Source organism: Meles meles, chromosome 10 (genome assembly GCF_922984935.1).
Source record: "Meles meles chromosome 10, mMelMel3.1 paternal haplotype, whole genome shotgun sequence".
Taxonomy (NCBI): Eukaryota; Metazoa; Chordata; class Mammalia; order Carnivora; family Mustelidae; genus Meles; species Meles meles.
Genome location: NC_060075.1, coordinates 59,912,737 through 60,056,915, shown reverse-complemented (window position 1 = coordinate 60,056,915; position 144,179 = coordinate 59,912,737). Strand labels below are relative to the sequence as shown.

The 144,179-nt window shown below is 35.9% G+C and overlaps 1 protein-coding gene across 1 annotated transcript; it reads right to left on the bottom strand.

Moving 5' to 3' along the window:
- Nucleotides 1–48,118: 48,118 nt before the first annotated feature.
- Nucleotides 48,119–111,458, bottom strand: MEOX2 (mesenchyme homeobox 2). The gene is made up of 3 exons (XM_046021001.1): nt 110,814–111,458; nt 64,729–64,901; nt 48,119–49,555 (listed from the first exon to the last, which is right to left on the bottom strand). The coding sequence occupies exons 1-3, from the start codon at nt 111,325–111,327 to the stop codon at nt 49,331–49,333; spliced, it is 912 nt and encodes a 303-aa protein (XP_045876957.1). The 5' UTR covers nt 111,328–111,458; the 3' UTR covers nt 48,119–49,330.
- Nucleotides 111,459–144,179: the final 32,721 nt, after the last annotated feature.

The following is a 144,179-nucleotide window of genomic DNA, read 5'->3' as shown; positions in this document are numbered from 1 at the left end:
ATTTCACCAGTTGAAATTTTATTTTTGTTTAAATTTAAATTGAAGTTTAAAAAAAATTGAAGACCATACCTCCAAATCTGACTCCTTTCCCACTGCTACCATCCATCAAGCCTCCTTTCTGTCTCTCCTGCACCATTATAATTACCTATCTAACCTATCTGGTTTTTTCCCAACACACTTCGAAACTACTGCCTACATAACAATTAGAAAAATCTTTGTAGTATGTAAATCATATCAATCATTTTTCACCTTAAATTTTACATTCTGTTTCACTGATTTTGGAACAAAGTACAAATTCCCATGGCCACCTTATCTGGCTTTGAGTATAATAACATGAACTAGAGCCTGGCAATCTCAGCAACAACCTCACTGCATGCATCCCCCTCCTTCCTTTCATTCCCTGTGATTTTTCTGTCAGTCTTTCAAATGCGCCTCAGCACCTTTAAGCTTATTTTTGCCTCTTCCTTAAGTATTTTTCATGTCCTCTTAGTCTCCTCAGATCCCTGTCTAGCTTCATGAATACTGTAACATGCCCTCCTTAGAGTTGTCTTCTTTGAATACAAGCTGACTCCTGAATATCTCATTTGAATACTACATACATATTTGGAATATGACATGTCAATATTGAAATCATCATTGTTTATCACTGCCCCCCTCCTCCTATCACCATTGTTAGAGCTGTGATCTTTCCTAAATCATTACCTCTGCAAAGGTTGCCATTTTTTACATTTTACATATTTCTATAGAGTTTAGATACATCCTGAGTATATCAGCTTTTCACTCATGACAGACTGAGAGAAAGAAAAAGAGAGAATGTTTGAAATACACAGTTTCATAGGATTTTTGAACTTCATACATCTTATTTTCATACTATGACATAATCTGCAGCATCCATGCTTATCTCTAAGACTGTGCAAGTTCCTACTGTGTGTGTTCATGGTGGGCAATGGTTTAGGAGCCCAGATCATTCCTGCATTAGGGCAGAGGCCTCCCAGCCCAACAGCAAAAGGAGGACAGCTGCCAAGTTCTAGTTTCAAATTAGTTCCAACCTGTAGCAGAGTCTCCTACAAGTATGCAGCATTGCTGAACTACTTCTTTTTAAAAATCCATTAATACAGTAATAACACTGAAGACTCCACTAAAAAACTATTAGAACTGATAAATTAAGTTGCAGGATATAAAATTAATACACAAAAATAAGATGCATTTCTATATACTAATAATGAAGTAGCAGAGAAATTGAGAAAACATACCCATTATATTACAGCAAAAATAATAAAATACCCAGGAATAAACTTAACCAAAGGGGTAGAAGACCTGTATTCCAGAGACTATAAAACACTGATGAAAGAAATTGAAAATGACACAAAAAAATGGAAAGGCATTCCATGCTCATGAATTGGAAAAGCCAATATTGTTAAAATGTCCATCCTAACCAAAGTAATCTACAATCTAATGCAATCTCTATCAAAATACCAACAGCATTTTTCATCAAACTAGAATAAATAATCCTAAATTTGTATGGAACTACAGAAGTCCCCAAATAGCCAAAGCAATCTTGAGAAAGAACAAAGCTGGAGGTGTCTCAACCCCAGATTTCAAGATAAACTATAAAGCTGTAGCAATCAAAAACAGTATGGTACTAGCACAAAAATAGAAACAGAATACAGAGTCCAGAAATAAACCTATGATTATATAGTCAATTAATCTATGACAAAATAGGCAAGACTATACAAGGGGCAAAAAACAGTCTCTTCAACACATGGTGTTGGGAAATCTGGACAACTACATGCAAAAGAATGAAACTGGACCACTTTCTTATATCATACACAAAGACAAACTCAAAACGGGCTAAAGACCTAAATATGAGACTTAAAACCATAAAATTCCTAAAAAACAAACAAACAAAAACAAAACAAAACAAAAAAACATAGGCAGTATTTTCTTTGACATCTGCTGTAGAAACATTCTAGATACGTCTCCTCAGGCAAGGGAAACAAAAACAAAATTAAACTGCTTTTGGGAAGCAAAGAAAATCATCAGCAAAACAAGGTCACCTACTGATTAGGAGAAGATACTTGCAAAGAAGATATATCTGATAAGGGCTAATATCCAAAATATATAAAAACAAATACAACTCAATACCAGTAATGATAATAATCCAATTAAAAATTGGCAGAGGACCTAAATAGACATTTTTCAAAAAAAGACATACAAATGGCCAACACACACATCCAAAGATGCTCAACATCACTCATCAGGGAGATGCAAATCGAAACCAAAATGAGATATCACCTCACACGGGTCAGAATAACTAGAATCAAAGACAAGAAAAAACAAGTATTGGGGAGGATATGGAGAAAAGGAAATCCACTGTTGGTGAGAATCCAAACTGGTGCAGCCACTGTGGAAAACAGTATGGGAATTCCCAAAAAAATTAAAAATAGATTTACTATATAATCAAGTCATTCCACTATTATGTGTTAACTCCCCCCCCCCGCAAAAAAACCCAAAAGCACTAATTTGAAAAGATACATGGACCCCTATGTTTCTTGCAGAATTATTTACAAAAGCCAAAACATGGAAGCAACCCATGTCCATCAATAGAAGAATGGACCCTGATATGAGGAATTTGAGAGGCAAAGTAGGGGGTTTGGGGGTAGGGAAGGGAAAAAATGAAACAAGAGGGGATTGGGAGGGAGACAAACCATAAGAGACTCTTAACTCACAAAACAAACTGAGGGTTGCCGGAGGGAAGGGAGGTAGAGAGAGGGTGGTTGGGATATGGCCATTGGGGAGGGTATGTGCTACCTGTACCCCTGTAGCTAATAATTTTTAAAAATCTTAAAAAGAAATAGAAGAATGGAAAAGGATGAAGTGCTATATATATACAATGGATTATAATTCAGCCATGAAAAAAAGTATGAGATTTTACCATTCGCAACAACATGGTTGGAGCAACAGGGTATAAACTATAAGTGAAATAAGTTAGAGAAAAACAAGTACCATATGATTTCATTCATATGTGGCATCTAAAAAAAAAAAGTGAAATGACAAAGAAAAAAGAGACAAAGCCCATGATTGCTAGAGGGAGATGGGTGTCAGGATGGGATGAAATACATAAAGGTGACTGGTACACTTATCGTGATTAGCACTGAGTAATTTATTGAATTGTTAAATCATTATAGTGTATGCCTGAAAGCAATATGACACTATATGTTAATTAAAATGGTAACATTCATTAATACATGATTTGTACTAGTCTTTTTTCTGTCTTCAAACTACCTTTTTCAATATACTTTTAAGGTATTTGACAGTTCTGTTAAACTATCCATTAAGTATTTTTTTCTTAAATTTATTTGTAATATTCCTGAAAAAACTGTGAATTTTCTTAGATGTCATCTTTCTCAGAAAGCGTATTTACCAATTCAGGTACTTAATATTTTACCTCTGAAGCACTGAATGTTCCTGACAGTTTTCAAGTACATAGATATGTGGTGTCTTTCTGATAAACATATCTTGAGGTAAATTAATAAATCTCCTCCATGGACAGTAAGGCTTCCTGCTTCCATTAAAATTTTAAATGACAATCTGAGTAATGATATAGTATTTATTCCTGCTGCATGTACATATCTCTTGGTGTCCTAATGCTAAATAATAACAAAGTAAAAACACTGAAATGTCTTATAGATGAAGAAGCTCATGTTCACAAAGAAAGCAATATTAAGTCCAATGCTGAGTTAGTAACCAACTGATTTTTAATACTTTCCTTTACTCATTCAAGAAGTTTTTTCACTCATGCATTTATAAATAATTAAATATTCATTATTTCCATTTAAGCTTCTATTAATTTTTAATTAAATGTTAAATATTTAATGATATTTCTTTTTGCTGTTTTACTTTTTAATTATCATCTATAGAAAATATTATGGACTATTCATTTATGTCTATAATATAGTTTCTTCTATAAAAATTGTGTTAATTTTTAAGTAAAATTAAAGACATTCAATAAGTAATCAGTCTAGCAAAAAATTTTCAAAACTAATAGTTACATAACTATATAAAGTTTGACTAATAATATGTTATTTTCTTTAATATCTATCTTGTGAGGAATATATATTTTTTGATTTTTTATTTCTTATTATTTTTTATTTAATTTTTTATTATTTTAATTTATTTATTTTTTCAGCGTAACACTATTCATTGTTTTTGCACAACACCCAGTGCTCCATGCAAAACGTGCCCTCCCTATTACCCGCCACCTGTTCCCCCAACCTCCCACCCCTGACCCTTCAAAACCCTCAGGTTGTTTTTCAGAGTCCATAGTCTCTTATGGTTAGCCTCCCCTTCCAATTTTTTTTTTTTTAATAAACATATACTGTATTTTAATCCCCAGGGGTACAGGTCTGTGAATCGCCAGGTTTACACACTTCACAGTACTCACCATAGCACATACCCTCCCCAATGTCCATAACCCCCCTCCCCCTCTCCCAACCCCCCTCCCCCCAGCAACCCTCAGCTTTTTTTGCGAGATTAAGAGTCACTTATGGTTTGTCTCCCTCCCAATCCCATCTTGTTTCATTTATTCTTCTCCTATCCACTTAACCCTCCATGTTGCATCTCCACGTCCTCATATCAGGGAGATCACATGATAGTTGTCTTTCTCTGATTGACTTATTTCACTAAGCATGATACCCTCTAGTTCCATCCACGTCGTCGCAAATGGCAAGATTTCATTTCTTTTGATGGCTGCATAGTATTCCATTGTGTATACATACCACATCTTCTTGATCCATTCATCTGTTGATGGACATCTAGGTTCTTTCCATAGTTTGGCTATTGTAGACATTGTTGCTATAAACATTTGGGTGCACGTGCCCCTTCAGATCACTACGTTTGTATCTTTAAGGTAAATACCCAGTAGTGCAATTGTTGGGTCACAGGGTAGATCTATAGTCAACATTTTGAGGAACCTCCACGCTGTTTTCCAGAGTGGTTGCACCAGCTTGCATTCCCACCAACAGTGGAGGAGGGTTCCCCTTTCTCCGCAACCTCGCCAGCATCTCTCATTTCCTGACTTGTTAATTTTAGCCATTCTGACTGGTGTGAGGTGGTATCGCACTGTGGTTTTGATTTGTATTTCCCTGATGTCAAGTGATGTGGAGCACTTTTTCATGTGTCTGTTGGCCATCTGGATGTCTTCTTTGCAGAAATGTCTGTTCATGTCCTCTGCCCATTTCTTGATTGGATTGTTTGTTCTTTGGGTGTTGAGTTTGCTAAGTTCCTTATAGATTCTGGACACTAGCCCTTTATCTGATATGTCGTTTGCAAATATCTTCTCCCATTCTGTCAGCTGTCTTTTGGTTTTGTTAACTGTTTCTTCTGCTGTGCAAAAGCTTTTGATCTTGATGAAGTCTCAATAGTTCATTTTTGCCCTTGCTTCCCTTGCCTTTGCCGATGTTCCTAGGAAGATGTTGCTGCAGCTGAGGTCGAAGAGGTTGCTGCCTGTGTTCTCCTCAAGGATTTTGATGGATTCCCTTCTCACATTGAGGTCCTTCATCCATTTTGAGTCTATTTTCGTGTGTGGTGTAAGGAAGTGGCCCAGTTTCATTTTTCTGCATGTGGCTGTCCAATTTTCCCAGCACCATTTATTGAAGAGGCTGTTTTTTTTCCATTGGACATTCTTTCCTGCTTTGTCGAAGATTAGTGGACCATAGGTTGAGGGTCTATTTCTGGGCTCTCTATTCTCTTCCATTGATCTATGTGTCTGTTTTTGTGCCAGTACCATACTGTCTTGATGATGACAGCTTTGTAATAGAGCTTGAAGTCTGGAATTGTGATGCCACCAACTTTGGTTTTCTTTTTCAATATTCATTTGGCTATTCGAGGTCTTTTCTGATTCCATATAAATTTTAGGATTATTTGTTCCATTTCTTTGAAAAAATGGATGGTATTTTGATAGGGATTGCATTAAATGTGTAGATTGCTTTAGGTAGCATAGACATTTTCACAATATTTATTCTTCCAATCTAGGAGCAAGGAACATTTTTCCATTTCTTTGTGTCTTCCTCAATTTCTTTATAGTTTTCTGTGTATAGATTCTTAGCCTCTTTGGTTAGGTTTATTCCTAGGTATCTTATAGTTTTGGGTGCAATTGTAAATGGGATTGACTCCTTAATTTCTCTTTCTTCTGTCTTGTTGTTGGTGTAGAGAAATGCAACTGATTTCTGTGCATTGATTTTATATCCTGACACTTTACTGAATTCCTGTACAAGTTCTAGCAGTTTTGGAGTGGAGTCTTTTGGGTTTTCCACATATAGCATCATATCATCTGTGAAGAGTGATAGTTTGACTTCTTCTTTGCTGATTTGGATGCCTTTAATTTCTTTTTGTTGTCTGATTGCTGAGGCTAGGACTTATAGTACTATGTTGAATAGCAGTGGTGATAATGGACATCCCTGCCATGTTCCTGATCTTACCGGAAAAGCTATCAGTTTTTCTCCATTGAGAATGATATTTGTGGTGGGTTTTTCATAGATGGCTTTGATAATATTGAGGTATTTGCCCTCTATCCCTACACTTTGAAAAGTTTTGATCAGGAAGGGATGCTGTACTTTGTCAAATGCTTCTTCAGCATCTATTGAGAGTATCTCTTATGAGGAATATATTATCGCATTTTACAAATGAGGGAACTGGGTATCAGAAAGGTCATGTCTATAATTTAATTATTATTCAAGGTCATATTTATAATTTATAATGTGACCAAAGTCAAGATAATTATGCTGAAATTAAACACAACATTTTTTTTCATCATTTTTTTTTAAACTATTTAATCAAAGACCTAACTTAGAAAACTGCACTCCTGTTAAGGACAATCGGGTGAGCCTACATAATGGGCCATTATGTGTTTGGTGCCTTAGCAAAAAGTGACTGTTAGGGTGCTGGGTGGCTCAGTGGGTTAAGCCTCTGCCTTCGGCTCAGGTCATGATCTCAGGGTCCTGGAATTGAGCCCCACATCGGGCTCTCTGCTTGGCAGGGAGCCTGCCTCCTCCTCTCTCTCTGCCTGCCTCTCTGCCTACTTGTGATCTCTCCTGTCAAATAAATAAATAAAATCTTTAAAAAGAATTAAATAAAAAAGTGACTGTTAAAGGGGCAAGAAAGAGGAATGAGAATGTAGTTTCCTGAACAGCTAGGGAAGTTGTGAAAACTGAAATACTTAAGTCTGATTCGAAAAATAGGAATATTTTAAAATATGAACTAAAAAGTAAAGAAAAAAAAAGGAAAACTTCCCATATACTAACTTCAGAATGCTTTACATTAAATACTTTTTATGTTATATTTGGTGGGATATATTCAAATATCTAAAAGACTTAATGATATTCATCAGACTTGAGTGGGATCAGATACTTAGCCCACTTTAAAAGCTGGCTTATAGTCACTTCTCTAGGTTATTTCTGATCCATATACAATTTGAAACAGAGACTCCCCAGATGCTTTTCGTTTGAGTTTCTGCATACTGGACCTAATGTAAACACAACTCATAAAGTGCAAGTTGAAGAGAAGCTACACAGAATAATGTGAAATAAGCAGCCACTTATTGGATAGGAATGCTATTAAGAACTGAGCCAATGCAATTTATTTCTATCACTTAACATTATCTTGGAATATTAAAACCAGTTAACAAAAAAGAGAATATCCTTGAAAGAGTGACTCATTTTCTTTTTCCAACTATTTGGAATCAAAACTGGCAGCAGTCTATTTTTTGGGATTTGTGTGACATTTATTATTAGTCTGATAATTAAGTACAGCACAGACTCTTGGTACAGAGAATGCCAAATCAAAAGCTAAATTTTGGTCAGCATCCGTAGGTTAGATGTGTGTGTGTGTGTGTGTGTGTGTGTGTGTGTGTGTGTGTGTGTTTCTCCTGGTATGTGTTGTACCTTAAAAAAATGGCGTGGACATATTTAACAGACAATGGAATATGCCTGGATTAGGACATCATCACTGGATGAAGTTGCTTGGTAAAGCATAGAAGTCAATGCTAAATCGAGGCTTAATTTAATCTCATTCTTTAACATGCGACATGATAAAATTCACGCCATAAGATTCATGGAGGTTGTAAGAATGTTAAATATAACAGCTACTATCACTCGTACCTCAATTTCCTGAAAGTTTCTTTATGGGAAAATTAGGTACTCAATGACATTAGTGTTCTGCTCATGAAGTTGTAGCATGGTCTAGGAAAGTAGCTACAAAGAATTAACCTGTTAATCAGGGATGGAACTGACACTGTCACCATTATTCTAAAAGATCTTTCAAAGGTCAGACACAAAGTCTTCCCTTGAAATGAAATAAAACTACATAATTTAAGAAACAAAACCCACAATACTGAACTATCAGACAGAGTTGGAAGTCTGCTTCCCAGTACCACACTAGGACATAACATGGATCTCAAGGTTCCGAGCTTGGTCAGGCGTATACTTCAAACCAATTACTAGTTCTAGTACAACTCTAAAAAAGTTGCTTAAAGTTTCTGATGCTTTGTTTTCTCTATTTCTCATTAAAATAATTTTAACTTTCAATGCTATTTCTTCAATGACTATTTATTGACACTCTTCCATTTTGCCCAACACTGGACAAGGAGAAGCAAGATGATTGCAATGGTCTGGCTATTATAATTCATATATATGATTGTGGTAAAGGTTAATTAAACAAAATGAAGCAGGAGGCAAAGAGCAGGTATTCAAAAAACATTACTTTCTTCCTTTCTACTTATTAAAAAAGGAAACTTTCCACCAGACTATAGTTTCATTGTATACCAGAATTTCCTAGAATGACAGGTGGAGAAAAGTAAAGTTGTTATCAGATGAAATTCTTTAAAGGATGTCACAGTATTCCTTGGGACTACAACAATACATGGCAGCTAGACATGTACTCAATATTTACTGAGCACCTACCATAAGCTAGATACTGTACTATGCATTAGAATATAAAGAATTAACAAAGGCTATATACTCAAGGAGATCAAACTTTAAGGCATCATTATGAGAGATGAGCAATGTGTGTGAGTTAAACCACGGGTAAACTATTAACTTATTAATTTTAATTTTATAATTAATTATATATATCATGTACATATTTATAAATGTAAATAATTTGTATCACTATATATCAAATACACATTAATGTACAATGTTATTTATATAATTACTATTATATAATTATTACTTAATCACTGCTTTTATTTGAAGAAACACTATCAAAGACAATGTTGAAAAGCATTATTCTTCCTCCTTACTTCAGTCCAATTTCCTAGAAATAGGATTCTATTGTGTATAATTTTAATTCTTAGAGGCTATTTTCAAGACTATTCTACTCTAATATTGATTTATCAGTTTCAACAGTTAACTATTGATTACCTTGCCCTGAAAACTGAAGATTTAGCTAGTTCATACCATCAAACTCCTTCAGTCTTCTCCTTTAAAAACCACTATCTAAAGGCTTATACTGCATTACAATTGTAACTTTAAGGAATTTATTTAAATCAGTGTTCCTTGTTCAATAGTGGCTCTTGCCTCTTATTTTTTAGAAGTCTGTTTTCTCCTCCACTTTTCCTGCCAATGCGTGTCCACTGTCACATCACATCCTTAATGAGCCCCTCTCTCGCATAATGTTAACAGCTGGATCTAGGTTGCAATCCCAACCAAGTACTATGTGATTTGTCTACTTTAAATGTTAGAAATAAATAAACAAGATCTGGATTATACAACTATACAAACACTGTTTATTCCTGGGTAAAAAATAGGTGAAAATTATATTTCTTTTTCATATGTTCCAATGTAAGAAACTCTGGACTATGCAAGAAAAATGTTATTGGCATTCTTATTTGAGATACTCTCTCAACTGTTCAAAATCTTGCCACATTTTATTTTGCTTCATATTTGGAACATAATTTACTCCTTTATCTCCCAGGTGTTTTTAATTGTTCTTTTTTATTTGTTTCTTGTACTATTTGCCTTTACAATACCTCAGGTTTTTTTTTCAGCCTTTAATTATGTAATCATTTCCAACAGTTCTGAAAATGGGGTACAAAACCCCATGGTTTCCAAAGACCTTTTCAGGGGCTGAAAAGTCAAAACTATTTTCACAATAGCTCTAAGACATTATCTGTCTTTTTCACTGTGTGTAAAAGCAATGAACATTACCCATGAACAATGGGTAAAATTGCTGACAACAGATTACGCTAGGTAGGAATCACTGTACTCTTGGGCACAACAGACTGGCAGTGCAAAACAAAACAAAACAAAACAAAAAAACAGTTACACTGAAAAATGTCCTTGCTCAAGAAGTTAAAAATGTTAATTTTATTAAATCTCAATCCTCGAGTTCATACCTTTTTAGTATTGTGTTTGGCAAAATGGGAACTGCTCACAAAACACTGTTGTTGCCTAATGAATATAATAGATGTCTTAAGAAAAATAATTTTTGTGATTGACTTATGAGCTTAAATAGCCACTTTTTTCATGGAAATCTTTGACATCAAGGAACAATGGGCAAATTACAGTTACTCAGGGTTTAGTACTTAGAGACATTTTCAAGAAACTGAACTAATGGGGCGCCTGGGTGGCTCAGTGGGTTAAAGCCTCTGCCTTCAGCTCAGGTCATGATCCTAGGATCCTGGGATCGAGCCCCGCATCGGGCTCTCTGCTTGGCAGGGAGCCTGCTTCCTCCTCTCTCTCTCTCTCTGCCTGCCTCTCTCCCTACTTGTGATCTCTATCTGTCAAATAAATAAATAAAATCTTAAAAAAAAAAAAAGAAACTGAACTAATAAAAAGGATCATCTTGGAAAATTTATATAGGCCAGCATCAGCTTCAGAGTCTAATTCTGTGACAGGTATTTTCCTATAACTAATGCATGTCATTGCATTGCATGCACAGACAAATGATTCAAAGTGCAACACAGATCAACATATTTAAAACAACCTCATTAAGGTATCATCTATGTACACAAACTGTATATATTTAAAGTATACTATTCATATCTATTTATACACCCATGACACTATCGCCAGCATCAAGATAATGAATACACCTGTCTTGCTCCAAAGTTCCTCATGACCTTTATAATGTATTATTCTATTTCTGCCCCCAAATTCCAACCTCACCGATCACTACAAATTAGTCTACATTTTCTAAAACATTCTTTGAATGTAATAATATAGTAGGAGCTACAGTCTTTTTCATTTTGGCTTTTTTCACTCAGCATTTATGAGTCATCCAACTTGTTGTACGTATCACATTTATTCACTTTTATTGTTGAACAAAATCCATTATATGGATATTCTACAATTTACTTATCCATTCATCTGTTGATTAACATTGAGTATTTTGCAGCTTTTGCTATAACTAATGAAGCTGCTGCGAACACTCATCTGTACATCTTTGTATGAACATATGCTTCCATTTCTCTTGGGAAAATACCTAGGAGCAGAATGGATGGATCATATGGTTAAGTATGTATTTAGCTTTTTAAGAATAGCCAAACGAGGGAGCCTGGATGGCTCCATGGGTTAAAGCCTCTGCCTTCAGCTCAGGTCATGGTCCTGGGGTCCTGGGATTGAGTCCCGCATGAGGCTCTCTGCTCAGTGGGGAGCCTGCTTTCCCCCTCTCTCTGCCTGCCTCACTGCCTACTTGTGATCTCTGTCTGTTAAATAAATAAATAAAATCTTTTTTTTTTTTTTAAAGAATAGCTAAACCACTTTCCAAAGTAAGTGTACCAATTTAAAATTCTACCAGCAAGCAGTATACAAGAGTGAATTCCTATCCAATGCAATAGTTGGTATAGTCAGTCTTTCTTAACTTTAGCCTTTAAAATAGGTATGTAATGATATCACACTGTGGTCTTTTTTCACATTTTCCTAATGAACATTAATGTTAAATATCTTTTCATGTGCTTATTCACCACCTGTGTTAATTTTTCTGGTGAGTGTCTATTCAAATATTTTGCCCATCTTTTTATTGAGTTGTGGTTTTCTTTTAGTTGTTTCAGTTTGTTTTTTAAATTGAGTTTTGGGAGTTGATTACATATTTTGATGAGTCCTTTATCAAATATGTGTTTTGAATTTATTTTCTCCCCATCTCTTGCTTACTTTTTTATTCTCTTAACAGTATCTCTTGAAACAGAATTTTTTTTTATTTTGATTAGTCCAGCTAAGCAACATTTTTGTTTTATGTATTATGCCTCCAGTGTTATATTTAGAAAAATCTTTCTTAAAAAAAAACTTTGTCTAAGCCATGGAAACAATGTTTTCTCCTATGTTCTACAAATTTTATAGTTTTAGGTTTTACATTAGGTATACAAAATATCTTAGTTTTGTTTATTGTGCAAGATATAGATCAAAGTTCATTTTTTTGTATTTGGATAACCAATTGTTCCCGCATCATATACTATCAGGACTATATTTGCCTTAAAGCAAAAGATATTCAGTGGAGAAAATATCATCTTCTTTGTTAAAAAACAGTTGTCCATATATGTATAAACTTATTTCTGGATCCTGTACTCTGTCCACTACTTTATTTTTCTATCTTTACAACAATATACTTTGATTACTATAGCCTTATAGTGAGTATTAAAATCAGGTAGTATTAATTCTCAAACTTTGTTCTTCTTATTTAAACTTATTTTGCCTCTCTAGATTATTTGAATTTCAATATAAGTTTTAGAATTTGTACGCCAATTTCTACAAAAAAAAACCTAATAGGATTTTAATTTCGTATTATATGGAATCTGTAGATCGATTTGGATAGGATTAATATCTTAAAAATCTTCAGCTTTCTGATCTATGAATTTGATACATCTTTCTACTTTCTTAGGACTTTTTTTCTCACTGTGTATTATAGTCTTTTGCATATAGTTGTTACATAAATTTTTCAGATTTATCCTTATTTCATAATTTTGATGCTACTATAAATTTTATTCCTTTTTTACTTTCAGTTTCTAATTGTCACTGCTAGCCTATAAAAATACAATTAATCTTGTTTTATATTCCACAACCTTGCTAAATTATTCTAGAAGGCATTTTGTAGAAAAAAAATATAAATAGTATATGTCATTAAAAATAAAGATGTTATTTTGATGTTTTATTTTTGTGTGTGTGGTTTTTCTTCAAGATTTATTTATTTGACAGAGAGAGAGAGAGACAGTGAGAGAGAGAGAGCACAAGCAGGGGGAGTGGCAGGCAGAGGAAGAGGGAGATTCAGGCCCCCCGCAGAGCAGGGAGCCCAATGTGGGGACTCAATCCCAGGACCCTGGGATCATGACCCAAGCCAAAGGCAGACACCTAACCGACTGAGGCACCCAGGTGCCCTGTTTTTATTTTTATTTAGAGTATTTTTTATTCCTTTCATTATTTAGGTTTTGATACATGGTTATTGCTGTGTATTTTTTATTTTCCAAATACCTGAATGTTTTCTAGAGATCCATTATTGATTTCTAATTTAGTTACAATGTGTTTAAAGGATGCATTTTGTTAAATTTGAAAACTTTTACATTTATTGAGACTTGTATTATAGCCTCCAAGATCCTCTATCTAAATATTCCTTATGCTCTGGGAAGAAAATAAAAAAGGAGTGTATTCTGCTGTTGTTTGGTGAAATGCTGCATAAATACTAAACAAACAAAGTTGCTATTTAAGTTTTTACATCCTTAGTGATTTCTGCTCATTAAATTTATTTTTGAGGGGGTGGTATTACTATCTCTGATTACAAATATGGATTTGTTTCCTTTCCTACAGTTCTATTAGGTTTTTCCTTCATGTATTTTGGCAGTCTGTGATTAGGTGATAAATATGGAGAACTGCTATTGCATCCTAATGCAGACTCTTTATCATTAAGAAATAGCTTTCTTTTGCAGTGGTTGTATTTTGGCTCTGAAATTTACCTTGCTTAGTATTAATATAACCATTCCAGATTTCCTTTGGTTAGTGCTAACATTAGATATCCTTTTCTATCCTTTTACTTTTAATCTATTTGCATATTGTTTAAAGTATACTTCCTATAACCATACACTGCCCTTTGGCCTCGCTATTACATTCAATCTAACAAATACTTCCTGATAACTGTGGTACACAGAACATTGACATTTAAAGTAATTACTGATATAGCTAGATTTAAGTCTATCATTTTATATACTTTCTTCATTTCTGCCTATTCTTCAAGGGTCTACTTTTTGTTTTTAATTATTTTTGAAGATTTTATTTATTTATTTTTAAATTTATTTAAAGATGGGTGGGGCGCAGGAGCAGAGGGAAAGGAACAAGAAGATTCTGTGCTGAGCATGAGCCTGACATGGGGCTCAATCCCACCAGTCTGAGATCATGACCTGAGCTGAATTCAAAAGTCAGATGTTCAACCAACTGAGCCACCCAGACACCCCTTGAGGGTTTTTTCTTCTCTTTCTCCATAGTTCTGTAGTTATGTTTGACATAATTGTGGTTCTCTAGTGATTATCAGCAGAGGTTGATATTACTATCTTTGCAGACACTTAATCCCATGTAATTATTAAGGCTGCCAATCAATTCATTCTAAATTTTAACAATCCTTATTAAATTGCTAGGGTGCAGGTATCAATATAAAAAAATTCAAAATGAACTAATTGCTAATTTCCAACTAAAATGTAAAGGGCATTTTTTTTTAATAACTCTTGTTCAAAACAAGTATTGTACTGCATAACTGGTTTCTTGTTGATTCATATGTAAAAATCCTAAGAAATTTTGCCTGAACTGATACAATGGAGTATGATTTTACACAATTAATTAATTTTTAGCATCGCCACAAAGTGCAAACCTATTTCAAAGTAATTTAGAGGAAGCAGAAAGAAATACTGACATTATGACCTCTGAAAATGGAGATAGTTGGATGACTTCTATCCTCATGGCTTATAATAAATTCTTAACATAGGAAAGCCTGTTCTTTAGATTTCATTGTGGCAAATTTGGCACAGACAGTGGCCTGCCTGGAAAAACTCCTTTGTGTTGATGGTTGATGTATAAAGCAGAGTTAAAGGCCTGTATCCTTGGCATAATATGACCACAAAGAGAAGGACACATGGCTCTAGTTTAAGCAGATTTTTTTTTTCCTTAATGAATGTTCTTCCTGCTTTGAGGTACTAGGATTTCCCTCCTCTCAACCATGCAAATATTTACAAAGCATATGCTTGATAAAAGTAGAAGTCCCCCCAAAATTAAAAAAGATAATGCAGTATGCCTAGAACAATAACTAATAAAAAGTTTAAAGTGTGTTCTTCATTGGCGGTATCCCGGGACCTAGTCTTGGTTCTTATGAAGAGTAAGACCTCAGCAAGCATTTTTGAATCAATAAATGTCAAATCTCTTTCCTTTAGAAGAGAAAATTCACTGAATTTTTTCTTATGGACTTTTCCTGTCTGCAAGGTTACCATTCCATGTAGGAAACACTGTACCCCATCATATAAATCATAGCAATTATCTGGGCTAGGATGATAAACCCCTCACACCCCAGACTAGAACTTGCAACAGTGTTATGGTAAAAAGGGACATAAAAAGATGGTTTTCCATAAAATATAGAAGTAAAAATCAATAAGAGCTACAGAAATTGAGAAAAGTGACCAGAGAGAAGGTAAGATATGAGTAGGATGCTGACATGTGGGTTAGAGTAAGAAAGGGAACAAAATATATCAATTGAAAATGTGTGTCCTAAAGTCCTAGAGGCAAGTTCTGGAAACAAATCAATAGATGCATTTTGCTGGGTGGGGCTGGTGCATTTGTGTACTGGAGCTAAATCAGAAGAGGTATCTAATTGTTGAATTATGAAAGACTATGAATGACCAATTATGACAAATGAACGCTGTGTTTATGAGGCAAAACTGATGTGTGGAAATGGTACTAAAAGGAAATCAATTCAGCAGAATTTGACAGTTGGATTGGAAGGAATAAATGGTAGAAGCAGAATGACATTCAGCAGACTTCAACAAAGGCCTCAGATATGAGGTGGTCAGAACCTGGTGGTGATGATGGGAATCAGATGAAGGGAATGGATGAGGGGCGCCTGGGTGCCTCAGTGGGTTAAAGCCTCTGCCTTTGGCTCAAGTCATGATCTCAGGGTCCTGGGATCGAGCCCCGCGTTGGCTCTCTGCTCAGCGGGAAGCCTGCTTCCTCCCCTCTCTCTCTGCCTGCCTCTCTGCCCACCTGTAATCTCTCTCTGTCAAATAAATAAATAAAATCTTAAAAAAAAAATAAAGAATGGATGAAAGAGCTAGAAAAAATGCAAGTTTAACTATGGGGAAAGAGGAAATTTGAAATAATTATTCCAACAATTCAAACTCAAGTTATTACAACAATGAAGGGACATTTCACTGGAATTATAAGGAAATCATTTTGAAAAATAATAAATATCTGTTTTAAATATGTTGAATTTTGAGGGAAAAGTTCAGATAGGAATAATTTTATTGGAAGTTTTCAAACTTCCATGACAGAAATTTAAATATAAGACAATGATGAACATTGAACTATATAAACTGGCACATAAAGTCACAAGAGTCAGGTGAGATAAAGAGAAAAGGAGCATGAGATAAATACAGGACTGTATTTATGTGGATAGAGACAGAGAAGAAACCGTGGGAATATGCTGGAAAGATGACTGAAAAACTAGAACACTTTCGTATAATGTAAAGCAAATAATGATACTTCAATTGCTACACTGTATATGCAGTTACAGAGTGTAGGGGGAAATAAAACCTGAGATAGGGCATTAGATTAGTAATTAGCTGGACGTTGGTAAACAAACACAGGAGAAAGATGCAAATATTAGATTACAAACTAGGGCCTAATTAAATACACAAAATAGGGGCGCCTGCGTGGCTCAGTGGGTTGTCTCTGCCTTCAGCTCAGGTTATGATCTCAGGGTCCTGGGATCGAGCCCCACATTGGGCTCTCTGCTCAGCAGTGAGCCTGCCTCCCCCTCTCTCTCTGCCTATTTGTGATCACTCTCTCTCTGTCAAATAAATAAAATCTTTAAAAAAATTTAAATCTACAAAATAAATGAAAACAAAATTCTTTGAATATGGATTAGGAATAATACAAAACTATATCTGGCTTTATTATTCATTTCTTTTAATTGACATCCAAAATTTACATTAAAACTCACTTTGTGCTCTATAGTTCTCTGAGTTTTAAAAAATGTATCCTATTACAGATCCACCATTACATCATCATACAAAATTGTTTCACAGGCCTAAAAACCCATTCTTTTACCATACCTATGAACTCCTCCCTCCTCTCCCATGCTGGTGGCCACCCCTGATCATTTTACTGCCTCTATCATTGTTTTGCTTCTTTGAAGATGTTATATGGCTGGAATCTTATAGTGTGTAGCCTTTTCAGAAAGGCTTATTTCACTTACCAATATGAATATAAGGTTCCTCCATTTCTTTTTCTTTTTTCTTTTTTTTGGGGGGGGTGGGTTGTTGCTTTGTTTTGTTCTGTTTTGTTTTTGGTGGCTTGACAACTCATTTATCACTGAATAACATTCTATTGTATGGATAAACCAGTTTGTTTATTCATTCAGTTACTGAAGGACACCTTGGTTACTTCTAAGTTTTGGCAACTATGAATAAAGCTGCTATAAACATTTATATGCAGCTTTTTGTATAGACAAAATTTTCAACTTAGTTGGTTATATATCTAAGAGTATGATTGCAGGATTGCATGATAAAACTATGTTTAGACTCATTTAAAAAAAATTCCAAACTATCTTTCAAAGTGGCTATAGTATTTCTTCATTCCACCAGAAATGAATGAGTAAGAAATAATAAACTCCTGTTGCTCTGTATTCCTGTCAGCATTTATTGCCACTTTTTTTTGGATTTAGTCATTCTAGTAAGTGCGTATTATATCTAACAGTAGCATCTCACTGTTTCAACTTTCAGTTTCCTAATGACATATGATGTTGAGCATCTTCTCACATGCTTGTCATATGTATATCTTGTTTTTAGGTACCTGTTCAGATCTTTTATCCATTTTCTAAGTTCAGTTGTTTGCTTTCTTATTGTTGAGTTTTATGATTTCTTTGTATATTTTGGAAAGAAGTTCTTTGTCAGATATGTGTTTTGCAAATATTTTCTCTCCCTCTTTGGCTTGTATTTTCATTCCCTTAACAGTGTCATTTGCAGAGCAGAAGTTTTTAATCTTAAAAAGACCCACCTATCACATTTTTCTTTCATGCAGTGCACTTTTGGTTCCATTTAAAAAATCATTGTCAAATCCAACATCAGATATTCTCCTAGTTTATCTTCCAGAAATTTTACAGTTTTGCACTTTATATTTAGGTTTATGATTCATTTTCAGTTAATCTTTGTAAAAGGTATAGGTCTACACCTAGATTTCATTTTTTTTTTCAACTGCCTATGGTTGTCCAGTTGCTCCAGCACCATGTTGAAAAGGCTGTCTTTTCTCCTTTGAAGAAAGGTCCAAGATCAATTTACTCTATTTGTGTGAGTCTATTTCTGGGCTGCTCTGATCAGTTGATACAGTTTTATAGTCTTTTATCAATAACACACTCTCTTGATTATGCTAGCTTTATATTAAGTTTTGAAATTGGGTCCTGTCAGTCCTCTGACTTCATTTTTCTTCTTCTGCACCATATTGGCTATTTTAGGCCTTTTAACTTCCATATTACTTTCCAAATCAAAATAACTTACCAGAATTTTGACCGAGATTATATTAGTAGGATGCTTTGGCAAGATTTGAAATCTTAGCAATATTGAGTCTTTTTATCCAAGAACACAGAATACCTTCCATTTTACTATTCTTCATAAAGATAGGTATTTATTTTGTTATTTTCTTTTTCTGGTGTTAATGTAAATGGTATTATGTTTTGAATTTCAAATTCTAATTTTTCATTGCTGATATAGGAAATTAAATGACTTTGTAATCTAGCCTATAATCCTGAAAACTTGCTATAATAGCTTATTAATCCTACAAGGTTTTTTGTTGATTCTTTGAAAGTTTCTACATAGACAATCATGTCATTTGTGAAAAGATAGGTTTATATCTTCCTTCCCATTTTGTATGCATTTTTCATTGTATTACTGTATTAGCTAACACTTTCAGGACAATTTTGAGTAGGAGTGGAGGGAAGGGACATCCTTATCTTCTTTTTTTTTTAAATGTTCAGTTAGCCACTATATAGTACATCCTTGGTTTTTGAAGTAGTGTTTTTTGATGTTTTGATGTAGTTTTGATGTAGTTACGCAAAACACCCAATGCATATCACAACACATGCCGTCCTTATAAACTTAAAGAAAAGTATCTAATATAAATAGATAAATATTATATTAACTGTAGACTTACTATAATAGTAACTGTAAATACTATATTAACTGTAGGCATTCTTTATCAAGTGCACACAGTTCTGCTCTGTTTTCCAGCTTTATTTTATATTCATACTTAGGATTTTATTGCATGATTCAAGAACAATTCTCTAAATTTAGGACTGTCTGTATGATTATATTCAAGTGAACCTGTACATGTGCACATGCACTGATTTCTGTAAGACCACAATAACATAGTTTTGAAACAATCTGATTGCTTAAATATTTTTAGCATTCAGTACCTTCATTTCAAAGTGCCTCTGTGCAGGCTAGCCAGTTCAGCTTAAGTAATGATCTAATTAAGCTAAAGTTAAAAATTAGAATGCATCTGATATAATTGGCTTTGATGTGAAAAAAAAAATTCGTTTACCTCTGATCTATCATTTTGAAAAACTATATATTTGACAATTAGGGTATATAAGAAGAAAACAAAAAGAAAGGGTTGGAGTGGAATAAATCTAACTCAGTTTTTAAATTATTTTTATTAACAGCTTTTTGAGATGAAATTAATATATAGTGAGATGTATTTTTTAATTTTTTCCAAATATTTAACGTCTAGTTCCTTAGCATATAGTGTAATAGTGGTTTCAGGAATGGAATTTAGTGACTCATCGCTTACTTGTAACACCCAGTTGAGCTGTATTTTTTAAAAACACACAATTTGATAAAACAATATAGAAGAAAAAAAAAGGTGGAGGACTCATATTCTAATTGGTAACACTTACTACAAAGCAAAAATCAAAATAGTATAATACTAACATGGGCTATAAATACAAACCAACAGAAAAGAATTGAGAGTCCAGAAATAAACCCATATATGTATCTATATCCAAATGATTTTTGAAAAGAGTGCCAAGATTATTCAATAGGAAAAGAACAGTCTTTTGTTGTTTTTAAAGTTTTTGTTATTTATTTATTTGAGAGAAAAAGTGTGTGAGCAGGAGGGAGAGGAAGAGAGAATCTGAGAGTGCAGAGACCTACGTGGGATTCAATCTTACGACTGTGAGATCATGACCTGAGCCAAAATCAAGAATTGGATGCCTAGCTTACTGAGTCATCCAGGAACCCAAACAGCCTTTCAAAAACTGCTGATACAAGTAATGAATCACTAAATTCTACTCCTGAAACTAAAACTAGACATATGTTAACTAACTGGAACTTAAATAAAAACTTGAAACTACCAAAATAAAAAAAAATTGTGCTAAGGTAACTAGGTATCTCCATATATAAGAATAAAGTTGATATAAGTATAAAGTTGAATCCCTACATTACACTATAATAAAAAACAACTCAAAATGAACTAACAACCTAAACAAAAACTAAACCATAAACTAAAACCATAAGACTGTTATAGGAAAACACAGGATTTTTTCTTCATGACCTTGAATTTGCAGTGGACTCTGATCCAACATCCAAAACATGAAGGAAAGAAAAGTAATAAAGAGTTAAATTGGACTTTATCAAAATGATAAATTCATTCATCAAAGGACATTCATCAAAAGAAATGAAAATATGACTTACAGAATGTGAGAAAATATTTACAAATCATATTATTTTATAAGTGTAGACTATCCAGAATATACAGAGAACTCTTACAACTCAACAACAACAAAAAAGTCAAACTGCCCAATTTAAAAGTAAGTCAAAGACTTTTTTTTTTTTAATAGTAGGCATTCTAATCTCTAATGACTAATGTTGAACTTCTTTTCACGTGATTGTTGGCCATTTGTGTATCTTATTTGGAGAAACAGCTATTCAGACAACAACAAAAAACAGCATGTAACAACTGTTAGCAAGGATGTAGAGAAATCAGAATCTCATACATTGCTGGTAAGACTATAAAATCAGGGGCGCCTGGGTGGCTCAGTGGATTAAAGCCTCTGCCTTCGGCTCAGGTCATGGTCTCAGGGTCCTGGGATCGAGGCCCACATTGGGCTCTCTGCTCAGCAAGGAGCCTGCTTCCCTTCATCTCTCTCTGCCAGCCTCTCTGACTACTTGTAATTACTATTTGTAATCTCTATCAAATATAAATTTAAAAAAAAAAGAATGTAAAATCAGTCAGCTACTATAAAATACAGTTTGGTAATTCTTCAAAAAATTAAACATAGAATTACCATGTGACCTAGCAGTTCCACTTCTGGGTATCTACCCAAAAGAACTGAAAACAGATACTTAACAAATACTTGGACATGTATATTTGTAGCAGCACTATTTGCAATAATCAAAAGGTGAAATTCTATCAATACATGACTGAATCAACAAAATGTCATCTATACATACAACAGGATATTATCCAGCCGCAAAAATGAATGAAGTATGAATGCACTGTCAACATAAATGAATCTTAAAAACCTATTAAGTGAAAGAAGTCAGACAAAAAGGTTGCAGACAAAAAGGTTGATTCCATTCCTATGAAATACCCAGAATAGGTAAATTCATAGACACAGAAAATTGATGATTTCCAGGGATTGGAGGGTGAGGGCAGTAAGGAAAAGTAACTGCCTTATGGTTTTAGGATTTTCTTTGGGGACCATAAAATGTTTGGGAATAAGGTAGAAGGAATGGCTGCACAACCTTATGAATGTACAAAATGCCACTGTACTGTTCACTTTTTTTTTAAGATTTTATTTATTTATTTGACAGACAGAGATCACAAGTAGGCACAGAGGCAGGCAGAGAGAGAGAGAGAGAGAGAGAGAGAGAGAGAGAGGAGGAAGCAGGCTCCCTGAGGAGCAGAGAGCCCAATGTGGGGCTCAATCCCAGGACCCTGGGATCATGATCTGAGCCGAAGGCAGAGGCTTTAACCCACTGAGCCACCCAGGCGCCCCAGTACTGTTCACTTTAGAAGGGTACATTTTATGTTATGTGCACTTACTATCAAAAAAAAAATTAAGTTTGAAGACACTAGAGAGTAAGAAAGGTAGGAGTTGATAAGCCTCAGTCCTGAGGAAAAACAAAGTAATCAAACCACTAGCTGATTCTAAGGATCAGCTCAGAAGCTGAATGAGCTGAATGAAGTAACTGACAGGATCAAAAGCTCAGCAAACTTTCTATAATCTGAAGGGGCTAAGCGAGTAAGTACAGAAGAGGGGGGAAAAAGACACAAACATTAGAGTTCTGTTTCCAATAAAGAGAGACTCAAAGAGTCATGCCCTGGAATAAGGATAAATCAGAAATAGATTCTCCTCAAATAGACAAACTCTGTGACAAATTATCTCATTCCTAACTCGATGAAGGCTATGTGCTCCTAGCCCAAAAGAATGCCAGAAGCAAACCTGAATTCTTTCTGGAGAAAGAGAAAGTCACCCAAGTGTCTGATAATAATGAATGTCTTTGTCAAGGTAATAAGAAAAAAGATGGAGTGGCAGAGCAAAGATTACAGAGGAATTAACTATCTACTATCAATCCAAGTGTGAAGGAAGAGAAGGAGTCAGAAGGAAGATGCAATTTTGACTTAGAATTGTAATGTGCAGTGGTATAATTTGAGTGGAACATAACACAGGAGAAGTCAGTCTAGGAAATGAAAGAGCTAATAAGTTTGGATGGGATTTATTACACTTTGAAGTATCTGTGGATTTGTTCCAGGTGGAGATGTGTCCTATTACAGGAAAAGTGCCTAGGAAAACAATATTTTTTATATGTCTGGACCCAGCTTTTTGCATTTGCCATCACAGGGCAACCTGAATACGCATGATGTGAATGCCACCTGTTAACGTTCATGGGAAATAGCTTATGTGGTTAAAGTCTAAAATGCACAAATAGTCATGTTAGTCATGAATTCCCTAAGTACATAAAGGAAAAACAAGTTTATAAAAGTGAAGTGGAAGCATAACTTTACATATTTCAAGTAGAATTAATTAAACTCAGTCAACTTAAAAAATTATATCTCACTATAGTTATCACATTCAACTGGAAACCTGGCACTACTGAAATATCAGTATATACTGGAAATATATTCCCCTCTTCAGTTTGCAACTTTACAGAAGACATTCCTATCTCAATTTCAAGTTTTATACAAAGTCCTAATAATACTTGAAAACAAAGAAAATCATAACTAAAAAAAATCATATTTTCTATTGTTTGCAAGCTCTTACTAATTTATATTTCTTTAACCAAATTAAATTCTGTTATTTTCTTTCTCTTTCTGTCTCAGCATATTTACATGAAAATCCCTTTCCAGGGAATTTTAACGTTTTCCATGGAGAAAAGTGGTTTATGAAGCAACCCTGAACCATATAAGGAAGCAAACAATTGGTAAAAATAATTAATTCACTTAGAAATTATCTAAAGTAAAATATTCATGTTTTACCCTCAATACAAAAACATACACCTTATAAATATTTCATTCAAAATAGTAAACAAAGTATGGTAAAGATCTAAAAATAGTGTTTATATTGAATACACTAAAGAATGAGTAAGAATGGGGGTTATAAAGCAATCTGGAAAGAGAAAGTTTACCCCTTGGTTCTGGAAGAAAAGCCAAATGTTTGATTTGGACACTCTTTTTTTTTTTTCTAATTAAAATATATCCATTTTCAGAAAAGTGGTAAAAGAGAGTAAGAGTCAATCAATAACTGTTCCTGAATCTCAGTTCAACTGTTTGATTTCAACCCATACACATGTCATCCCCTCAGATAGCTGATCCTTAATGCAGAGCAAAACCTGTGAAACTCAGCAGCGCCTGAGTATCTGGAAGAGGACTACAGGTTAGTCGTGGAAAACACTGACAGGAAAGGGGGTTCTAGCAAAAGAAGGAATGAATTCTGCCAGGAAAGTGCTCCGGAAAGGTACAAAAACAAACAAAACCCACTGTGGTGCATGAGTTAAAATGTTAGCAACAGAGCAAAACCGTACCCCCAGGGTTTAAAGATATGGAAATACACGTGGAAAAAGTAGAGCATGACTCCAATGTCTAGTGCCACTGGGAGTGGCTGGAGATAAGCCACAATGATATGTTAACATCTTCTATACGGCAATTTAACTAGAAAGAAGCGGAAATCATATCCCCCCCAAAAAATTCATTGAGACATGTAAGACCTATATCCATAAACAACTGTACCGGTATATCCTAGATTAGTTAATTAATCCTTTAAAATGTTTTATATAAAACTAATTAATGGGAAATATACACTGGATTATATTTCTAATTACATCAATGAATTCTTAATACAAGGCCATTATAACTGTTTATTAAGTAGGACTACCATATGAAATGTCACTTTGACCGTGAAAGAGATCACGTATTAGTTGGTAATTTCTGCACAAGTATTTTCCATGTAAGACTAAAAATACTTAACATTATACTGAATTTCCAGGAACTGGATTTATAGACACTTTAGAAAAAGAGCTACTACCAACAACAATAGGCAATCCACTGACTAATGAGGTAGTCATAATTGAAATACAAACACCAGATAGGAGAAACAGACAGCAAATATTTGGCCCAAAGAAAAGAAACCTAACATGAAATTCAGTGTAAGACACATTATGAATTTCCAGTAGAAAGCCAGCAGTATGATATTGAAAAATAAGATATTATACTTGAATTAAAAATATAAACTGAAAATGTATCAGATGAAATTATGTGTTTACATAGCACTATTTGTGTTGGTCTTATTCAGCCACTACAGCAAAATTACAAAGTATAGCTTAAGAATTTTCATCTTCTGAGGAACCTGGGTGGCTCAGTAGGTTAAGCCTCTGCCTTCAGCTCGGGTCATGATCTCAAGGTCCTGGGATCGAGCCCCATATCTGGCTCTCTGCTTGGCGGAGAGCCTGTTTCCCCCTCTCTCTCTCTGCCTGCCTCCTGCCTACTTGTGATCTCTGTCAAATAAATAAATAAGATCTTTAAAAAAATTTTTTTTCATCTTCTTTCTTTATTCAAATCCTCCTTTCTCGCCGTGTTTCCAATACTTATGAAATAATTTGTATTTTCATCTTTTATTCCCTGTTCCACAAGGAAAAATTATCTGAGTGATTTATAATATGGTAATATCCTAGAAACAAATGTGTTCTCAAAGGTTAAAACTTAAAGTGATAGTTTTGAAATAGAGCAATTTAAATACATGGGGAGGGGTGGCTGGGTAGCTCAGCTGGTTAAGCCTTTGGCTTCACTCAGGTCATGGTCCCAGAGTCCTGGCATCCAGTTCCTGTCCAGAGTCTAGCTCCCTGCCCAGCAGGGAGTCTGCTTCTCTCTCTCCCTCTATCCCTCCCCCTTTTTGTGCTCTCTCATGCTCTCTCTCTCTTTCTCCCCACTCAAATAAATAAAATCTTAAAAATAAATAAATAAATAAATAAATAAATAAATAATAAATACCTGGGGAAATGGTGGGGGTCAACCTCCCTGTGTCTCCAAGTTCAGTCTATCCTCCAACATCAAGGATTTGTTAACAACTGACTTATGACCATCAGTTCTGGTTCCTTCAGCCTTAACAGATTTTGTGAGTCCGAGAATATGTCCACCAATACTGACATTTGGAAAACCCACCTCATAACTTTTCACCCATTGAGTTTCCCAAGGACGAGGTAGAGTGGCGTCTAGATGTAGTCACAATATCAAGTTCAGGGAGCAGTTTCAGAATGGAAAGCCATGATAAAGGTGTATAAAATATCATAATTTACTACTGAGCCTGAAGGTGAGAAAATGTTAACCAACTGACATATTTTTTTTAATTTTTTATACACTGCCTTGCTCCAGAAAGATTTTTAGTTAAATGAAATTTTGGGAGTAGGAAGAGTCAACAAAATGAAAAAGAAAATCAAATAATAAGGTAGCTCCTTTTTTCCCGAGTCCTTGAGAGAATTCAAAATACAAAGTTAAAAAAAATCTAACAAAAGGCAAAAGGAAGAAATATTTTTTGCTATTGACAGCAGATGAGTATTTGATTGTATCCCCTGATATACTATATATTTACAAGGTTTGCTTCCTTCTAGTTTGTAGGCATCCTGGAGCCCCTCCTTACCACAGGGGATCAACAGTACTGATTGCTCCAAGATTAGCCAATACTTCAGCAGTACTACAACACTCCCTTTCCTAACCTTTTGGATTTGTTCTTATTTTCTTAGACTTCTCTTTTTTTCCTTTCCTCTCTACTGGATACATAGGAAAAATATGGTGTTGATATTTACTGGGATATGAAATCATCCCTTCATATATGTAAAACGTCACAAATTGCCAAATGTTTATAAGGAGAGTGGGTGGGGCTCCCAAAGGAAGGGTAAGGATTTCAGCAGAAACTGACTGAATCCTTCTCTCTTGATAATGTTCTTTCCAGACTCCTGACATGCGATGTGGCTGATAAAATTTTGGCGGGGGAGATAACTAAAAATGGGGGAAAAAAACTATTAACACTCTGCTAGGGGAAGCTGTTTTATAACTAAGTAAGTGCAGACGAAAAAACTTTAAAACTTTGAGACAGGTTTCAGACACTGTATTACCTCCCTGGATACAGAAGAACAATAAACTATATTATAAATCAATTTCGTTTCTGCTCTTTTAAAGTTTACCCAAAACATCAAAATGTGTGGATTACTGAAAGTAGTCCCTGCAACAACTTACTATGATGTCATAGGTGGGAATACTCCTAATTATATACTCAGATGGGAGCCTGGGAAAATCCACTGGTATTTGGAATCAAATGAACCTGTAAGAGCAGGACCCTGGGGTACTGAATTTGATATAAATTTCTAGAAGAAATTAAAAATTAAAAAAATTATTTATCAGTGAGAAATGTAGATTAATATAAATCAATTTAAATATTCAGTTATAAGCTAAGGAACACACATAACAAGTCATTGAACTAGAGTCTCTAGACAGATAATTATATGACAGGATCTAGATAAGGAAACATAAAAGTAGTCACTCATTAATGACTGCTAGGTAAAACCCAATGTTTTTTATTCTACGTAGTTTTGTTGAATTGCATATTTTAATGGTTATGTTAGTTAAAAATGTATTATGGTTTATTTGCTACTGAATCACTCACTAAAAATATATAGCAGTACAATAGCTTCATTTTGCTGTTGAAATTTTAAATTACATGTAGAAGACTACGCAATCATTATGAAATAATACTTAATTTCCTATCTAACCAAAATGACAAATAGGAGATATTTGGAGATCTAACCAAAAAGACAACAGACACATTTGTGAATGAAACTTAGCTCTTCTAACAGAAGACTGGGTTTTCTTAAGTAATTGGAGGTCTGATAAAGACAATGGGAAATGCAGTAAATTATTTTGGTAAAAACACAAAATCTTTACTGTGCAGACAGATTACTTAGAAGGTAAAGAAATATCTTTGTTTACAATTTCTTATTAAGAGCAGACCAATAATCTAAGAAAACTTTGTTCTTTTAACAGAGAGAAAACCAGATTCTAGTTTTGCACCAGTGTGCTTTTTTTTTTTAGGTTTTATTTTTTATTTATTTTAATTTTAATTAATTAATTTATTTATTTGACAGACAGATCACAAGTAGGCAGAAAAGCAGGCAGAGAGAGAGGAAGGGGAAGCAGGCTCCCCGCTGAGAGAGAGCCTGATGCAGGGCTCCATCCCAGGACCCTGGGATCTTGACCTGAGCCAAAGGTAGAGGCTTTAATCCACTGAGCCACCCAGGCGACCCACCAATGTGCTTTTGATATTAAAACTCATTTTTAAGAAACTTAAATAAGTCTATTCCAATCTTAGCCAGCTTGACTACATAAAATTCCTTTCCCAAGATTCCTTTTCCACAAACCTTCTACAACTTTTTTATATCCATTCAGTTTTTGTCCTAAAGGTTTTTTTTTCCTTTTTCTCATTCTGGAACAACCAGTAATTTTACTTTCCTTCCAGCTTTTTATACACAGTTGATTCCTTTCACTCTTACTACATCTAAGTAGTTTTAATTAAACATACTGAGTAGAATTTTAGCCATTAGAACCTAATTCCCAATGAAAACTAAGAAGCAAGCAATTGTGGACTGTTTGGTATACTAGCATTCTGTGGATTGGCAAATTTATAAATGCATTTTATAATTTCTAGAAGTATATTCTTCATAGCAAATTTTCCAATGTGACACAAAACATGCTTACTAGTAGGCCCAAGTAGCTTTAGCTCCTTAGTAAAAAGAAGTCCAAAATATATGAACCTGCATTCAGTAATTAATGCTTCAGCATTTTGTCTTATTTGGAAATGATCTAGATACTCAATGAATATTCATCATTTAACTTATGTCAATATAACTATAAGGTTTCAAATTAGGAAAAAGGTTCTGGAAACTTTTCAAGTAGATATAAAACATAATTATTGTTGAAAGCTTATTAATAAACTTTTATCTTATTTATATTTACTTAGTTTTTTTTAAAGAATTTATTTATTTATTTGAGAGAGAGAGTGGGTGAGAAAGCAGGAGCAGGGGGAGGAGCAGAGGCAGAGGGAAAAGCAGACTCCCTGCTGATCAGGGAGCCTGATGGATGCAGGACTCTAGGCAGCGACTCTGAGATCATGACCTGAGCCAAAGGCTGCTGCTTAATGGACTGAGGCACCCAGGTGCCCCTACTCACTTGTTCTTAACACTGTGCTTAGATTACTCATGAAAGCTTTATAAGACACTAAATGCTTACCATCATAGATTCTCTTTCTTGCTGAGAAATTTTATAATGGAGATAACATGAACTTATTTGAACTTCAGTAAACTTAAGTAGAATAAAAGTTGTATGCCTACATTACATTCAATATTGATAGTTTTAAAGATATGCCTGTGTGAATTAAAATGACAAACTTAAATTAACTTTTATTTACTGAAGATTATCCTGGCCTATATGAAGTTGAAAAACATTTGGGTTAGTTTCTACATTTTTGAGAGTATTCCTTTTTTTTAACAGATTTATCTATTTTAGAGAGACACAGAGAGAGAGAGCAGGAGTGGAAGGGCAGGGGGGAGAGGAAGAGAAAGAATACCAAGCAGACTCCAATCCAGCAAGGCTCTGTCTCACGAATCTGAGATCGTGACCTGAGCTGAAATCAAGAGTCAGATGCTCAAATGCCTAAACCACCCAGGCACCCTGAGAGTATCCTTAATCACTTTCTTTAAGCCAGTTTAATAGACTTTTTTATAAATAGTTTTGGCAACACCATCTGGAGGTAGGAAAAAAATCATGTTTTACATACATAGACATACATAAATATATAGACAGACACAGAGATCTCATGGCTCTGGCTTCCTAGAGGAGACTGCACCTCAAAGGCACAGAGAAAGGATGCAAGTTTGTCCAAGAAGGGCTTTTGTTATCTAACTCCAGTCAATAAGGTACCTGGGGGGGCGCCTGGGTGGCTCAGTGGGTTAAGCCGCTGCCTTCGGCTCAGGTCATGATCTCAGAGTCTTGGGATCGAGTCCCGCATCGGGCTCTCTGCTCGGCAGTGAGCCTGCTTCCCTCCCTCTCTCTCTGCCTGCCTCTCTGTCTACTTGTGATCTCTCTCTGTCAAATAAATAAAAAATTTAAAAAAAAAATTAAAAAAAAAAAAATAAGGTACCTGGGAATAAACCCAACCAAAGAGGTAAAGATCTACACTCTGAGAACTATAGAACACTTATTGAAAGAAACCAAAGAAGACACAAAGAAATGGAAAAAAATCCCATGCTCATGGGTTGGAAGAACAAATATTGTTAAAATGTCTATACTACCCGTAGGGAGAGGGTGGTTGGGTTATGGACATTGGGAAGGGTATGTGATATGATGAATGCTGTGAAATGTGTAAGACTGATGATTCACAGACCTGTGCCCCTGGGGCAAATAATTACATGTTAATTAAAAAAAAAAGTCTATACTACCAAAAGCAATCTACGTAATACCTATCAAAATAACACCAGCATTTTTCAAAGAAACAGAACAAACGATCCTAAAATTTGTGTGGAACCAGAAAAGACCCCTAATAGCCAAAGGAATGTATTATCAATCTATACATTTAATGCAATCCCTATCAAAATACGATCAACTTTTTTCACAGAGCTATAACAAATAATCCTAAAATGTGTATGGAATCACAAAAGACCCAGTGTAGCCAAAGAAATCTTGAAAAAGAAAAGCAAAGTGGGAGACATCACAATCCCAGACTTCAAGCTGTATTACAAAATGTAATCATCAGGACAGTATAGTACTGGTGAAAAAAACAGACACCTAGATCAATGGAACAGAATAGAGAAGCCAGAAATGGATCCACAGCTATAGGCTCAACTTATCTTCAAAAAGGCAGAAAGAAAATCCAATGGGAAAAAAAGAGACAGTCTCTTCAATATTGACAAAACTGAACAGCTACCTGCAAAAGGATGAAACTGGACCACTTTCTTACACCATACACAAAAATAATTTAAAATTGGGCCACCTGGGTGGCTTAGTCGTTAAGCGGCTGCCTTCAGCACAGGTCATGATCCCAGGGTCCTGGGATGGAGCCCTGCATCAGGCTCCCTGCTCATCAGGCAGCTTGCTTCTCCCTCTCCCACTCTCCCTGCTTGTGCTCCCCCTCTTGCTGTGTCTCTTTCTGTCAATAAAATAAATACAATCTTTAAATAAATAAATAAATAAATAAATAAATAAATAAATAAATTTAAAATGGAGGAAAGACTTATGTAAGACAGGAAACCATCAAAATCCTAGAAGAGAAAGCAAGCAGGAACCTCTTTGACCTCGGCTGCAGCAACTTCTTGTTAGAAAGGTCTCCAAAGGCAAGGGAAACAAAAACAAACATGAACTATTAAGACTTCATCAAGATAAAAAAACTTCCACCCAGTGAAGAAAACAATCCACTTAACTAAAAGACAACTGACAGACTGGGAGAAGATATTTGCAAAGGACTTATCAGTTAAAGGGCTACTAACAAAAATGTATAAAGAACTCATCAAAATCAACACCCCAAAAATAAATAATCCAGTCAGAAAATGGGCAGAAAACCTGAACAGATATTTCTCCAAAGAAGACAAAGAGATAGCTAACAAACACATGGAAAAATTCTCAACATCATTCACTATCATGGAAATATGAATGAAAACTACAATGAGATACTACCTCACACCTGTCAGAATGGCTAAAATTAGCAACTCAGGAAAAAACATGTTGGTGAGGATGCCGAAAAAGGGAAGCCCTCTTACACTGTTGGTGGGAATGCAAACTAGAGCATTTTCTCTGAAAAAGAGAATGGAGGTTCCTCAAAAAGTTAAAAATAGAACTATCCTATAACCTAACAATTATACTGTTAGGTATCTATCCAAAGGATACAAAAATCCTGATTTGGAAGCACCACAATGTTTATACCAGCACTATCAACAACAGACAAATTATGGGAAGAGCCCAGATGTCCCGCTTATGAATGGATAAAGAGGTGGGGTGTGTTGTGTGTGTGTACATGTCATCAAAAACAATGAAATCTTGCCATTTGCAACAATGTGGATAGAACCAAAGTGTATTATGCTAACTGAGATAAGTCAGTTAGAGAAAGAGAAATACCATATGATTTTACTCCTATGTAGAATTTAAAAAACAAAACAGATGAACATAGGGGAAGGAAAGGAAAAATAAAATAACATAAAAACAGAGGGAGACAGTCGGGGGAGTCAAGATGGCGGGGAAGTAGGAGGAGGCACCATTTCAACCTGTACCCTAAAGTGAGCTGATTACCTACCAAAGAACTCCGACCACCCCTGAAATCAGCCTGAGATCAGAATTATACACGTCTGGATCTCTACAGGAGCAGAAGACGCCAGTGGCAGGTAAAGCAGACTGGGAACATCCGACTGATATCGGAAGATAAACAAAAGGGGGAGGGAGCCACCAGAGGTGACCGATCGGAAAATAACACCCCAACACGAGAGAGCTCTGCGTCTGGGGACCAGCATTAACTTGGAGTCTGGTTGAAAGCACTCAAAAAACAAACAGCAAAGGATCGCGGGGGGGTAATAGTGGGAACCTGGGCGGTTAGGGTCAGGGACCTAAGTCCCCAGACCCAGGACAGCCTCCCCTGGCACGGAGCCAGAGAGAGTGCGGCGGAGAAATCAGGTCTCCGTCCCTGAGCCGCCAGTGCACCTGAATGCCAGCGCGCCCGAGAACGAGTGGGGTCTGGCTCCCGTGAGGGGCTGGGAGCCTGGCCAGAAGGCAATTCTGAAACCCTCCCTTGGGATAAGTGCTCATAGGTGCTAGCCTGGAGCTCTGGCAGCCGGAAAAACCAGACATTCCCAGCCCGGAACAGCGGGAAAATCTCAGTGTGCGATCTCTGCTCGGAACCTCTCTGGCGGTCTGGAGCTGCCTAGACAGCCACCGCTGCCCTGGTTTTGGGTACAACGAGGAGCTCCTGCATCCCCAGGGACAGTGACTCAGAACCGACTCTGCCAGCAGCTTTTGCAAAACAGTCTGAGGCTTCTCTCTGAGAGGGAGGTTGGGGTGCTGTTTGCTCTCCTCTAAACCTCCAAAAACCATCAAAAGCTGTCAAGGCGAGAGAAAGCAGATGAAAGAACATAAAAACCCCCAGAGAACAAAAGGCTGAAAAAAACAGTTTCCTGAAAAAAAAAGAGCTCACCCCCTTGAGGGGAGCGGGAGGACCTAACTCAGGGAACATCATTGTCTGAAAACCTATGTGGCAGGCCCCTCCCCCAGAAAACCAACCAGGAAGGAAGAAAAAAAAAAAAAAAAGACTACAAGAGAACCACCACCACTACTTCATAAATACAACTTTTATTTTTAACTCTTTACCAATATTCTGGTTCTTTTTTTTTATACATACAGATAATTTTTTAACCTATTTACCATCACACTGAGATGTCCAGTACATCAAATTCTTTAATAACCTTCTAACCTGAACTTTTTGATACATACACCCGTGTTTTTGTTTTTCTATTTTTTTAATTCTTTTTTAATTTTAACTTAGTTTAGTCTAGTTTATTCTTTTTTAATTTTTATTTTCTACTATACATATAGAGTTAAACTTCAAGGTAATCCCCTTTCCCCAATCAATGCTACCCCTATAGGCAAACCAGTTTCTAATCCCCCTGTAACTTAGGAAAGTTGAGTCCCTTAACAAAAACATCAAGATACCTTCAGGAAGAATCAAAATAACCTTCCTCACCCACACTGAGAATCTATAACCATTCTCCCAATTTTTCCTTCTGTCAGTGTTTCTGTGAATTTGTGTTTGTCCTGTAATATATAAACCTTATACTTGGGGTTCTTTCTGATGAGGTTCTTCCCTTTTTTTTTGCCTATATATACATATTTTTTTCTCTTCTCATATACTTTTATCACTCTTTTTGTCTGTCTGTTTTTGTTTGTATACTCCACAAATCTTACCTTGTGGCCCATTTGGGCTGAGCCTTCTCTTTTATCTTCCCTTTTTTTCCTATCTCTCTCTCTCTCTTTTTTTTCCTTTTTTCTTTCCCCTTTTTTTTCTTTCTTCTTCTCTATTTCTTTTTCTTTTCTTTTTTCTCTCATTTGGGTGGGGAATCCAGATTGCACAGAAGTGTTCCAGGGTGCACATTGACAGCACCACAATCAATAATTCCAGCTGCATCTGTTTAGTCATCTCTTACCAAAATGACTAGGAGGAGGAATACCCAACAGAAGAAAAATACAGAGGATGGGCCTTCTGCAACAGAGCTAATGGCTATCGACATAGACAATATGTCAGAAAAGGAATTCAGACTAACAATTATCCAGGCAATAGCTAGGTTGGAGAAAGCCATGGATGACCAAACAGAATTGATTAGGGCAGAACTGAAAGCCACCAGGGATGATGTTCACAATGTTAGGGCAGAACTGAAAGCCACCAGGGATGATGTTCAAAATGCTCTCAATGAGTTCCAATCCAATCTAAATTCTCTAAAAGCTAGGGTAACTGAGACAGAAGATAGAATTAGATACACAAACACACACAAAACAGATACACAAACACACACACAAAACAGATAATCATATCAAAAAATGGGCAGAAGATATGAACAGACACTTCTCCAACGAAGACATACAAATGGCTATCAGACACATGAAAAAATGTTCATCATCACTAGCCATCAGGGAGATTCAAATTAAAACAACATTGAGATACCACCTAACACCAGTTAGAATGGCCAAAGTTAGCAAGACAGGAAACAACGTGTGTTGGAGAGGATGTGGAGAAAGGGGAACCCTCTTACACTGTTGGTGGGAATGCAAGTTAGTGCAGCCACTTTGGAGAACAGTGTGGAGATTCCTGAAGAAATTAAGAATAGAGCTTCCCTATGACCCTGCAATTGCACTGCTGGGTATTTACCCCAAAGATACAGATGTAGTGAAAAGAAGGGCCATTTGTACCCCAATGTTTATTGCAGCAATGGCTACGGTCGCCAAACTGTGGAAAGAACCAAGATGCCCTTCAATGGATGAATGGATAAGGACGATGTGGTCCATATACACAATGGAGTATTATGCCTCCATCAGAAAGGACGAATACCCAACTTTTGTAGCAACATGGACGGGACTGGAAGAAATTATGCTGAGTGAAATAAGTCAAGCAGAGAGAGTCAAGTATCATATGGTCTCACTTATTTGTGGAGCATAACAAATAACATGGAGGACATGGGGAGATGGAGAGGAGAGGGAGTGGAGGGAAACTGGAAGGGGAGATGAACCATGAGAGACTATGGACTCTGAACAACAACCAGAGGGTTATGAAGGGGCGGCAGGGGGGGTGGGGTGGGGTGGGAGGTTGAGGAACCAGGTGGTGGGTAATAGGGAGGGCACGTACTGCATGGAGCACTGGGTGTGATGCCAAAACAATGAACACTGTAATGCTGTAAATAAACAAATAAAAATAAATAAATAAAATAAAAAAAAAAAAAAACAGAGGGAGACAAACCACACAAGACTCTATAGTTAAGAGAACAAACAGAGTTGCTGGAGGGGAAGTCGGGGGGATGGACTAAATGGGTGATGGGTATTAAGGAGGGCACTTGTTGGAATGAGCACTGGGTGTTATATGTGATGAATCACTAAACTGTATTCCAAAAACCAATAGTCTGCCCTATGTCATCTAACTTGAATGTAAATAATAAATAAATAATAAATCCAGATCTTTTATACTATCAGTGAGCCTTTTAAGATGAGCAAGGTTTAGAGACTAGTAAAAAGGACAGTTAGACTTTGAATTGTTTCTAGAGCTGCATTTCTGTCCTTATATTCTATTTGTTTAGACAACCAGAGTTATTTTTAATTCCTCAAAGAACTGGGTTGCAATCTGAATGATATTTTGGGTAACTCACCTATCCAACTATATTATCCTGCATTTGCTTCTTTGTATTAGGGAGAGACCCTCAACTAGGATGGAAGTCAAGAGGATCCTATATTCTAGATTTATAACTCTGTGTCTTTGTAATGTTTTCGTAAATCCTTCCACAAAGGCTTCAGAATATTTTTCCTTTTCTCTGGGTATATAGTTTCATCGAAGTTTAGGGGAGAAGAACCTAAAAAAAGGTTCCTATCAGGTTCTGAATATAAACAGCTTCCAATCTAGCCAGCTTCTGACCATAGAGCCACTTTAAAAAACTCTTTAAAGTATTTTATCTGTTTCAGCTGAGACAAAGTAAATATTTCTGTCAGTATTGAAAAATTCAACATACACAAGAGGCATCCCCAAAGAGGTGCAAATGATGCTACCCTTCCAAAATCCAGAGCTACACCCAAAGATAACCACAGAAAAGATTTAGACAACTGCCATCCCTTCCGCCCCACCAACAGCCAGTTAGACCCTCACCACAAATGAAGTGCAACCCAAAACTCAATTTGCCCATATTTTGAGAGCCACCAACCTAATGGTTGATCTGCCCACACAGGCAAGAACCCACAGGCCCTAATTTGGCAGCAAGTTCCTAGGCCAGGAAATAAGACAAATGAGAAGACAGAGAAAGAATCAATAACAGACGGGTACCAGAAAGGAAAATCACAAGTCCCAATTCAAAGATCCAATCCCTACTGACGGTTTTTTGCCTGCCAATATGAAAGGAGCGATGTAGAATGTTACCCTTCTCTCTTGACCTGGCACTGCAAATAGAGGTCTGGGAGAACTGACTTTGGAAGAGTTCTCAGCCTTTGCTGATTTCTACAGTTTTCCCAGGATGCCCTCTGCAGGCTCTGGAGCAAGTTGGGTGTTTCAGTGGATATCATCCTGGTCACCAAAAACTGTACAGAAGGAAAATAATTTCCCCTCTACCCTTTATAGTGAGTGCTTGACTAAGATCCCTTTTTCTCTAGGGCACCTTATAAATTGATAAGCATATCTAGGTAAAAAGTTCCCCACCGTGGCCAGTGTAATTCAAGATCACCTCTATTAAGGTTAAACTGCTTGTTCAGCCTTAAGACAAAATTTTACTTACCAGAGGCCTCATATTGAAGCCAGTTCCAACTTAAGTTGGACCCCATCTGATACCAGACCCAATGTGGTTTCTAAACTGCACCCATGCTGACTCTGGCCAGCTTATGGATCCAGTCCAGAAAAAGAAGGCCCAAATGCACAAAATGCAAAAACTGAGGAGCCTGGGCCTGAGAGAGACCTACCCACGACCTCCAGGGTCTGAGAGAAGAGTAAGCTCAGGGCACTCAGCAGCTACCTGTGTCTAACTGCCCATTGCTCCTACAAGCCCACTGGGGGTCTCCTTTGGTTTCCTCCTCTGACCCTAAAGCTATTAAAAAAATAAACTGAGCACATTAAAATTTGTAAGAGTCAAATTGATCAAAATTTAATTCAAATCTGACAGCATTCAATCTAGCAGATAGAAAAGGGCTCTGAGGACACATACAAAGTGAAAGACTTTTATAGGCAGAAGGGAGCGGGAATAAGGAAGTTACAAGAGATCAAAAAGCAGGTTGTTATTGCAAAGTTACTTACCTTCAGGAGATGGCAGGGATCTATCAGGCAGATGACCTAACTAGTGCCCATCCGGTGATTCTTTTTTGACCGGTTTACGATTCCATTTCTGGGAGAACTGAAACTGTAATTAAACCCCAGTGTGCTGACAGAGGGCTTAACACTTCATCTGGGGCCTGTTGTCTTGTTTTTAACACATCTGAACAACCAAATCATACCATAATCCAGATTTTTTCATATAACTGCAATTAACTCTGTTAAATTACTTAAACTTCGAGGCCTTTAGACTGATGTGGGTCTAATGCCATGGCCGCCGACATAAGCAAGGAAAAGAAAACCTGAGACTGTAAATGTCTTCAGGTTACAAAATCAAAATGCTAAGGCCATCCAATCACAAACAGCCAACTGGAATTCAACCTGTATCTAATCAATTATTTTCCTGACTTCACTTCCTTCTCTTCTCTATAAGAGGGTCTCTGCCCAGCTCCTGTCAGTGGAATGCCCCTAACCACTTTCAGTTTGGCATTACCCCATCTGAATCACTTCTTGCTCAAATAGACCCTTATAATTCTTAATATGCCTCAGTGTATCTTTTAATGGCTCCCAATTACTTTTTATTATTTTTCTGTATTCTCCTTTGATATGTAAGCATCCAGTTCATAGCCCTGTGTCTGGCAATAATATCTTTCCCATGTCTTACTTGATAATTCTAATCCACTGTGAGATGAGAAATAAGACAACTGAGCAATTGAAGTGGTTATAAGAATAAGCTTCTTGCTTTAAGTTCCTTGGCTTTAACAGACCCATTAAATTCATGATGATGAAGAAAGCCTTTTAAACTTCCTGTTTGTGGCCCTGTTTGCACTATCTACAGTGGCTGAAATTCTAGCTGAAACCAAGTAGTATGTAAACTATAAGATTTTACTATGCTAATGACTTTTCCTTTGAGATTAGATGAGGTAATAAAAGAAATCCTTCTACCTAATATACTTGCCTTGGGAAGGGGCTACTTTTGAAATAGTTAAAACACACGGTTTGGGGCTCAAAAGCCTTAATTATGAGCCCCAGTTCTGCCATTTAGTGGCATGTGAGTTTAGGCAAGACGCTTCAATTTAATGAACACAATGATGTCATCTGCAGCCCAGGACAGATGAGTTAACTAACTCTAACGGAGATGCTGTAAGGATTAAATAATACAATGTATTAATTATATCGCAAATAGCAGATAGGTCACACACAATAAGCAATGACAAATCTAGATTCTTAAAATGCTAATGAAGACTTTTTATTGTAGTAGACATCTCTATACTCATACTTTAAAAATTGTCTGAGGTTTTCTACCTTGCTTGGTATGAGTTAGCACTGTATCAAATAAATGTGTCACCATGAGTCTATGGTAAAACTGTGAAAGCTTATAATACTTCCTTTTAATTACTATATTTAAAGGAAATAAATCGGTCATTTTCTTCTGGAAGGAGCTAAAAAAACTCCACTGAGGCATGTTTATTCTGATAATAAAATGGGTTCCATTTAATAATTACTCCAATCTAATTTTGACTAATTTTGCAAAATTAATGTATATATTTTGGAATTGGTGGCTATACTTTCCATCTCACTGTTCTTCTTTCATGGACTTTTCAGGAAAAATAATTGGGAATCTTCCAGTTTACTTAATGTAAAGCTTCATTCCACTGTTGATGGTAGAAGTAGTCTGAAAATCTTACAATTTTGCTATGCGATCTGACCTTTGCAACACCCCAAAATGGAATGCTTATATGCCATGCTTAAATTCCATTTTACAATATTATGCCATTCTTTTTCAACAAAACATAGTCATTTTAGACCACTGTAAGCTTGACACCTGATTTCACTTTAACAGCACCTGCCCAGAACATAATTAGCAGTCCATTTCTGAAAAAGGACTTCCATACTGCACAGATGGCATTCCTCATACCAGACAAGCAACGATGTATGTTTGGAAGCCAGCCAAACTGTCTGCAAAAAATGGTGAGAATTTCAAGACAGACATCTGAGCAAAAGGAAAAACTTCTCTTTTCTCTCAAACCATAAGTGAACATCTGTTAGAGCCTATTCTCCTTAACTTTTCTATTTAGTCTCATCTGACTTGATACATTTTTCGCACAATTTCAAAGGCTACAACCAAAGTTTTATTTTGGCTTGTGACACCTGGACAATAATGGCCGTTAAAAACATGTTTCAGAGCTACATTTTACAGGTAATTGAGATTTACAGGTATTTCTTTGAACAGATTAATTCAACAAATATTTATCGATCGCTACAACCTGTCAAGAGCAGAGTCAGTGTTCATAATTGTGCATGTTATGCACTGCATATCTCCAGGGGGTGTCCTGTGCCTCACAATGATCACTGTGGTTACCAGGTGTTGGCATCCTAATATTTTGAGGCAGGAGTGCCCTTTTGTTTTCTTTTTCTAAGATTTTATTTATTTAACAGACAGATCACAAGTAGGCAGAGAGGCAGGCAGAGAGAGAGGGGGAAGCAGGCTCCCGCTGAGCAGAGAGTCCAACGTGAGGCTCAATCCCAGGACCCCGGGATCACGCCCGAGCCGAAGGCAGAGGCCCAACCCAATGAGCCACCCAGGGACCCCAGGCGTGCCCTTCTCTAATTCACAAAAATTCAAGAAAGAGGTTGTGGCTTCCAGGGACTGTTCAAGATGCCAGACACACAGCAATGCACACAGCAAAGTTCCTGCTCTCACAAAGGATGAAATCAATAAGAGGAGGAACTAACAAGAAAGTTACCTAAAGTTAACAAGGAAAAGCAGTATTTCTTAAAGGGGTATAATGGGACAAGTAGTGCCTAAATTTAAGAAGATCAAGGGTTGCCTAAGAGGAAATAGAGCCTGGAAAAGCATTCTAGGCAGAGGGACCAGGGAATGCAAGACCTAAATGGGAGACAAGGGTAGTCAGGATGGCTAAGGGTAGGCAGGAAGCAAGAGTGATAGGAGCTGAGGCCCTACAGAGGAAGTATTGACAGACAAGAGGAGCTACCAGTTTGTGGTCTGATCTGACTGTCTGGAGGCCCAGGTAAGGGTTTTGATTTTTATTCTAATCCATATGGGTGTTTTGTGACTGCCTTTTTAAAACCTCTACAAGTGTTTCATTATGGACTACAGCTTTCACTTGAAATGCTACATTTGCAAAGTCACCATGAACCGCTTATTAATCTGATTTCCATTTTAAAGGAACCACTCCAGCTGCAGTGAAGAAAATTGATTACAACAGAAGAAAGGAAACAAGGACAGCTATTTTCATGAGTCAGGTTTCCCTAAAGGTTTAAGTGGGCTCAATACAGGACCAATTCTTCTGTCCTGCCCAGGGAACCACCTAGAACATCAAATGTTGTTTGACAAAGAATCACTATTTTGTATGGCTTTATTCATGAAATTACTATTTTCTAACTGCAGATGGTCTTTAACCTTGAACATGCTCACCAAAATTATTTTGAACATCTTTAAAACTATCTTTTAGGGGCACTTGGGTGGTTCAGTCGTTAAGCATCGTCCTCCGGCTCAGATCATGATCCCAGAGTCCTGGGATCAAGCCCTGTGTCAGGCTTCCTGCTCCACAGAAAGCAGGCTTTCTGAGGAGCAGGAAGCCTGCTTCTCCCTCTCCAACTCCTCCTGCCTATGCTCCCTCTCTCACTGTATCTCTCTCTGTAAAATAAATATAAATCTTAAAAAAAAACCCACTATCTTTTATAATTGAATTATTGATTAGCAAGAATGACACAGAAAACTATAGGTGTACTCAAATTTCTAAAAGAATGACTTGGAAGAAACTATATGATTGTAAGGGCCTATTTAGCCAGAGCGGCCCCACCTTGGTTGAACAGCCATTTTGTTGTTTATGCAGTAAAAGTTAAATTGACCCTGCCCCCCACCAGGGAACTTACTTAAAAAGCAAGTCTGGGAAACCAGTCCCAGGTAACAAAGCCCAAATACAAGGTCAGGTCAGGTCAGGTGGAGATTAACTGCCAAATGCAGGGATGAGTCGGGTCAGGTGGAGACTATCCAATCAGTAGAGCGCGCATACTGTCTCCCTAGCTACCAAGGACTGTGGGCCCCGCCTTTTGGGAGCCAATTCTGACCAAGGTGATAGGCTAGTTCAAATAGCTACTATGGGGTGAATTGTAATTTAATTGGCCACCCATGTGGAACCTAGCATGACTGTGCAGCTTTCTCTGTGTGTTACAATCTCATTGGCCACCTGTATGTGGCCAGGGCCAACCACATGAACTTTGCTCTATAAAAGTTAGTCTGTAAGGCAGGGAGGGGTCGCCTCTTTGCAAGAGACGTCCTTGGCCTGTCAGTTTGATGCTTGGCACGAAATAAAGCTTTGCTCGACCTTTGCTTTGTATCAGTCTCGCTCCTTTGACCATGGACCCAACAATGATCTAGTAAAATTCCATGCAACAGTCTAACAAACTTTTAAAATATATGTATTTTCAAAGAAACAGCAATAAAATCATAACTAGTGATAGGAAAGATGTTAGGGTTTGAAGCCAATGACCAAGAAAATTCTTGAGACATCTGTGGGGCAAAAAGGTGCTTTTATTAAAGCACAGGGACAGGACCTGTGGGCAGAAAGAACTGCATTGGAGTTATGAGGAGTGGCCCATTACATACTTGCAAGTTGGGAAAGGATTAGGGATAGCGTTAAGTTTCTAAAAAATTTTGGAAGTACGATTTCCAGGATTTGAAGGGGCTATTGTTGCAAAAAGGTAATTTATTACTGTCTAATAAAACCTGAGTCATGAGACCATTCCGATGTATATCAGTGGGTCATATGCTTGGGGAACGATTGCCAAAATGTATCTTGGGGGAGAGAGATAAAGGGATTTTCCAAAGGAATCTTTATGTTAAAGTAGACTTACATGATCCTGGGAGTAGGGCTAAGAATGCCTCTTGCCCGTAGCAAAATATTAACACTGAGGCAGCTGAGTTCCTAGAGGAATGTCAGTCTGCCTGTTTCAAGGACTTCTCAGTGGCGTGTAAGTAGTAAGGAAATTTGATTTTTCTTTTTCTTTTTTAAGATTTTATTTATTTGACAGACAGATCACAAGGAGGCAGAGAAAGAGAGGGAGAAGCAGGCTCCCCACCAAGCAGAGCGCCCGATTCGGGGCTCAATCCCAGGACCCTGGGATCATGATCTGAGCCAAAGGCAGAGGCTTTAACCCACTGAGCCACCCAGGCATCCCCTGATTTTTCTTTTGCCTTTATTTCCCACATCAGTGATCAAAATAAATTTCCAAATATGGAGTATAAATGATCAGAATAATGGGATTTGCTACAGTAGCTTGAAAATCTGCTGGCAGAAATAAAATGGTAGTTGAAAACACAGAAATGGTGGGTCATAAATGCTAGCCAGCCCTTGTGAAGTGCTCCCTCTCTTAAAGCTGATCCCAGGGGCGCCTAGGTGGCTCAGTGGATTAAGCCGCTGCCTTCAGCTCAGGTCATGATCTCAGGGTCCTGGGATCAAGCCCCGCATCGGGCTCTCTGCTCCACAGGGAGCCTGCTTCCTCCTCTCTCTCTGCCTGCCTCTCTGCCTACTTGTGATCTCTCTCTCTGTCAAATAAATAAATAAAATCTTTAAAAAAAAAAAAAAAAGCTGATCCCAGCTAGCCATGTCTGCCCCCACCCACCACTCAGAGGATATGAGTTTCTGCCTTGACCAAATGGAACTGGATTGAATAAGTACACAAAAATGCTGAAAACACAATCAATCCAAATGTGATTTAAGGTTAAGAAATGTGCTAACAAAAATCAGTAACACCATAAATAAAATGAGAGAGGAGAGCATTACGTGTACTTAGTATACAAATATTTGTTGACTGAAGTAGTGAACTGAACTGGATCGACATTAACCAAGTGTTTGCTAAGGTCATCTGGAAACATCGTTTAAAGAAAATGTAAGGTAAAATTATTTTGAACAAGTTCTTTGATTTACATACGTCTCCCTTTAGCCACACGGGCTGCATTCCAAGACACCCAGTACATGTCTGAATCTGCAATAGTACCAAACCCTATACACACGCTGTTTCTTCCTATGCATACACAACTATGGTAAATTTCAACTTATAATTAGGCATGACAAGCTATTAACAACAAGTAATAATAAAATAGAACACTTTTAACAGTTTACCGCAATAAAAGTTATGTGAATATAGTGTTTCTCAACGTTCCTTATTAGAGTGTACTCACTCTTCTCGCGACGTTGTGAGATGATAAGACGCCTACCTCAGGAGACAAGCCGGCCTGAGTGACGCAGGCACCCTGACGTAAAGTAAGTCTACTATCGACCTTCTGATGATTCGTCAGAAGGCGGATCGTCTGCTTCCAGGTCCGAAGCTGCGGGGATCATACCGAAACTGCGGAAAGCAAAACCGCCTAAGGGGGACCTACCTTACGAATTCTGTAATATCAGAACGTTGAAGTAGGACACAATGTTTGCAAATCCAAAGAAAATTAAACCCTGCCCTCAAGAAAGTAAAAGCCGTGCAAATTACTTACCAGCATTAGTAGTCTGATTTTAAATATATAATGTAGGTGTGACATTTCATAAAACTGGGCAAGTAGTGATATAGTTTGAAAATTAACATTTGTACTAAACAAAATAATATTTAATGTTTTCAACTATCAATATCACACATATGAAAAAACAATCAGTTTAAATAATTTTAGGGTAGTGTGATTATTCCTAAACCACATTATTTCTTTTTCATTTAAATCAAATACATGTTTACAAAGTTAATTGGTTCATAAAGGACAGAAATATGAAATACAACCCACAGTTGATATTACTATATACTCAAATCACTGTATCACTCTTTATATGAAGCGAATGTAATAATTTTTATTTGTAAATTCATGCTTTTGAAAGTTTTTTCTGGAAACCATTTTTTAAAGATTTTTAAAAATTATTTATGTATTTATTTGAGAGAGTAAGCACGTGCGTGCTTGGGGTGGGCGGTAGGGGACAGAGGGAAAGAGAATCTCAAGCAGACTTCCTGCTGAGTGGGGAGCGGGATATGGTGCTCAATTTCAGGACCCTAAGACCCTGACCTGAGCGGAAATCAAGATTGGAAGCTTAACCAACTGAGCCACCCAAGTGCCCCTGGAAGCCATCTTTAAAAATTTTAATGGGGGGGGGGCGGCGCCTGGGTGGCTCAGTGGGTTAAAGCCTCTGCCTTCAGCTCAGGTCATGATCCCAGAGTCCTGGGATCAAGCCCCACATCAGGCTCTCTGCTCGGCGGGGAGCCTGCTTTCTCCTCTCTCTCCCTGCCTGCCTCTCTGACTAGTTACAATATGTCTATCAAATAAATAAATAAAATCTTTAAAAAAAAAAATTTTAATGGGGGGGGCACCTGGCTGGCTCAGTGGGTTAAGCCTCTGCCTTTTTGGCTTAGGTCATGATCCCAGGGTTCTGGAATCGAGCCCCGCATCGGGCTCTCTGCTCCGCGGGGAGCCTGCTTCCTCCTCTCTCTCTCTCTCTGCCTGCCTCTCTGCCTACTTGTGATCTCTCTCTGTCAAATAAATAAAATCTTTAAAAAAAATTTTTTAATGGAAATTTACCGAACTAGTTGAATACATTGTAATGAACTGTATTACGACGATTGTTTCCTTGTAATACAATGTAATACAGTGTTTTCTTGACCATGGTTTGAAGCTGGATTTGAATAAAAGCTACTGAGGAGAAAAATAAGACATAAAAGAAAAAGTGTTTACCCTCTGAAATGTACCCTTAAAATATTTAACCATTTTAAATGTCAAGATGAGAATATTGTAAAAATATATGATAAGAAAATTACTTAAAGAAAAGCTGTATTTAAATCCTGAAATATGTATTTATAGGTTTGCAGATCTTTTTTTCTGGAGTCATTTTATCCCTTTGTCTACTACTTCTAGCATTATTTTGCAAGAACTGAAAGCAGAAATGTTGAGGCATCCATGGGAAGGGCTGTTCATCAGTATTCTGGTCAGCAGTAGGTAGGAAATAGGGAAACATAACAAGAAACCCCACTTTTATAACACTTCTAAAAATACTTTTATTAACACTTTGTTCTTGAAAATCAATGCTGCAGATTCCTAATATGTGTATTACTTGGAATGTTTTGAATATCAAACTAAATGTTAAGTTCTAAATAGCTATGAATTTATTTTTATTTATAGATTGCAATTTACTGAAAAAAAAAAAGGAGCTGCCAAGAAAATATAATTACAATATCCCCCAAATGGTTCGAAGAACTATACCAATTAAGTATTCGTGCTTGATAGCATTATAATCTACATACCACTCACCTCAAATATTAACTGAATTTTCTTAATGACATTTTATTAGAAAATAAGTCATGGCATAAGTGACCTATTCTTAAAAATCATCAGCCTAACTATATTTAGAAATTTAGGTGAAAACATATTATAGTAAATATTTCTAGTCACTAACTTAGTACTCTACTGTCTTGCAACTGATTTTTAGTTCCGTAGTTTCCTCTAAACTTCCCTAAAAAGAAAATCAGCATTTGCCATTATAATTATGCTAGTAATTTTTTAAAAGTTTATTTGGAAACCAGTAGCACTAAAAGAGTGTATTAAAGAGTATTTCAAGAGTGAATTAAAATGTGTTGGTGTTATTTTAAGTGCAGGTAGTTCTTTTTAAAAAAGGGAGAGTGGTACCCAGGTCTTAGGTCCCTGAAAGGGACAATATGGGCTGACAACCCTTGGTAAATACGGGAAGTAAGGGGTAATTGGGGTCATGTTAATAATGGGTTAAAAATATGTGGATCAGGGGTGCCTGGGTGGCTCAGTGGGTTAAGCCTCTGCCTTCGGCTCAGGTCATGATCTCAGGGTCCTGGGATCTAGCCCCGCATCAGGCTCTCTGCTCAGCAGGGAGCCTGCTTCCTCCTCTCTCTCTGCCTGCCTCTCTGCGTACTTGTGATCTTTCTGTCAAATAAATAAAATCTTTAAAAAAAAAATATGTGGATCAGCTTTTGGAAAAACTTTGTAGTGTTCGTACCTCTGAATCCTGCTGGAAAAACGTTGTAAGCATGATTCCATACTATTTTCAGAGAAAGGTACTTTCATGCTATTATAAATTTCCACAGAGCTACAAGTTCTGAGACAGAATTACATGAAAAGGGCATTGTGTGAACAGATACCACGGAAAGCCAGGATCCTAGTGTAGAATAAAAACAAGTAGCGTTCTTTCAGATTTTGCCATTTCTGGAGTAAATTAAACCTGATAGTAAATAAGAATATTTTAAATTTCCTCAGAGGATTTTAATTTTAGAATGATGTTGAGGTATTATCTAGCAAACCTATGTACCACTTTTAAGATCGAATACAGAAATACTCCCAAAGACAACAAGTTCTACTTAAAATTAATCTAGCCTGCTTGTTTACTTGTTGATGTGTTGTCATTGTGCGAACATGTTCCAGCATCTTTTATGGTGATCATTTTAATCTATAATGAATAAAATGATGCCCCCTTTTGGTCAGTCAGTGGTCCTTCCTGCCTAGTGATTCTTCATGGTCTACTGGAGTCAAATTTCATTACATCATTTTAGAAGAGCTCACAACTCTAATAAAGTCCACAATACAAAGGCCTCACATTTCCTAACTGTCATTATCTATTCAGAATCACTTTTCCCTACTTCATTTATCACACAAAATTGTAATTCTTTTATCTTTCTCTTTGGCCACAACCATCAGCTCTTTCTTTAGCTACTCCTAAGCAGTCTTTTCCTCTTATTTCTGGAAATTATTTTCCTGCCACAGTGAATTATCCTCCACTTTGTCCTATTGAACTCAATTCGATTTATATCTTCCCACTTCTCCTATTTGTCAAGATGTTTTGAGTTTAAATCTTACAATAAAGAAAAGTCAGTCCACCCAAGTAGATGTCATCAATACAAATACGCTTTGTATTCATTCAAGTGATTCATAGAAGAGTGTTTGTTTTATGCCTGGAAGGTGTCAATGTAAATGGTCTTCACCCCCAGTTAATTTAGAAATATTGCTAACTGCTGTGATAACATTTATTACACAAAGGAAAAAAGTGATATAAACAATGTAATTTTTAAAAAATTTCTTGAATACTCTCCATATATCATGCTAGAGTAAGTAAACTGAGATCATTCACATTTTTTTTTCAATCTCACCATTCTAAAGCAAATGAAATTAAATAATGAGGTTTTGGAAATTTTTACTGATTAGTTTTCTCTATTTCTATTTTGAACTACTTTGTGGGAAGAGAGAGTTTCTGGGTAATTCTAAACATTTTAGGTTACAATAGGGGACAAATGAAAAAGTATTATAAAGTTATTAGTAGGACTTAGATATCTAATGCATATGCAACCATGCACAAAACAAAATACATTAGTAAATCCTTAACTTCTTACACTAGTAATGTCTATTAGGACTGAACATTTGGATTAGCCTATTTAGCTTATTTTCACATCAAAAACTCTGGATGTTTTAATTTAGGAACAATCAATGGATTCATATCTATTATTTGTAAGTTTCAAAATGTGTAACTGTTATTTTTACCTCATTGTGACAAATAATAGTTTTTCCCCTTTTATCTTCAATTTCATAAAATACACACAAAAGTCCATTTGGCATATTCTTCAAATCAGGTAAGTGATTTAATACATATGTATTCTTAAAATGTTCTTTGATTATCCAATGATTTTTTTTTTGCAGTTAAAAAATACAGAAACCAGAGAAAAAAATGTAGATGATTCATTTATTATGATCATCTGGATGTACACAAGTGCAGATGAATTTAGGACTTTAAGTATTTACATTAAAGCCGGTAAAAATTTAGGAAATCACAGTAGGGAGACCAAAATTATTTACAAAGAATCATTTATTAAACATTTTTTTTACAAAATACAAAGATTGTTGTTCTGCATGAATACATCATATATGAAAAAAATAATGTTTTTATTGAATCTCATTTGAAGACATTCAGAATTTTATCTTCTACCAACTTGAGGAATCAATTTTGCTTTGCAATTTGTCTAATGCCATCACCAATCAAGGGGATACCTTTTCCTTGTTAATTAAATCATATAACAGCTAGCATTTTAAAGAAATAAAATCAAAGTCTGTCAAACAAAGCTCTTTCTGTAAGTTAACTGATTTGCCTATGATCCTAAATTTTTTGTCAAGCTATAAGATAGGAAGAATTGAGGAGCTAGGTTAAGTTTTATAATAATGTATTAGCAGCAGTTGATAGAAAATGCAACATAAGGTTTGTTTTGTCTGTGGTACAAGAATATGTCCTATCAGACACTAATGTATTTTCCTCTACTTGAACACAAGTAAGCACGTGCTGATTGTTTCTGGGATGACAAAGTGTATAAACAGACAGGAAGCTTGTTCTGGTTGTCATCGTGAGTGCCTGTTTTCATCAGCTAATATGAATGCATCGCTAAACTTAGTGAAGACAGGAAAATGACTTAAGGGTAATATATACAGAGTTAAAATACATTTTTTATCCACTTAAGAGTGATTTCAGGCACTGTGGCTATTCAGGATAAAATGTTTCATGGTTTATTCTTGATAGCAATTTAATTGTCAGTGCAAGCGAAAGCAAATACCTGCCCACTGTCATACGCGTGACCTCGTACATCTGGAATGTTTAAAGCAAGTTCATCTTCTGCATCTTCACTTTGGAGGCTTCTTGAATTAAAATGTCTCATAGTTTGCTCTTGATAGCAATTTAATTTTCAGTGCAAGCAAAAGCAAACATACCTGCTTACTGTCACACACACGACCAACATATCTGGAATAGTCAAAGCAAGTTCATCTCCATCTTCACTGACGAAGCATCTTTCATAAGCGGCACTTAGTGTAAACCCTCTATAGATCAGAAAATGAAAAAAAGACTGGAGATGCCTGACTTTAATAATATTAAAAAATCACTGTCATCGTCATCTGTCTGTGTAAACGATGTTTGAGTAAGGCTTGCCATCACAACATTTCTTTCCTGAGAAGGGAGCTGATCCTCTCTGTGTATCATAAGTGTGCATGCTCTGAGCTGTGGTCACTGTCGTGGCTGTCTTCGTTTACTAGAGAGTCCCCTGTCTGCTGGAGGGTGGCTGCACCGATCCCCGAGAGCTCTGAAGGGAGAAGTGTTCCTTTTTTCACATTCACCAGTTCCTTTTCTCGAGCAGCAGCTCCCTGCTGTCCTCCTTTTACTCTCTTCCATTTCATTCGCCTGTTCTGGAACCAGACTTTGACCTTTAACGAAGAAAAGGAACAAATGAAAGAAAGAAAAAAAGAAAGACAAGGAAATGGCATTTTTTCCTCCTTATGGGTCATCAACGTAAAAATAGCCCCTCAGAGACTTAGACAAGGACACTGTGAAGGAGTGAATATGAAGATAAACCAGCACTGAATTTAACCACATAACATATTTATGATGGTGATCTAAGTTTTCAGAAGATGCATACAAAATACTTTATTTCGTATTTTACAACATGCTGTATAAGAAGAACAAATGGCAGAAAACCAGCATTTGGGGTTGCTCAAAGGTACTTGGCTTTATAAAGAGTTTCTATGACTATCAGCTAACATTTTAATAATTATCCTGGTCAAACATTTTTTCTTCCAAGTTCTTTGACTTGACATTTAGCTGTCAATTCCTGAAGCAATTTCAAACGTACTCAGAGAGCTATTGTGGAAGCTACATCTTGAAGGGCCATTCTGTGCCACTGCATTCACAAAGCTTTATATGACCATTCCACCTCAGTGTGAGTTCATCTTAGAAACTATATATTTTGCAGGGCGCCTGGATGGCTCAGTGGATTAAGCCTCCGCCTTCAGCTCAGGTCATGATCTCAGGATCCTGGGATCAAGCCCCACTTCGGGAACCCTGCTTAGCAGGGACCCTGCTTCCCCTTCTCTCTCTGCCTGCCACTCTGCCCACTTGTGATCTCTTTCTCTGTCAAATAAATAAAGTAAATCTTTAAAAAAAACTTATATATTTCAGTGCGTCAGCTGTGGTCCAGCAAGGCTGGTAAACTCCCTCTCTGTCCAGAAAAGCAATATTTCAGCTATGGAGACTCTGCTCGACGAGATGTTACAAATTTCTGATGTGTAAAATGAGTTTGTACCATATCGTAAGATGGAATCATTCACAGGGAGAATGGAAAATGAATTGCTTCTGACATCTTTCAAACCATATATATATTTCATATAAGCTTTGTAGACATAAGATTCCTTCTAAAATTTAACTGAATTTGCCTAATACATTAAAGTATATATGTCATAAAATAAAAAATCTAAATAAATATGCATTAAATGACCACTTATTTTCAGAACCAGAATAATATTGGCATCATTTCATCTTCTTGTTTTGGAGGAACTTTATGTTCCTTTCATGTTGCGTTTCTCATTAAGCTAAGTGGTCCTTTTACATTACATTGATCTGTCTACTCCAATCAAAGTTACCACATGCCTGAATTTTGTGCTTATCATCTCTAAGCCTTTATATAAAACAAACAACCAAAATAAACAACAGTTTGTGAATAACAAGTAACCTGGAAAAGTACTGTTTAATTTTGCTTGTCTTTTACACTTATCAAAACAGGATGTTTCTAACTACAGGCTTCTTGACCTACCCATGTTGATTCAAGAGACTTCAATCATTCATTCTTTATGATTGTATACTATTCCATTGTGTGACTATACCACAGTTTATCCATTCCGCTATCCACGGGCACTTGAATTATTTTCTTTTTTTTTCCCCTTTTATAAATGATACTGCTATAAGCATTCTCACATTTGTGTTCTGATAAATATATGACAGAACTTCTCTGAGTGTATCATTCAGGGATTGCATCAATGGGTCACAGAATATATGAACATTCAATGTAACATGGTAATACGGAAAAACTTGTCCAAAGTTGCATCAATTTACACCCCACATAAACACGTGGAGTCCAGTGTGTAAGAATTGTTATTGATCAAACCCCATACTGGATGTAGAGATTACTCAAAAAAATAAACCTTAAAAACAACAACAACAAAAACTTGCTGATGGGTGTTCATGTGTTACTGTTACCTAATAACCAAACGATCAGTAGTTACTTTATTATATACTTATTTAAAGCTAGGCAACTATATTATATATTCTATATATGTACATATATAGAATATATATAGTATGTACATATATATGTACATACAATATATATTCTATATATAAACTATATATTTTAATAGTCCCAATTTTTTCCAGACCTTTAACATTATTCCGATTTTATAGATGAGGAAGTTGAGACTCAAAGGTTAAGTAACTTATCTAAGGTGACACAGAGGGGAATACAGGATGCCAGAATTTACACCTGGGCTTGGCTTCAGACTGGGCTTTCATTGTTGTTGTTCCTTTTTTATTTCAAATTCTTACTTTTTAAGTATTTAGAATAGAAAAGTAAAACATATAAAGTATGTGAACTCCATCCATATGATTACTATCATTCATGTAATTCTCCTACTCGATATAATTAGGTTCATAAATATGACACTATTTCCTGTACTATAATTTAGGTAATTATACTACTCAATTTAATTACCTTTGCAAGCTTGACATCGCATGTTGCATTAGATCTTTTCCACATGAGTTGGGTTCTACTCCTGGCTTCCCTTCTAAGTTTCTGTGTGAATTTGAGAAAATTATACTTCTCTCTACCCCAATTTTCATATTTGTAATATTGGAATAATGAGCCTTTCAAGATTCTCCATAGGGACATTTTCTCCGTGGACAATTCCAGATGGAAGAAACACATCATCATCATTGTCACCAAGAGCTGAAATATTCAGTCAAAATAATCTTGGCAGAAAATGGGAGGAATAGATTTCTTTTAAAATCTACACTTATTTCCTTTTCTGGGAGAAGGGGTACAGTAGTTCCATAATAACAGTATAAAACCTGTTTTGTGTAATTCTAAATGAGAAAAATGTAAGAATATGGTATTGATTTTAGAAGTCATATAGGCTATTTTGTGTTGTTTTCTGTAACCATGTGAAAATTTGCCACTTCACTTTTTTTTAAACAGACTGATAAAAGACTTTCATAGTTTCCAATGGTAGATATATGTGCATACATATATGTATGGATGTATGAATACATAAAGACACATACATTTACATGTATGTAAATGATGAAAGTTCACAAGTTTATTTATTATGTGCCCAGATGGGCAGATTTGTTTTAATTATATGCAAAATGTTTGATGACCCAATTTCTTAGAACCTATGGTATGGCTCTAGGTTGCTAGGATAAAAAATTCTCATGTCATTTGATAATTATACAGTAATTATATACTATTTTTCTTTAGAGATTAAATTACATATTTGATACTAGAAGTCCATGAAATTAATAACAGAAAAAAAAACAGCAACAAATACATGATGGGTCCATCTTATGAAAATGGAAAGGAAGAATGCAAAATATCAAAAGTCAGTGTGCCTGGATTTATTTTCAAATATTCTATAAAATATTGAGGTGAATTGAAATGAGAAAGCATATGTTTTTCCACTAGGATAACAGTATTAAAAATAAATTTATAAAAGTAATCCCAGATTATAAAGCAGTATTTCCACTAGAATATTAATACCAAAGTTTTATAAATAAATAAACTATAGTTTAATTTCGTATCACTTTATAATCCAGCTTCATTGGTTGAATTGAAAAAAAATTGTTTTATTTTGTTTCTAAGTTAGCTAAGTATAATCATTCAAATGCCTGACACTTCATTTTTAAAAAAATAGATATGCTATTTTTTTTTCATTAAACTTTACATGTGCATTTTATATAATCACTTCTTGCCCTATGGTTAAGATCAAGCATAGTATCCATTCTTATCAGTTTAATAATCTGCATTTATAAACTAGACAGAGCAAAATTAATCTCACATTTCCTTAGTGAATTTCAAGCTCCATTTATTCATTTATATAGTTGACATTAGTGAATGTCTAGCAACAGCTACTGTGTTAGATCAAAAATGGAAGAGGTTAGAGGGAGAAATGTACAAATAAATAAGACAAAGTCCCTGCCCTCAAGACATTCAGAGTCAATAAAAGAGACATATAATAGTTTATTAACTGTATATGAAAGCCTTTGATACAAAGATTAGCTTCATATTTTATAGAATATCCTTAAACTGTTTGCCATTCTAGTTGGTATCGTTGCTAATCCATTATTAAGAGATTCACCCAATGGTCCATGATATAGTAAAGAACTCTACCGCCACGGTCACTATTCCACATGGCTACACTGCCACATAATTATTATAGCAAATTGTTTCTTTCCTCTGGGAATCTCGTACTCTTGATATTACTGACATGAGAATTTTTTATCCTAGCAACCTAGAGCCATACCATAGGTTCTAAGAAATTGGGTCATCAAACATTTTGCATATAATTAAAACAAATCTGTCCATCTGGGCACATAATAAATAAACTTGTGAACTTTCATCATTGTGGGAGTCCTAAAGCCAGTTTTATCTTCTAGTGTACAATTTCTCTGGAAAGTGCTAGATAAATGAGGTTTTTGTTTTTGTTTTTTTCAAACACTTCCTTTTTCAAGCTTAGATCTAAGGCAAGATTCCACATAAAGTGCATTTGTTTTGTTACATAGCATGATTAACAACTCAGATACAAATAAATTCTTTATCCAAAGAATCTGAGTTATGAAAAAATACTATTATTCATGAAATTAAAGCAATATGAACCAAACCTTATCGACCCCTAATATCTATTCATACAGACAGCTTTCAAAAAATATTCATATTAAAAAAAAGTAACAAACATATAATAGCCTGCTGTATTATAGTAGTGAATATTTAAAGTGCTCAGTTATACACCTTACTTATCAGAACATGTGCTTATTAAGAAGTTTCACTTGTTATCCCTTAGTATATATTTCCTGGATGATCAAACTATGGTTTAAATAAACAGAAAATCATTTATCCACATCTTGACTGTTTTTACTGAAGAAAGCAGCCAAAAGATTTTTGCTGTGATTAATTTGTTTGAATGACGTTATTTCAGAATTTGGAAATCATATCTTGTCCTGTGAAAATCATAGCTGCCATTGGCTAAACATTCATTTTATCTTTTTACTGAATTTATTTAGTCATTCACATTACAGCCTTCTATATAAAAGTCTGTAAATACCTGTCCTTTTAGGGCTCGCAGTATATCACAGGAGAACACAAGTGAAATAGGCACCTGCAACTGCCGCACAATTTCCCAAGATGGCCAGAGGCAAATAGATTGATAGGATGTTGGACTACATAAGGCCGCAACCCATATTTATATAACACCATGAATGTCTGTCTTTTGAAGAAACAAACGTTAACACCAAACATCTGGACAAAAACTGAATATTTCAGTGATGTATCTAGAGGTTTCTAAACATCTGGAATTTGTAGATTTAATACTCTGTTTTCATTTGTATCTGGGCACTTGAAATACTGTAGACATTACCTAACAAATATTTATTCACATCGTTACCACATGAAAACATGCAGAGAATCATTTTGTAAGTACAATTTTTCAGATCTAATCCCATGCCCTGAGATTAAATTTGGTCACAGCAGCTGATCTAGTAAGCCAAGGTAAACAGACCCTAGAAAGACTTACCCAAGTAATTCAGTGGCAAAGTCAGCAGTTGAACTGAAGAATTAGAACCAAGAATGCTCCATAAAGTAAGGAGGTAAAATGCAAAAAGAAATATTCTTCCTGCCTGAACGGATTTATATCTGATTAAGAGAAGGAATCCCTCAGCTGTTTCAAGGAGTACATGGGAGCAACCAGTTGACTGGGCTCTTTCTTTGCCTTACAACTTGTAGTTGGGTGGTTCAGTGTGGGTGTGTAGGAGGATGAAGGGTGCTAGGACACATTCCAAGACTACAGCCTGAGTTCTTGCTTAGAGGGCTGCCTTTCACGAGTATCCCCTATTTCAGCACAATGGTTTTTTGTTGTTGTTGTTGTTGTTTGTTTTTTTGTTTTTTTATATTCCATTTATTTGACAGAGAGAAATCACACTAGGCAGAGAGGCAGGCAGAGAGAGAGGAGGAAGCGGGCTCCCTGCGGAGCAGAGAGCCCGATGTGGGGCTCGATCCCAGGACCCTGGGATCATGACCTGAGCTGAAGGCAGAGGCTTTAACCCACTGAGCCACTCAGGCGCCCCTACCACATTGTTTAAGACCATGAATCATTTCCTTGCCTCTGTAATTTTTAGTTTTGAAGCCTCTCCCCACCTTTAGAATGCTTGAGAATTAGACTCACCAATATCATCATAAAATATTTACTATCTTGCATATTTTTAAACAAAGTGAATACACATTAGCTACTGGGAGCAGTAGGCAAGTTATATATTCAAAAAATCCTTTTTTGAGGCAACAAATGAAATTATACATAATAAAGTTTATGTTATGGGTGTTATTACAAGCCAATGGCACATTTCTCCTTTCCAAAAATGCAACCAAAGTAGTAGTCATTCACATGATGGACAAAATTCTCAGAGGAGTGATTCCTTTTAACTGACTTTTTAGAAATGTGGAAGAGTACATTAGTACAGTAGTAAGATGCTAACAACAATACCTCTTTCTGTCATACTTGAGGAAATTCAACTCGAATGGCCTATTTCAATAATATTTACAGGGAAATTCATTATTCCTAATCCTATTTTTTACAAAATTAAAAAAAACAGGTATGCCTTTTAGTTATTTTAAGTGAAATACTGTTTACCTAAGCATGGTGTGAACATATGACTTCAGTAAATTTGTGTGGAAATACCAAAACTAAATTAGGAAACTTTATCCTTTATTGTGTTAAAAATTCCTGACTAGCAAATCTTTAATCCATAAAATTGTGTATTCTGAGCCGCTACCCATACTTATTTTGTTCACACCCCTGAGATCAACTAGAATGATGGCCTCTGTTCACAACATTTTCCTAAACTCTGGGATGAAGTTTAACAAAAGTTAGCAGCGTATCAGTCAATATATACCATTTTGACTAACAGACTCTTCTAGTCATGATCTAATTAAGTGAAACCCATCAAATATAAATATGTGGTTGACACATAGGAACACACTTTTTCTTTCTTTTTTATAGTTTTTAAAAGTTTTTATTTATTTATTTGAGAGAGAGAATGAGAGAGAGCATGAGAGGGGAGAAGGTCAGAGGGAGAAGCAGACTCCACATGGAGCTGGGAGCCCGATACTGGACTCGATGCCAGGACTCCAGGATCATGACCTGAGCCAAAGGCAGTCACTCAACCAACTGAGCCACCCAGGCGCTCCAGAGAACACTATTTTTATCAGCACAATAGAAAAAGGCAACTTTCTATGGTTCAATCTAATGAGATTAATATTCTGATTATTTCCAGACAAGCTTAAGTTCATTATTATAATATATACGAGTCTTCACCACACTCATCATTTCATTTATTTAGGGATTTAGGGATCACATCCCAAGATTATTTTTAAAAAGTATAATAGTAATTATTACTATCATATTCAAATGCACTGACTACAAAAAATAGTCTATAACCTAAATATCTGGAAAAAGTTCAAAAATTTAAAAAAAAAACAAAACTGTCCAGTGGCACCTGGGTGGCTCAGTCCATTAAGTGTCTGCCTTTGGTTCAGGTCATGATCCCAAGGTCCTGGGATTGAGCCCCACAGCAGGCTCCCTGCTCAGTGGAGAGTCTGCTTCTCCCTCTCTGTGTGTCCCTGCCCCCCCTTTGGGTTCTTTCTCTCTCTCACACTCACTCTCTCTCAAATAAAATCTTAGGGAAAAAGTCCATCATTAAAAATGAGAAATAATAGATTTGAAGTTAAAAATCTATTCTAAATTGAAAGCATTTCTGAGGTTTTCATGAAGAGTGATGAGACTATGACAACCAATTGGCAGAAAGTCTTTTACAGCCAGATTCTCTACAAATTGTTCTCTTAGGTCTGCATTTATCATTTTATGGATGTCACAGACCATATACATATACTGATGTATAGACTTACATAAATAATAGAACAGGTCTTTAGAACTGAAGGTGTCTAACACAAAACTGGCTCCTCAAAATTTCTGGAAGCTTCTTAATTTTAGAATTCTTTAAATGACAAAAAAAAATCACATGTATGCAAGGACAGTGTGGAAAAGGAATAATCTTTCATAGCAAAAATTTCTTTCTTTAGCATTACACTTTAAAATGGTGATCCCAGGGATGCCTGGGTGGCTCAGTTGGTTAAGTGTCTACCTTTGGCTCAGATCATAACCCTGGGTCCTAGGATTGAGTCCTGCATCAGGTTCCCTGCTCAGCAGGAAGCCTGCTTCTCCCTCTGCCTGCCAGCCCTCTTGGCTGTGCTCTTTGACAAATAAGTAAGTAAAATCTTTTAAAAAATAAAATAAAATAAGATGGTGACCCTGCAATGCAATGCATATTATGTTTCAGAATGTTGTTGATTTATTGATGATTAAGTATAAATTAATATATTTATTTCTTTATTGAAGAAATTGGGAAATAAAATGTGGCAATTCTGAGATTAAAAAGAATTATCTTTATCATTATACCAGTTTGATGAATGTTCATAGCAAGAATGTGTAGAGCAAATTTTAATAAAGTTTTAAAATAAAGACCATTTTATAGTTGTGTGTAAATATATAAAATATAGAAAGATAACAATATAGATATATATCTATATGTATATATACATGTATATATATATATGTGTGTGTATGTGTATACATACATATAGAGACATTTCTGTACATTGCTATCTCGATCCATCTAACATTTAAAAAATTGATTTGTTATATATGCTCAAGACTGTCTCAATAATGTTAGGGCCTTATTTTTCTGAGAATTTTTTCTACATTATTTCATGTTTAGATATTTATATTTATAAATTATTAGAGATCAGTCAATTGCTTATTTCTCAGCCTTCTACATTATACAGGTAACGTTTCTAAAATTTGATTTAGGACAGGGTTAAATCATTGAACTTTCTTTATAGATCTTGCTTTATAATTGATTGTCTTACATTACTCTTCTTATTTCCTAGTCTTTGTTTTTTGTTTTTTGTTTGTAGTATGTAAGATAGTTCTGAATCTGCCTTTTAGATTGCACATTGTGCCGGGGTGCCTGGATGGCTCAGTTCGTTAAGGCTCTGACTGTTGGGGTGGTGGTCTCGAGGTTGTGGGATCAATCCCCAAGTCAGGCTCCCTGCTGAGTGGGGAGTATGCTTCTCTCTCTCTCTCCCTCTCCCTCTGCCCCTGCTCTCACTCTCTCTCTAAAATACATAAATAAATATTTAAAAAAGTAAAGATTGTACATTGTTCATATGCATTCCTTAAAAAAAAACAACAAAAAACAGCAGTGCTCAGGCAATACCTCTTTCCATTACAAATGAAGATTCCATCACATTCCATCATCAACTACTCCACATTACATTAACCACCATTTTTCTACTAGGGGTTAACTTATGTTTAATCTATTATTTTTTTAATTTTTACTTTTTTAAAAGATTTTATTCATCTATTTGAGAGAAAGAGAGAATGAGCAGGGGTAGGGGCAGAGGGAGAGCAAGAGACTCTCAAGCATGCTCCCCAGTGAAGAGGCCAGAAGGGGCTCGAACCCACTACCCTGTGATCAGGAGCTTTGCCAAAACCAGAAATCAATGCCCAACCGACCGAGCCACCCAGGAACCCCTCATGTTTAATCTTTTAAAATAGCAGACACACCATGATTTAAGCAAAAAAACCTTATTGTTACTTCAGGTGACTGTTAAATACTATTCTAAAGAAATAAGGAAATACTCTAACATCATTGGCTTCGCAGGTAGTCTTGAATTAAACAGACAGTAGGTCTGGTCATGGAGAATGATTTATTAGCTAAATAACTAAAAGCATTCATAAGAACTTATAGAAATAAACTTTCAAAAGACAGGGATTATGTAAATTGATGCACAAACAACAAAACCGCTGTTAATTTGGCACATGGAAAATTCTTCTTCATAGTATCCAAAAAACTGGACCTATTTTGAAAATACTTGGCACTGAGCCATTTAATGATTGAGAAGTAACAAACAAAGCATAATCCCTCTCATTTCCAATAATGGAATATGATCCAAGTAGGTGGGATTTTCCATTTATCTTGGCAGAGGTATCATGCATTTGGTCTGTTTATTCCAGTAATCTTTGCTAGTTTACAAATCTGCAACACTGCACCTTTATTAGCTTTGTGAAATGAAAGGATCTCCCATTCTTTCTATATTTGGCAGCTTTAGCTGTATAAAAATGTCCATTTTGTCACTCCTGTTATAGTTTCATGCAGCTGCCTTCTCTCTTCTTCCCACAGTGAGGTATTAAAAAATTGGCAGCAGCTTTCTCCAAGTGTGTCTGGACAGATGAAAAGGCCAGAATAAGCATGTCAAATGTAAAAATACCTTGGGACAGGAGGGTCTTTGGACTGATGGGCTCTTCATAATATTCCAAGTGGTTCTGCCAATTGAGGCTTATTAGCTGTTGATTGAGAAGGGTATATAAGAGTATGTTGTAAAATGGAAACTCGAAGCTAGAAGCTGGGAGATACTAGAGTGGTAACTTCCACACAACAGCAGTATATAATTAAAAATATTTGAAGCTCAACTGTGTTCTGGTATCTCCATTTTTATTTAACATAAAATAATTTTCTTTAATACCTATGTGCTAATGTGGAATTACTTTGCAGAATGAGCAAAGTAATTTGCTTCTTCTTTTTCTTCTTCTTCTTTTTTTTTTTTTAAAGATTTTATTCATTTATTTGACAGACAGAAATCACAAGTAGGCATAGAGGCAGGCAGAGAGAGAGAGGAGGAAGCAGGTTCCCTGCTGAGCAGAGAGCCCGATGCGGGGCTCAATCCCAGGACCCTGGGATCATGACCTGAGCCGAAGGCAGAGGCTTTAACCCACTGAGCCACCCAGGCGCCCCATCTTCTTCTTCTTCTTTGACCAGATGGAGTTTGAGTGGGATTATAAACTTCCCTGACCTATTAAGGTATTGCATTATGGGAGACACAAGGATTAAGAATCTGACTTCTTCGTAAAATTGCAGAAACTGTTCTACAAGTAGGGATTTGAAAACTCAGGTCCTGAGTGGTATTTAAGGATTTAACATATCTTACTTTTTTCCTTAAAGGAAACCTAATCATCTTAGTAAATCTGTTTTTAATAGTAAGTCTTTATAACGACATGTACGGGGCCTATAATAAAATGCAAGTAGGGCACCTGAGTGGCTCAGTAAGCCTCTGCTTTCAGCTCATGTCATGGTCTCAGGGTCCTGGGATTGAGTCCCGCATTGGGCTCTCTGCTCAGCAGGGAGCCTATTCCCCCCTCCCCCCGCCTGCCTACTTGTGATTTCTCTCTCTCTCTCTCCCTGTCAAATAAATAAATAAAATCTAAAAAAAAAAATGCAGCAAGTATGTTGATCAGTGATACAAACAAAGTAGGGGTAAATACAAATAACATATCAGTTATACAAAAGCACATTTCATAGGCAATTAAATAAAATTCCTAGATGAAATTATATCTAAAGACTACTTCTGGTTATAAATCACATTTTCACTTAGGAGAAAGTTATTTATGTAAAACAATTCTGCCATAAATTGTTATAGATTATTTAATACTGATTTTTTTTCTCTTTACATTATACACATACAAGTTCTGCCTTAGCATTTGAGTCTTGAAAAGCTTTTACAAAGTCAAGAAAAAATATTTTGGGAGATTGAAAATCCTATTAAAGTTAAGGAAAATACTGTACAATATGGAGTTAGACATAAGTCTCAGATTATTTTAAAGTATGGCAAGATAAATCTTGCAGAATGGATATAAAAAAAGTACATGTCTATAGTTAGAATATTTTACATCTGGAAATCCTATAAAAGGGGTGCTATTTAAGAATATGTAGGGTTGGGATATAGATTACATAGATAAGCAGGTATAGCACTAATGCAAAATCAAAGTAATGGAATTGCTGTGTCACAATTAAAAGAAGATGAATGAAATAGGTTCAGTTTATAACACTACATTTATAACTTTAAAAGCCCAAGATTGAGAAAATGTCTCACTGGGACAAGGGCTCTGGCATGTTGGAGGAATCTGCTTTCAGATCTTTAAGAATAATAAAATTGATGACTGACAGCATACAGTATTTTTCTGATAAACTTAGCATAGTAAAATTCATCCCAGAAAACTTAAATAAAGCCTTCAGATTCCCAATTTAAGATACTGAGTGTACACAGCAGTCTAGGAGTAAAATGAAATCTGGCATAATCAAGAACATTTTCCCATACAACCTTGTCATTCCTCTCTTGTGACATTCAACACTCATCATAATTGGTAGTACTTGTTCAATCTTTCCCTCTTCCATGTTCTATCAGAGACTCGTCTCACTTATTTTAGGGAGACTTTATTTCTAGCATCTAGCTCAACAAATATTTGTGTTACAAAATAATTCACTATACTTGAAAGGCAAAGATTCCCACCCCCCCTTTGTTGACAATTGTGTTTTATAGTTTATGCCAGAAATTCTTTCATATCCATTATGACATATAAACCTGAGTAAAAGCAAGAGAAGGTAGTTTTAATTTCCATTTTGTGGCTTAGGGAGATTTTTACTGGCCTAAGAATACACAATTTCACAATTGGAAAATCTAGTTGTTTTGTTCAAACTTCTATCAGAATAATCCAGTTTCTTCTTACTAACACATAGTGGCCCTCTAAAGACTTAATTTTGATTGGGAATTTGGATTCCACATGCATACATCTCCTTTTCATATGAACTTGCAAAACTGGAAATAAAGATTTACAGGATAAAAAAATCTTCTGCACAATACAAAATTTCAATTCTTTGAAAATCCAATTATATCTCAAAAGATGTTTTTGTTTTTTCCCCAATGATCCTATTGTTAGATTGTTTCAGTAATGGCCTCTAACAAATGTTACTTTCCTTCCTTGTACCCATTCCTTTAGATGGTCCCCTTGTATGTTGACAATGTGCTTGGTCATATAACTTGCTTTAGACAATGAGGCACAGTAGTAAATATGTGGTAAGCAGAGTCTTTGAAAGCCCTTGTACACTGGAGTTTTTCTTCTACTTTTGGCAATGCTTCTACCCCCATTTGAAAAGTCCCAGAGAGCCCATTAGAAGAAGATGAAACCACACACAACAGAGACAAGTGTCCCAGCTGAGGCTATCTAGACCAACTGGCTCTTCAAACCCACCCGTGACTGCAGCTCTGTGTATGAGGCATTTAGGTAAGGCCAGCAATCTAACTATCCAATGAGCCCAGTCAAAATCCCTGACCCACAAAATTGTGAGCAAACTGAACATTGGTTATTGGTTGAAACCACTAAGATTTCCGAATGGTTTGTTACATAGCAAAGGCTAACTGATATAAAACAGAAAAGGGACCTTAAAAAAACAAAAAACAAGGATTAAAATTGGTGTGTGTGTGCGTGTGTGTGTGCGCATGTGCGCGTGTGTATATGATTTTGCTTAAAACAGCACATCATTCTTTTCCATAAATGGCAACTCAGGAAGAAAAAGACATATCCAAAATACCTAATAAATTTCCAGACCAAATTTATAGAATTGCTTCTAAAAATAAATTATTTTAAACCAAAAGTGAAACCTCTGCCTTATAATCAGATAATCGCAGGTAACCAAAGCCACCCCCGAACAGCAAGCACAGAATCTTCACTTTTCTCTTGTACTTCAAGCCATTATTTCTGTAGGTTGGAAGCAAATCCTAGTTTGTTTCCTTTATGTATCATATAAAACATGATTGCATTCCTTAGAATTCACAGTCTATACACAAGGACATTAATGTGTAATGCCTCCCCTCCCTTCTTTTTTCTTTTTTATCTGCTCCCAGTTTTTTTTTTTTAATGAAAATAACACAGGTGTCTAATAATGCAGACTTCAGATTCTCCAACATTTCCAGCAAGCCAAATGTTGTACCCTTACGGAGGGAACTTTGTATGTGAAGTTCAAGGGAAGGAAAATGTTGTGCTTCACAACTTAGGTACTAGTCATAACATTTAATAAAACATAAACTGCCAATAAATAAAACCACATTAAAGTGTTTCTCGATATATTCCCACTACCCAGAAATATCCTTTCAAAGGCTGAAATCGAGAAATCAACAGAGGAAAGCAGATGATTTAAGAAATTGGATAAAATAATTTGCTCTCCTAAGACAGTATTCATTTGTCCACACCCTGTTGGTATTTCTTTGGTGCCGATGGGATCCCTGGAGGAGGTGCATATAGTGAAAAAGGAAATGAGACTCTAGTCCTAGGAGTGCCAATCATAACTGCACTGTCCATAAAGATGTTTGGATTTGCCTTTCAGGAATGTTTTTCTAAAGATTAGCAACTGTTAACCATCAGTAGGCTAGATTCTCCCAGGGCAAATCAGAATCCATAAAAAGAATGCACTGGGAGCCCTACTGGAGCAAATAAAATCCAAGAAAGGACCTAAAATATAACTAATTAGAAAAGCATTTTTTTAGGTTTTATCAACTGGAGTCCACAGATCATTAATTTCAAAGTGTTCTCTAAATGAATCAATGTCAGAATTTTTAATTTTTGAGACCAACATAATTTCAAAAATATTTGGGAAATATTTACTAATGATCTATGTTCCCTTACTCCCATGATTTCCCAGCCCCCTTGAACTTAAGTGGCACCACTGATGATTTCCGGACCTTAGAGTATAAATGGAAGTGACATGGGTCATTTCCAGGTGAAAACATTTAAAGGTCAATGCACGAACCTCCAACTCTTTCTTACCTCCTGTGGTTACCAAGGACACCACATGTCAAGATGCCAGAGAGTCAGATTGGGTCCGTGAGTGATTGCTTGTAACGCTGGACTTGTAAAGTTAGTATGGAGACTGAGCAAACAGTGAACTTTTTTATTCTGTCATTGAGGTCTGGGGGTTAATGTGTTATAGCAACATAGCAAACCCTGTCCTGGAGCAAGAGGAAACTAACATGGGGTTGCCAGCTTTCTAGTACACCAAAATAAAGAGATTTTAAAATACAAGCAAACAAAATTGCTCACTACATGCCATCATTATATACAAGAAATAATATTTTTAAACCAAAATATATAGGAAGGACATAATTACAGAATAAAGAATGATTCCTTAAACTGAATAAATGTTGTTTTCCTTAAAACACTGCTATCTTATCCTTAATTGTTTCATTTTGCTGAGCCAAAACTTCATCATGGAATAGAACACCTGTTTTCTCAGTGGTATTTAAGCGCCACAGGTCTAGATATTTCAAAAATGGTGAGAGAAGACTGTTGACTGGGTGTAATGAAAAATGCCATATCACAATAATGTCCAACTTTACCTGTCTTTCAGTGAGATCCAGATTTACTGCTATCTCGTATCTCCTCAGTCTGGTCAGATAATTATGATGGGCAAATTCTGCTTCAAGTTCTCTGATTTGCTCTTTGGTAAAAGCTGTCCTTTCCTTTCTGGGTTTGCTATTGACTTCTGACTTGTAATTTCCTTCCTGGGAGTCTGGAAAAAAGAAAAAAAAAAGTGAGACAATTAGATTTACTTCATTCATTCGAATGTTTTCAATCCCATCATTCATACCAGGCACACATACTGAGTAAATATTTTTTTAGACACTGTGTTAGATATGGGAAAAATAGATGGCAAAGATAGTAAAACACAACAGGGTAAGATACATTTCTTATTTTTTTGATCTGCTCTCCTGTCACTCACAGCCTAAGTGGCAAAGAATCTACTATTTTTTCAAAATATGGAAAAAAAAACTGCTCTTAATATGATAAAAAGATAAATAAACCATCTCTGGAAAATAATTTTAGATACAAAATTGTGTTTAATAAGTTATTCAACATGTACCCTTGGGATCTAAGTATGACTGAACTTTTTAACTCCTAAAAAAAAAAAGGCATTGACATAGTATATGAATATTTAAGCAATTTGAATGTTTGGCAACTGAACCACAAGTGTCGGTTCAAGCTCAGACAAAGCATACATAAGAGTGTATATATATTTGCTGACCTTTTAATTTCTATTTAAGTTTGGTCTCTTTGAGGGCAATAGCAATACTATTCTTTTACTTTATACAATACGCATTCCAGTGTGGCATTTATAAATGAAATTGTGTTCGTATAACTCAAACTATGGAAAGTTTTCAAATGTTTTTTCATTATATGTGAAAAAAACATAAGATGCACAACACTCAGGTGCCTGGGTGGCTGAGTCAGTTAAACTGAAGACTCTTGAATTTGGCTCAGGTGGTGATCTCAGGGTCCTGGGATTGAGCCTGGCATCTGGCTCTGTGCTGAGTGCAGAGTCTGCTTGAGGATTCTCTCTCTCTTTCCCTCTGCCCCGCCATCCCACCTGTGTGTGCATTCTCTCTTTCTCTAAAATAAGTAAATAAATCTTTTAAAAAAGATGAACAACACCTAACAAAAGGTATCCAAATGTCAAATCTTATAATGCCATTTAGAAATAATAGTAATTTGGAGCATATTGTTCCATCTTTTTTCCTATGCTTTTAAGGCATAATTAACATATAATATTTCATGTATCCTTATCATATCCCTGAGATATAGGTTACAAGACATTCTAATATACTGAAGAACAGAATGTGTGCCTATAATGGAAAACAAATTCCACATAAGTCAATAACAGGTAATCATAACAGCTCTAGTAATTCAGATCAAATCTATCTGCAGGGAAATAGCAACATGATGAAGGTTGATATAGTAAATGGTATGTTTGTGCTCTCTTAAATATTACTTCAATTCTCTATTTTAGAGCACGTGCACACAAACCATGACATCTTTAGAAGGTAAGAGTACAATGAAGTCTTCTATGAGCCCAAATGAGAGAAGTGATAGGAAAAATGATGGGTATTCAAAGGTTACAAAGTGTGGGACACCTGGGCGGGTCAGTCAGTTAAGCATCTGACTCTTGATTCTGGTTCAGGTCATGATCTCAGGGTCATGAGATTGAGCCTGTACTGGGCATGGAGCCTCCCTGAGATTCTCTTTCTCTTCCTCTGCCCTTACCCCATCTCTTAAAAAAAAAGGTTCCAAAGAATGACATTTTAATTTTTTCTAAATTGACAAATGTGATATGGTGTATTTTAGGAAAGACCTTTTGGGGCAGCATTGGTTTCTTCATCCAATGATGCTTAAATATGCTGGGTAATACATATTATTTAGTGTGTACACACACACACACACACACACACACACACACACACACACACACACACACATTAGTGTTCTTTTCTGTCTGGCGGGGAAAGTCTAACTGAAGTCAAGAGTGTCCTCTATAATGGGAATGCACCAGACAAGGCATTCTAATGTAAACAGTCTGTTCTGACTCTTACTAAATCTCTATTGGCCGGATGTAAAGTTGTGTAGGCCCAGCCGCAGCAGCAGCTACAAAAAGTTCACATCAAAATTTTGGCACACAGGCCATTACTTTTCCTCTGAGGGATCATAGGAGGATTCACGGATGCAGTGGCACCGTCGCAAATTCCTCAGATTTCACTGACCACATTTCTGAGCTTGTCACTTAGCCCTGCGCTGACTGGCTCCCCACCTCCGCAGAGCAGGCAGGGCTTGATTCAGGGCAAAAGTGGTTTGTGACATGACACACACGGGCTTTACTGGATACTATGCCACTAGGACAAGATAAGTTCTGTGACAGATGATGTGTGAGCTCTCAGATGGGCTGTGCTCACACAATGCCAACTTCCCCGTCTCAAAGTGGAACCTCCCTTTGTCATCCACTTACTGTTTTTAGCTACAGATTTGCCAACCTCTTCATCTTTACAGCATTTAGCTATTCTGTGTGAGCGAACCTTGATGATGACTGAATAGTTTTTAATTTAATGTTTCCATTGGCTGTCCTGGTAGACTGCAAACTTAGTCACAGCCTAGATTACCCAGATAAGTACCTCTCACAGGATCTATATTCTCACATGAATCAAAACTATTATTGCCAATTTGGAGCCATGCTCAGTCTGAAATCTGCAGCTGATTATTCTTTATATGGGGACAATATTCCTTTCCTTTCTGTGAAGCAACTCTGGAAACTGACAGCAAAGCCAGAGCATTTTTTCTCATGAGCAATTCAATTTGAATGATTCATGATTAACACAGTTCCTTATATAAGCATGAATGAACAAATTCACATTGAGGAAAGCCTGTTACTTTATATTTATTTTTGAACTACTTTAACTTTTGTAGTATTCAAAAGTATTTCAAAATCAGTATGTGCACCCCCCACACACACAAATACACAAGCGCACAAAACTTAGGCCAATGCTTGTAAGAAGGTTCCTTGGAGTGGATCTATATACATGCCCATCGTAACCAGAAATATACAACAGGAGGTTTATATATCCAGTGACTGAGTTTAAACAAAAGTCTGGCTACAATTCAACATCTAAATCCAAAAACAATTTATTGAATGCCTGAATTGCAAACCAAAGTAGCTCACAGGGACTAAAAGGATGTGAACTGCACACACTTACGCTTATCGTAATTGCACATGGAATAATTACATTGTACCTAACTTGACCAAGAGTGGGTGTGTGCTTCCTGAATTCATCACCTGAGAGAAAGCGAACCCAGTTGAGGTAGCACCAATGTTAATTAATTCTGTGTACACTTTCATCCGTGTAACTGTGATTCTGCTGTGGTTTTCACCCATGTTGCTGCCACTATTTCTTAACTATTGAAAACATGCTCCTTGGAACCATGTTTCTGGACTTGTATTTCCTATAATCTTGGATTTTTATTTTTTCTCTTTTTTCCCCAACATGTCCTGAAGCCCATCATTTGCTGACCCTAAGGCCTCCACTGCTATCACCTGACTAGTTTTTCTTTGGTGGAAAATGGGTGGGAGACTTGGACAAAGCTTTTGGCAAATTACACACCAGCTCCCATCTGTTTTCCAGCTGTTTCAACTGAGGCAAAAATCCCTCCGTTTTCTTCAACCTCCCATATCCTATGCCAAATGGTAGGTGTTGAGGGGGGAATCTGGAAACTACCTTACTTTCTTCCATACAACCACAAACAAAATGTCACCATCTGTACAGTATATTCCAATGTAAAATATTACAATTGTTGTTTCTCGTCTCAGATACTTTAATGCACATGCGGGTGCACTCTCACACCCCCTCACCACTTGGAGGAAATGTTGACTTATGTGTTCAGGTACAGTTGGCAGTCCCAGTTCCCTAACCTTTTGCTCCCTGGGACTATGCTAATGGAAGAAGTCTGCAATACTTCCGTGGAGGATAAAAATTGCCCTCCAAGGATCATTTCTGTCTAGCATTTAGAACTTCTCCACATGTGACTTTTTATTTCCCCTAGTGCAAGAGGATGCCAAAAGATAATAACGTTTCAGTGAAGACAAGTAATATAAGGGCTTGGTCTGTTCACTAGTGGTATACAATGTTTTTTAGCAAAAGAGAAATATTAAAGTATGATTGAGTATATTTTTTGGCTACCCTGGGTAAGCTTACTGACTTGTTTAAATGAAAAACATAATTTACCTATGTCTGTAAAACATCAAAATGTAAAGGAGTGTCTCTATAGCTTAGACTACAATGAATATTTATTCCATATTCTGAAGGAAGAATGAATACTAAGCCATTTTCTATCTCATCCTTTGCAACTTCTTGTATCAGTGTTTTATAATCTATTCAAAATGATAGATATTCTTTTATTATTAACAAAGCTGCACAAATAGTTGGTATAGGAAGCTAATAATGATCTTTATGTGAACATAAGGATTGTGAACAGAGGCAGGGAAATTTATAGAATAATCATATTGATGCTAGTATTTTCACATTTAAGTGGGAAATAGCCTTTCTTATGGGAAATTCTTCCAACTTGCTACTCCAGTTTCTTAATGAGTAGGAATTTCAGCCTCTCCAGATTTTTTTTTTCCAGAATAAACAATCTTCCCCCAGTGGTTCGTAAATCCTCTTGCCAATCCATGATCCCCTCTCCAGATTTGAGAACCAAAGCACTAGTGAGCTACTCTTACTAATGAGTAAGTCCATTATATACTGAGATGTTACAGGAAAAATGGGATTGAAAACCACTGTGCTCAATCTAGAATAGAAACAGGCACTGAAAACATCCACTGTATCTTGCACCTTTGATGTGAAAAACATACAGTTTTAACAATAGTTTCCCTTGGGGCGCCTGGGTGTCTTAGTGGGTTAAAGCCTCTGCCTTTCGCTCAGGTCATGATCCCAGGGTCCTGGGATTGAGTCCCACATCGGGCTCTCTGCTTGGCGGGGAGCTTCCTCCTCTCTCTCTCTGCCTGCCTCTTTGACTACTTGTGATCACTGTCTGTCAAATAAATATATATATATTAAAAAAAAAGAATAGTTTCCCTTTACTTACAAAGCAAAGCCAAATATCAAAGGTCATTTTTCAGTTTAGTAATAGTAACAGTAATGGTAATAGCTGTATTCAACACGCAAAAATCATTCTGTAGAGCTTCCTTGCTCATTGCCTCTTTGATTATTAGTCAATCATTCATTTCAATTCCCTACTTTTTGTGCCATCAATATATGAATTCATTTTTACCTTACAGCCTCTTCTTTGTGGAGTTCCTTTGTTTTTAAAGAATGACATATTAACAACTGATTTTAATTTTATTACCTTGCCCCCCCCTTTTTTTTTAGATTTTATTTATTTATTTAAGAGAGAGAGCCGGAGATCGCAAGCAGGGGGAGCTGCAGAGGAAGAGGGAGAAGGAGGCTCCCCCAGGGGGCAGGCTCAGCAGGGGGCCTGATGCCCACGCCTGAGCCAATGCCCAATTTCGATGCCAGCCTGGATCCCAGGACCCTGAGATCATGACTGAGCCAAAAGCGCTGCTCAACTGACTGAGCCACCAAAATGCCCCATTACCTTGCCCTTATTATTTATTTACTATGTAGTTCTTTCTGATACTGAGAGAATGTCAACCTAATAGTTCTTCCTCTGTGCCATAAATACAAAGTAAAATACACAAAGAACTAACATATTATGATGAAATTAATATTGTACAATTCCAAATATATTTAATAAAATAGTATTTTGTTAAAAACTTAAAAAGAGGCAGACACACAAAATGGGAATACAGTGCAACTTACTTGAGTCAAATTTAGCATAGTTTTAGTTCTCACTACCAAGTTCAAAGTATTTAACACAAAAACAAACCCAGCATATGTCTTCTGGGTAAATGTAAACTTCCTCAACCTTGCTACATACTTCTAGGATTAGAAACTGGTTACAGATGCCCAGAATTGACTTTATGCCTCTTGCTATATCCCAGAGAGAAAACATAAACTACAGAAATATGACCATCTGTCTATCAAAAGAAGGCACACATACATGTACATGTTTGAATTGTGCCTGCTAGCAAAGGATTTCACAATAATCACCATTTGCACTCCAAGGGAACCCCAGTGAAGAGCTTTTGACACATAGCATTCCATTACATTTTCCTGATCCTATTAAAGAATGTACCCTTCCTCTTGAGATCTCATCAAATGATCTTTGTTCCTTTCTTCCAATGTTTACATTCTGTCACTATACGGATCCTTTGTTTTCTTAACTAGAATATAAACGTTTGATGCATACTACAGTTCTCATCTATTTAGCAGTTGGAGGCAAATACAAAGATAATCCTGGCATTCACATTTACATCCCAATACATGCAGAAGCAACTGACAAGGGCATGAAGCGGATGCAAACTTCCATAGGCAATACCCACCCCGCTTTTGCCTCCTATTCAGCTCTTATGTCAGGGTGTTTCTGTGTCCCTGAGAGAATAAGGAGGGAAAGAAACTTTTTTCGGAAAGTAAGGACAATAAGTAGCTTGGGAGTGTCAGAAGAATTGTGACTTTTCTAATTTACTGTCAAAAGGGCCAAAAGGATTTTGATCTCTTATGACTTCAGGAAACACCACACAGCTTTTGCAGTGAGGCACCAAAAAATTCAGTATCAGTTCTGCTAGCAGCTTGGTAAATTCCTTCGACATGTCACAGGAGAGCTTCCAAAAGGTTTTTTGTTTTGTTTTGTTTTCCTTCTAGAAGACAAGTCTGCATTTCCTAAGAGTGTGAAAGCTCACATTTATGCCATGGTTCTGAGCCTTTTTTGTCAAGTCACCATAGTGACTCTAATATATTTTTAGAGCAGTAACTCTTATAATAAAGTATGAAGCTTATTATTCATCTCCATGTCTGCTTTACTTCTCTGAACTCTAGACTCCAGCTAACTTAAGATTTAAAAATGAGCTTTATTCATCTTCATATTCCCAATATTAAGCACCTAGTTCTGAATCTCTGCTGGAACTGTGATTTTCATGCTCTGGTTGTGGATTATGATTCCAGTGATAATCCTAAGGGGTTTTGTTTTGTTATCAGAATTTAAATAACCTTCACCTTAAACAAAAGAGAAAGCATCATAGCAAAATTGTTTTATATTAACTTTTCAAAGCACATATACCAATTAATAGCAGATGGGGACAAGGGGTATTACTTATATTTTTATATCTATAATGGTATCTCCAAATATGTTCAGATAGAAAAGCACCAAATCAGTGTCACTTTTATAAAATTTCAAACCGAGGAGACTGAGGACTCTGGGTGGCTCAGTTAGTTAAGTGTCTGATTCTTGGTTTCTCCTCAGGTCATGACCTCAGCGTCCTGAGATGGAGCTCCTAGTTGGGCTCCATGCTGGGCAGAGTCAGCTTGGGTTTCTCTCTCCTTTTCCTCTGCCCACCCCCCACTCCCAGCTCTCTCCTCTCAAATAAATAAATAAGTAAACGGTCAAACTATAGGATACTTTCATTCTGTAAACAGAACTCAACCTAAAACCTAAGAAATTCAGAATTTACACAGTAACTAGCAAACTTCTATTTTACACTGAAAATTAATGAATCCCTAAAAATATCTGTGTCACTTTTGATTAGTGTACAAATAAAATTAAGCTTAAGGTAAGTTTTTATTTAAAAATTTAATAAAGCATAACTAAAACTGGAAATCCAATAAACTAGAGTCAGTGTGTGTGTGTGTGTGTGTGTGTGTGTGTTTCTTCTCCTTTAAAGAATCCTGACATCCATTTACATTGATTTAGATAGTTTAGGTAGGTAGGAGTCACATTCTGCTTTGATGTTAGAGCATTCAAAATGTTTAGCAAACACTATTAACTGGGTTAAAAAAAAAAACAGGTCAGGCTTATTTACTAAACAAATAAGTATACTCTTTTAAAGACTGTGCACTTACTTGTTTGCTTGGAACTATTGTCTACTAATAATTTTCCTCACATAGAAGGAATAAGTAAAATAAATTATCATTAATAATAATAATAAGTAATTTATAAGTAATAATAATAAGTAAATTACTTATTTTTTAACCTCAGAAACAATCACATTAGAAGATTAATGGCAAATAATTTATGAATTGATTTTGCCTTAATTTCATAGGAGAGGACTCTGAAAAACAACCTGAGGGTTTTGAAGGGTCAGGGGTGGGAGGTCGGGGGAACAGGTGGTGGGTAATAGGGAGGGCACGTTTTGCATGGAGCACTGGGTGTTGTGCAAAAACAATGAATACTGTTATGCTGAAAAAAATAAATAAAATGGGAAAAAAAAGATTTGAATCAGGAAAAAAAAATTTCATAGGAGAAAAGAAACTATAAAAATAATAATATATTAAAATAATAAAATGAAATAAAATAAAATAAAAACAATCATAAAATCCCAACCAAATTAGCGTTCTGGCCCAGGCACCAAGCAGCAGTTAGTTTCCTTCTGATTACTGTTGGTAGAGTTAAATGTTTTGTGATCTATTTGTTTATGGCAGCTTTGCCAGCAAGAAAGCAAGCAGTCTGGGGGTGACTCATTTGTATTAAAGTCAATTTGTGATTATTTTTGTAAAGGGATTTTCCCAACTGGAAGAAGTGTAAGAATTTAGGACTTACATTTATGGAACACTGTTTAAATCCCTTCCACAAATAGAATTCTGTTCACACTGACTAGAGAATACTTGCTTTCTATCACATAAATACATAAACAACCAACCAATCACTTCTCTGTGACTAAATCAGCTGCTTGTATGATTTGATAATTTACCTAAATAATAAAGAGTAAGTGTGATGTAAACATGTTTGAGCATATTATGAAAATGACAAACGTGCTGACAGATCTCAAAATGTACAAATCATATTATCCTTTTTCTCATCATGATTACTACTACTTATATATATATAAGTAGTAGTAATATATATATAAATATATATTACTACTTAAATATATTTTGAGTTGGGAAAAACAGCAGTGAAACTTACTTGGAAAAAAATCTAAAACAGGAGATCTGAGTACAGGGATCAAATGATAACTAAGAAGGATTTCTGAAGATAAAATGTTAAGAACCGCTGGCCTGTGCCATAAAGAATATGCAAGCGAAGGCGGCTGGTAGCAGAGACCAGGGGAGCCTGAATGGTTGCAAGAGTCTAAAAGATTATGAATAAGAGAGGAAAAGATGAGGCCTTCATTTAGCTCATAAATACTATTCTGAGAGATGAAAGAAGAGGTTGAAGTCAGAGAGACCGATTCCAGAGTTCTATTTCTTGGACAAAGGAAGGTATGAATGATACTCAGGTCCAGAACCTGCCTGTATGGAGAAAGGCGTATTAGGAACTGACAATATTGTTGAACTGTGACGGGCTCAATCATAAAGTGTCATTTACATACCAGCTTGTGCTATAATCTATCTTTGAGCCAGATATCCACGGCCTATACTCTATAGGTGTGGTGTGCTACATACATACATGAATAATTTATTGTGTCATGTGTTACCAAACCAATCAACTCAACATAATACCTATCTTAAAGTAGCTTACAATCAAGGTGGGAATAAAAGTTGCTAAAGATAAATCCACAAATAATTTTAAGAAGTTATTTGGGGTATAAGATCACCACAGCTGTTTATTAAAATTTAATGTTTAGGGATGTATAACCTGTGTTTCTGTCAGACCATTTTGTGGGAAATACCTGAATAAAATCGCTATTACTACATTTGGGGGGGGCAATTATAGAAAGATACACACATATACATTTGCATATATAACAGATTCTAACCATCTACCCATGAAGCCTTCCTTTAATCCCACATATGGTATGAAACATTCTATAAAATCTTAAGAATCACTATACAGGAAACTTCTAAAAGACATTTTTAAAAGTCTTAACATGCAATTATACATTTGATATAGAAACTCAAGAATTTAAGTGCGGTTATTATCTGTACATCCATAAAATTTTAGAAGCTAACTTGAATGTACACTAAAAGAATTACACTAGGAAGGTAACTTTTACTGAAGTTTAAAAGTAAAAATTATCATAATATACTACATGTGAAAAAACTTCTACACCTATTTCTAATCTCTACCAAGACAGCATACAAATGGTATGAAGTTAAGTTAATGAGAGAGTGAAGCTTTCATCTAGGTTTGGCAGACAATTCATGGCTTGTAATTTTACATCAGATTGAGGCACTCCACCAAAACTCACAATTTAATGATTTTTTTCACACGTCATAGATCACAGCCTATAACTTTTGAAATGTTTCAAAAGCTTATGAAGTTTAGATGTTAAATAGCATTTAGTCTTCCACTACACAGTGGAAAGGGGCTCAAAGTATCAACATTTTTGTTGTTCTTAACACCTGTGAGTCGACACCTGTGTTGTACAGAAGACATGTACAGTTTGCTCCTAAATGTAACTTTCCAACACATACACACATGCATGTGCACACACACACACAGATAGCATATCCTCTGCTTACCTTGGAATAATTTTCAATCAATGGAAAAGATCTTAGTACACATTTTTTAAAGTTTTGCATTGATTTAACAGAATTGTGATTATAATTAAAGCTGTGTAAGTTTACAACTTTACATGCTGCTTCAAACTTTTACATATTTGGAAGGGAAGAATGACTTGGGGGTAAAGTAGCAGGACCTTTGAAGCTAGCCAACCTGAATTAGAAATCTACTGTTGCTACTTACTAACTGTGTGGTCTTCTGAGCCTGTCTTTTGAAATTCAGATTCCCCATTTACAGACTCCACATGGGAAGATTAGGGAATTTAGAGTGTGTATATCTAAGATGTAGAACCAATGCAATAATATATGACTATTATTAATAATATTATTAAACTAAAGATATATCCCGAATCAGATTTAATTAACTGAAATTTTTACTAAATCACATTAGACTTTTAATTGTATATGAATCACTTAACTGTCTTTTCACACCTAGCCTTTAGTGAAATACATCTTGATGTGTTTTGTAAAAATGAAATTGATTTTAAAAAGGAGGTTATTATATTTTTTTTAGCTCTTTCTACCAATACATATTTTAAAAGACCCAGCTGTGCTCATAATTTCTTTGGCCAATCAGCAAGGTTTAATTATGTTTCCTTTAAAAAAATAAATGGGTTTTGTAAGTCTGTATGATTTCTTTCTTTCCTATTTTCTTTTTACAGCTTTAGTACTAAAAAGTGGATTCAAAATTAAAGTATACACTTTTTTCTGAGTCTAATTAAATGGCACTATCTTTTATTTTCAAAGTAAGCCAAATAAAAAGTATATGTTTGTATGTATGTAAATATATACACATATATACTTATACTCAAAACATTTAAAATATTTTATTTTCTTCAGTCACTATCGGTCACATAGGCAGGTACATCAAATTCATGCACATTTCTGGTACATATTTAAAACATTTATAAAAAAATTTGTATATTTTAAAATTTTTAATCACTTGTGCAATATTTGAATCTTCTTTTTGAATGATCTGAAATGAGTTACACCCAGTTGCTATTGGTAGGAAGGGAAAAGCGCTCTGGTTTGTACAAGTTGCCACTTCCCATGATGTAAATACTCTCACCTTAGTGAGTTTCAAGCCAACTGAGTTAAGGTGATATCAACTTGTTCTCAAACTTCCCCCAGATTTTAACAACTGAATTCCTAGAGTCCCTACTTAAATGTCCCCACTAACACCTTACTACTTCACAAACTATCATAAACTATCATAACATAAACATAAGTTTATGTTAAACATAAACATAAGTTATCAGAAATTATCATAAAATCATGAATAACAATGTTTATAGTAATAAAGTCTTAGAAAAGAAAGATCAGTCAGGCTAAGAGTGTATGCTTAGCTAATTTGGAAATAATCTCAAGGACCAGACAAAACTATTTACAACAGTATTCTAAAGTTCATCTATAAAACTAACAATTTTCTACAATTCATTAATAACCCTTATTGTTATGTTGATCTGATAATCAATTCACCAACATGGGTAAATCACAGAGACTATGCTCATGCTATTGTTGGCAAAGAAAGGCCAGGAGTTGCTTTCAATAAGTGATGAAGATTTATTTTTAATCTCATGCAACACAGAGTAAATCACGGCCAATCATAGATTATTGGAGTATCCAGCAATAAACACCACATCTAAATGCTTTGTTGTTTAAATGAAATACTAACTGTACCAAACCTAAAGCACAATATAAAATACATCAAGAAGAAAGGGACCACCCTTCAATGTCCAAATACGGGAAACTAAAAGTATAGACATAGTCTCATACCATGGAAAAGAAACTCCAAACTTCCCACAACTGCAATAATATTTTCCTTTTAAGATGGAAATTGGACTTATTTTCTCTTGAAAATTTTTCTACATTGAAATCACTTGAGGCACTTACAACTTAAAACAAAGAAAAATCTAAAAAATTATTTGGAAAAAGACAAGAGAACACCCGAATTGTCAGGACTGTCAGCAAAGCAAACAGCATTTCTCAGATGGTCTCTAGACTATCATGCTATTTTAAGTACCACACAAAGTAAGTAAAAAATACAAAGCACCTGGTCTCTCAGAAGAAGTTGGCTTACAAATAGTAAACAGAAGGAAAATTACACGGAAACAGACATAAACCTTGTATTCTGAGGAATGTGTATGAGTAGTTTTGTGTCACGCGCATTTTAAGGGCATGCATGTGTGTCTGTACGTGTGGCAGGACTAAAGGGGAAGGTTTCCTATTTTTAAGCTTACACTGAATTGCATCAGGGAATCTTCTATAATGGGTACTTATATGAAACACTGTAAATGAAAAAGTATGTGTTTATAATTAAGCTCCATGTTAGAAGCTCCACGATAAATGTTAATTAATCTATACTAAAACACTAAGCTTTCTGGGGATAGCTGTGGAAATGAAAATGGCCAGCAGGCGTGGCATAAAACCTCAGGGACTGTCTCTATTTAACCACCTAACAGTTGTAATCCGTTTATCCTCAGTTTACTGCCAGCCTCGAAGATTTCTTAAACGGGTAAGTAAGATAATACACATGAAAGTGCTTCACAGACGTCCCCATAAATGAACAGTTTTACCAGAAATAGTTTCTAAGGCACTTCGAGATATGTTTTCACGATACAATTGCATTTTTTTTCCTCTCCAGACCTCGGATGAAGTGGCATTGGCTTTGTATTACCATCTCTCTCACATACCTACTCATTTACCTATTTCCACTCTGGAATATACCATTTCTCAACTGAGGAAGACGCTATCTTTGCGACATAGAAAAGTTTTGAACTTCAGTTTGATAAAGTATATGAAACAGTAAAATCCATGCTATTAAAGATCTGGGCTACTAGAAATACCGTATTTAAGTGATTAGCTTTTAAATGCTTACTATATTACAAACAGATCTCCATCACGTGCTTAGCTGGCTGTCAAGCAATGTCTTATTAAAAGTACTCCGTGGTACTTGAGAAGGTTTTCATAATGAAAAGAGAAAGCTCTATAATTCCTAATTATATTTAATCACCGATTTGAGAAGAGCTCTAGTATTTTTCACTTAAATAAATCACACTGACATAAAATTAATATCCAACGTATGAAAGAAAAATGATTTAGTGAATCCGTGTTAAACTTTCCTATGATAATAATTTATTTAAATAAGTGTTTTCTCTTTATTGCTAGCTCATTATCCTCAAGGTACTATAGAGAATGTTGCTCATATGTCAAAATATATTTGCCACACTAAATGCAATTTAGCCACATATTCTGTGTTTATACACATGTGGATACGCACCAAGAAACAAATATAACAATAAATTTATTATATGTTAAACAAGCCATAACTAAAGCTTACACTTTACCTAACATTTATAAATAAGACTCAAATATTGGAAAAATTCCTTAATTTAGGTATTTCAACAGTTCTGTGAGAAGAAAGTTTTTAATAGCTTAAGTCTTCTGATTGTGATTATGCTCTAAAAATATCAAATGAGATTTCTGTTGAGAGGAAGAAATCATCATGCAATTCCCACAAACCTATGATACTTAAACATGCATAAAATGAGTGTAGGAAGAACACTGTCAATGCTCCTTTTAACCAATAATCCAGGTTTGCCTCATGAGCCCACTATAACATTATCTCAGTGAGGTCTCTGTGCTTCCCACATTAAAATGGTAAGACATTTCCAGACATATGGCTCAAAGATATGTTTTAGTAAATTCTATAGCTAAGTTCAACAAGCTTGTTATGCAAAAGTCTACTTTGATGGCTCGATTTCTTTGTCTTCTCACATTACACCATTTCCTTTCCTTAGTAATTGTATGCATTAACATAGCAAAATCTCAAGGATCATGATCTAGGTTCTAAAATGTAAAGACAGGAAGCTCAATTTTATGGAACATGAAACTAAAGCTGCTGTGAATGGTTTTATATACTAGTGGCAGTTCTACAAAATGGAGACTTATAATTATTTATAATAGCCAGCAACAACAAGAAGTCACAAAAAGTTTGTTATTGTACGTTTCCTTAAATTGCTGGAACGTAATCTCTCATTTTAAAAAGATAATCATTCACTAAAACAGTAAGATATTTAAAAATTAATTAACTTCACCTTTTCTAGGATTACCATGTATGCATTAGCTCATCTAACAAAGATATCACTTCAGAACTCTAATTTACTTTAAACTCCTCAATTTACAAACCCTGTTTTGAAGAGCTCATCAGACAAACCCAGATAATGGAAACCTAATAATCTCAAAAGAATTTCCTTTATTCACTCATTGAAGTGGGAAAATCTGGCCTTCAAAATGCTAAATATTAATATGTTGACCCTATTGGGCTAGTGATATTCCCACAACATTCAAATTTATCCTTATGACATGTACTTTTAAAATTACATTACTATACATTGGAAAATAAGTATCAAGAATAAGCAAGCTTTGTCTTTTTTTTATTTTTAAAGTCTTTAAGATTTAATGTTATATTGGCTTCTCTGATTTATTATCAGCAGAATGAATCATAGATGTTCACAGATAAAATAGAGCTACTTTAGAAGATAAGACTTTATTAGCATTATTTCACTGAGCAACAAGACAATTTTGAACATTCAATCATGATATAGGAGAATGCCTTCTTTTTCTTCAAAAATATAGCTACACATAAAAAATGATTTTATGCTGTTGTGGATAGGAGGGAAAAAAAGGAAAGTGAGGCTCACATCACACAGTAAATAAATGACAGATTTCATCTGGAAGTTTTAACATGGCTCTCTTGTTGGAAGCTGTATGATCACTGCCGGGATACACAGGAAAGGATAGCAAGCCAGAGAAGGGGATCTGGGTCCTTTATTGTTACTATTAAAGTCTTACATAAAACTGTCTCCACATTCCATAAAAATGCCATGGAGCTTCAGGAAAAATACAGACCTGAGACAATAGTTTATTTTGGCTGGAACTGAAGTTCCAGAACTGAAGAGTTACTGCCAGAAATAGGAACCAGCTTTGAGAAAAAATTTAACTGAGCTAGGATGCAGCGAAAGTGCTGCAGCATTAATACCCTAGTGCTTGGGGCTCTGAATCAAGAGTCCTTTGTTAAGAACCCTGCAACATAATTAATCATCCAGAGGAAGTAAAGAGCTTTGAGGTTGGAGTCTAGTTACCCAGGGAATTCCCTTTTCCTCTGGCACCCACTTGCCAGTACAGCTATAAAATAGGAGCAGAAATGTCTCACTCTGTAAGTGATTAATATAGCTGATTTACATGAAATTAAGCTGTTCACTGGCTAAGCCGTAGTTGACCTGGGTTCCAGGGAGGCCCTCCCACAACTCCCTGAATAACCAAAGCAAGTCACCATCTCTGGGCTGCCCCATCTCTGCTCTCCCTACCCTTCCCTCTCAAAATGGAGAATTCTCCAAGGGCCGTGCCTCTCTAAAGAATTTCCATAATTAAACCATTTACAATTTTCAAGGTGGCGATTACCCTATGAATTCCACCCCACAAATGTTTATTGACTATCTACAAACATATTGATAAGTCATACATGAAACTCATTAAGGAGCTTATAAAAATTGTGTATTTTGTATGTGTGTGTGCTTGTGTGTGTGTGCACACACAAGTGTACAGATACCAGAAAGAGATTTTTTTTCTTAATCTCAAAAATAGCTCAAAATACCAAAAAACAGCTTAGTGCCAGAAAAGAGAAACACCTATGGAAAATCGAAGAAGGATTAAAAAAAAAACACTGCATGAAATTGAGGGGTCATGAAATGTTTCATGAACAGATTACATTTATGATGGTTCTGGAGGAAAAGGCAGAGCAGCTACGAGAGAGAGCATTAGAAAGTTTTCCAGGTCATATGGACACTAAGGTTAGAGATTGAGTAATGTGTACAGAAGAGGGTAAATATGGAAGAGATGATGGGGATCATCCCTGAAAGATAGGCTGAAGCCATATGATGCCTTGAAAGACCAATGGAGGGAATGAATTAGTAAGTTGTTGAGCAGAAAAAAGTGTTCTCAGGGCAGGGCTCTAGTGTAGCAGAGAGCCTGATAGCCTATAGAAAAATAAAATGGAGGGCCTTCAAATTTAGAACACACAATAGAGATTAAAGGGTGGGATGGGCCTATATATTTTGCAAAACAATTCATCCTACTCTTTCAAAGTTTGTAGCTAAAGATCAAAGGTTTTGAAAATCAACAATGAAGATGGGGTGGAGAGCTCCTGCCTGCCCCGCCCTTCCAACTGCCTACTGGGCATTCCTAAAATTTGTCCTGCCCGCCCCTACAGGCGACCATTTTGAGTTAAATTCCCCAAACTAAACTAGCTTCCTTTTCCAACCAATCAGTGATACAAGTTAATCTTTAAAGGATGTTGATTTTTTCTACTCGTCTCCATTCCCCACAACCTATTAGTCACAATGTTCTGTGTCATTTTCCTTGGAGATAGGAAACAATACCGGGAGTCAGGTTCAGCGAGTCAGGTTCAGCGTCTTGTGCTAAGTGCTACAATAATCACTTAGCCCAATCCACATTTGTTTGCCTGCTTTCTAGGTACTTCTGAAATTGCTCTTACGCTAGTTTTTAAAAGTACGCTCCTATTACATCAAGGAAGCTATCGTATGTCCAAATGATGCTGGTCTCATTATGGTATCTCAAGAATATCTCAAACCAATTCCTTCTCCCGCAAATGCAATTATTCATAAAAGGTTTACTGAGCGCTTCCTATGTGCCAAAACTGTGCAGGATATTGAGGGGACAGAAATAGGAGTAAGAAATGCTGTATGAGGAGCACACAACATTGACCAGGGAGAGAGAAAGGGAGGGGGAGAGGGAGAGGGAGAGAGGCGGGAAGATGAAGGAGAAGAAGAAAGAGGAAGAGGAAGAAGAGTAGGAGAAGAAAAAAAAGAGGAAGAGATAGAGACCAAAAAAACCGCAATGGATTCCAATTATTCTCTTCTTTGTACTTTTCTGTACTTAGAAATTATGAAATACGAAATAAAATAGATTGGGAAAAAAATAAGACAATGCAATGAAGGAGGTGCTAATAATGCAAAGGGATTTCCATTGTGGTTTAAGACGTGAAGCAGTAAATCTGTCTGATTTTAGTTATGACGAAATCCACAGAAGGCAAATGCAAGCCAGAATTTGGACATGGAGAAGAGTCTTCTTAAAAGACAAAGTGGGAATTGCATTAAGGCCAAAGTGAACAGAGAACTTTACAGAGCCCCTGGAAAATACCCAAAAACTGGGTATCTCAAAGTGCTAGAAAACAGCATGTGGGAAAAGATGGGAGAGGATGCCAGGGTAAGCCCATGAGAGCCTTTGATTTCCATGCTGGGTGTTTTCTCTTGATAACAGAAAGCCACTGATGGTTTTATTATTTATTTATTTATTTATTTTTTAGTTTAAATTCAAGTTAGCATATAGTGTATTATTAGTTGCAGGGATAGAATTTAGTGATTCATTAGTTGGATCACATCCGCCATTGATGGTTTTAAAACAGGGAGTAAAAGATTGGTTTTGAATGCTTAATTTTGGTATCTATAAATAAAGTATGATACATGCTCCCTCTCAGCTGCTATGAAAATCTTCATGCTCCTATCCATAGTTAAAGGCAGGAATCATTTAATATATCACCACTAGTAGGCACTGAACAAAAACCAATCAATAAATTCTAGCATAATCTTGATGGTCAAAGATGATAAGCTATTGTCTCTGGTGAAGTTCCAATGGAGTATCATTTCTTTTTTTTTTTTTAAAGATTTTATTTATTTATTTGACAGAGAGATCACAAGCAGGCAGAGAGGCAGGCAGAGAGAGAGGAGGAAGCAGGCTCCCCGCGGAGCAGAGAGCCGGACGCGGGGCTCGATCCCAAGACCCTGAGATCATGACCCGAGCCGAAGGCAGCGGCTTAATCCACTGAGCCACCCAGGTGCCCCTGGAGTATCATTTCTAATCACCGAGGGAAAAAAAGGACATACTTTAAGAATATAATATTTCTACAGGATTCTTAATGTTGACATAATAATAATGGCTAACCCCTAAGTATTTCTTATTATGTGCCAAGCTGTATTGTAAGCACCTACATTTAATGGTTTAAGTAATCTTTCATTTCAGGAATAAGGAAACAGACACAGAGAGAATCAGTAACACATATAAGGTCACATGGCCAGAAAGACACAGAGCTAGCTAGGCTTTAATCCTGAGGAATCATCAAAGTCTGTGTTCTTCATCACTGCACAGGACAATCTCGTCCAAGTACTCCATTTTGAACCCGTATCAAAAGACATTCTACTGAAAGAAATGCAAAATAAGGAGAAAAGGCCACTGTGAACAACAGTTAACAGCTTGTAACTTCCCAATCTAAAAACTTTAAATTTATACATGATTTCAAAATTCTCCAGCTCTTTAATTACATAGGTTACCATATCATTAATACTCCTAATGATTACTTTGCAATTTCACTCCTCCAACATATGACCACTGGACATTAGCAAGCATATCTTGGAAAGAAGGGATAATCTAGAACTCATCCAATGCTTAACTCATCTTCTTCTAAGCCCCAGATTCTACCAACAAGGGATCGAAACAGCTTACAAAATATCAGCTGTGATATTGTGATATTATTATTGAATATAGTGATATTAGGTGTCAACTGCTTTGAACTTACAGGCATCTCAGCAATAAATTCATTTTCTTTTGACTTTTCTGAAAACTTGTTTCAAGTGCAGTTATTTTTAAGTTATTATTCTGCTCAAAAGAAATTATGTTAGGTGAATAGATGAACTAGCTGGGAGTATGATATTCTTAGGATGCCTCTTTAGAACCCTGCCACAAAGTGTAAAACTACTATTTAATTACTCAGGTTTCCTCAATACTCTCAGTTAATTAATTTATAATATTTTTAACAAAATATATATGACATAAAAGCATACAACATGTGTTGTGACATCTTTTGTAAACATCAGTCAGGTAAGCAGATCTTCTATTCTCAGCCAAAAGAAGTCGTTCCTATTTGAAAGCAGCACTAACATCTCCACATGGGAAGAGAAAATATCTACTGTGAGTATGAATAGTATCATGGCCCATAGAAAGAGTTAAATAAACTTTACTATAGTAGAGTAGCTGTAAAGACATTGTAAAGAACTACTAAGCCATCATATTTTTTAATTAAATGAACCTTTTTAAAATAATTCTTGATTCACATGCAATCCATAAATAACACAAGGAGGTTCCTGGGACCCTTTATTCAGTTTTCCCAGTAGTCATCTAGCTAAACTAGAGCACAATATCACAATCAGGATATTGGCAATGAAACAGACAGGATACAGAATATTTCCACCACCATAAAGAAGCCTCATGCTACTCCTTCATAGCCACACCCAATTCCCTTGGACCCCACCACTTCTTTAATTCCTAGCAGCCACTATGCTGTTCTCTATTTTTATCATTTTTGTCCTTAAGAGACTATGGACTCTGAAAAACAACCTGAGGGTTTTGAAGGGTCAGGGGTGGGAGGTTGGGGGAACAGGTGGTGGGTAATGGGGAGGGCACGTTTTGCATGGAGCACTGGGTGTTGTGCAAAAAGAATGAATACTGTTACGCTGAAAAAATAAATAAAATGGAGAATAATAAGAGAAAAAAAAAAGAATATTCTGTAAATAGAATATATGGTATATAACCTTTGGGATTGGCTCTTCTCATGGACCATAATTCTTTGGAGATTCACCTAAGTTGCTGAGATTCGTGGACACTTCCTTCCTCTTTAATGGCTGCCCCTCTTAACAGGGTAGAAGTTGTTTTGCTTGAGTAGAGCAGTTACTGTGTTCAAGTATCTTGCTCTGTGAAGCTTACCCCTTTCCTGGACCTTTGCCTAAAGATAGAAGACTTCTGTTCGGACTTTTTATGTTTGTGTTTGTTGGGTGTTTTGAGGTGGCTGGGTTCTTCAGCAACAAGTCTGGGATATAGAAGGCAAAAGTAAATGCAGGCAATTCACCACCACATCATTCTTGGGTCTCAAAATCACTACCTATTCTGCTTTCCTGTCTACCTTTCAGAAACTTCTTAGGTTCATTTTATATACAATATCCAGTGTTTTCAGTTGTACTTAGTGAAAAGAATGGAGAAAAGTTTTCCAGAAAGATTTATTCTATCTTTCTGGAAGCAGAAACCCCCAATACTACTTTAATGTATCAACTTATCTATATACTTATGCAATGTTATTTTAAAATATAAGTGTCTTTTTTTGCAAGCAAGCAATCTCTCTATGTTTATTTACAAGTATAGGGATAATTAGTAGGAGAAAAGGAAATGATCTTACACTCTCATGTGTGTACAGAGAATGCAAATTTCATTTCTATGTCTGTTTTATGTTAAAGGATGCCTAATACCTAATCACTTGAGAGTAGAGTAGATCAAACACATTTATTTTAAAAGTTGCATACAATTTAGATCCTTCATTCTCTTACAACTATTCAGGTACTTATTTCATCCTTTTATCAAACATTTGAACAAAACATTTTTGCCAGACATTGTCATAGGTACTTGGAGTTTAAGACTCAATCCCTGCTCAATCAACTTTAGGAGATAAGGGTTAATAACTAATTTTAATGCAAAATGACTCATTCAAAATTAAGAGGTTGCATGATAAGCTACAAGACTTAGTGTGATGAAGACAGTGAATATATTTTCTTTTTTGTTTCAGTGACTACCTTTGCTAGGGTGACTTAAGAATGGCTTCAAGGAGGAAGTGATATCTGCAGTGAGATTTAAAGAATGCATTTCTGTAGATACAAAAAGAAGGGCTTTCCAGACAAAAAGAAAAGCAAGAACAAAGACTTATAAACCCAAGGGTACAGAATGCCCTTGCCTTGCCTTTGGAAAGCAATACTTTTCTTGGATTGAAGGCCAGCACGTGCAAAAGGCTGGAGATTTGGAGAAAAAACTGGCAAGAGAGTGTGGGCTATAAACAACAAGGAACATATTAATTTGACGATTTTAATCAGGGTAGATTAGATGGGTGTGCCTGAACAGCCGAAACCTGACCTTATTCTTTAGAACCCTTCCACTTAGACCTCCCCACAAGACTTTCTGAATTCAGGCACAACTGACACTTTAGACCCAATAATCCTTTCTTCTGGGGACTGTAATGTACCCTGGAAGATATTTAGCAGACTCCTTGGCCCCTAACCACTAGATGCCAATAGCATTCCACACATAAAAATAATTTGTCTCTAGATATTGCCAAATGTCTCCTGGTTCAAGAACAACTAAGGCTGCCTTTGAGTTCCAGCACTAAGCTTGATGCATAGTGGTCAATGAAAGGTGTAAATCGACAGTCACACCTTCATTTAAAAAAAAAAATGAGGAAGAAGCATTTGGATAAACTGGGGAGAAACTTTTGTAATTATACAGTTGAAAAACTATATTCTAAACTAAGAGATTAGGGCATGGGGTTATATGAAAAAGTGATTCGGAATGGAAAATCGGTAGTTTTTGGTAACTAAATACATGAATAATTCTACTATTTGTAAGTGGCTCTCTTCTTTCCTTATCCAACTTGTCATGATCTATAGCTGAGATCTTAGAACTAAGCTAATAAGCATGGTTTGAGAGGGGAATATTCAAATTATTTCAATTTTCTTCTTAATTGATGAATGCATTACCATTCATTAAATTGATTTGGTTAAATGGGCACCTACATAATATATGGGGCCTGAGCTTTGAGACACTTTCTGCTTTTTGAATCAACCACACATTTTAAAAAAAGTACAGCACTTTGCCAATGAGAGGCACTCAATATGTACATTATAAATGATTGAAAGACTGAAGGAGTGGGGGAGATGAATCAATCATCCTAAAAATATGATCAACCATTTCAAACTGGCATTCTTAAATGGGTTTTCCATTTATGGCTGGGCAAACACACACAGCTCCCTGTGTAACACAGTGCATTTATTATACGCCTGGCAGTGATTAGGGCAATGCTCTGTATAGCCACGAAGGAAAGTCATTCTCTGAAAGACGCTAATGTCACAAGACCTAAGCCTATGATTTTGTCATGATTAGCACCACTCTAACGGCTTAAGCTAACTGACAAATTTCCGGAACAGATAATGACTGGCTGAGGTAACAGATACAGGTTCTCCTACCATCACAGTTATATTTAATCACATGAGATAACATTATGAAATGGAAAAAGTCCAGTTAAATAGGTAAGGTGAAAATAATTTTATTGTTAGAGCTATGCAAAGGTGACTATTTTGATTATTTCATTTTTATCTTAGGCAAGACCATCCTTACGTGCTGGAATTAAAGAGGACAAGATCCTGCTCCCCCACATTACAGTGTATTCTCTTGTTGCATGTTGACTAAGGGAATCTGGAACAGAAAATCAATATTGCTACTGCTATTTGTCTTCTGGATTACTTTGAAGAAAAAAATAAAATCAACTCTATATAAATATAGAGCAAATCAATTGTTCTATATTTAGCAGCTTTGAGGTCTTCAAAGAATGCTACCATCTTAATGTTACAAAACTTTTTCTTTAGGGAAGCATTTGGGTTTTAGTGTTTTTTTAGTTCTCCATTTTCCTAAACTAAAAACAATTAAGTATATTTGGAAAAAAAATCTCAAATTGACTATACTTATAATCAACAAAGAGGTGTATATGTCAAATGGCTCCTACAGAATGAGAAGATTATCAGCTGTACTATTCTAATAAGGTTTACTACTGGTAGAACAGAATTTTTTTTTTAAGATTTTATTCGTTTGACACAGAGAAAGAGAGCACAAATAGGGGGAGCAGCAGGGAGAGGGAGAAACGGGCTCCCCATGGAGCAGGAAGCCCATGCAAGGCTCAATCCCAGGATCCTGGGATCATGATCTGAGCCACAGGCAGATGCTTAATTGACTGAGCCACCCAGGTGCCTCCAGATCAGAACTTTTGAATGAAATGAATTCAAAATAAAGGAATAAAGATAGGGCTGAGAAAATTAAACATACCTTGCAGCTGCCAGGCAATAATATTTTTCAAGGTTAAGTAATGTATTAATCCCCTATAGGAATATGCAGACTTTTAGTTTCCATAGTCTTATAAGCCAAATTTTGATATTTTTGGCTTGGAAAAATGGAGCAATCCCCCATTCCTTCAAAAGTTTCCAATCCTTTTTAATATTCACACAGAGCAGTGACTGATATTTTTGGTAATGTATTTGTATTTCATCTTGATATTTATAAAGAATGAAGCCACTCCAAAAGATTTATGATTGCATGTAGTGCATATAAAAATTTAAAAACAGGGGTGCCTGGGTGGCTCAGTCATTAAGCGTCTGCCTTCACCTCAGGTCCTGATCCCAGGCTTCTGGGATAGAGCCCTACATCAGGCTCCCTGCTTGGTGGGAAGCCTGCTTCTCCCTCTCCCACTCCCCCTGCTTGTGTTCCCTCTTTTGCGGTGTCTCTCTCTGTCAAACAAATAAATAAAATCTTAAAAAAAAATTAAAAATACATTCCATTAAATCAATGAACATCTCCCATAATTAGAAATCAATAACCCAAAGACAATGTATTCTTCATGTTCTGGATTATCAATGTGATAGCAACAGAAGTCCTAGAATTAAAAGCCCTCTGGACCTTTTTATCAAATAACTCAGAGATGTACATTACTCAATCCACAAATAAACTAACATAGTGGTCATTCCCACATCTGTATATAGCCAAAGATATACCTATGGACAGAAAATCAACTTTCCCATTGTAGCTCCAAATGACTAGGGCCACACAGAACATAGTTTTTCACAGCCACAAACTGCATTTTGTTTAAAAGTATCAGGAATCTCTGAAAACCAAAATAATTACATATCTATTGATGAAAAGGTGATGAATGGAATGATTTAATTTTCAGGAAGTCAGAATGAGATAAGAACTTTCATATTGTGGCCAAATCTGTTACTGTCAAGTGAGAGAAATTTCTATAGTAACCCATATTTTAAAAATATTTTATTGAAGCATAAATGACATACCCTATATTAGTTTCAGGAGTTCCACATAATGACTCGACCTTTGTATACACTACAAAATGATCATCACAATAAGTTGCTACCATCTGTCACTATACAAAGCTATATTTTTTTCACTTGTGACGAGAACTTTCAAGATTTTTCTTAGAAATTTCATATTTGAAATACAATGCTATTGAATATAGTCACCATGCTGAACATTACATTCCCAAGTAATGATGATCACTAATCAGCAGGGAAATGCAAATCAAAATCACAAAGAGATCCTACCTCATGCCTGTTGGGATAGCTATTATCAAAAAGAAAATGTAATAAAAGCTGGCGAAGTCGTGGAGAAAAGAAAACCCTTGTGCACTGCTGAAAATGTAAACTGATACAACAATTATGGAAAATACCATGGGGGTTCTTCATAAAAACTAAAAGTAGGAATACCATTTGATTCAGTAATTCCACTTCTGGGTATGTACCCAAAGAAAACAAAAACACTAATTCAGAACAATATGTGGACCCCCATGTTCACTGTAGCATTATTTACAAGAGCCAAGATGTGGGAAAAACCTAGGTGTCTATAAATGATTGAATGGGTGGATAAGACGTGGTACACAAATGTACCCACACACAATGGGATACTATTCGCCATAAAAAGGAATGAAATCTTGCCACCTGCGACAATACTGAGGGTATTACCTGAAGTTAAATAACTCAGAGAAAAATAAATACCACATGAGTTCACTTGTATCTGGAATCTAAAAAACAATACAAATGAACAAACAAAACAACATACAACTCATAGATACAAAGAATAGTTTGCTAGTTGCCAGGGGGTAAGAGCAGTGTGGGGTGGGCAAAACAAGTGAAAGTGATCAAGAGGTACAAGCTTCCAACTATAAAATAAGTAAGTCATGGGGATGCAATATACAGCATGATGACTAGAATCAATAATACTGTATTGCAAATTTGAATGTTGCATTTGAATGTTACTGAAAATGTCTGAATGGCATAGCACTAAATTTATTTTTAGAACAACAAAAAACGTGCTTTTGGAAGGCAGAACTATTATAAATAATTGCACAGTGCAGGCATCCTTAAAATAAGGACAGACTAGTATAAGGAAGGCAGTAAGAAGCATAGGTATAATAGCAACATTCCAGTCACTGAGCTACTAGAAAACACAAAACAACTTGCAGTTTTGGTCTCCCAAATTATACTCCTAGGGCTTTCAACATCATGTATTAGAAGGGAAAAGAAAAAAAGAAAAAAAAATACACACACACACGAGTTAAGAAGTTTATCAAAACTTGAGATAAAGAAAATTTTTAGTTCAAATGAAAACTTTAGTTTGGGTCAATTGATTTTTTTGATTTGTTTTTAATATTACGATTATTGAAACAAGTAATAACCACAGTTACATGTGCTAATAACTACAAAGAAAAGACATAGGTAGAGAGGATTGGCTCTGTTGTTGAGAGAAATTCCGTAATCAAAAATAAAGGATGCAAGCAAAATTTAGAAAAAAATAGCAAAGTATCCCCCCTTTTAAATTTAATTTTGGTATATACATTCAGTTATTCTTTTAATGGCTCTTTATTTGCTTTGTATCTTACTTGTTTTTTGGTCTTTCTAGGAGTTTTGGCATTTGTCTTCTCTTTTTATTTCTGCCCCTCATGTGAAATTATATTTCCCTAGTGAATCAATAGTTAGAATGAATGTGAATTTACTTTAAAATAACTCTTTATTTTGGTTGAGATAAATAAAAATAAAATGTATGTCTGGAATTCAGAGATTAAAAAAGCAAGCAAACAAAAAAGCCTTTGACAATGGATGCCTGATATTTACTCCTTTACCAAATCCCTGCCTTTCTAATAAAAGTTATTTATGGATCAATTACCATTTGACTTAAAGTAGAATATGAAATAATCTAAAAATAAAAAAACTGTAGGGTCAGTACAGTTGAGGGCCATAGGCCTTCAGATTTCTAGCCTTTCCTCTTCAAATTTCCCATGTTCCCATAGTTCAGGCTTTCTACTTAGGAGGTTTCCAAGGGCCCTACAAAAGTTCATTCTTGGCTTTGTCTCTGCACTTGTGCTGAATGTCAAGGTTTGAGGTTTGTTTGAATTCCTGCTCTGTGAATATCTGCTGGACTTTCGAGCAGGTGTGAAGACCCCATGGCTCCTTCTGCTGCATCTCATTTCCACTTATTAAATACTTTATCATGGAGGATGAAGCAAAAGTGACTTTCGTGTTTCCTGGCAGTCTCTTTCTTCAAAGGACTTAATAGTGATTTGTTTATTTCAGAGGAAATGGAGACCAGTCAGTGATGACAGATTTATTAGTTAAGTGGACATCACACACACAAAAACCTTTTCTTACAGTTCAGGCTCCTTTCTAACCACACTCTAAATGTTCAATGCAATGTCATGTATCTGCCAAGTCAAACCTGCATGATTCGATACAGTCAAATTTGTGAATTAATATGACCTCCTCCACATACATTTCCACAATAACTCAGAAAAGAGAAAATGGGCAAAGAAAACAAATTATTATCCTAAATTAAAAGAAAAAAAAGACATCCCAATGAATTGGTGACACTGAAAATCTTTTGGAAAATCACCGAAAGAATATTAAAACAAAGAGTCATGAATTACAAGGATTCAGGTAAGATGCCTGGGATTCAGAAAGAGCACTTCAAACAGAGAAAAACCCTCACATTCAGATCATTAAATAACTACAAGTGTAACAATATTATAGATTTAATGATAAAGTATTTGTTAATTTTCAATAATATTTTGTAAAATTTTAGAGTAAATTTGAAAAACAGACATCAATTCCAGAATTACCCAAGTTATTGCTTCTCAATGAATGACCAATTTTACCAGGAAATAAATGTCATACAACACAGACATTGGGATCTCATCAATGGAAATTCCATCTCTTCCAGATTTTTAAAAAATCAACTAACTAATGTTCAGTATTCATTCCAGTCAAATGGAGAGTGATTAACTCAACCATAACACTGCCGGTCTAGGGGGTGCCTGGGTGGCTCAGTGGGTTAAAGCCTCTGCCTTTGGCTCAGGTCGTGATCCCAGTGTCCTGGGATTGAGCCCTGCATTGGACTCTCTGCTCAGTGGGGAGCCTGCCTCTCTGCCGACTTGTGATCTCTGTCTGTCAAAGAAATAAATAAATAAATCTAAAAAGCAAAACAAAACAAACAAAAACACTACCAGTCTAAAAGAGTAGATTTATATGCTATCATAACTCCTCTTGTAGAAAGTAATCAGTTCCACAATCCTCAAAAGGAAAATTTCAATGATCTGACATCTTAATAAATAAGTGGCATGAGAATTTCAAATTGTAGAACTAAGAGAAAGATACTAAACTGGAAGTTATTAGTTCTAGCACTGCATACATTATTTTAAGGATGCCACTGTCTGAGACTCAATTTTTTCATCTTTAAGATTAAAGAGATGGTTTTGATGAATCTAGAATCCTTTCCAATTCTAACATTCTTTGAAGGTATTTGAATATGGCCTGCAGGAAAGTCCTAACAACTCTCAAGATAAAGATGGAGAGAAATGCCAAGAAGACTAAAGAAGGGAAACTAGGAAAGACTAAAAGTCATTTCACTTGTTTCGCAATGTACAACTAAAGTCAGCCCCTGAAATATGGGAGAGATAGGAATATCAGAGTTACATTGGTAAATGTATTCCGCAGTGTCTTCTATGGGCTTAATTATCCTTTGCCTTATCAAGATGACATTGATTTCATGCCCAAAATGATGCAGCATAAATACTTAACTACCTTGCAAAATCTCTTACCTTTCACTCTCATTTTATCAAATGACAACCTGGAAATAATATTTTTGAATTGCAAAGTTTAGCTGTCTATGATCAATTACTGCCCACAAACCTTGGTGCAGAAGACAAAGAAAAGCTTAAATTTTAACAGTGAGGATATGAACAAGAATGTCCTAGAAATGCATTTTGTGCATGAGTCTCAGAACCCAAAAACCTACTCTCCATTTCATATGTTAATGATTCAACAAGGGTCTTTATACCTTTCACCAACAGTGATTTGGTCCAGTTGTACTCTAATAGATTTTCATGCATTCATAACTTCCAAAGTAAAAAGTATGAAGTGAGAGGAACTGAGGCAGGTGCCATACATTTCCTAAAATCTTCCTGGGTTTCTCTGGATATTGTCATCACCTTTGCTACTTTATTATATACTCTATCATAGTGTTGCATCCAGTTGCTTCCAACTTTGCCTTCACTATCATGCTCTGGACCCTTCCAGAAACCTCAGGGTGTGCTATTCGTCTATGTGTACCCACTGCACAGAACCACACCTTGGCACATAGCAGGCATTTAGTGACATAATAAGTATGAGTTTGTAAATTAGGATCCTACTGGAACACCTATGGCCAAAGGGAGGATGGGCTACAATCCGACACTCATAACCATTTATCTAATTAGTTCATCTCAGAGCTACTTATTTTTAAGGAATTCAATTTGATTTAAAATACTAATGCTCCTTCCTAAAGTTAATAGGTGATTCAAAGTCAAGTGAAATTCTATTAGAAAGTCTAAAATGAGGAGGGCTTTTTCTCCCCCCGATATTAGGAAAAGCAGAGAAAATGTAAGAAAGTATTTATATCGGACCTGAGAATAGCACAACCTCCTCATGAAGTAAATCTCCTAATAATATTTCTGCTTGTAATTCATGTTAAGTAGCTCTTCCCACCTCAGTTCAGCACCTCTTAAGGACATAGTTAAATTATGGATCCACTTTTTTCCATCCACTTTGAATAACATATTTAAATTTCTTACTGGTTTAGTTTGGCTTTCTCACATCCTGAGTTTTCAAGGTAAAAATCATTCACTTTGGAAGTCAACTATTTCTACTGCATGCTAACACGTATTTAACTACTTTATTGAATGTAATTAACATATTTTAATTAGTGATGATTATTTTTATACTAATGCTTTGCATATGGAGACTATTTCTTCTAAGTATTTTCTATAAAAAAAACCACCACAAAAAACCCTTTCATCTCTGTTTACTGTGTCCATGAAAAAGGACACTTTTTTTTAATTGGGAAAAACTAAGATTTATTCATCTAAAATAAAAAAAGTAATTCGTCTAAAATAAAAAAGTAATATACATGACCATGTCCATGTATTTATGTACCAATTTGCAAAATAAAAGCAAACTTACAAATTTCACTCATGGAAAATTATTAACATGGTTTCACTACTCCTCTGCCACACTGACAATAATACTTTATTACAAATCAGAGTGGATCGGGCCTGATTCTGTTCTAAAACATCTTAAAAACAATGAGAGCTGCCTGGACATTTGCATATACTTGCCCCAGAGCTGTAATGTGTAGATTTGTGTTTTGTGTTCTTAAGATAGCCTGTATGGAATCATTAACATTTTTCTACATTTTCATACCTGAATGTACTCTCTCCACTCATAAATTCTAACATGAAATATTCAGTGATATCTTTGCTTAACGCATAGTGTTAGTATTGCCTTTTCTTGCACAAATCGCTAACAGTTCAATCATCAATTACCAATTAATCCTATTAAAAATGAATCCACTGATAAATACTCCTCCCACTTCCCACATATTAAAAACTATGCAGTTGTGGCAACTTAATTGTGTAAAGTATGGCCCCAGCCAAACATGCCCAGATGTTTCATAGTACAGACATGATACTCCCTATACTCCACTCTTCATTGCATTTGTTCTTTTCTAATGCCAAAGTGAATGTTTTATCCTCATTTTTTCCTTAAAATGTTAAAAATCTCCTTGAATAGGCTCTTCTGTCAGCTACCTGACTTGAAATTCTGGAAATCACACCAGGAACTGTGAAAGACCAAATCTTCAGCGAGGCTTTAAAAGTTAACAATTCTTTGTCATTAACTGCCACTGTCTTATTATATTAAGTTTTCATACTTTCCCCCTGGAAAATCTAGCCTAATTCCTGGCATGTTCCCCACCCTTTCCCAGAAAAATGTTCTCCTCCCTATTCCTCAAGAGGCCTAGAAGAATCTCCCTAGTTGACCTTACATTTTTGATATGCTTTGTTTGCCTTCCCTCTTCCAAAATTCTGTTGTTTTTTTAATATTTACATCCATTGTTATATTGTTTTATTTTATTTGAGTTCTGTATTTACAACTCAACCATGTAATATCTCTGACTTTGCTTTTACGTTGGTAACTGCCCAAATCCCAGGCTTATTCATTATGTTTAATTAATAATTATTCTATTATACATTCTGGCCTCCTTAAAATCGTGAATGTATTTTATTTTAGTAAACAGTTGGCTGACTAAGCAAGCAAGCATTTATCCAAAAAGTCTTTGAACAAAGTAATGCTCTTTACATTTTACTTTCAGATATGCTTCAACTCTACAGTTAAACTTTTAACTGCATTTAGCTTAGTGTGATACTAAATTTGCATAATCTCTTTCTCCACTTGAGGAGATTCCCATCCTTAATGATTCTTTCAGTAGCTGAAGAGTAAGATAAGGAAGTTTGTTTTTTTGTCTAAAAGCCCCGTTCAGTTGAACTTTCTAACAAATGGAAATGTTCTGTATCTAAACTAGTTAATACATTAGCCAGCAGTCACATATGGCTGCTAAGTATGTAGAATGTGCTTAGTGATACTGAGAACTGATTTTTAAATTTTATACAATTTTAATTAATTAAATTTTAAATAGCCATATGTGGTTAGTGATTACCACACTGCACAGCATAGAAAAGTATTATAATTATTGGTGATATAGTCACACAAATGGCCATTTTTAGTAAATCTATAATTTTTTATTGAGCAACCAGTTCTAACATTGCTCTCCATGTGTGGAAAAGGATAAGATTTAGAATATAAAGTCCAAGCTTCTCAGAACTTTTCAACCTAATAACAATATTCTAAACCAGTAATTCCCAATATCTATCCAGAAACACTTGGGAGTTTTTAAAAATACCAATGTCCAGATGAAATAAGATATCTGAGATTTGTTTCAAAATTATTAAGGGTGCCTGGGTGGCTCAGTCGGTTAGGCGTCTGCCTTCGGCTCAGGTCATGATCCCAGAACTCTGGGATGAAGCCCTGCGTCCAGTTCCCTGCTCAGTGGGGAGTCTGCTTCTCCCTCTGCCCCTCACTCCACTCGTGTGCTCTCTCTCTCACTCTCTCTCAAATAAATAAATAAAATCTTTAAAAAGTAATAATAATTAAAACAAGGCAAAGGAGGAGTGGGATGGTATAAATGAGATGTGTTGCCATGTGTTGATAAATACTGAACACAGTGGACACATGAGTGTTTGTTATATGATTTTCTCTATTCTTTGAATGTTGTAATTTTCTATCTTAAAATTTAAAAAATTCCAGCTCTACTCTAGATTAACTTAATCACAATCTATGAAGCAGCAGTATTTTTTAAGACTGCCCCAGTCATTCCAGGTAATGTCAGTGTTGAGTTACTGTTCTGAAAAATGTAATCTTATGATTCCACGTTGATAAAAAAGACCAGAAGCAAGGAGACATTGCAAGCTATTTTTCTTTACGAAATGAAGGAATTGTTGAAACTGAATCAATAGCAGAGTCATGGATAACATAATTTTAAAAAAATCATCAAAGTGAATCACAATATGGATTAATTTGAACTCTTACAGAAATAAAAGCTAACTCACTCCACAGGAAGGCTTATTGCTAACCTTCCCTTCATTAGTTTATATGATATGTGACTAAGCTCAGAACTGCAAAGGAGATGAGTTATTTAACTTGCCGGCCCCTCACTATCATTGCTTTTTCCTTAAGAACCAGGCCACTTGGGGTACCTGGGTGGCTCAGTGGGTTAAGCCTCTGCCTTTGGCTCAGGTCATGATCCCAGGGTCCTGGGATTGAGCCCCACATCGGGCTCTCTGCTCAGCAGGATGCCTGCTTTCCCCTCTCTCTCTCTGTCTGTCTCTCTGCCTACTTGTAATCTCTCTCTGTGTGTCAAATAAATAAACGAAATCTTTAAAAAAAAAAGAACCAGGCCACTTGCCAGTGTCTTAGATCCACATTTTCTCATCGCGTAGCACTGTTTGAATATGGTTAGCCAATTACGTTCAAAGCAGGATCCAAGGCATTGTGGATTAAATCAGCATCATTGCAACAATGTCCTCATAAAAAGGCAAATGAAAATAACCCATTTTTCTTTCTCACATCACCAACTATTTGTGCCACTACCAAACACAACAATGCAGATCAAATAATATTCCATATTTTTTCCAAATGCCCAGTGATTTCAAGTTTAGTTTAATTTGGGGGGCTTTCTTGGACAGACATGTTAAATAGACTTACTTGGTTGATTGTTATGTGCAAAAGCTCAACAATGCATGGCATAACGTCATGTAGAATCTCATGTTTCACCCAAAAATAACGGAATGAGGCATTCCTATACATTAATTAACAGGAAGCTAGGTTTAACAATCACTGAACTGTTGAAAATATAGACACTTTAACTTTAAAATGCAGGATTTTTTATTGATTTATGATAAAGTTTTTAATAAATGCATATTTATTTCTGTCTTGATTTATTCATGAGTGGTAACTCTATACCACACACTTACAGGTATTTGATCTTAGAAATCATCCATACAAGTCAATCAGAAACAAACACAGATCATTACTTAGGCTGTGTATTCACTAAACTCTCCTACGGACTGCCCGAGGATCTTCCAATTTTGCCCTACTACTGAATGCCTGGAACCAAAAATTCCAAAAAATCCCTAATACAGATAATCCATTCGTCATTAGTGAAACATTGTTTATGCCACAAACAGGATTTACCAAGGACTTCTGTCTGCATACCTAAACTGATCCTGGATATCACACTAAAAGACAAAGAGGACACTGACTTTTCCTTAGGGAGTGACTGAGAGTCAAATTCAAGACTGGAGATGTGAAATAGGAATACCAAAGAGAACCTCAAGGCAAAATTTAAGTGTATTATTATGCAATATATAGACATTAATGTGGTAAAGGAAATGCAATGATTAGCACAAAGTGGTAGTGACCTGAGAAGGTGTCATAAGCCTGCTTTTAATGAAAATAATGAATATGTATTGATAAAATGTACTGCAGGCTATGGGATCAAAATAAAAAAAAACCTGGCAGGCAACAAAGAGACAAATACACATACACATAAGTGCATGTAAAACTAGTGAAATGTGAATAAAATTAGTGGATGTATCAGTATCAGTTTTCTGGTTAAGGCAGTGTCTTATAACTATCCAAGATATTACCAATGGGGGAAAACGGGTAAAGGATAAATGAGATCTCTATATTATTTCTTATAAAAGACACGTGAATTTATAGTTTTCTCAAAATATAAAGGTTTTTTTAAGGGGGTAGGCATAAATAAGTTTACTGAAGAAATATTGGTTAAAATAAAAGAAAAACCAATAACAACAAAACTGCCCCAGCTGATCAATAAAGGCTGAAATGACTGTGTTGGGAGACTTCAGCTGGAAGCCCCTTAATATACAGCCCTAAATTCTTACCAAAGGAAGTTAGACAGTAAGTAATACGTTGCATATCATGAGGAGTTCTTGACTAAATGGGAGATACAGAAAATCTTGTGGAAAACTTCTTGAATGCAGCTATGATGATATATATTTAGGAGGAGTATGAGAACACTGTTTTAAACTAACACAAATGCTGAGCATTGTGTTCCAAAGACTTAAAAAAAAAAATCACTTTGTCAGAAAGCACTACTTTAATATATATGAGATTCTAAGACATATTATTATGTTATATTAGATCTGATTATATGTTTGTACATATGACAGTAAGCAAAATTTGGTTGCATGCAAGAAACACTACAAGTTAAATCTAGTAGTACATCATTGATGGCTATTAGCCACTCCATGTGCCTTATGCATCAAAGCCTATAATTAAACATTCATACTATAAGTATGAAATAATTTCAGTTTAATGTATTAAGCTTATGTATTAATACTTAATGTATTCAGCTTAATGAGTTCCAAGAAGAGGAATGAGAATCAAATATTACTATATGCTGAATACAGGATTTCATTAGGGAAACATGAAAAGAGATTTAAAAAAAAAAAAAGATACTCAGAGCTATATCAGGAGTCCAAGAAAGAAAACTAAATTAAGTGCAAGAGACATCAAAGTACAATTAGAGAAGAAAAAAATACAGAAGAATGTGAAATAGAATGGATTTGGGCCAAGCTGTGTAGGAAGAGGCTGCACAACTGAGTCCTGAATATAAGTCTAGTAAAAAAGGAGAAATTATCAATTGAGGCGATTAATGTGAAAGCATTCTGAATATAAATTAAAATTAACTACATAAAAGAGGGATCATGTTTTATTATTTTGAAAATGGTGTTGTGTTTAGAGAAAAAAAAGGAAAATAAAACTTCTTGAATGAACCAATTATATTTTTGATGTTTAATTTTGTGTTTTAAGGGTCCAGTAAAAACTTAAGATTCTGAAATCATCTCGAAAGGTCAGTGTCAGAGTGATCCAGAGGTTGTATGGTTCAATGATTTGGGGAGGAGTAGATGGGTCTGGTATTTAGAGATTGTGGGGAAAATGGGTGTGGGCAGGAAAGGACGAGAAACAAGAAAGATACAACTCGTTAGCCAAAGCTAAATATTTCCTTGCTAAATAAACCACTAAAGCTAAATAAACCACTAATGTTTCTGAGTGTCTTCTACTCAAGAAGACTACATTCAAATAAAAACTAAGATCAATACTTTTCTAAGAATGGAGATAAAGTTAATGATTTAAGGGAGAATTGCTTCGTGTCTACTTGTAGCTATTCATTACTTTGAACACAAAAGAGCAAATACTTTTTAAGTAAAGCTCAACTTAGCAAAATTCACTTGAGTTAAATTAAAAATTTTCAAACAGAAAACAGATTCTTCAATTCACAAATGGCTATCCAAAATATGATTGTTACATAAATATCTATTATTTAGAGATATAATACAGCAAAGTCCACCTGCACCATACCAAATACTGAACATTATTATTTTTTTAAGATTTTATTTATTTATTTGACAGAGATCACAGGTAGGCAGAGAGGCAGGCAGAGAGAGTGAGAGGGAAGCAGGGTCCCTGCTGAGCAGAGAGCCCCATGCAGGGCTCGATCCCAGGACCCTGCGGGGCTCGATCCCAGGACCCTGGGATCATGACCTGAGCCAAAGGCAGTGGCTTAACCCACTGAGCCACCCAGGCGCCCCCAAATACTGAACTTTAAAATGCTATGGTTTATTGTATGAGGTGTTAAAAATATACGGGAAAAGTGGTAATTGATAACAAGAACTATGTCATTAGAAAACCAAAGCTAAGAAAGTATAACAGTGTTTATATTCACAGAACAAGAATGAAAAGCAACTGAGGTAACTATAAAACCAGATTTAGAGAGAGGCAGTTTACACCCAAGAGAAGCACTTTGTCAAATTCCATTTTATTCACTCAAAAGCAGTAGCCAACATTTTAAATGATGCTGAAATTTATTTTTATTGGGGAGACTAAAAACTTAAGGTTTCAAAATATTTTATGAGATTTTCCTTTTAAGGGCACTAGGCTGAAGTCAGGATATGGAAGTTCAGCTTCCACTACTTGGCTGAATGGACAGACGTTACTTAATTTCCCTGGGCACATTCTCTCATCTAGGAAATACATTCATTGAACTGGGTGATGCTTTGGGAGTCTTATAGTGCCTTGATAATTTAGATTCTAATGATCCATTTAAATATTAAAGATCACAACTCATTAAGAAAATCGACCAATCAAGCTTACCTTGATACCAAAGAATAATGAACTAGACAATGCCATTTGCCCTTTCTTGTCACTGTAGTGTGGCATGGAACATTTAATATTCTGTTCTTCTTCCTCTACCTCTCTCCCTGCTCCCTCCCAGCCCTTTCATTATCTGGCAGAGAAGTAATCATTAGTGATTTGAAATTCTCTAATTTTAAGGATTTAATTGCTTTGAATCTAGGAACTTTGAAGTGTTAACTCTGGCATTTAGAATTTCAATACAGTATTTGATTCTACTACTTATTCAAAAGCAACTGCCTCAGACCATCCAATATAATAAAATTTCCCTAAAGTATTTGTCTGGAATTCCTCACACTGAATTGTGGGTGTAGGAGAGGTGATTAAGCTTACCAGAGTGAAATCAGCCAATCATCAAGGACGTGTTACTCAGGTGAGTAGTCTATAATTCTCAAAAATGTATTAAATATAAATAAATATGCAAATAAGTAAAAATATTGCCTCTTTCTATAAAAAACAAAAGTATTCAATAAAACTGTTTCTATTTATTTTATGAGGGATATAACACAGTCTTAGCTTTTAGTGGTATCTGCATATTTACCATTCCTAAAGGTCTTCAAATGAAACCACCAAAAATAACAAGGAGATATAATATGTATATTCTCTCTGCAATAAACTTTATAACATGGCAGAAAAAAATGTCATACTATATTCTCCTAGTTAACAACTGAAAACAGAGACCTGAAATTTCACTATAATATTCAAATCCCCTTTTAAGTAAAGTTCTGTTCCCTTTTGACTGAATGCTCCTTTGTATGTTCCTCTTGAAAGGAAGTGTTTGATAGAAAAGTGGCAGGAGACACCTGAGAAAGGAGGCTAAGAGATGCCCAAGCAAAAGACACTATGGAATGGGAATCTTAAGGGTGATTAAGTGAAAGAGACTTGAGTATCTTACGCTACTTGGTCTCGAACTCACTCTACATTTCAGGAAAACAGCATGGGACTTAACAATTCTGGTGGCAGTGGCATATTATTTTAAATCTTCAGCAAGCTTTTAGGCAAGCAATACTTCCCACAGCAATATTCGAGGTAAAATACAAATAAACAGGCAACATAAGACAGGGATTGTTTTCAGATGGGGCACACCCATGACATAACTGCACCTACACTGATACATGATAAAAATAACAACACTTACTGACACAGACGCTGTTCGAAGGGCTTTATGCTTATTAACTTGCTTTGATGCTGATTCACAGCTAGCAAGACATTGGGTCCTCCCAGACTTACTATTAGTATTTCTCCCCTGTAGCCTGCATTCCTTTTTGACTTCCATGGATTAATTACCAAGACTAGTGTGGTCTCTTCACTGTCTTCTGATTATATTTGGCCAGTAGGAGGTTACAAAAGGAGACTGGATGGCACGGAGATAGTTCACTGGATGCTATTTGGTATCAGCTGCAATCCTCCACCTGAGGTCCCCACTTGGCCAGAAGGCTTCTGTCCGGCTCCTCTTGTTAGATTCTGGATTCTTGTAATAGCTCCCTTTATTTGCCGCCTCAGGTTTAGAGGAGCTAATGTTTTCCAAATGTGGACAGACCCTGGATGACTGATCATTTCCTGTTGCTCCCCTACATACTGCTCACCCTCAAATGGTCATCATCAAACTCTATTTTCAGTTATCCCTTTGAGTGTGACACCTATTTCCTTGTCTGATAGGATGACTAATTAATAAGATAGATCCTTTAGGATTTATCAACTAATGGCTAAGTAAGCAAAACAATTACACACACACAGTGTTTCTGTTACTTTTTATTTTCCCAAATATCTGAGTGTTCAAGAATGAATTTGGTAAAGGTCAACTTCCAGGAGCAAAAAACAGTTCTAGAGGAAAAGATACATGTAATTCCCTGAATTCTGAAGGTGAGCCTCCAAAAGATGATAATCCTGGAAATGTGGGCAGCAGTAGGACCCCAGATTTGGACGCCTAACCTCTGGCTTTCCTGTCATTTCAATCTGTCTCAAAAGCTTACTTCTAGATGCTCTCTACTTTAACACATACAGATGTTTGTGTTTCAAATTTAAAAAAATCCCAAAGTGAATGTAGCCTGTAGTTGGACAGATTTTAATTGTTAAAGGCAGTAAACATGCTGAAAGCTCATTTTACATTTGAAAATTATTAAATAAGGAGAGATGTCACTTAATTTCAATCTGCCCGGTTAACTGTAGAGCTTTCTTTACATAGTTTTCAAAATGTGAAAGCCATTTGTTAAATTATTGGCATCCTACAAAATCAAAGCTACATTTTATCTGTTTACCTCCCACTAAGTTTCTGATGACACAATTCTATCTTCCGGAACTCCATGTTTAAGCTCTCAAAATAAAATCAATCAATTTGTGAAATTTGCTTGGTGTTCACTGTTCATTTGTTAAGAGCCATTGCCCATTGTACTTTTTTTTTTTTTTTGACTAATAAGAATACACGTCAGTTTAGTTTGCTAGTTTTTCAGGATGCTAAGAATGATCATCTACGAGTTTACTATGCAGTCTAGACAATATAAGATGCCGCCTCTACAGACACTGAATACATTTCGCTACTACATTTGCAAATAACTATCACTTTGCAAAAATAAGTTTTGTTTGGGTGTCATTTCTGGCAAAGTTTTAAAGAGCAAAATTCCAGGCCTTTAAAATTCTACTGGCATCCACCCGCCTAAGCTGGACCCTCCTCTACGTTTCCGCAGAGCCTGAGAGAGAGATGACTTCATCTTAATCATTTTCTTGCCCATAATCATGTAAGATAGCTGAGTGTTTTTCTTCTCGTAGAGCATTATGGGATCTCTCTAAGTGTGTGAAGAATAATGAGCGAGAGGAAGAGAAAAACAAAAGAAAACAAAAACTGCAGGGGAGTTGGCAGATTTGACTTTAATGACTATCACTGATTACCAGCTTCAGCCTGGTGGACTCTCCACACAGCTGTATATGCTTCAAACCTAATATTTTATTTTCTCACCGGAACATGTAACGTTATATTGAGGTCTCTGATGTGTATGGTCTACTTCACATGATCTTTTATCAAGAGATTGGAAGTCTATCTATTATTGCGTATGTGTATCTGAATGTATCTTTATAGAAAAAGATTATTTTAAAGGATGCTTTAAGAATAGCTGCCATGTCCTAGTTAATTTAGCTCACTCCTTGTTTTCCTCTCACCACTAACCTTTCTACTGAAACGCAGTGGGAACTGAAAACTATGAAGAATAAACTCCTTATATTCATAATTTCAGCCAATCTAGTTTATCCAAAATTCAAGAAACATACCTGAAATTTCTTAGAAAGAAAGCTTATGAAAACAAAGAGAACACTTAAATACATTTGAAACATTCGAATATGAGTTGATTCTATAAAATTCTGAAGAGCAATAATTTTTAATTTAAATCTTTAAACAAAACCCTAATGTTTTTACCACTATGACTTACTACCTTGTAAACTGACGTTATATTTACAGTAAATCCAAGGATGTAAGAATTGAGTCACCAAAATGCACAAATATTTTAGAATCATTAAACTTTTAGGAGATGCTAACTTTTTAAAGAAGCATAGCAACAATATCATGTAGGTTAAAGATCTGATTTGTTCATTTTTAATATAGGGTAGAGAGAACTGATTATTACTGAAAGTATTTTCCTCTCTTTCACACAAACTCTTTCCAAGAATGTATGCAGATAGTACCAATTTCACCTGATGAGTCTTGTTCATATGCACATGTACAAGATCAAAAAAGGTACCCTAGAATATTTTCAGAATCCTACAAGAACCAGGATCACAACACACAGTACACAATTTACAGAGAGTAACATGTAAATTAAGAAGTATTATATTGCCGTGGAAAATGTAACATTATAAATGAAAGCTTTCGTGAATAATTGGAGACTTTTTTACGGCATATTTAAAATTCCAAATACAGGGAAAATTAATAATTGACCCATTCAACCACATATGAATGTATACTCTTACTAAGTAATTTTCTGTTAATTTAGTAATAAATATGTCAAAAGGTTTCAAATAGAAATGCTTATTCTGAAATATAAAAACTATATCTGAAATTTACTGGTTATTTTGTATCTTAAAATACTAACACAACTTCTTATGGGCAAATAAATGCCCTAGCTTTTATAATGTAAATGTAAACCATCAGAGAAAAGGACATTAGATTTAAATTAATTCTGCTTCAACATAGGTAATGTCAAATTGAAGGCTGAGACCTAAATGACCTTTACCGTTGTAAGTTTTACTCCATGAGAGCAATAAAATACTCTGCAAGGTTTTCGCCACTTGGATTTTGAACCTCACCGATGACTATGATAGAGTGTTACAAGTAACTTTTCTTGACTGTGTTCCTCCATCCTTACTTAGAGGTTTCAGTTTAATACAGCTGTTCCATCAAACAATCATAAGAGCATCATAACAAAAATAGGAAAGTTGTTAGTGCTTCATTTTCTTTACAGAAAGAAAGGCTGCCATTGATAACTAAGGCACCTTAATGACTAAGACACATAATCCAGAAAAATAAGCTGTGACAACAAAAGGTGTTTTATTTCTTAAATACATTAAAGAGGAAATACATCATACCTACCTCAATTTCTAATTTGTGGACTTTCGTCCTGGTTTGTATTGTATCCATTTAAAATTTTCTTTTTATTTTAACCTCTAGAATCAGTCACCAGTACCATAACACAGGAAATGTAATTTAACTGGCCACTCAAAAATTAATCCTTCTTATTTTATGATTTCAATCAAGGTGGAAAAAATGCTACTCCTGATAGTCTCACTTCATGTGCTAACATACTTTCCCAGAAAATGTCTTATTATTATAAAAAAACATTATAACAAAAATACAAAAAAATTGAGAGAGATAAATCACCTACAACTATTAATTCAACAAATATTAAGTAAGGAATTCCTGAAAATATTTTGTCTTCTAATAATTTCCCATCCTTAGCATATATCATTTATAGATGTTTATAATCATTATAGAATGCTTAGAAAAGAGACATGGTCTGAAATTTTATAAATAAGCCAGAATATATTACTGTACTATATTGGTCTTTCCCACTTGAAATGAAAATCTAAAAAGTCTTCACATCTTTGTTTCTGGCTGCCATTTTTAATATAGTTAATAAAACTGCCCAGCATATATATATATATATATATATATATATATATATATATATATATCTTAACTATAGCAAATGAATAAAATTGGCACCAATACCAAGCAACATATATGAAATAGATTTATATGTGGTGAACTTTTATATTATTCAGCTATTAGTTCATCCACAAGTTATTTCTCAAATGAAAAAAAGTTAATTTTTCTATTAAATATGGAATTAGTCTCCCAAATTTCTCTGCATCTGATGAAAAAGCTTATCCACATTTGTGATGTCATTTTTGTTTAAAATTAATTTCTTAGAGGTCTTATAATAAACACTATGTAATTATAAATACCAATGTTGTGATGACGGATCGATGTTTTCCCATCACACAGAGGAAAAACAGGGTAATACTTAAAACATTTTTTTCAGTTTATTAGTAGAGATCAGCTTATGGGGTGCCAACATAATGGTTTCCATTGATAGCTACTGTAAAGTAAGATTAAAATTTTAAATATTCATTATGGGGTTTTCCACCAAAATGAAAGTTTTAGCCGTGCCATGCCTTGTATTTAATGCTTTTCCTTTCCAAAGGAACTATAAATAAAGACATTTACAAAGATCTTAAAAACTAATTCTATTTTTATTTGCATTCTTCCTTCCATTCATAGCTAACTTTCAACAATAAAGCGACTTAATTCTAAAGAGACTGCTGCTCTTAACTTTTTTGAGTGTAATCATTTGAAAACACTCATGTAGGTCAATGGTACTTAGAATTTTTTTTATGTCAGGTCATCATTTAAAAATGTTCACACCTAAAATTGATCTACCACTCCAAGAAAAAGACTTAAATGACATTTTTTTTATTCCATAGATTTGAAACATTTAATTTGTTCAGTAGTCCTCTATAATTATTAAGATCCAGTACTCTTTTTTTAAATTTTAATGCAAATGCTGGAAAGTCCTAATCCAGTAACACAGAGATGAATAATAAAGTATATTTTTCCTTTCAGAAAACATGATGATTGAAATATCTAGAAAAAATTACAATACAATAATTAGAGTTACAGTGGAGAAGAAATTCCTCTGTATTTAAGTTCCAGCTTATTATGGAACTTATTAAGTTCCAGCCTATTACTATTAATACTTGTTTGTCATTCTGCATAGCCAAGCATATAGACAAATATAATTGACAAGTATTTTATGATATTGTAGCTATAAATATTTGTAATTTTACAAGACTCTAATATTATTCAAAACCTTGTAAAATCCACATTCCCAAACCACTTCCTTCCTTTTTAATGTAATTTTGATTTTTTAATAAAATGTACACTTACATTCATTAAACTAACTTGAATAAGAACTATTCACATGTTTATACTGTATTTTACCTGCATAAAAACTAAAGTTAGATTGACTAATCTGTTTTGGTTATTTTAGCTAAATCTGAACAGTTTACACCTATTACTACATTGCTTGAAGAACAATCACATGTAATTGAAGCCAAGTAATTCACACTATTTATAGACTTTTTTTTCAGAATCACCTTCTTTGTATAGATTGTTTTAAGTGCAGTTGTAAAGTTTTGATTTTTCAGAGTTCCTTTGAAGATGTTGCAGATGTTGGCTTTGCTAATAATGTTGGAAAGCATAGCAGGTTCAAAGTTCCAAAAATGTTTAACACATATAAAAATAACAGTGTGCTTTTCCATTAAACTTGGCTATTTTCAATTGTCAATAAACTATAATGGAAGCCCAAAGTCCATAAATATTTGTTTCTAGATCCTTAGGCTTCTTGAGTTTGCATATGTGTGTGTTTGGGAGGAGAAATACATGTAAAGGAATACTAGAAAATGTTACACATTGTAGCTTTAGCATCATTATCATGGATAAAAATTTGGGACATTTTTCAATATTTTCTGTTGCTTAAAATTCTATCTGAATTTCACAGGGCCATGCACACATACACATACACAGATAATCTGGGTATTATATGCAACGACAAAGAATTCTGGTTCTGACTTTGGGATTTATGTACTATATTTACTTTCAATTATAAATACATAGTAATTATAAACTCCCTAACGAAATATAAGTAAACTCTACTAAGCATGATATGACTTCCGTCAAATACAATTTTAAACTTCTGAGAGTTCAGAAATTAATGTAATTTTTTTTGAAATATTGAAATATTAAAACAGTGCAGTAAGCAAGGAGAGATTCATGCATAAATAATATGCCAGAATTATATGATTTTCTACATTGCTTTAGTTCCCGCTAGATCAGGTTGCCCTTATAATACTATGAAATGAAATAAGTATAAACATAAGTATGGAAGACCAACTGAGACATCACAGGAGAAAGATATCTTGAATCTAAATCTATCTAAAGATCTAACAATATTAACTCAAATAGTGAGATTGCCAAATTATATTTAAGAATACACATATATTTAACTGGAACCCATTGTGATATTTCCTTTTAGTTAGTCAAAAAATTCTTTCAAAATATCCCATCATGAATAGAAAACACTCAATCTAACTCCCCAGTGATTCTATCCTTGGTGATAGCTAATTGTATTTCCCACTCAAGATCTAAATGTTAGATTAAGACTATATGTAGCTGATGTCCCAGTATTCTACTTAGTTTTATCATGTAAATATAAACTTACTTTGTTATATGGCTTTTTCCCACCAAACGATAGTAGTATTAGTATAACCAGTTTCCTTAAGAAACTTGCTATCAAAATAATTTAAGGGAAGCAGTTCTTGGATCCTGCTTTTTTTGTTTCCCCCGAAACCAAAATAATGTGTGCCTATATGAAAATTCAGTTTACCCTAAGAAGCTTAGGTACACTGATTCCGTTCAGAAGCAAAAGGAATAGTCCATCACAGGTTTTTCACTGCAGAAAGTAAAATGAACAGTAAGAGCTTCTGTTAATCGCAAAAATGGACTGACCAACCTGAACTGGGATCTGCTTCCAAAAAAGTTACATTGATATCAAATGCTGAACCCAGGAAATGAAAATTGTATTTTTAAAAGTGACTTTTTTTTTAAGAAATTAAGATGGAAAACTTTTGGCTATGGTTAACCTTTCAACTCTGTCAAGAGTTTCACGTATGGTTAGTAAAAACCATTAAAAATGAATGATACTGCTGGTAACTTTCTTAGATATTAACTAATTTGTGATGGAGCATTAAAAGTTCACCCCTGACCTTGGAAAGTAAAAGTAGATTTTAAATTTGTGATAGAAGAATCCATCTCATGCAAATGCTAAAGAACAACTGATACCACTGCTGCAAAGAACATGAAATCAATGCAGCTCAATCATTGCCATTTACGTGGGCTCTTACCTAAAGCATTGTGAACAACAAACATTTTTCAATCCTTCACATCAATCTCTGTAATTACCTTCTAGGACTGTTAAACCAATTCCGCAAAGGAAGAAAAATACGTAAATACTGTATTTTTAAAATGACACTTTCCTAAAAGACGGAACGCAGGATACGCTATAGCTACAGAAAACAAACGCACAACGCTTTTAATTGTAAAGTGTCTTTTAACAATGTCATGATGATACAGATTGTTTAGGGCTTTAAGAAGCTCCCCCGAAAAACTAGTTTCTCGGGATTGCTACAGTTTACTTGGCACTCTGGGCTTTCAAGCATCTGCGTTTGGTAAGGTTCCCTTTTGCGTGGCTACTAGAGTTATCCCCACGTAAATCAGCGCCTCCTGCGCGCACCCTCGCATACCAACCTCCAGCACGTAGAGAACCAGCACTACCCCGGCTGCTGCTTGTTTCCAGATATTGCCTCCAATAAAACTGAATCGAAGGATATTATACTTTCCACTTCTGAAACTCAGATTCTCTGTTTAGATTAGCACCACACGAATACAACTACTATTAAAAATCGTTTTTCTTCAAGAGTCTGAACACGTATTTATTTACCATTCTTTGATACATGCCTTAAAATCCTCTGAATTCCTAGATTGTCTTCCTCCCCAGGAAAGGGAAATTTTTACCATTTGGAATAGGGTGCTATTTAAAGAACTCTGAAATCAGAATAATAATAATTTTTTTTAAAAAAACTAAAACTTTTTTTTTTCTCATACGCTCTGCCAAGTTCCACTGCAAGTTCCAAACATTGTGCAATAACTTGGAAATCCAGTTAACGATGGGAAAAATCGAGCCACTCCGAGTCGGGAACTTGCAAGGGAAGTCAAGGAGCGGCACCCGCACGCACGCTCAGCGGACGCTGCATCCCAGGGTGCACTCCCCTCCTCACCGCTCAGATGGAAGGTCACGCTTCGCAATCGATTTCACATACTGTCACTTGTCCTTTTTTCTTAACCCTCTGGTAAACTAGTTTGAACCTTGGAGAGCTTAGCGCTGTTGGCTGCAGTGTTGCCCTTGGAGAAACACGTGCCCGCAAATAACAGGACCAAAGCAGCCCCACGGAATTTGGCGGCGGGGAGCCAGAGAGGGCTAGACATATACCGTATTCCCTGCTGCCTCACTATAGTGCGAGAATCTTCTCCGTCATCTCCCCGCCCCCTTTCGCCGAGGGTACCCGGTGCGCCCTTACCTGAGCTATCGCTTTTCCTTTTGCCGCCACTTCTCTTCTCCGCCTCTGCGGGTGACAGCGCCTGGCGGCCGTAGTCCCCTGGCGCGCACGCGGCCCCGGTCGGGGTGCTGGAGCCCAAACTGGAAGAATTGGAACACAGGACCGGCGGGCTGCTCCCCAGCTCCGGGGGCCCTCCCGAATCCGGCTGGAGGCAGAGGCTGTGACGAGCCGCACTCGGGGGGGAGGACATCTGCGGAAGGTGCCAGTTGGTTTGCAGAGCTTGGTGCTGCTGCTGCTGGTGGTGGTGGTGGTGATGATGGTGGTGATGGTGGTGCCCCCTGTGATGCTGGCTGGCAAACATGCCCTCCTCGTTGGGGTATCCCGCGATTATGCAAGACGAGGAAGAAGTGGAGAGCTCAGGGTAGGACATATGGTCAGATCTTCCATGGAGGGCGAGAGAGGACTGGGAAAACGGGTGCAAGCCTTGCGCGGTGGCGTGAGGGCTGCGCAGGCAGCCAAAGAGCGGGTGTTCCATAGCATGCAAGTCTCGGGTTCCAGGCAGACGACTTCACGGTGGTTCCAAACGCTACCAACCCTGTCACTTTTCACTGGAAATCGTGTGTTTTCCCCCTCCCAAATAGCCGCCGTTTCTGCAGAGCTCGGATAATCCCGTTCCTGAGCCCTAGCGGCCAGTCTCCTTTACGTATAAACACTCGGACCTAGAGAAGCTTCCCTTCGAGCTACTCAGATGTCAAGAGTAGGAGAGGTTAAAGCCAAAAGAAGGTGGTCCCAGAGAACGGCTTTCAGGGGGAAACGGCTCTGAGAGGTTATAAATAGAGTGTAATGTGAGCTGGGGGCTGGCTTAGCAGCCCGGAGCTGACCACATGCAAACTCCCTCCAAAACTCCCGCTCAGTCTGCGCCACGCGCTCCCAGTTCCACTTCCTATCTCGGGCTGGACGTATGCAGGGCGTCCACGCCCGCCGGCCCGCCCTCGCCAGCAGCCGAAGCTGCAAGCGGCGCGCCTAGCGCCTAAACCCGCACCCGGGCGGACAGCGACTCTCCTCTCCTGGCCCCGTCGGCCAATGTGCTCCTCCGTGCACGCCAGCCCCAACACCGCACCCAGTGTCCCACCCGATCACTTCTCTTAAGAAAGTTGTCTTGTCAGTGCCACTTGGGCACTGTCACCTGCAGGAAAGCTAGGGTTTCGCCTAGCTTTTGAGGAGCATGAAAGGGGAAGTAGGATTAAGTTTAAAAAGATCAGAGTTTGGCGAGCGCTCAGACAAGTTTTTCAAACTCCGCATCAACTCGTGCTCTGGGCTCAGTGGCGCGTCTAGCTTTTTGCAGCTGTTTTCTCCCGGTGGGCTGCTAACGGGCTCGGCCCTGGCATCCGAGGTTTCTGGGAAGTGCCCGCGGGTAAGAAAGGGCCATTCTCGGCGCCCAAAAGAGACAGACCTGGTGGGGTGAGTGGGACAAAAGCCTGGGGCGGTGACAGTTGCAGATGTCCAGAGACGCTGGCATCCTCACCTGTGGTGTCAGGTGGGCTCCTTCTCTGGCTTTCTGAATATGCCCTTCCTGCTTTGCACAATGTCCTTTCCCTTGCTCGCCTGGTCCACGTCAAACTAGCCATTTGTCAACCCGAAACTTTTCGGTCAGGAAAACCCAAAGCGATATCCTTCTGGTCACACGTGATGTGTATACTGCAAGCACATTTCCAGTCTTTCCAGACCTTAGGAGCCAGCCCATATCCCCTGATCTGCCTTCAGAAATTCACCCTCTCTTCAGCTCAAAATTAAATCAGCTAATGGCACCTCTTCTGCCTCTCCGCCTACCGCCACGGTTCCGTTTACTGGGAAATATTAACACTTCAATATCCCCCAAAGTTCACTAAACATGGGTGCTGCTTCAGATCTCCCTGGTTACACTCTTGCATCATACAAAATGAGTTAGAAAACTTGCCACCGGTGAATCAGTATGAGCAGCGGCTGGGTTTTAATACTGCCACTTGCTTGAGGGGTGACACTGCTAGGGGCAGAGTCCTTTACACAAGGCAAGCAAGCTGCATGTAACGAACTACAGGAACAGTCAAGTCTTGCCTGGGACATGTGGTATCAGAAGAGGGTCGCTCACCTATGCTGCCCAGGACCCCAAACATGCCACCAGCAGTGTAACCCCGTTATTTTCATTGTCTCAGGAGTCCAGAGGTTGGGGACCAGGTCTTTGAAGTTGTTAATAGGATTAATGAGGACAGCAAACTGGGCAGCCATCTGGTTTGAATTAGGAAAAAGTATTGATTAATCTTTGAGAAGTGTTTCCCAAGGCAGAACCTTTGCCTCAACCAGTCCCTCAGGTTTCAGTCTATCTCCCCTGTCTGTTAAGCCCTACTGCAGGAGAGTGGCCTCTCAATAAACCTTTACATTCGTGTGAAAGTTTGAATTGTTTTCCATTGCTTTGAGGTGGGATGGGGTGGGGGTGATCAGGAATTCTGAGATTTGTAAGCGCTGCTTTCTTTAACGGAAATTGAGCCCTATTTTGAGGGAAATTAGTTTTGCAGACTTCGTTAAAAAAAAAAAAAAAAGCTAAAACTTTTGTTCACCAGCTGCTCAGCTTTTCAGTCTGGGTCTGAGCTGGAACCTGCTGCAAGCGTTTGACGGTAAGACTTTCTTTGCCGATACGTTTTGGGAATCTAATATTGCTTTAGACTTCGAAAGGGGGTGTTCTTCAGGTTGCACGTTTCTAAGGGTTTTAAGCACTCCCAGGATGGCGTCCAGGGCTTAGATCTTAAGAAAGTTTCTTCCTGCCACTCCCCACGCCCTTGGCTCTTTAAGGATAAAAAAAGGAGGGGGTATATTCTTCTAATATGGTCGGAATATTTTTTGAATTTTCATTGTGTTTATGGTTTCAATATGTGCTCTGATATTAAAAAGTTGAAGTACAAAGAGCAACACTAAACTTCCCAAACTTGAGTAACTCCTCTATAGGGATTATGGGTGAATGCATTAAAGGCTTTATCCAAAGAGAAATTTAGGCAACCATCTCCATAAACAGTAACCAGAAATATTTACATAATATAATGCTGTCTACTAAAAGCATTGTGGAAAATGTCAGACAAGGCTAACGAAAGATACACTCGATCTACACAGATCAACAAAACATCCATAAAGGTTCCCTTTTGGTTTGCATTACACTGGTTTAGAGGGAGCAAGTAACTGAGAAATGAATGGATTTGAATTTAACCAGGTAACTAGCAACTAGCAAACACAAACTTTTCATCTCCAGGAGCTGTCAGTTCTCCTTGAACCTGCCCAGTGATTGTGCTGGTTTTTTCTCACTTACTGTGTGAGATGTTAACAACATGTCCAGAAATTTCTCTACAACCTGCCTCAGTCAACCTCTTAGAACTATGAGGCTAAAAGACAGGGAAAGAAAAGATAGAAAAGATTAGAAAAAGAAGGAGTCTCTTTGAAAAGTACACAACTAAAACAAAGCTAGCAGAAAAGGTCTTTTAATGGAAGACGCAAAATACACAATATCAGTAAAAATGATGAAGTCTAGATTTTTAATAGAATGCATAATACATGAAAAAGACTATCTGAAAAAGTGCGATTCAAGGAAGAAACAAAAATGGTCTTGATGCATTCCAGAATTAAATATTACTTCATTTTCTCTGAATTTCCAAATATATATTATTCAAAATATAATAGTTTTTTTCAAAATTTTTTCAAAATTTTCATTTCCTAGGATATTTGAAATAAGAAAAAAATACTGAATTTTATTTTCTAGGCCACAGGAAAAGAATTTAAAATGTCCTAACAAGAAAAAGCCCTAACATTCCCTATAATAGCTACTTCAGTGTCCACATCTAATATCCCAATATGTGAGAGATGCCTTTTTACATCTAATGGCTAATTTTATTATGAAACAGTAAAAATTACAAAATTACAGACTTTTTAATAGCTTTCATTTTAAACTATAGTGTTTATCCTGTATTTGTAATATGCTTCCATTTTCCTGAAAAACATTCTATTAATACCAATATTTCATGCAGGGTTTTGATACCAAGCAGTGCATTATAACAAGAATCTGAATATATGAATAACATAAACTGCTAGTCTTTTCTAGAAAACATAAAATTATTTTAAGTATGTGCTAGGCTCATTAAATTTGATAAATGTGTACATCTATTACTCCTCTTGCTTAACAAAACGATATTCAATAGTAAAAGCAGAGATTTTTAAAAATTAAAATTATTTTATTTTAAAGGGACTAAATTAAGCAACCTAAAAAATTTCTTTAAATTTTAAGAATCACGATGCTTCTTTTAAGAGCTGCTATTCCTCTGTACATTTGTGACATGAGGTATGATGGGAAAAATATTTAAAATTAAATATGATCTTTAAGCTAAAGATATTATAAACTTTGTCTTGTATTTTATCAGTCAGACAAACTTATCTTGGTAGCATATACTCGTCATCTACGAATTTAAGTATGGAAAATTAAGCCAAAATTGAGATTTGTCTCTCAAAGTTTTGCTGTACAAAAAAATATTTTTCTGCTACATTTCTCCAAGAAATAAGTTATGTCACTCAGTTGATACTTCTGAAATTAAAAAATTTGGAAATTTATTTAAAAATGCTAAATAGCCAATGGTAATTTATGTGATTTATGACGCAATCCATATTTAAAAACTAAGGAACTGACTTTCTCCAGGAATTATGCATGGAAATAATTCAAGAGCAATTTTGCTATAGCCAGTGCATGTTATTTGGTGATTCTATATACTTTTACTGATTTTTAAAATAAGTTGCTATTTTTACATAACACTAACTGGTGCTTTCACAATAAAGTTTAATTATGTTTCTACATTACTAAATGAATAGTTACACATTACTTCAAAAAAGTGTAAAGTCATACCCAATATACTGTTTTCCTAACTTCTGTCTCTTCCTACATATAGTTTTATGATTTCTTTCAGAAATCGGTGATTTTCTTCAAGTATCACATAGTAAATAATGTTCAGAAATCTAGCATGAAATACAGATTTTGACTGATTAAATTTATAAAATTTAACAAAAAGTTCAAAATACATGCAATCTTTCATTACTCCATTCCTTAACACATACATTTTATGAAATTCTAATTATCCTTTTGTGTGTATGTAGGGAGTGTTAAAATTAAGAGACAATGACATGACTACCTTCTCAAATTTCAAAAATTTCTAAATGAATTTCCTTCTGTCCACCTTTTTCAAAATCAGAATTTTCAACATTTTCCTTATAATGCACATGGGAAATAATTACATTCAGTTTCTACATTTTCATTTGCATTCACCTTTTTGTTGATAAATGTATGCATCTCAAACTGCCCCCCTGACATATCTACCTGTAAGAAGCATAGGCACCCTAATGTAAGACAGTTCCATAATGAAATGCTATATATTACATTATATATTCTATACCATCAAATTCATAAGCATTAAATTTCTATCCACAATTTAAGGGAAATAAACCATTTATTTCTCCTATGCCATAAAAAGCAACGTTATACTTTTAAGTGGACCGAATTTAGAACAAGTTCATAAATCTCGGAGGGAAAAAATTCAATAGAAACTTATAGGTAAAACCTTAGTCTTCTGTTTTAAATTTTCCAACTTGAAGAGTTTAACATGACTAATGTAATTCTGGCACTATGGTAGGTTATTCTTATGTGTTTTTATTTTTCATGCTCCATCAATTTGTAGCATATTTTATTCTTAAAGTGGTTCTTTCGTTTTGAGCTTGGGTTTATGATTTGAATCACTAAAAAATCTCTGTGTTTTAGCTGTGTTGGTATAGCTCTCCCAAAATATTTAATGGCACACTCGAGTTTTATATGATTCTGACTCAGCAAAGAAACACCAGCTACCTTTGATATCAACACTTTTGTTTGTAGGAATAAAGGAAAAATGTGTATTTGTGTACCAAACAAAATAGAAAATTAAGACAAAACACATGCTCTCTTATAATAAAATATTTTAAGGGTTTAATATTAGTACCTTGATAAGGTCAGATTTATAAAGGATTTCGAGAATACAGAATATCTTTATACAAGGAAATGGCCACATGAAAATGGATCAAAATGACATTGAAAATGATTAAATGACAACTATCTGCTTATGTCTCACTTGACTAAGGAATTAAAATGACAGAAGCACAAAATAGGCCAAGCAAAAACCAGAAGAAGGTGTTTAGTAGAAGAAAAGACAGAAATAAGACAAGCTGAAATATGTGAAAAATAATTCTGTATTTGATAATACAAATATGTAATTCACGAGCCACATACACTTATGATAATGGTAAAAAGATCCCAGGTACCAGTTTTAGTTTAAGTAGAATTTTAAAAAAAGTAATCATGTAGGTTTATGTTTAAATATATATATACTTAATATATATATACTTATATACATATGTCATATATGTTTTTGATAAAAGAAATACTAGCAAAATACTGTTAGTCTGAGAAATAGTTTCAAGTAATCACATTGCATAATGTGACAGTTAGGTAAGGTGGGGTCAATGCCTGGACATGTGCAAGCTGTTGAGTGTCTGAAATTCTGAACCACTGCCTTCTTGTCTTACAAATCTGTAACCTGAAACTCACTGTAGTCAATTGTTTTTCTAAATTCTATTTCTTTTCAGAGAATGATTTCCGTAAAGTTGGGGTAATAGAATATGGGAAAAGAATAAACTAGTTTTTAAAAGGTTTCAGTGGCTGAGAAAAAAGAGAAAAAAAAAAAACTATTGGGCCAACTGCATCTCTTGAGCACTTCAAAGTACAAGGGATTCCAACAGAACCAAACACTAACCAGAACTCAGAAGGAATATTAGTTCTGAGCCCAAGGGCCAGCATAAGGCAACTATTTATACCACCAGCTAACAGTAGTTTCCACCAACTAAGGAGACCTACGATCAAAGTGAAGCTTTCTCTGTATTAGGTAAGAATGTATAAAATACTAGATGGAACTTCTTCAACACAGTGACTGCAGAAGATTCTTCCCTCCTACTTGGCCTATTCATTTTGCATGACCCTTGCTTAATAATCTCAGAGAGGCAGGAAACACATTGGTCCAAGTCCATATTTCTAACGATGGATTCTAGAGGGATAAATAATAAGTAGGGAAACAGAGCTATGACTAAAAAAGTCAAAACAATCTTGGAACACTTTATGATAAAATACAGTAAAACCTACTACTGATCTTGAAAGTAGGCTACACAGTAATGGGACACCTGACAGTTCTTTCCTCTAATTTAGAGCATCTGTAGTCATCTACAGCAGCAGATGATGATGTGTGCTGGTTACAGTGAGGTTAATGTTTCTGTGGAGACATAGCAAAGTCAATTTAAATCAATTTCACCCATAATCAAATACAGTCACACCTCTACTTATTGAAAACAACTTTACTATTTCCCTGATGTAGTAAATGCAGAGAAATAAAAATGGCACAATTATGAGTTTGTAGGATAATTGTTACATTTTTTTTTCCATAGCAGTTCTCATCTGTGGACCATCATTACCTGTCAATAGTTTATAAATTGCCTGGATACCTCCAAGTTTTGTTCTTAGGCAAATCTTGTATCCTATACTATTCAAGTGAAAATATGATTTGATCAGAGTAAAAACCTGAGTCCCTTTGGATTTTTAAGATCAGATTTTCCAAAGTACGTGGCATATCATCATCTGCTAGATTTTGCCAAGGCCGAAGCCCAGGTGGCAACACTTGGAATTGTTCTTTCAGGCCCAAAGACAAACAAAAAATTAGAAAACTGTAAAAATCTCCACTGTTTTATGTGTGGTGACAAAGCTGAATGAGTATCTTTTTGAAAGACATAAAGAAGCACACAAAATCTAGTAAATGTTACATTCTGTATATCTGAGGTTGTTGAACTAGATGCTGGTGTTCCTCTTTCTGTAATGTTAAAGACTTGGCAATCCATATGTAGTTCTTTATTTAGACTCATGAAAAAAATAGTTAGCAGATGCTATGATCACCTGGCATTTGTGACCAGACGTAATATAGATATGATTAAAACAAAAAAGTGGGTAAGGTTCCTTGCACTGTACAGGCATTTCCAGTGATCAAAAACTGCTAAATCCCACTTCAGATTAGAAGGCTCATGTCAGCCGCTGTATAAACAGCATCACTGCCAAATCAGTTGCTCAAGTTAGAAGAACCCATCCCCAGCAAGCACCTTCCTCTCTACCCCTCTCCAGTAATGCAATCAATCATCAAGTAAACAGTCCTAATTCTACTTGAATTTTCATTAACCCCATCCTTCTCTCCATCACCAACACTATTACTTTAGTTGGGGCCCTCACCCTTCTTGCTTAGATTACACAGGACTCCCTATGTTACCCTACTTGTCCGGCACACTGCTCTAGCTCCAGAGGCAGGAGGGAGAACTGGTTTTAACCTTAGCTCTGTCACCTTCTAATTCTATGAGTGCATTCATTTATTTACTAATGTAAAGAATATTAAAATGAACAAATATGACAATGTTGTGAGTGTACCTAACAAGATACTTAACAAAACGTGGAATAAATTTTAGATGCATCTAGAGCTACAGTGTTGAAAACATCATTATGTGGCTGTTGAGCATTTGAAATGTAGGTTATGCTTTAAAAGACTTCACGTGAAATTAATTCACGTGATTTCAAAGACTTGAAATTAATAGGCTTTTATACTGACTGCAGTTAACTATTGGGTACACTGGGCTAAATAAAGTATGCTACTGAAGTTAATTTTCTACTTTTTAAATATAGCCACTAGAACATTTAAAATTACTTATGTGGCTTGCGCTGTATTTCTCTTGGATAGCACTGATCTAGAAGATGCCACTTAAATTTTTCTCTCATCTCCCAGCCCCTTGCAAATAGGTACCAAATTATATATCTATATATCAAAATGATGTAGGATCTGAAATATCTCTGTAAGTTGATCCTCTTGACCACCTGATTAGGAGTTTCACAATGTGGTACCACACATAGAAACCTCCCAAACAAAATCTCAAGGAAACACAGGAAATTCCTGAAGTGGCAAAACATCCTATTTGAAGATCCTCAGCTATTCCTTTGTGCATCAGGAGCATCATTATTAACTAACTGTTGATAAGCTTGAAAGAGTTAATTTAGCAATAATCTTTACAGAGGAACAAGAGCCATATGTATTATCCATGATGGACTAGATGATGTGGTCACAATGGGTTAACCTCTCTATCTTAAACCTTAACAAAAGTTTAGTTCTTATTCCTACAAATTCTGAAACAAGACAGTTGGCTCTCCATTTAGAAAGTAATTTTGTGAATTAGTCATCTCAGCATGTTTCTCCAAAATATCATGGCAAGGGAAAAGAGATGTGGAGGGTTATACCCATGGTCTTACATACTTTGATGGAGACATGATACATGTCAATAGCCTGTAGGCCAGAACCAAGCCTGATACATTTATAAGGGGCCTGCTACATATTCTAAAGCACATGACTTTTTGTGAGCAGTAAATGTTTCTGCTGCATCAGGAGTCAGCAAACTTCAATTTGTTCCTAATAGGCCTAATTCACACCACTAAACAATATATTCCTGGAGTCTTCTTGGCATCTTATGTTGGTGCTTTCCAGCAAAATATCTGGCACAAACACTCAATAATTATACTCAACAGAGCACTTACGTCTGCATGTTTCACTTTATCATTACGCTTTAGTACCCATGAAGCTATCAGAAAAGTGTATCTGTACTATAACTGCAAAGAAAATTTAACTGATAAATGCTCAGCCCAACTTCAGTTTTGCTTTTTGTATTTGTTGCTTTGATTTTAGCTCTAGAGCAGCAATCTATTCCTAATTTTCATTGGAATTAGAACATTTGTGTCCATATGTAAAGAGAATGGTTCAAATTCTTTGGGGGAATTTGCCTTCAAATATCTACAGTCATATTGTGACACAAATCTCTGTGTAAATGAAATTCATTCACCATCAGATATTGTTATTTTCAATCAATACTGTCCATTATGTAATAGTTCACAGCACAAACTCTGAAGATGATACCCTGGGTTATGTTTTGTTTTTGTCACTTAATAGCATTTTGATCATGGCAAGATTAACTTTTTTGTACCTAGGTTTCCTCATCTCTAAATAAAGATATTTATTTCTATAGTTTCACACTACAAATGATATAAACATGCAAATCAACCGAAGTCTATTAAGTATAACTATAAAAGACATATTATTCTGACAATTTCATTAGAATCAGTCTTGAAGATCTTGTACTGTCTAAAAAGAAGTCCATGTAAGAAAATTTGGAAGTATTACTTTTATCTAGCCATTCATTCCATTTCCCCCCAATTAACACTCTAATAATATCTCATGATGTCTTATTCTAGAACAAAATTTCATAAGTGTTTGTCAGATTAAAAATGTGCTAATGATAACTGTACCTTAATTATCTCAACATTTTGTAAATAATGATCATATATTCAGGCTGTATATTTATCACCTGATTTTTCTATTTCCTTCAAAATATGGTTTTAAAAAACCCTTTTCATCATATAAAACTTACACTGGAATGAGTGACAAAGACTCTTCATTATGGCCAAAAGAACTATTAATAAGAAAGAGGCTACATGACACTGCTTAATTATAGTACCTTGGAATGAATTTATTTGGCACCTTTTATTTTAGGGTTTACTGGATCTAACATTTGTTTCAGAGGTAATGAACACTTCTTTATTAAGACATTTTTAGTAGTATAGTAACAACTGAATTAAACCTACTCCAAATTCTATTGAAATACATAATTTCCTCACCTCCAAACGATAAGACATAATAGCAATGAAATAATATCCCTTAAAAAAGTAACACCTAGAACTTAAAATTTAATATCTATGTACTTAACTTATGCTTGATTCGAATATTTGGTATATGTAAATCATGCTAAAAGCTAATTGTTATATGTGTAATGTCCAGATACTGCTATATCACCAATATCATCTATACCTGAAAAATCTGAGATAGCCATAGTAGATATATATGAATGCTATCTCTTATTATGCTGACCCAAATCCATTTTTTTCAGAACTGAATCTCTTCCTAGATCCTGAAAGATTTTGTGGTGATTTATATAACAAGATAAGTTCACATAAAGATATGAAAACTTTCTAGAGCAGTAAATCTTAATTATCATATAAATTCTCTTTTTAAAAAAGGAAACTCATTACAGAAATACAGCTCTGTAAAGTGACAAGTGAAAGCACAGCAGTTATTAGAAATACAGGTAAAGGAGACCCAGTACCACCTGTCTAGTGTTTTCTCTTCACCTACCACAGGTGTGTGTGTGTGTGTGTGTGTGTGTGTGTGTGGCACCTACAAAGAAATAAAGGATTCTAGGGACACAAAGTGAAAAACCACTCATCTTTAATATATACAATCAGTCCAATAAAATGGCCCCTGAAATGCCATACCTGTGTTTCCTTGGTTAATTAATTCATTTGAGAGGCATATTCCTGGGGCAAATATTTGAGCCACATTATGTTCTTTTATTTCAGTCTTCCAGTTCTAATTATCAATTCCTTCAGATTTTTCTGATTTAAAAAAAAATGTAAGGCTAGATTGCCAAAAACTATAAGTGTAGAAATATTTTTAGTGTAGAATACTTGAATGTTATAATCCTGTATTTATCAAGAATCCAAATTAGAAAAAATAGCTGTGAGAAACATCTCCATAAGGTCTGAACAGCACAATGCTATTTAACAGAATCTAAAAAGGATCTTGTTGTGATGAGTACTGGGTGTTACATATAAGTGATAAATCACTAAATTCTACTCCTGAAACCAGTATTACACCGTATGTTAACTAGAATTTAGGTAAAAACTTGAAACAAACAAATAAATAAAATTAAAAGGATCTAATCCCTATAGAATTCAGTGCTAGAAAAACAGATTATCAGATAGGGAAAGGAGAAAGGACACACATTGCTGAATTATCGAGAAAGAAATATGTATGATCAAGAAATATAAAGTACTACATGCTTACTTACAACGAAAACACACGTTAAAGAAGACAGCATTTTCACCTACCAAAATGACAAAGTTTAAAAAACGAACTGGCTATGGTGACAAGAATTTAGAGAAATAATACATCTCATACACTACTGGTAAGAGTATACTTAAAACAGACAGCCAAGACAAAACTAGCAATACATAAAAGGTTAATTATTGATTCTACACTTCCAAATGAATGTATGCAAAGTTAATTCGAAATTTGTATATATAATCAGATATATCAAAAAGTTCATGTATAACCAAGTCTCAAATATTTGTTGTATTGAAAATATATCTCAAATAATAAAAACTGATTAAATTCTTTTTTTAAGATTTTTTTATCTTTTTTTTATTTATTTGACAGAGAGAGATCACAAGTAGGCAGAGAGACAGGCAGAGAGAGAGAGGGAAGCAGGCTCCCCGCCGAGAGCAGAGAGCCTGATGCGGGACTCGATCCCAGGACCCTGAGATCATGACCTGAGCCGAAGGCAGCGGCATAACCCACTGAGCCACCCAGGCGCCCCTGATTAAATTCTTTATGGAAAATTATGATAAATACATTGCAACTATTAAAAATCATGTTCTAAAATAAAAGTATAGAAAATCAGTTATGATACAAAGCAAGAAGAAAACAGATTACAAACATATGTAAAAGATGATCCAAATATAATCACATCATATATCTTGTCATGTCTGTATTATATATTTCTTATGTATATTACAGATATCCACATATGTGACATCAAGATATACTCAGAATGACAACAGCTTAATGTTATCTCCAATTGGTCTTTAAGCTGTGTTGTAATTTTGAGTAATGAATGTGTATCAATTTTATAATCAAGAAAATGACATTTTTATTTCTATACAATTAAAAGGTGCCCTATGAAGTAGAAAAAGGCTTTGTGGTTTGAATAAACCATATATATGTTTAATAATTCCACTATGTATAGACATAATCATACCATAATTATTGATTGGCTAGTAGCTTATGTCAAATGCAAAGATTATCTTTGCTATATCTCTGCCTTAGAAACTACTGTTCTCTAAGCAACATCCATTGCTCTATAACTTTTATTATTGTGCTATCTCCAATTTTCAACTTATCTGAATCAACTCAAATGTGAAAGATCCAATTGTCTGCTTATGCAGTATGGTGAAGCATATGGAGTGCATTACACCTAAGGCTCAGAGTTTCCGCTGAAGGCTTAGCAGTATCTGGAGTATAAACTAAGGTGTTGTCTTGGACAAATAAAATCCTTAATGGTTTGAGTTACAGTAAATTTGAAACTGATTCTTCTCCCATGTGAAAGTAGATTGGGTGGATGGGTTTTTTTTTTGTTTGTTTTGTTTTGTTTTGGTGGCGGGGGTGGTGGAGGTGGGGGTTATGGCAAGGTTTAATCTTTAGTGAAGGTCAGAACAGAAGGTGTTCTCATATTAAGGTATGACAAGAAAAAGTTCAGGGTATCACATGATACTTTCTATAGTTCAAGAAGCATGACTTGCTATAGTGTTAAAGCAGAAGTTTACAGAGTTTCAATGTCTTGAGATTTTCAGAGTTCAAAATACTACCTTTTCTCCTGGTTAATATCATTTTGGGAAGTATGTTAACAATGCAAAGTAGCACATTCAAATTTATAACATATAACCAAAGTTTTCTTTCCTTCCTTGATACTGAGCATGCCAAACAAGAAAACACAGTTTAACATCCACTGGCAGTAAAGAAACATCCTCTATCTTGCTCACCTTCCTCCTTATCCTCCTCTCTCTCTAGTACATGACTTAGATACTACTATTGGTATCTTTAAAATCAAAATATCCTTGGCATTATCAGAGATTAAACCATGGTGGAAATGCACTGAAACATAAAATTAAAAACAAAACTTAAAGCTGGAAGAGACTTTAGAGCTCATCTAGTTCTAGTCTCTCTGTTTAAAGAAAGATACAAAAAGACTATTGACAACTTATGAATGATTGACAACTTAGGAATGACCCATAAAGTCCTAAATTAAATTAGTAATTTGTTAATGGCTGTTAGAAAATTTAAATCTCATATAGCTAACAAATCTTATATATTTCAAAGCAACACTGATGTTTGCTATTATTTCATTATCATTTCAAGCTCATTAAAGTGTCATTAAGAAACTAAAGAGGTTTCTCTCACTTCTAGTTACATATATTGTTAGCTACGGAAGGAGGAACTATGAATATAAATGACATTCATAAATACAGGAATTCACAAAATCTAGATGAATGTCCCTTGAAAAGATTAACACAGTTCTTTACTTTCCAAGATTCCCTATTGAGGTATAACATGTATTTTTAAAAGTGGGCATGGTTTTTCTCCGATTGACTTACTTCACTAAGCATGATACGCTCTAGTTCCATCCACGTCGTCATATGATCTCCCTGATATGAGGACATGGAGAAGCAACATGGGGGGTTAGGGGGATAGGAGAAGAATAAATGAAACAAGATGGGATTGGGAAGGAGACAAACCATAAATGACTCTTAATCTCACAAATAAACTGGGGGTTGCTGGGGGGAGGTGGGATTGGGAGAGGGGGAGCGGGCTATGGACACTGGGGAGGGGAGGCGAACCATAAGAGACTATGGACTCTGAAAAACAACCTAAGGGTTTTGAAGGGTCAGGGGTGGGAGGTTGGGGCAACCTGAGGGTTTTGAAGGGTCAGGGGTGGGAGGTTGGGGGAACAGGTGGTGGGTAATGGGGAGGGCACGTTTTGCATGGAGCACTGGGTGTTGTGCAAAAAGAATGAATAATGTTACACTGAAAAAATAAATAAAATGAAAAAAAAAGTGGGCATGGTTATATTTTGATGAAAAATTTTTTTTAGGAATTTAAGGTAACAGATCTACTATAGTTCTTCAGCCTTGACTGTACAGATAAAAAACCAAAAAATTTACCAACTGAAGTGTTCATTATTCATCATGAACTTTCCTCCAAAACCCATCAGGTCTGTATCCAGCCAGGACACAAGTGGCTGTCAAAGCAACATAACTCCTTGCCTTTGCTGAGGACTTTCACGAGGCTCTGCAACCCTCTCCCCCCGCAAATTGTGACATCACTTACTAGCTACACAATCATCAAGCTCATAAATAAGGGCACATGTATAAAACCACAAAAGCTATCTGATGTGTACATAAAAGGAATTTTTATAATAAAATAATAATAAAGGTATAATTACTGAAGCCCTTGCAACAGATTACTTAATTAGCATTGATACAAATGCCCCAAATTGACGGTCTTCTAACCCACTGCTCTTACTGCACACATATTTTATTTTTAAATGCTCATTTTGGGGGGGCACCTGGGTGGCTCAGTCAGTTAAGCTTCCAACTCTTAATTTTGGATCTGGTCATGATCTCAGAACCTTGGGATTGAGCCAGCACCAGGCTCTGTGCTCAGCGGGGGATCCATTTGAGGATTCTCTCTCTCCCTCTTCTTCTGTCCCTCTCCCTATTTGTGCTCTCTCTCTCTCTCTAGAATGAATAAATCTTTAAAAGAAAAAAATGCTCATTTTTAAATGCAATTTGCCCAGTTGAAAATTTTAAAGAAAATTTTATTTTATATATAATTCAATTACAAAGTTAATTCTGCTGTTAATAATTTGACTCAGAATTTCTACGTGGTCTCAGTTAATACATGTCTAGCTTTTTAAAAAGATTTATCTATTTATTTGAGAGAGAGAATGAGAAAAGGAGCAGGTGGGGAGCAGCACAGGGAGAGGGAGAGAGAAACTCAAGCTGACTGAAGCTGACTGCAGAGCCTGACCTCATGAAGCTGAGATCACTTGAGCAAAAACCAAGAATAGGACACTTCAAGAGGGCACCACCCAGGCGCCCCCTAACATGTTTACATCTTGAAAGAACTAATATGAAGATTGAGAAAAGTGGACTGCCCTAATTCATATCAAAACATATGTATGAAATGTTAATATTTTATTGTCCCCTTATATCTTTAAAAGATTATTTTTTTATTTTGTATTACCAGGGCTAACTAAAAGTAACTGTCCATGAAAGTCTCCTTGCAAATATATATTAGTGAGGAACTATTATGATTTATACTTAAGAAAGGTTAATCGCAAATATTTTCCATTGGCAATAAATTATTACCTCAAAGTCCTATAATCTATTAAAGCATCTGATACTTTAAAAGAACATCTTCAGTTATGTTCAAACAAATCATATATAAGGAAGTATTTTCTTTATAAACATCATTAACCTGTATACTAAGAAGAGTTTTTTCCATGATATCTTGTGGCTATATATTTTATTATAAAATGACAAAATAGAAAGGTTTGTGGGAAATACTGTGGCTTTAAGTAGAAGAGGTTCAAGATTCCATAGCTACAAACTGTGTGCCAGATGGAGAAAAAAACCCTGCTGAGCAGAGAGCCTGATGCGGGGCTGGATCCCAGGACCCTGGGATTATGACCTGAGCCGAAGGCAGAGGCTTTAACCCACTGAGCCACCCAGGCGCCCCGTTTGTTTTGTTTTTAAATACACATGACACAATGATGGGAATATCTGGCTCTATAATAGTCCATATATTTCAATTTTAATAGGTCAGATATGGCCTGGGTCCAAAGTTGACTGCAATATATTTGCACACTAAAATCTGCCATCAGCTCAGCATTTCTAAAGAAGGTGTCAAGGATATGAATATAATCCACTTGCTTATTTTTAAAAATTAACATTATGTTGATAATAGGTCTTCACTGAATATTTGAACAAGTGTGACGTGTTCTATGTGGGCTGCAGAATCAGACAAAACAAGGATTGGGTTTCTGCTCCACTTTTTACTATCAAATGACCTTGGAGAAGTAATAACTTCTTTGAACCGTAGTTTCTTTTCTGTAAATAGAACCACTGTAGTTAGGATTAAATGAGATTGAGCACATAAAAGACCTGTACAGTATTTGCTACAAGATTTTATTTATTTTTTTCAGAGAGTGAGTGAGCAACTTAAGTTGGGAGGTGGGTGGGCAAAGGGAGAAGAGAAAGAATTTTAATAATCTTAAGAAGAACCTTAATCTCCATGACCAGCTCAGAGGCCAATGGAGGGATCCATCTTATAACCCTGACATCATGACCTGAGCAGAAATTAGGAGCTAGGCACTTAACTGACTGAGCCACCCAGGTGCCCCTGGTATGAGATTTTAGAAGTGTTTCTTATTAAGAATAATTTTTCTATTTCAGGAACTTCAGATACGACTATAGTGATATTTTCATTTTAAGAGCAGATGTTTACTACAAATGTCCACAATTATTGTGTTCTTAACATCACAGATTTTGACAACTATATAATATGCAAAACAATATAAACTATGTGCCAAAATAGCAAATTACACTTTTAATGCAAATGTCAATACTGATCAGGAATTGTTAACTGAAATAAAATGAGAACCATTTTTTACATTTATGAACACAAGTACTACTAGTTCATCCAAGAGATAATGTACATATAAAGCATATATATTCTATTACCATGTTTAGTGCAAATGAAAACCATCAAGTTAATTACAATAATTTGATTCTATAGTAAAAAACTCAGGTTAAAAATGACAACACTGTACAGAAGTACTGAATCACTATAATTATACTGTATGTTAACTAGAATTTAAATAATAACTTAAAAAAGAAGAAAAAATAAATCTGACATAAAAATATATTTCTATACATTTCAAAACAGGGATCAATACTTGCTTCAATAGGCACTAAAGGACACACAGATTCTTACATTTGCCCTATTTGGTTATCAACTTTTGTTGGAAATAAATGACATCCAGCTAGGTTTTTTAAAAAAATATTGTTACTGACATATTCTTCTGCTTCACCTTTTTCCACTGGATCTTATTCTTTTATTTTTAAATATTTTATTTATTTATGACAGAGAGAGATAGTGAGAAAGGGAACACAAGCACAAGGGAGCTGGAGAGGGAGAAGCAGGCTCCCCACGAGCAGGGAGTCCGGATGTGGGGCTCGATCCCAGGACCCTGGGATCATGACCTAAGCCGAAGGCAGATGCCCAACGACTGAGCCATCCAGGCGCCCCCTTATTCTTCTATTTTAAATAAATATAAACAATTGTTCATTCTGTACCAAAACATTCCAGTTTTAATTACTAAATAATTTTTGAGTTTAGCTAGGAAATTAACAATCACATAATTTAAGTAAGAAGGATATAATAAAATTCAGTATAATGCCACAGATGTGCTCAGTGATAAAGGTAATGTTTAAAAAGTATAGAAAGATTTCTGTCCTGAGAAAACATGCTGTATTTTTAATAAGATGAGGTTTATACAGATGAAGCAGATAGGGAATAATATAAGGATATATAAAAACATATATTATCCTATAATTTGTGAATGTAAAGAAAAAAAGGCTTTATGCATTAAGGAGGCTTGCAAAGGCCCCCTTGTAAGAAAATGAAGTAGCATAAATTTAGAGGGAATGTCTATACATTATTTGGGGCGGCAAGTTAGACAGACAGGAATTTTCAACTGATGATATTTTAGTATCAAAGAAGTTGTTATTGATAGTATGGTGTCCTTCCTTTTGGGACCAGGAGAATGTCAAAGTTGACAGAATCGGAAGCATTCCATCTAAAGAAGGTGGCAAGTTTTATATTAAATACATGCAACTAAAGCTAATGGTTAATTATTGAAAAGATCCCCTTATTAGATGTACTGGAGCTTCCATTAGAAGTAGGGATAAAAGTCAGGCTTGCTTGCCAAGTGATCACTGAAACTCTGATTTTGCATGAGCTTTCTAAGGTAATATAAAAGGCAACAATATAAAAATAATAGTTCAGCCTTGTGGTAGTCTCATTCTTAGAAAATGACTAAAAACCATAAAGAAGCCTTGGAAGGCTTATCAGATTAATTATCAGAGAAGCAAGTGGCAAACAAGTACCTTATCCTGAAAGCCAAGAGAAGAGAAAAATTCCATAAATGGGTGATGAATAGTTTCAAGCAGAATAGAGCTACTGTGGAAGTTAATATTTGAAAAAAAAAAAAAGGCTAAGAGAAAGATATGGCAATAAAGGTTAGCAGCACAAAGAAGGCTTCATCAGAGTAGCAGGGGATCTAGAATGCAATAAGAAAAGATGAAATGGATGCAGTATTTTTCAAAAATATGTATACGAGTCAGAAAAAAAAAGTACAGTTATCTAAAGAAGCAGCAAAGATAGTGGAAGTGTTTTTGTTTGCTTTTCCTAAGAAAGAAGCAACTTTAAAATTATGTTCAGTTAGCCACTGTATAGAACATAATTAGTTTTTGATGTAGTGTTCAGTGACTCTTTAGTTAAATATAACACCCAGTGCTCATCACAGCATGTGCCCTCCTCAATACCCATCACCCTGTTACCCCTCCCCACCCTCCTCCTCTATAAAACCCCTAGATGTTTCTCGGGGTCTCTCACGGTTTGCCTCCCTGTCTCATTTCTCCCTCTTTGGATTTCCCTCCCTTCCCCTATGGCCCTTTGTGCTATTGCTTATGTTCCACATATGAGTGAAACCACATAACTCTCTTTCTCTGACTGACTTACTTAACATAATCTCCTCTAGCTCCATCCATGTCAATGCAAATGGTCAATATTCATCATTTCTGATGGCTGGACAATATTCCATTGTGTATACATACCACAAGAAAGAATAAACTTCTAAGAAATTAAAGAGAAAAACTGATTATGTTGCCATCACTTTGCACATATGTTTATTGAGTGGATAATTGAGAATTAGTTGGAAAAGGCAAAAATTATGAAAACAAGAATATTTTTGGAAGTCAGAGAAGGTGACTAGGTGATGAGTTCACTTTAAATGAGGAAAGAGAAGTGTGCCACTTATAAAACATATATTAAAAGTTACCATATTTTTTCTACACAATGGGATGGGACTGCAAAGTTTTAAAGAAGTATCACTTTGGTATTAAAGAAAAATAAGAATTTATTAATAATAAGGAATATTATTTAGAGGCCTTAGTTTCTCACTTCCAGGTATATTTCCCTCTCAACCTTACCATTTTAGGATGCTTGTGTTTGATATACAACATTCTTCTTAAGTATTTGCAATGAGGTCTACAATAAATACTATAATAAATAATACACTTACTAATTTTATAAGATGTAATAGTGTAATCAAAACAGGGACATCAAGATTCTGACCTATAAGAACTTGGTAAAGAAAATCAACAAAGTAACTCTCATCAACACCTCAGGAATTTGGGGCACTCAGGTGGCTTAGTCTATTAAGCATCTGATTCTTGATTTTGGCTCAGGTCATGATCTCAGTGTTGTAAGATCAAGCCCCACATCGGGCTCTACACTGGGCATGGAGCTTGCTTAAGATTCCCTCTGTCCCTCCCCACCTCTATCTCTTACTTAAAAAGACCTCAGGAAGTTACTAAACATGCAACTTTTAGATGCTTTGAAGAAAGTGCTTTATACTTCACTTCTGTTTATTAATTTTTTTTTTTTAAAGAAAAGCAAACTGCCACATACAGTACCTCATTTGGATGTGTCTGGAGTCTTGGAAGCTTGACTACCCTACGTTCTCCTACAAATAGAACTTGAGAGCTTGTTTGGAGGTTCTAGTAGGGGAGCACAACTACTTGTATACCCTTGACCGAAGAACGGTCCTCTCCTCTAGCGGGGAAGGTCGTCCTCTTCTGTGGAGTGCGCAGCTTTGGGAGGGATGCACGTGGAGATGTGAGGGAGGAAGGGGACACCCGACTAGCCAGCCAGATCAGCCGAATCAACCCTGGTGATCAATGAGGTGACAGATGTCGCAGCCAGAACACCCTCACATCTTCTGGTTATTAATTTTTAAGATTCTTTCTTTCATACAAAACTATACCTCTATATATGCTTTGTCAACCATAAATCATACTTCATCTTTCCATGAATGAGTTCACTGAAACTGACCAGTTCCATCAAGCAACTTTTATGTTTGCTTAAATATAAGATAGCACATATTCCTAACATTATCCCACAGGAAATAGGAAATCGTATTTTGAATCCTTAAATCCCTGCATACTCTCATATGGGTCACTCTCTCAATTACTTTATTTTGAACTATAAACCGCTATTTGGAAAGACATATTAATCGGAAAGAACTTCAAACAATAATAAATGCTAATGCTTATACAATTTTCTCTATAATTCAGTGTTTAAAAAAGATAAAAAAGGGAGGAAGGTAATTAAACATAGATTTTAATTTTTTTCCTAGGAAATGACCTCAGAATTACCAGTGTTAGATGTCTAATTAATTTAGGGTATTGTAAAGAAGTCTTTTATTATTTTTTTAAGAAGTCTTTTAAAGATTTAACTAAGTTGTGAGATTAAGCATACACGCAGGAAAAAAAAAACTTTTGTTATTTTGCAAATGGTACATAACAAGACAAAATTTTGTGTGAAAGAATTAGCACAGTTTTAAAAAGCTCTGTGTCTCAAACAGTGCTGAAGGTAATCTGGATTATGTACTCTTAAAAACTATCTTGGAAAACTCAAAACAGTACTCTAGTATCTAAAAGCGCATGAATGGTGAAGCGTAAACGTGTTTGTACAAATGTATTCCTAGACTGCCATAACAAATTAGCACAAATTGAGCAGTTTTTTTAAAAAGATTTTATTTATTTGACAGAGAGAGAGAGATCACAAATAGGCAGAGAGGCAGACAGAGAGAGGAAGAAGCAGGTTCCCTGCTGAGCAGAGAGCCCGATGTGGGGCTCTATCCCAGGACCCTGGGATCATGACCTGAGCTGAAGGCAGAGGCTTTAACCCACTGAGCCACCCAGGTGCCCCAAATTGAGCAGTTTAAAACAGTGGGTATTTATTCTCTCATGGTTCTGGAGACTAAGAGTATAAAATCAAGGTATATAGAGGCAAGCTCCTTCTGAAACTACAGGGAAGTTTTTTGTTTCTCCCTCCCCTCTGGTGGTTGCCAGCAATCCCTGGAGTTCTTTGGCTATAGGTACATTATCCCTGCCTCCATCATTACCTGGCCTTGCTCACTGTGTCTTTTTTTTCTTAAAAGGATATCAATTATATTGGACTTAGAGCCCACTCTAATCTAATATGACCTTATTTTGACATCTGTAAATACCTTATATCCAAATAACAGCACATTCTGAGGTTCTGGAAAGACATGAATTCTGTCCAATCTAATGTAGTGAATGAAAAGTATTCTATAAAAATAGAAAATGGAGGGGCACCTGGGTGGCTCAGTGGGTTAAGCCTCTGCCTTCAGCTCAGGTCATGGTCTCAGGGTCCTGGGATTGAGCCTCGCATTGGGCTCTCTGCTCAGCAGGGAGCCTGCTTCCCCCTCTCTCTCTGCCTGCCTCTCTGCCTACTTGTGATCTCTCTCTGTCAAATAAATAAATAAAATCTTTTTTTTTAAAGATTTTACTTATTTATTTGACAGAGATCATAGGTAGGCAGAGAAGCGGCAGAGAGAGAGGAGGAAGCAGGCTCCCCGCTGAGCAGAGAGCCCAATGTGGGGCTCAATCCCAGGACTCTGGGATCATGACCTGAGCCAAACACAGAGGCTTTAACCCACTGAGCCACCCAGGCACCCCACTTTACATATTCTTATTATCCCATAGCTAACCAACTAGGTTAAAAGGGATTCAGAAAAGCTAGCACTTTATTTATTTATTTATTTATTATTTTTTAATGCTTTTTGGCTTTTTATTTTTTATTTTTTTAGATTTATTTATTTATTTACTTATTTGACAGACAGAGATCACAAGTAGGCAGAGAGGCAGGCAGAGAGAGAGGAGGAAGCAGGCTCCCTGCTGAGCAGAGAGCCCGATGTAGAGCTGGATCCCAGGACCCTGGGATCATGACCTGAGCCGAAGGCAGAGGCTTTAACCCACTGAGCCACCCAGGCACCCCTATTTATTTATTTATTTATTTATTTATTTATTTATTTAAAAAAGAGAAGGAGAGCATAAGCAGAGGTAGCATTAAGTAAGCAATAAGCATCATTTGCATACCTTCTCTTTTTTTAAAAAAGATTTTATTTATTTGACAGAAAGAGATCACAAGTAGGCAGAGAGGCAGGCAGAGAGAGAGTGGGGGAAGCACAAAGTCTGATGTGGGGCTCCATCCCAGGACCCCAAGACCATGACCTGAGCCGAAGGCAGAGGCCCAGCACACTGAGCCACCCAGGCACCCCATACTTTCTCATTTTTAACAGTTCTTTCAAATACCTGATTTGATTTAAAAGCTGCCTTAGTGTTGGTCATAGTATAATTTAACTTGAAAAATAATTTAAATTGAAAAATGTATATTCCAAATGTTACTTTAGTGAATTTGAGGACTCTTTGATTTCTAGCTTTTGAAGAGATGAAAATCCATATAAAATATTACAAAAAACAATTTGGCTTTTAGGCACACTCTTTCAGATGTACCTGTTTTGGCTCTGGTACTTAAATTGTATTAACTTTAAAAATGTAGTAACATGGGGCGCCTGGGTGGCTTAGTGGGTTAAAGCCTCTGCCTTTGGCTTGGGTCGTGGTCCTGGGGTCCTGGGATTGAGCCCCGCGTTGGGCTCTCTGTTCGGCGGGGAGCCTGCTTTCCTTCCTCCCTCTCTGCCTGCTTCTCTGTCTACTTGTGGTCTCTGTATGTCAAATAAATAAATAAAATCTTTTTTAAAAAATGTAGTCAAAGTTGGTGGCATCACAATTCCGGACTTCAAGCTCTATTACAAAGCTGTCATCATCAAGACAGCATGGTACTGGCACAAAAACAGACACATAGATCAGTGGAACAGAATAGAGAGCCCCGAAATCAACCCTCAACTCTATGGTCAACTAATCTTCGACAAAGCAGGAAAGAATGTCCAATGGAAAAAAGACAGCCTCTTCAATAAATGGTGCTGGGAAAATTGGACAGCCACATGCAGAAAAATGAAATTGGACCACTTCCTTACACCACACATGAAAATAGACTCCAAATGGATGAAGGACCTCAATGTGAGAAAGGAATCCATCCAAATCCTTGAGGAGAATGCAGGCAGCAACCTCTTCGACCTCAGCCGTAGCAACATCTTCCTAGGAACAACGGCAAAGGCAAGGGAAGCAAGGGCAAAAATGAACTATTGGGATTTCATCAAGATCAAAAGCTTTTGCACAGCAAAGGAAACAGTTAACAAAACCAAAAGACAACTGACAGAATGGGAGAAGATATTTGCAAACGACATATCAGATAAAGGGCTAGTATCCAAAATCTATAAGGAACTTAGCAAACTCAACACCCAAAGAACAAACAATCCAATCAAGAAATGGGCAGAGGACATGAACAGACATTTCTGCAAAGAAGACATCCAGATGGCCAACAGACACATGAAAAAGTGCTCCACGTCACTCGGCATCAGGGAAATACAAATCAAAACCACAATGAGATATCACCTCACACCAGTCAGAATGGCTAAAATTAACAAGTCAGGAAATGACAGATGCTGGAGAGGATGTGGAGAAAGGGGAACCCTCCTCCACTGTTGGTGGGAATGCAAGCTGGTGCAACCACTCTGGAAAACAGCATGGAGGTTCCTCAAAAGGTTGAAAATAGAACTACCCTATGACCCAGCAATTGCACTACTGGGTATTTACCCTAAAGATACAAACATAGTGATCCGAAGGGGCACGTGTACCCGAATGTTTATAGCAGCAATGTCTACAATAGCCAGACTATGGAAAGAACCTAGATGTCCATCAACAGATGAATGGATAAAGAAGATGTGGTATATATACACAATGGAATACTATGCAGCCATCAAAAGAAATGAAATCTTGCCATTTGCGACGACGTGGATGGAACTAGAACGTATCATGCTTAGTGAAATAAGTCAATCGGAGAAAGACAACTATCATATGATCTCCCTGATATGAGGACATGGAGAAGCAACATGGGGGGGTAGGGGGATAGGAGAAGAATAAATGAAACAAGATGGGATTGGGAGGGAGATAAACCATAAATGACTCTTAATCTCACAAAACAAACTGGGGGTTGCTTGGGGGAGGTGGGATTGGGAGAGGGGGAGCGGGCTATGGACATTGGGGAGGGGAGGCGAACCATAAGAGACTATGGACTCTGAAAAACAACCTGAGGGTTTTGAAGGGTCAGGGGTGGGAGGTTGGGGGAATAGGTGGTGGGTAATGGGGAGGGCACATTTTGCATGGAGCACTGGGTGTTGTGCAAAAACAATGAATACTGTTACGCTGAAAAAATAAATAAAATGGAAAAAAAAATGTAGTAACATGATAGGTGCAAGATCCTGGACTGGATTTCGAAAATGCCATTCAGTAATATCAACAGATTTCTAAATAGAAAATGATCATAAAAAATAACGTCTCTGTGTTGTTAATGCTAAATAAGTCGGTATTTAACCATGTATGATATGTATAATGTAAACGTATAGAATATAATTATAGCTATGGAAACATACATATAAGAAGCAATACATACCAATGAAGTACATTATTTGTACTTCATTAACTGAAGGCAATAAAAATTCCTATGGAAGGAAAATTCCCATTGAAACAAAAAGTGCATGAAAAATGAAATCTGAGGGACTGGGGTTAATGAAAAATGTACATAGTAGTTTTACGCCCTCTGAAATAAAGTTCTAAGTGTAATACATGATATAACAAGACTACCAGAGTTCACATAAGTAAAATAGGTACTAGGCATTTCACTTTTATTTATAATACCTGCTCAATAGGAAAACTGTCATGTCTAGTCTCCCAGAATTCCAATGAAATCTGTACAAAATGCATTTTCTTTGTAAATGAAATCTTCTGAATTTCAATGTATAACTGTTAACCCTCACTTTATGCAACAGAGTAAGGAGAAAATTTGAGTAACTTCATTCCTATAGCATTTGCCTTATCCAACTTAAGTTCATGATAAAAACCAGGGCCAGACAGTGTTGCACATTCAGTTCAATCCATTCTCACTTAGACATAGTCACATATTTCCAGGAAATAGCTTATTCTAGATTTTTCCATTTCTCTTAACCACAAAGTTCTAGTAATTGTCAAATCTTACAATTCTATCCCCTAAATAGTTTGGACTCTCCCTTTCCCCTGAAAATCATCTACACTGCATAGTTTCTAAAATAACTTCTAGGTTCTTTTGTTTCTAGTGTATGCCTCATCAAGTCTAATTTATGTACTGTTGTCAAAAGAATAAAACCCAAATCTGTAAAATTTTATGCATGTGTGAGGCACACACACAATGCCTGGCATATACAGAAAAATACCATTTCATTTTAAAGTAAAACAACGTTGTTTTCCTCCCCTTTAAATTTCTCTTCTTAGGGGACCTGGGTGGCTCAGTGGAGTAAGCCTCTGCCTTTGGCTCAGGTCATGATCTCAGGGTCTTGGAATCGAGTCCCGCATGGGGCTCTCTCTGCTCAGCAGGGAGCCTGCTTCCTCCTCTCTCTCTACTTACATGTGATCTCTGTCAAATAAATAAATAAAATCTTTAAAAAAAATTCTCTTCCTAAAATGGCATATTATCTCCTTTTTGTCTTTGAAATGAAAATCATTGGCCTTGATGAATTAATTAGATGAACTTGGCACAAAACACCAGACTCAAAGTGACTTAACAAGAAGAACATTTTAAATTTCACATACCAGTTTAGAGACACAGTGGGCTCCGGCTAGGGGTCCAGCTCTGCTTCTCAGGTTTTTGACTCTGCCTTGTATCAGCTAATGATTCTCAATCTGGCTCCTTTCACAGTTGCAAGAGACTTCTGGCAGTAAATGTGGAACGTAATTCCCACCATGTATCCAGTTGGAAAAAAACTGTTTTTCTTTCCCATGAAGCTAGAGTAAGTTTCTCACTGATTTTGACCTGTTTACATCCACTTACATCTGAACCAATTATAAGAGAAGGAATGAAATTACTATTATAGGCTTACCGATAGATGGGGAATAACTACCTAGAATATAATGAATATTGAAGAATTAACATATATTCCCTTCATGTAACATATCTAATTTTTGCATGTTATAGCCCCAGATTTGCCTACACATACTCTAAATGCTAATCATGACAAACAACCTCTTGTTTCCTAAATGTGTCATGCTCTTTCTCTCCATTAGCCATATTTTCACCTTTCCAAGGATACCCTTCACCATGTCTCCATTTAACTAATAGCATTCTTTAAAGGTTAGCTTAAGCACCAGATTTTCTTAATAAATGTTCCTGATTCTATCAGGCTTTTTAGGAACACCTTCTTATGACCTTGCTTACTTCAAGCACGGTACTTCTCAACCTCCTGAACACTGGATTACTTGGTAGAGCATTTCAAAATACTAATGACCTGAAACCACTCCCAAATATCCAGATTCAGTTGGTTTGGGATGAAGTCTGGAGAAGGGAACTTTTTAAAATTTCTCACGTGATTCCAATGTGAAGTCTGGGCTGAGAATCCTCTAGCATATCACTTGCCACATCTATTACTATATATTTTTCTCTTCTACTAAGTCGTGTGTTTTTGACGATGAGGCTGTTTTCCATCTTTGAATGCTAAGCACCTGAAAAGAGTGATACAAAGTCAGTACTCAAAATTAGTTGATGAAAAAGGCTATTTCAAAGGATGGTTATTTCAATTCAATAGCTATTAATTGCCTACCGTCTGCTGAACTCTATAGGAGGTGTTGGTATACAAAGGTAAATAATACAGTGTCCGTCTTTAGAAGAATTTTTATCTGATGCAGTGCTCAAAAGAGAGCATACTGAGAGTAGCATCAGGTTCCTGCATCTTAAACTACTCTTCCAGAGCTTCCAACATTCTCAATGACTAGGGAAAGTCATATCTTCCTTAAATAATACTGCTTTACCATTAGTAACTGAATGCATATTTTTAAATAGGGTCTCATGTGTATATTTTTATGAATATGTAAAGTCTAACTGTAAACAGTTCTCCCTTTTTTTCTTTATACAAATATTTAAAATGTACAAGAGCTTCTATTTTATCTGAGCTCCAAAATAAAATGCTAGAAGAATCCAGTAAGTTTTACTTTGGTTCAGTATTCAAGGAAAGACAGGTGTTCACCAAATAGAATGAGAAAATTAAAAGCAGTCTAACTGTAGAAAGTCCCTTTGAGCCACAAGTTTAAATTTTTTAATGGTTTTACAACCTTCTCAAGCTGTCAATGGAAAAAGTGGCTTGACACTGAACACATACCAAGTCAGTAGCATAACTATTTTATAATGTCTGATTGGTCACTGAAAAAAATAGTTTAAAATTCAATCCATGTGATGGAAATGCCACTTAGAAAAAGATCATTCATACTGCAGTGCAGGAAAACTGTGGTTATAACAGTTCCCATTTCATTCAGCAGCGGGATTTTTAAAAGAATTACAAATGGAATTGTTCCTAGAATATTGCATGTTGAGTATTATTAATATAAATTTTACCATCATAAAATTCACCATTAATAATAATAAAATGTCATTATTTTTTCATCTATGGGTTAAAAAATACTCTATATGTTAAATGAAGATTCTCAGGTTAATTTATGGAAATCCTTTGGGAATATCCATTCATAATTCCTCTAGAACACTCACATATTAATTTAACTGAAATGTATTGAGTACTTGCTATTATTGTTTCTCATGGTGGAAGGGGTTTGCCTAGTCATCTGTTCAAGTTTCATTTATATTACTCATGGACTTTGAACTCTGGGAAGTCTATGAATGGATACTAATGATTAGAGGTTGCAGTATTAGATATTCCCTGATACAGAAGAGTTTATATGTTAAATAGCTGTCTCTACTCTGAGAGAGAGAGAGAAAGAAAGAAAAGGGGAAAGAGAAAAAAAGGAAAAGAATCAAAATAAATCAACTGGTAAATTTTTAAAATTCAAAACCTGTTATGGAAAATTATGAAAAGATAAATGGACTTCAACCACATTTAGAAATCAGATACATCTCCTGTATCTCAGTCTTAGTTTTGAGGCCTATAAACTTTCAGCTTTTAAATTTGTGCTAATTTCAGCTAAATGCCAACTGCTTAATTTTGAGAACTCCAAACTCACTTATTTTCCTTTATGCCTTCTTTCCTTGTTGATTAGCAGTTTCCAAAATGAAAAGGAAGGGACAGGGAAAGAAAGTATTACAAATCAAACAGAATTTGCCCTATCTTGGTTATCACCTATGAAAAATGATTTAGGTTTACTTGGTTTCTTATATAAAACACAGTACTATGGTTTTGCTTTGTTCTTTTTTTTTTTAAGATTTTATTTATTTATGTGACAGAGAGAAACAGATCACAAGTAAGCAGAGAGGCAGGCAGAGAGGGGGGGGGGAGCAGGCTCCCCGCTGAGCAGAGAGCCCGATGTGGGGCTCGATCCCAGGACGCTGAGATCATGACCTGAGCCGAAGGCAGAGGCTTAACCCACTGAGCCACCCAGGTGCCCCTGCTTTGTTCTTTTTTTAAAATAGACTCTCCTTTTTAGGTTCATAGAAAACTGAGCAGCAAGTATAAAGCTCCCACTTAATCCCTACCTCCAAACACACAGCCTCTCCCACTATCAACATCCTCCATTAGATTGGTACAATAAGGAACCTACATTAACATGTCATCACCCAAAGTCCATAGCTTACTCTTGGTAAGCTCTCTCTTGGTGTTGCATATTCTATGGGTTTTGACAAATGTACAGTGGCATATATCCACCATTCTTATATCATACAGAATAATTTCAAGGCCCTCAAAATCATCTGTCTCTGCCTGTTCATTCCTCCCTCTCCACAACCCCTGGCAATCACTGATGATTTTACAGTCTCCATAGTTTTGCCTTTTCTCTATAGAATTTCATACAGGGGGAATTATATCATATGCAGTCTTCTAAGATTGAATTTTTCTGACTCAGTAATACATAAATTTCCTCCATGTCTTTTCTTTTTTTTTTTTAAGATTTTATTTATTTATTGGATAGAGAGAGATCACAAGTAGGCAGAGATAGAGAGGAGGAAGCAGGCTCCCCGCTGAGCAGAGAGCCTGATGTGGGGCTCAATCCCAGGACCCTGGGATCATGACCGAGCTGAAGGCAGAGGCTTTAACCCACTGAGCCACCCAGGCGCCCCCCTCCATGTCTTTTCATGGCTTGATAGCTCATTTATTTTTAGCATTGAATAAAACAATACTCCATTGTCTGGATGTATCACACATTAACCGTTCATTTTCTGAAGGACATCTTGGTTGCTTCCCAGTTTTGGCAGTTATGAATAAAAATGCATCTGTGTGCGAGATTCTGTGTGGACATAAATTCTCATCTTAGTACAGTAAGTGTAATTGCTGGACCATATAGTAAGTCTATGCTTACTTTTGAAAGAAGCTGCCCAACTGTCTTCCCAAGTGGCTGTATCATTTTGTGATCAATGAGAGTTTCTGTTGCTTCACATTCTTGACAGCATTTGGTACTTTGGCCATTCCAGTAAGTGTGCAGTGGGATCTCATTGTTGGTTTCCTAATTCCCTAATGATTTATGATGCACAGTGTCTTTTCATCTTTTCCTATGCTTATTTGCTATTTTTACATCTTCTTTGGTCAGGTATCTGTTTAGGTCTCTGGCTCATTTTTTAATTAGTCTATTTTCTTATTGTTGAGTTCTAAGAGTTCTTTGTATATTCTGGACAACGATCCTTGACCAAATTTGTCTTTTACAAATGTTTTCTCCCTGTCTATGGCTTGTCCTCTCATACTTATAACACTTGTTCACAGAAGTTTTTTGTTTTTTGATTTTAGTGAGGTCTATCTTATCAAACTTTCCTTTCCTGGATTTTGCCTTTAGTCTTGTAGCTAAAAAGCCAACCCTGTACCCAAGCTCATCATCCAATTTTGCATTTTAGATTTAGGTTTGTGATCCACTTTGAGTTAATTTTTGTGAATTATGTAAGGTCTGTATCTAGATTCATTTTTGGGATGTGGATGTTCAGTTGTATTAAGGTTTTAATGTTTGTTTTGTGACCTGTGTCTTTTGTGATAAACACTTTCATTGCATTTATTTTTTAAAATGCATTGCAAAGTTAACATTAGCAACAGCTATCAAGGCCAAGTAATCAAGAATTATAACTACAATGTTCATGAAAAGAATGTCCTTTACAGAGACATGAGACAAATATATAGGAGAACACTTTTATAGGAACTAGAAGAAACATTCTGTACTACATTTTAAAAATTGTATCTTACTGGACAAATAGTGACTAGTGATTTCACTATTAACTTGGGTAGTATCAGTAATTATTAGATAAAATCACACCTATACCTGAACAAATTAAATGTTGTCTATAACTAGGATGGCATAAAACTCCAAGCCACTGGTTTACAGAAATCCTGAAAGGAAAAGCATGGAAAAGAAATATCTAGTATGCTCATTGAGCCTCTAATTATAATAATTTATATGTCAATCTCTGTATAACCACTTTAGGCATTACTGCTAAAAACATTTCTAAGGCTAGGAGGTTCTCTTAGAAGGTAAACATTTATCCTTTAAATGTGAAAAATGCACATTTAGCATAAGAAGATGTGCCGTGTGAAGGATTGAGAGTCATCGTCTGATACTGTGATACATTAAATGTCTTTTCCTCCATAAGCAAGTAACATACTTTTCACTTTGGGTTCTTAGGACGAAAAGTCAAAAGCTGTGGTGAAAGTATGTGTGCGTGTGGTGTGTGTGGGGGTGCCCAGATGCATACATGACTATGTGCATACACATGCTCTTTTTCCATGGAAGTGATGAGGAGGTAGAGAATTTTTTTCCAGGACTTGGAGAACTGCATATTTACATATATTCTTAAATCAAGCACAAGGTAATATTTAAAATGATAAAATATACCCAGAAATGAGAGGAACAAAAAATCACTGACAAAAAACTTATGTGATATAGAAAAGAGAGTTAAATATGTGTGTGGAGAAGTTACTGATTATAGAGTTTTGGTGGATGGAGCTCCACGCACATGCATTCTTTCAATAACTTTTCCTGTTTGGGGACATAAATGAACATATTTTCTTTTTTCTATCCTAGGTATGTTATTAAAATAAGCAGATTTCCCCCTTTCTCTTTCACCCCTGATCCATTTTCCAGTCCCCTAGTGATTCCATGTCAGCATGCTCTGTTTTTGACTAGACAAATAGTATACAGATTTATTCCTGCAGAAACAATCTCTGGTAAAATCGTAGAGTGTCTACTTGAATAATACCCAAAAGTTAATGCATGCTTTCCACTGGCCAGAAATAACTCACAGAAAATGAATCCACAAAGCAGTCAATGGAATATTGTAACCCTCTTAGGGGAGCCATTGTACTATGAGAGAAATCTGAGGTGGAGAACCAGCCTTTATTTTACACACACACACACACACACACACACACACACACACACAGTGTATGTATGGCATAAACTTTAGTAAGATTTAGGCGATCTGTGAAAAAATTTCACTTGGAAGTCACATAATGTTATCTTAATATTCCTTTCATCTATATTGTATCATAATAATAACATTAAAAATGATATTTATTTATTATAATTGTAACAATGAGAATGAACTGGACTGAAGTCATTCTAAAATTAGAAGGGACTGATGTTACTTCTTAGATATAAGATACATTGATATGCACTGGACATTTGGTAATATAGGATGTGCGTTCCTTAAACTATAACGCAGAACTTATTTCAGGGGGAAGAAAATTCTCACACTTTCAATGCATACAGGGATTCTGCATTTCTGAGATTAACTATATGACAAATTTCTTTTACTAAAGCCAGTTTGAATTTAGTGGCAGGAGTAGAGCTAAAGGTATGGAGACATGAAGATGAAAATAAGTATTTTTAGAAATAAAACTCAAATTTGTCACATGGGAAAAATAATTAACTTTTCAAGTCAGAATGTTTGACTCCTTTTATATCATGGTTCTGCCAATGTACAGATTCACTGTTTTATGCTGACATGTTATGTTCTAATTTTGGGGTTATTTTGGGAGTTCACATACTTTTGAAACCTTCTGTGAACATACGTGGATCTAATGTGCCTGAAAACAAAGAAAGGTGATTTTGATAAAGGAAATCAGTGCACAATTAAAAATGGAGACACATTCTCAATTTGTATCAATCCAATTTAAATATGTCCCTTTAAAGGTAAATGTCATAAAGAACAGTATTCCACCCTAGGGATTTGGAAAAAAATTTCCCCTTCCAAAATAATATTCCAGGGGATTTCCAGACCTTTCTTCCCTATTATACTTGACAGCTTTTTATCTTATCACCTCAAGTTCTGATATTTCCTAGAA

Excerpts from the sequence above, each read along its gene's own strand:
- MEOX2 (XM_046021001.1), bottom strand. The coding sequence starts at position 111,327 with ATGGAACACCCGCTCTTTGGCTGCCTGCGCAGCCCTCACGCCACCGCG. Across the intron at positions 64,902-110,813 it reads AAGGAAAAGCGATAGCTCAG|ACTCCCAGGAAGGAAATTAC; the intron begins GTAAGGGCGCAC and ends TCTTTTTTCCAG. Across the intron at positions 49,556-64,728 it reads TGGATCTCACTGAAAGACAG|GTCAAAGTCTGGTTCCAGAA; the intron begins GTAAAGTTGGAC and ends TCTTCGTTAAAG.